General features: G+C 38.4%; 3 protein-coding genes across 5 annotated transcripts; 2 read left to right on the forward strand and 1 right to left on the reverse strand.

Annotated features, from left to right (window-relative positions):
* Positions 1-5,576: 5,576 nt before the first annotated feature.
* LOC129480515 (uncharacterized) lies at positions 5,577-9,614 on the reverse strand. Its single transcript, XM_055274363.1, has one exon. It carries the CDS (start codon positions 7,064-7,066, stop codon positions 6,647-6,649), a length of 420 nt encoding a protein of 139 aa, XP_055130338.1. The 5' UTR covers positions 7,067-9,614; the 3' UTR covers positions 5,577-6,646.
* Positions 9,615-16,340: 6,726 nt separating this feature from the next.
* Positions 16,341-49,729, forward strand: UBE2D1 (ubiquitin conjugating enzyme E2 D1). 2 transcript variants are annotated; one of them, XM_055274362.2, is made up of 8 exons: positions 16,341-16,582; positions 29,842-29,984; positions 41,543-41,606; positions 41,700-41,731; positions 43,761-43,838; positions 44,907-45,012; positions 48,054-48,147; positions 48,853-49,729. In XM_055274362.2, the coding sequence occupies exons 4-8, from the start codon at positions 41,723-41,725 to the stop codon at positions 48,896-48,898; spliced, it is 333 nt and encodes a 110-aa protein (XP_055130337.1). In that variant the 5' UTR covers positions 16,341-16,582; positions 29,842-29,984; positions 41,543-41,606; positions 41,700-41,722; the 3' UTR covers positions 48,899-49,729. The 2 variants fall into 2 exon arrangements, with proteins under 2 accessions (XP_055130337.1, XP_055130336.1); XM_055274361.2 differs by lacking the exon at positions 29,842-29,984.
* A 15,620-nt stretch (positions 49,730-65,349) lies between these two features.
* On the forward strand, positions 65,350-76,117 carry TFAM (transcription factor A, mitochondrial). Of its 2 annotated transcripts, XM_055274359.2 has the most exons (7): positions 65,350-65,632; positions 66,208-66,326; positions 68,159-68,229; positions 68,639-68,788; positions 70,739-70,834; positions 74,347-74,403; positions 74,911-76,117. In XM_055274359.2, the coding sequence occupies exons 1-7, from the start codon at positions 65,532-65,534 to the stop codon at positions 75,055-75,057; spliced, it is 741 nt and encodes a 246-aa protein (XP_055130334.1). In that variant the 5' UTR covers positions 65,350-65,531; the 3' UTR covers positions 75,058-76,117. The 2 variants fall into 2 exon arrangements, with proteins under 2 accessions (XP_055130334.1, XP_055130335.1); XM_055274360.2 differs by lacking the exon at positions 70,739-70,834 and having other exon boundaries at positions 65,364-65,632.
* Positions 76,118-144,179: the final 68,062 nt, after the last annotated feature.

Here is a 144,179-nt window from a genome sequence, read left to right on the forward strand (position 1 = left end):
GTGTGTGTGTGTAGCATACGTATTTTGAAAAAGCATATAATAGTGCAATGGAAGGCAGTACAGTGCCCTGGCTAATAGCATGGCCATTAGTGTGGTCACTGACAGGCTATGGGATTTCGTAAGATTATTTTTTCTCTTTAAACTTCAGTTTCTGTATATGTAAAATGAGGCTAATAAAATATCTCCTTCATTGAAAGGCAGACTTTTTTTTGGTATTTCAACGTTTATGAATTGTCTTACTTCACTTTCTGTTGCTTTTAACAGAAAACCTCAAATGAAGTAATTTATAAAGACAAGGAATTTATTTCTTACAAGTATGGAGCCTGGGAAGTCCCAGGTTGAGGGGCCACATCTTGTGAGAGCCTTCTTGCTGGTGGGGACACTCTGAAAACTCCCAAGAGAGTGTAGTATATCACATGGTGAGAAGGCTGAGACTGCTAAGATGCTCACGTCCTCTTCTTATAAAGCCACCAGTCTCACTCCCATGATAACCCATTAATCCCTGAATGAATCAATCCATTCATGAAGGAAAATCACTCATGATCCAATCATCTCTTAAAGCCCAACTTCTCAATACTGCTCCACTGGGGATCAAATTTCAACATGAGTTTTGGAGGGGATAAGTATTCAAATCATAGCAATGAAATTGGAATTATCTTACAATCTGAGCTGTTTTATATCATTTGTATACTAGTGTGATGGCTAATATTGTCAACTTGATTCGATTGAAGGATGCAAAGTATTGCTTCTAGGTGTGTCTGTGGGGGTGTTGCCAGAGGAGATTAACATTTGAGTCAATGGACTGGGAGAGGAAGATCCACCCTCAGTGTGGGTGGGCGCCGTCCAATCTGCTGCCAGTGTGACTAGAAAAAGCAGGTGGAAGAAGGTGGAATATGCTGTCTTGCTGAGTCTTCTGGCTTTCATCTTTCTCCCATGCTGGATGCCTTCTGCCTTTGGACATCAGACTCCAGGTTCTTCAGCTTTTGAACTCTTGTACTTACACCACTGGTTTGCCAGGGGCTCTCCAGTCTTCAGTCACAGACTGAAGGCTGCACTGTTGGCTTCCCTGCTTTTGAGGCTTTGGAACTCAAACTGAGCCACTCTTGGCTTCCTTGCGCCTCAGCTTGCAGATGGCTTATCATGGAACTTCACCTTCTGATCGTGTGAGTCAATTCTCCTTAATAAACTCCCTTTTATATATACACACATCCTGTTAGTTCTGTCCTTCTGGAGAACTCTAATACTACTAGTAACTACCTGCTAGGGTTTTTGTGAGGCTTCAAGGTGATAGTGCCTGTAAAATGCACTTCACTGTTAGGGATTCTCCAGTGACAGATGTTTTCTCTTCAAGAAAGTAGGGGAAACATGTTAGAATCTGTGAGAACATGAGATTTTGTTTATATTAGTAGGCCATTGGTTTGTGTATGTGTGTGTATGTCTTTTGCCCACAAATTTTCAACTTGGGCAGAGCTCAGCTGAGACAGCTGACCTCAGCTCCAAGAGGTAACAGCCTGGGCAGCTTGAATAGGACTGGAGGATCTGCTTCCAAGAAGGCTTACCCATGTGTTGGGTGTGGTGTTTTCTACATGTTTAAATTTTAATATTTATTTTATTGAGGTATAGTTTATATATAAGTCCTCCAACTTAAAATCTGCATTTCAATGATTTTTTAGTAAATTTATCCAGTACAACCATTACCACCATCCATCCAGTTTTGAAACATCTACACCACCCCAAAAAGTTATTTTGTGCTTTTTTGTAGTTAATCCCCACTTTTATTCCCAAGCCTAGGCACACACTGATCTGCTTTATTTGGGTCTTTATAAATTTGCCTTTGTTGGACATTTCATATAAATGAAATCATACAATATGTAGGTCTTTTGCATCTGGCTTTTTTTTTCACTTGCTGTAATGTTTTTGATGTTCATCCATGTTTTAGCATGTGTCAGTAATTTGTCCTTTTTATTGCTTAATAATATCCCATTGTGTAGATATACCACATTCGATTTATCTATTCACCAGTTAATTAACATTTGGGTTATGTTCAGTTTTTATCTATTGATAAAATAATCTGCTATGAATATTCATGTACTTAGTATTTGTGTAGAAATATGTTTTATTTCTCATTGATAGATTCATAAGTGTGAAATTGTTGAGTAATATGGTTACATTTTGGTTTAGCTTTTGTATATGTGTGTTTTGTTTGTTTTTGAGACAAGGTACTTGGTATGTTGCTCAGGCTGGTCTCAAATTCCTGGCCTCAAGCAATCCTTCTGCCTCAGCCTCCCAAGTAGCTGGGATTACGGGAGCACGATACCACACCCAGCTTATGTTTAACTTTTAAAGAAGTTGCCAAAGTGTTTTTCCAAAGTTGTTGTGCTTACATTTTGTATTCCCACCAGCAGTGGATAAGGGTTCCAGTTTTTCCACATCCTCTCCAACATTTGTTTGTCTTTTTAATAAGACTTTTTTTTAAAATTGTAGCAAAAAAGCACATAAAATGTATCACCTTAACCATTTCTAAGCGTACAGATCAGTCGTGGTAAGTATAGTCACATTGTTATGCAACCAGTCTCCAGAACTTTTTCATCTTGCAAAACTGAAACTCTATACCGATTAAACAACTCCCCATGCCCTGCTGTGACCCTTAGCATTGGAAACCACCATTGTACTTTCTGTTTCTGCGAATTTGACTACTCCAGAAACCTCATATAAGTGGAATAATACAGACTAAGTCATTTTGTGGCTAGTTTATTTCACTTAGCATAATGTCCTCAAAGTTCATCCGTGGTGCATCCTATGTCAGAATTTCCTTCCTGTTTAACTAAAGACACAGATTTTTAAAGGATAAGGAATGCTGTATTTATCATCCTTAGGGTTTAGCAAAGTCTCTCATTCCTGGCTGCAGGGGAATGGGAAAGTAATGGGAAGGGAAGGAGAAGGATTTGGGAGAAAGTTTCCAAAAAGTAGAAAGGCATACAGGAAGGAATTAGGAACACACATTGTATCCCTAGGGTGAGCCCAACCACCGAACTTCCTTTGTCAGTAAAGTGTAAATATCTTTCTGCCTTTTCACAAGATTATATTATACAGTATATATAAAGGTCTTCCTAGGCCAGCTGGCTTTTGGAGTCCCCGACACTCTTAATTGATTGTAAAGTTGGCTTTGCATTTAGTGCCTGTAATTAGATTCTGTTAGGCATTGCAGAAAAGTACAACCAACCATGATTCAGAGCACCTGGAAATAGGTTTGTTTGTTAAAGAGCTATGTCATGTAGACTTGTTTAACAACGTTTATAGCATTAACATGTTTATTACTGTTTAATCTCAGGAGTAAAATTACAAGCATCAGTCTCAGTAAATGACAATATATTGTTCTAGATTACTTAAAAAAATTAAGAGAGTGAGGTGCTCATTTATTGCTCTAAAGTATAGTCTTGCAGGGAGCGGTGGCTCATGCCTGTAATCCCAGCACTTTGGGAGCCCGAGGCAGGCAGATCACGAGGTCAGGAGATCAAGACCATGCTGGCTAACATAGTGAAACCTCGTCTCTACTAAAAATACAAAAAATTAGCCAGGTATTGTGGCATGCGCCTGTAGTTCCAGCTACTTGGGAGGCTGAGGCAAGAGAATCGCTTGAACCTGGTAGGCAAGGTGGCAGTCAGCCGAGACCGCACCACTCACTCCAGCCTGGGCTACAGAGCAATACTCCATCTCAAAAAAAAAAAAAATAATAATAATCTTTACTTTTAGATGGCAGTATCAGCTGCAAAATGTGCAATTGTTATAATATAGAACAAAAATAATTAGAGCAATACAGTCAAAAGACTCCATCCAGAATATTTATATCATAGCCTAAAATGACAATTCATATCAAAGCAGAAAGGAACTAAATTTCTAAAAATGCTTGCAAAGGGTCACAAGATAGGAGAAAGCTGTTTTTTTTTATTGTTGTTTGTTTGTTTTGTTTTGTTTGAGATGAAGTCTCGCTCTGTCACCCAGGCTGGAGTGCAATGGCATGCACTCACTCTCGGCTCACTGTAACCTCTGTCTCCCGGGTTCAAGCAATTCTCCCACCCCAGCCTCTGGAGTAGCTGGGTCTACAGGCACGCGCCACCATGCCCAGCTCATATTTTGTATTTTTAATAAAGACAGGATTTCACCATATTGGCCATATTGAACTCCTGACCTCAAGTGATCTGCCCACCTCAGCCTCCCAAAGTGCTGGGATTACAGGCGTGTGCCACCTCATCTGGCCGGAGAAAACTGTTAAACGGAATTGTAAAAAAGAAAAAAATGTATCTGAGAAGAAGGAACTCTGAAAAAGAGTAAAACACATCTATTATGGGAATAAAATTCTCTCTACATGTAACTTTCTGCTCTAGGATTACCACTGTCTCAATCCTTTTTACATCAAAACTTTGAAATGAGTTTATTAGGGATATCTTTCCATGAAACATTTTTCATTTTAGATAATAAATGATGGGATAAAACTGCTATATTTTCATCATTTTTAAAAATTTTATATAAATTAAATAATAGACCTTCCTTTCTTCCTCCCTCCCTCCCTCCCTCTCTCTCTCTTTCTTTCTTTTACTTTCTTTATTTTTTTTTGACAGAGTCTTGCTCTGTCACCCAGGTTGGAGTGCAGTGGCATGATTTAGGCTCACTGCAACCTCTACCTCCTGGGTTCAAGCATTTCTCGTGCCTCAGCCTCCCGAGTAGCTGGAATTACAGGCATGCGCCACCACACTTGGCTAATATATATTTATATGTGTGTGTGTGTGTGTGTGTGTGTGTGTGTGTGTGTAGAGATAGGGTTTCACCATGTTGCCCAGGCTGGTCTTGATCTCCTGGCCTCAAGGGATCTGCCCTCCTCAGCCTCCCAAAGTGCTGGAATTACAGGCCAGACTTTCCATATAATTTATCAAAACATGTTTTTTTCTTTGTGTTAACAAAGGCCATGAGCGAAAGCAGTGATTTTCAAACTTTTTTTTCAAATGTTGGAAGCCATTCTTTTAATAAATTCTAATGTGGAATTCAAGAACAATAATAGCTCCCATTTTTCTGAACAAGCTCCATGTTCCGCATATTGTGCTAAGTGCATTACACATTACCTTCTGTTTTTGTTGATCATACATGGTAGGTGCTATTAAACTAATTTTTATATGAGGAAGCTCACCCAAGTCCATTCAGATACTTTAGAAAAACAGACACATACTGAACTGCTCCAGTTACAGCTGGGGATGAGAGGGAATGGACCACATCCACATTTCTGCCCTCACTACCACCTTGCCCCAGCTCCCACAACCAGGTCCTAACTTTCAGGGTCTTTGTTGAAATCCCCCTCTGCCTCAGAGTGGCCCATCAAGAGCCTGTCGACTGGGTACTTTGCTGAAGAATGAGGGATGCAGCTGCCCTGTTTAAGAAGGGGTCTAGCTTCCCAGGGACCCTCAGAACGTTATGAAAATAAATTATGACTAAGTAGAACCACAGAGGGATTTTTTTTTCTCATACTTCAGCAATCAAAAAAAGAAACAAAAAATGTTTAAACACTCTTCTGCTTGCTCTTTGGTGCTCAAAATTGGTTTTATTGTTAATGAAGAAAAATGGGCTACAAAATGGACAGGATCAGTCTTGAAAGAAATGCAGGTCTTAGAAGGATACACTTAACAGAAACAGCCTTGAAGGAAGCACAGGTCACTCCTGAGAAGTTCATTGTTGGCTCCACCACTGTTGAGGCTGTCTGCTCTCTGCCCTTCCCAAGTGGTGGTTCTAACATAATTTCAAACAGAGACTCATTCAACACTGGGTTCGAACCCTGTGGAGATTTGTGGGGGACAAGGAAGTTCATGTATCAATCACAGGTCCCACCCTGGGAATGGTCCCCCTGAAATCTTATGGCCTGTAGCAGGACAGAATTGGGGATGTGGGGGTCAGATAATGCCAAAACCTGTGAGACAACAATCCGGACAGCTGTTTAGAAAATAAGTCACAATGAAGAATGCTTGTCCTACATGTGTGCCAAACACTGGTTCTGAGCCATTCATTCCTATCTCTCCTGATTGGGCTCTACCTCCTGATGATTCTGATTTTACAGTTGGTGGGACTGCCCAATCACAAAAGGAAAAGGCCCTGTTGTATATGAAGACCTCAGTGGCCTATAAGCTGAGAACTGCCCCCAGGACAAATGAGAGCTCTCACCATCCCAAATAAAGCACCCACAGGTCAAAAAAGGTGGGGACATTGGATGGGGTGGCCCTCCCCAGAAACCACTCCTGGACAGCAAAGCCTCAAAGGCACAAGGAGAAAACAAAAAAGAGCGCTTCCTGTATTTGCAAAGACAAACACTTCTTCACTGAGTGGAGGAGAGCCAAAATTGGCAATTGGCCGGCAGTCTCCAGCAATACCTGAGAAATGAGGTCACTTTTGTTCCAGAGAGGGCAGACTGGTCTTGGCACCCCCTGCAGCGGAGCCAGGCTGCACTGGCCTCACTCCGCCAGGGCCAAGCTCATGGACCATAGCCCCGGGACTCCTGGTAGATGTCCTGCTCCACTATGTCACCTCCACCAGGAATGCCTGAATCTTTTCACCAAACCCTTCTTTTCACTCTACTCTCTTTGAAATTTCTGATTGAATCCGCGTGTCAACTCCTTCCTTCAATGTCTTCATAAATTCCCCGATTGCCGACTGTTGCTTTGACTCTTCCTCCAGGTCTGCCTTGGTCAGCAGCACACCCAGGGAGCTCTTCATCCTCCTCTTCCACTTGGCCAGTGATCCTCTCCAAAGACTTCTCCAAATCTGCCCCTCTCTTTAATTCACCCTCTTTTTCTGGACCATCTTCCCCCATCCCCCACCTCCACACCCCATCATGACCCGGGAACCACTCTATATTTCGTGCGCTGACAACACCTGCTGCCTGCTCCGTATCCTGCAGAGACTTCTTAAATCTGAGCTTCTGAAGGCTGCAGGATCCCTGTGACCTCTTCCATAAGCTGGGCCGGGTGTGGGAGAACTGGGTTGCTGCAGCCGTGCTGCGGGGTGACAGGAAGACCAGGCTTCGCATTGCTGTGGGTGACGATCAGATGGAGCCCGGCTCCTGCGGCGTCCACGCTTCTTCCCTGGCCTCGCGGAGCGGGGCAGGTGACGGGTCAGCCCCGGCGAACCGAGGCTGGGAGGGGTCGAACAGGCCTGGGCGGGGGCTCCCGGGACGCGGTCCTGGCCTGGCCGTTGGATAAGCTGCTTGGGCCGGCGCTCCCTGTGCCTCCAGCCAATCGGAGTTTCTAAAAAGTGACTCACGCTATCCCGAGGCACAGCCAGGGTGGAGAATTTCTACTTTACAGATGCTGGGGCTGGGGGATTTTGAGATCTTCTTTCCTTTCTTATTTGGTGGTATGGAACAGCATCTCCGAGTTGGAAGCTACATACAGATAGGGCTGTCCTTACAAAGAATCCCCAAGAAAGAGAGTGACGGTGATGAGGCCTGAGGGTTCAAATCCCAATGAGGGCAGAACTGACTTTAACAAAAGTTTTATTGAGATATAATTACCTACCTTAAAGCTCAATAAGTGTGCAATTCAATGGTTTTAAGTGTGTTTAAGGAATTCTGCAATCGTCATCATAATCTAATTTTTGAACAATTTTATCATCCCTCAAAGAAACCCCGTACCCATGAGCAGTCATTCATTCTCCCCCAAACTTCCCTGCCCCCAGCCCTTAGCAAATACAAATTTACTTTTCAACTCTATAGGTTTGCCTGTTCTGGACGTTTTATATAAGTGAGGTTATACAATATGTAATCTTTTTCGACTGACTGCTTTCACTTAGCATAATGGTTTGGGCTTTGTTTTTTTTTGGTTTTTGGAGTTGGGGTGGCTATGTTGCCCAGCAATCCTCCCGCCTCAGCCTCTGGAGTAACTGGGACTATGAGCATGTGCCACTCCTCCCGGCTGCATTGTGGTTTTTAGGTTCATCCATGTTGTAGCACAGCAGTCTCCAAACTTTTCGGCACTAGGGACCAGTTTCATGGAAGACAAATTTTCCACGGATGATGGGGTGGTGGTTTTGGGATGATTCAAGTGCATTACATTTATTTTGCACTTTATTTGCATTATTATTACATTGTAATATATAATGAAATAATTATACAACTCACCACAATGTAGAATCAGTGGGAGCCTTGAGCTCAGTTGCCTGCTACTAGGTGGCCCCATCTGGGGGTGATGGGAGACAGTGACAGATAATCAGGCATTAGATTCTCATAAACAGCATGCAACCAAGATCCCTCAGATGTACAGTTCACAATAGGGTTCATACTTCTATGAGAATCTACTGCTGTGGCTGATCTGACAGGAGGTGGAGTTCAGGTGGTAATGAGAGCCATGGGGAGTGGCTGTGAATACAGATGAACATTCACTTACTTGCCCGCCACTCATCTTCTGCTATGTGTCCCATTTCCTAACAGGCCACAGACTGGTTGGGGATCCCTGTCGTAGCATATTTCAGTACTTTATGGCTTTTTGTTGCTGAATAATATTCAATAGTTTAGATATACCACATTTTATTTTTCCATTCACCAGTTGATGGACATTTGGGTGGTTTCCACTTTTTGGTTATTATGAATAACGTTGCTAGGAACATTCATGTGCAAGCTTTTGCATGGATATATATTCTCATTTCTCTTGGGTGGATACCTAGAAGTAGAACTGCTGGGCCATATGGAAACTTCATTTTTAACATTTTGAGGAACTGCCAAACTGTTTTCCAAAGTTACTACACCATTTTTCATTCTCACCAACAATGTATGAGGGATCCAATGCCTCTACATCCTTTCCAACACTTGATATTGTCTATCTTTTTGAGTATAGCCATCCAATGAGTATGAAGTTTTATCTCTTTGATTTGCATTTCTTCATTGACTAATGATGAGCATGTTTTCATGTGCTTATCATTCATCTGTATATCTTCTCTGAAGAAATATTTATTTGAATCTATTGCCTATTTTAAAATTGGGTTATTTATCTTTATTTTATTGAGTTATAAGAGTTGTTTACATATTCTAGATACAAGTCCCTTAACAGATGTGTGGTTTGCAAATATTTTCTACAAGTTTGTGGGTTGTCTTTTTTCTTCCTTCCCTTCTTTTTTCCCTTCCTTTTCTTTCCCTTTCCTTCCCTTCCCTTCCCTTCATTCCTTTCTTGGTCTCACTCTGTCACCCAGGCTAGAGTACAGTGGCACAATCATGGCTCCCTGCATCCTTGACCTCCCAAGCTCAAGCAATCCTCCCACCTCAGCCTCCTGAGTGGCTAGCTGAGACTACAGGCACACACTGCCGTACCTGGCTATTTTTTAATTTTTAGTAGAGACAAGGTCTTGCTATGTTGCCCAGGCTGGTCTTGAACTCCTCAGCTCAAGCAATCCTCCTGCCTAGGCCTCCCAAAGTGTTGAGATTATAGGTATAAGCCACCACACTTGGTCCTTTTCACTTTCTTGATGAGAACCAACCTTTAATAGTTTTGTAGTATGTTTGTTCTAAATAATTCCTATAAATTTGTCATGCCACTGTAGTTCATTATGTATGTTGATGTTCTCAGTTTCCTTGTTGTTACTTATATTAAATGCCTTCAAAGAATCTCAAAGTAAAGGTGTCTGTGAATTTAGAGAAAGGATTTGAGAAGAAGAAATAGGAAACCTGTTACAGGTTTCCAAGAGGGTCCAGGATAAAAATGGGGGAACCTGGGGGCTTGATGTTGGGGAAGAAGCAGACAATGGAGATGCAGAGCCAATACTAGGGTGGGGAAAGGGATATTCATAATCTTAGGTACGGTTAACACTAGTCACAATCCCCACCTCTCTTGTGCAATTGGCCTGTATTTTTTGGCCAGTACTGCATGCTCAATATAACACCTTTTATTCCATCAACTCTGATGAAATCAGAGAAGACTTAGGGGTTTCCCAAATATCTATGGTTTCTCAGATATGCGCTTGCAAATGTAATGTGCTGTCTCTAATAAAATCATGAAGATTGAGACAGAAAATCTAGAAAATTAAACAGAAATATTCCTACAGGTAGCAACCATGATTAAAAGGGTAAAAGATACGACCTAGGTGGAGAGTTTAAAGCACTGGAAGACAAGGAGGAAAGGAGAAAAATAACATCATTGGGTACTTATTCTGAACTCAGTGCTTTATATAGTCTGCTGTTTTCATCTTCTACCCCACTTTATAGAATTGGTATTATTACCATCATATTATTTAAGAAAAAACTAAGAACTGGAGTGGTTAAGAAACTTGCCCAAAGACATACAGCTAATTAGCAGTAGAAACAGGATACAAATCTATGTTTTTATTCCAAGGTTGTACTCTTTCCACTTCATTAAATTAGCTATTATAAAACAGGATTATTTTCATTAAGTTGTCTAATTTTGTTGTTTGTTGCCTTAACTGCTAACTCTGTGTGGTAAGCAGTCAATTTGTAGGCACTCTTATTTACTCTGCTTCACCTCTGTCACAAGATTCACTTCTACTCTTCCTTCCTCCTGCGTAGGCTATAATTTCCTTCTCTAAAGAGAATCCTTTCTGTACCCTGGATCAATGATTCTCAAAATGTAATATGCATATGAGTCACCTGGGGATCTTTTAAAAATGCAAATTCTCATTTGGTAGTTCTGAAGTGGAGCCTGAGATTCTACAATTCTAACAATTTCACAAACGATGCCACTCAGTGGACCATACTTTGAGTATCAAGGGCTTACGCCTTTCCCTTAACACTTGCATTAACTTTTCCTTTCCCTCTGTGGTGTCCAGCCTCCAAGATAGCCCCTCATCTTGGATTCCCACATCCTGGTGCTCACATCTTTGTGTAGTTTCCTTCCACATTGGGTAAAGTTGACAGTGTGTGACTTCCAAGACATTATGACTTCCAACTTGCTCTTTCCTTGGAAGAAGGAATAAGGGGGAAGCCAATTGTCATGTTGTTAGGACACACAAACAGCCCTATGAAAAAGTCCAGATGGCCAGAAACAAAGGCCATTCTGCAGTCCATGTAAGCGAAGTGTTTTAGAAGTGGATCCTCTATCTCTAGTCAAGACTTCATATGACTGCAACCCTGGCCGACATTTTGACTGCAACTTTATGAAAGACCTCAAGGAAGAACCACCCAGCTAAGATGCTCACAAATTCCGGACCCACAGAAACTATGTGAGATGATAAATGTTGATTGTTGATTTAAGCTGCTATGGGTTAGGGTAATTTGCTTTGAAGCAATAAATAATAGACCCACTAACTCTTTCACATCTACCTTCATGCATGCAGATGTCACATTTGGAAAAATCACAGGCCCTCTTTTAGTTTCTATCTCATGCCCCTTCCTCACCAGCATTTTCCAAAGTGTGATAAGCACTGCTTGACTCCATTTAATTTACCCATTTATCTTTCACAATGTCTTCTTTACCCATCACCCTTCTTAGGTGATAACTGATGCTATCCTTGAAGGTAGCACCTCACTAATTCTGATATCCTTTTCCTGTTCCTTATTCCCTTAGATCCCTGTTGCAAAACACTTCTTCTTGCAGCTATTTTCCTACCTAAAGCTCTCACTTTTCTTGGCTCCCACTACACAAAACACTCTTGGTATTCCACTTACTTTCCCACCCATGACTCATCTTTTTCCTCATAGGTCTTCACTGTCGCTACTCCCCAAAGCCCATTTTCTAGTGCCTTCTATTTTCTCTGTCTTCCCCTTACCTCTTTGGGAAGCAATTTGTATCCTATGGTTTCAAAATCATTATCTCACATGATTGCTCTCATATCCATATTCTCAGCCCCATATCTCTACCTACCATTAGGGAAGTTCCACTTGAATACCACATACATTTCATATATGTGTATGTCTTAAACTCAGTTTACCATTCTCCCCTCCAAAAGCTTATCAATATTAACACCTGTAACTCAATCAACCACTCACAAATTTAGAGTTCATATTTACTCTTCTATTTTTCTATTTCTGTATGTAAAAAAGCCAAGTTCCATGGCTTTTTTTTTTTTTTTCTCAAAAAGTTCTTCTTTGGGTTTCTAGTGCTATTGACCTTGTACAGGCAGGCCTTTATTATTTTGGTCCTAAATACTGCAATAGTAATTGAACTTGTTTCCCTTTCCTGATTTTCTCCTCATTCTATGTCCCTCCACTAGACTAATTGTCTATTTAATGCATCACTGTCACAATAATACTCTCCTGATACACAACTTCTTGTTGCATTTAAGCTCAATTTCATGTTTCTAAGACTAACAGTCAATGTTCTTCACTATCTGATCTCAACCATTGGACTTAGTTGTATCTCCTTGCTTGGCCTCCACGTTGAGCATTTCATACTTATGTCCATTCCACATGCAATTCCTTATGATAGGAAGTTCTTCACCTATTCTTTTGCTTATCCAAATGTGTCTTGCATTCAAGTTCTATTGTCTCTACAAAGTTTCCCTTACTCTCTGTCCATGGCAATGCCCTTTTGAACACCTTTAGCCCTTATCCTCTGCACCATTTGTTTTGCTTTAAGGAAATTTTCCTGAAATTTGTTGTTGCTGTTGTCTGCATGACTGACTGACTGACTGAATGAATGAATATCTTGCATTGCTACTTATTTGTTTTATGCATTTATCCTCCTACCATGAAGATTTTAAGTTTATGGGAGGTAGGAACAAATATAATCTTTCTTTTGCATGTATTTTACCACCTAGTGCAGTATAATATCCCAGGGATAATTCAGAGGGCAAGGATTATTTATTGACAGTGTGGCCTGACACCTAGAAATCTGCATTTTTAACAAGTCTTGTACCCTCCTCCCCACCCCATAGGATTTTGATGTACTGCTTGTGAGTAGGGATCTTGTCTATTTTCTTTATCATGTGTCTTCGGTGCCTGGCATATGGTAAGCATTAAGTAACACTTTTGAATTAGTTATGCAGTTGATCACAAACTATGTTTTGAAACTACACCCTGGGAGAAAGAGTAGGAGATTAAATAACACACTGAACTACTATATGTTGCATATGTATTTGCATGTTGCAAAAATGTGTGTGAAATGTTTTGAAAAGCTTAAAGCAATTTTTGTTTTTTGAGATGGAGTCTCACTCTGTCACCCAGGCTGGAGTGCAATGGCTCCATCTAGGCTCACTAAAACCTCTGCCTCCCAGGATCTAGCGATTCTCCTGCCTCAGCCTCCCAAGTAGCTGAGATTACAGGCATGTGCCAACACGCCTGGCTAATTTTTGAATTTTTACTAGAGAAGGAGTTTCACCATGTTGACCAGGCTGGTCTCGAACTTCTGACCTCAGGTGATTCACCTGCCTTGGCCTCCAAAAGTGCTGGAATTACAGGCGTGACCCACTGTGCCCAGCCCATTTAAAGCAATCTTAAAGTGTAAACTATTATTGCAAGATGCCAAAGTAGATTTTTTTTAATAAGTGTTAATTTCTCTTTTGTTGGGAGGTAAACTGCCCTAGGAAAGACAAAAATAATCTTGTAAGCTTACTTTTTAGGTTTCTTTCTATTTATAAAGAAGAGAAAAAAATCATCATGGACCTTTGAGTTAGAAGGGCACCAAAAGTTTCAGCTCTATTCACTTTAAACAAATACAACATTTATTGCATTAGTTATTGGTGAGGAAATTGAGGCTTAGAAGGATTTGAAGATTTGCTCAAGGTGGAGATTCTCAGAAATGTCCTCAGATACCTGCATCCTAACTTCTTGGGAAGTTTGTTCTAAAGTTTAGACTCCAGAGCTTCACCCAAAACTTACTGCTAAATTAAATCCCTTAAAGGAAATCTGCATTTTTAGGAGCTCCTCTTATGCCTTCGAGCATAGTGCTTCTCAAACGCTAATGTTCATCTGAATGACCTAGGAATCTTATTAAACTGCAAAGTGTGATGTAGCATGGCTGGAGTGGGGCCCAAGATTCTGTTTTTGTTTGTTTGTTTTTGTTTTTCAACTTTTATTTTAGATTTAGAGGGTACATATGCAAGTTTGTTACCTGGGTGTGCTGTGTGATGCTGACATTTGTGGTATGAATGATTTTATCACCCAGGTACTGACAATAGTACCCAACAGTTTTTCAACCCTTGCCCCCTCGGTCCCCACTCTAGTAGTCCACAGTGTCTATTTGTTGCCATCTTTATGTCCCTGAGTGATATGGTTTGGCTGTGTCCCCACCCAAATCTCATCTTGAGTTGTATCTCCCGTAGTTCCCATTGTTGTGGGAGGGACCAGGTGGGAGATAATTGAATCATGGCAGTGGTTTTCCCTATAGTGTTCTTCTGGTAGTGAATAAGTTTCATGAGATCTAATTTTTTTCTTTCTTTTTCTTTTTTTTCTTTTCAGATGGAGTCTCACTCTGTTGCCAGGCTGGAGTGCAGTGGCATGATCTCAGCTTACTGCAACTTCTGCCTCTGGGGTTCAAGCAATTCTCCTGCCTCAGCCTCCCAAGTAGCCAGGACTACAGGCGTGTGCACCACCACCCCAGGTTAATTTTTGTATTTTTAGTAGAGACGGGGTTTCACAATGTTGGCCAGGCTGGTGTCAAACTCCTGACCTCAGGTGATGCCCCTGCCTTGGTATCCCAAAGTTCTGGGATTACAGGCAGAAGCCACTATGTCCAGCCAATATCTGATGATTTCATAAGGAGAAACCCCTTTTGTTTGGTTCTCATTTCTCTCTTTGCCTGCTGCCATCCATGTAAGATGTGACTTGCTCCTCCTTGCCTTCTGCCATAATTGTGAGGCTTCCCCAGCCGCATAGAACTGTCCAATTAAACCTCTTTCTTTTGTAAATTGCCCAGTCTCGGGTATGTCTTTATCAGCAGCATGAAAATGGACTAATACAATGAGTATCTGATGTTTAGCTCCCACTTATAAGTAAGAATATGTGGTATTTCATTTTCTCTTCCCGCATTAATTTGCCTAGGATAATGGCCTCCAGCTGTATTCATGTTGCTGCAAAGGATATTATTTCATTCTTGTTTATGGCTGCATAGCATTCCATGGTGTATGCCCCACTTTCTTTATCCAGTCCACCATTGATGAGCACCTAGGTTAATTCCATGTTTTTGCTATTGTGAATAGTACCGATGAACATGTGAGAACATGTATCTTTTTGGCGGAATAATTTGTTTTCTGTTGGATATATACCCAGTAATGGGATTGCTGGGTCGAATGGTAGTTCTGTTGTAAGTTCTTTGAGAAATCTCTCAACTGCTTTTCATGGTGGCTGAACTAATTTACATTCCCATTAACAGTGTATAAATGTTACCTTTTCTCCTCAGCCTCACCAACATCTGTTGATTTTTTCACTTTTCTTTTCTTTTTTTTTTTTTTTTTTTGAGACCAAGTCTCACTGTTGCCCAGGCTGGAGAGCAATGGATCCATTTTAGCTCACTGCAACCTCCGCCTCCCGGGATTAAGCGATTCTCCTGCCTCAGCCTACCAAGTAGCTGAGATTACAGGCGCCCGCCACCATGCCTGGGTAATTTTTGTATTTTTAGTAGAGACAAGGTTTCACCATGTTGGCCAGGCTGGTCTCGAACTCCCAACCTCAGGTGATTCACCCGCCTCAGCCTCCCAAAGCCCTAGGATTACAGGCACGAGCCACCGCGCCCGGCCAAGAAGCCAAGTTTTAATGGGTACACAGGTTCATAGGAATTGGAGAGTGGGGAGAGTGAGTTGACTATTAGTCAGGGACTGTCAACGGAAGGGAAGGAACCAACGATGGGAGTGAGAGCCCAGAACTCGGTGTTCGAAGCGGGTAACTTATGGGAGGGGCATACCTGTGAGCAGACAATGCACTCAGACAAGGAAGATTTGTACATAGGACGGAAGAGACATCTTTTTCCTCTGCGATAAGAACCAAGGAGGTAAGTAAGGGGTCTGATATGAGTTTGTGCATGTGTGCAGGGTGAGTGAAGCAATCCATATATTTGAGAAAAGACAGTGAAATCTTTAAAGGTAAAAATAATAAAACCAGCTGTGGCACCTATTGCATAAGGAATTACTAACTGATGATTTAGAAATTCCTTTATGTGCGTTAGGAGCTCATTTGTTATCCCCATTTTACAGATGCGCAGCCCCAGGTTCAGCAACTTGCTCTAAATGAGACTGTAGGGGCTAATTCCAGCCCCCGGCAGCTCTCACCTTAAGCTGCCTGGCTGAGGTCAGCAGTAAGTAACCTGGCAGCGTCCGGGGGCCTGCAGCCGAGGACAGGACTGGAACTACACTTCCCAGTGTGCCAGGCGGGGCGGGGCGCGGCGGGGAGGGCGCAGGCTCCTTCCCAGAAGCAAAAGCGGAAACAAAAGAGTCTCGCCGGCGTCCCCGCCCGCACACTCGCGCACACTCGCGCTCGGGCGCACACGGAGCAGGGACCGGCGCCCGGAGCGAGCCAGGGAGCGGCGAACCGGGGACCCACCGCGCGGAGCCAGCCTAGCTTCCAGCGAGCCCAACCCGCGACGACCCACGCCCCCGAGCCCCGCAGCCGACCCCTGCCGGCCGGTGTCCCCACCGCCATCCCTGACCCATGGCGCTGAAGCGGATTCAGAAAGTGAGTGCCGGGGCCGGGCCTGGGGCTGCGGGGCAGCGGCCCCTGCCCACGCTTACTCGGCCAGTGGTCCCGAGACACATGCGGGGAGAGCAAGGGATGGAAGGGTGGGCCGGGGTGCGGGCAGGGAGCTGAAGGCTCGGGCCGGGCCAGCGGGCACCGGACAGGTGAGATGGGAGCAGGGTCAGGTCCCAGGAGGCCGGAGGAGCTTGAAGGCTGGGGGCCCGCGCGCGTTCGCGCCGGAGCCGCTCCCGGAGCCCCAGGGTAGAGAGCCTCCTGCGCGTCCAGACCGCCCCGAAATCTGTGCTTCACGGTCACGGCCGGGTTTTGCCCTCCATGGGGCCAGTTTTGACCCCTGTCATGCTGTGTTTTCTCCAGGCTGTTTCTTAAGCCTGTCCTCTTTTATGTTCTTGCTTACCCGGGCTCCCTGGGAGGGCACGGAAGGTGGGGTGGGCCTGCAGCCTTTCTCCGCGGAGCTGTCGGGTTGGTTCTTTCTCTCCTCTGCGGTTGGCTCTTGCTCAGTTGCCCGAATGGGCTAGAAAGCCCATTTGCGGCCAAGAAGCCAGGAGAAGGCTCCTGCCCCATCTATTTTGGTGCCTCTGCTGCTGCCACTTCAGGTCACATAGCTGTAGCGAAAACATAGTTGCTGATACACAACAAGATGACCTCCTGGCTGTGATTCACGGTGAGTCAAGCCAAACAGGTTTTTTTCCCCCTCATGATAAACTTAGATGTAAAGTTCGAGACACAACATAAACTGTCGCAAATAAATTGTTTTGATGCTTTGACACATGGGTATAGAATGAGGAAGAAATGTGTATCTTCATCCAACAACTGTTTACCCATCTCAACCCTGTGTATGGAATTGTCTTTTTTTTTCACGGTATTTATTGCCACCATTTCAGATGCGAACATCCTTCAGAATTCAGATTCGGGCATTTCTTTCTGTTCATTTTTATTTCTTATTGGTCTGTGTACTGACCCAAGTTTTAGGTTTTACAGTTACAGTTCACACCGGGAACACCGAGAATGTGTTTGTTAAATAGGGAGTGCTTTTCACTAAGTTAAGAAACAATGGACAGTGTATCTTGTAGTTGTTTCAGAAGAAATTGATGCCCACATTTTTATCCACTTTTTTGACCAGGAGTCCATTATAGCAATAGTATATGTTAGAGCAGTGATAGTGACGTACGCATTGCATTCTGACTCACCACTGGTGACATCTTTAGGTACAGAGGACAGCAACTTTTAGAGCCTGCCAGTTTTTTATTTTCAAATTCTAAATCTGTGGATCACCTGTTATTTTTTGTGCCATTTAAAGGTCATCTCATTGTAAAACATACAGTTAACAATCAGCATCAGCATTTATTAAGTAATAATGTTTTCTTGTTTGAAGGTAGCGCCATTACACATTGTTTTATATAAATATCCTAATTTTGAAGCCTCAGTCAGCATCTTTACCATACCTTGCATACTTATTAATGACGAAGTAATATTGGTTCACATTTGGATCAGAAAATGCACATCTTCCAAGGAAGTTTTCAAATTCTATTTCCTTCTTTCCTAGTTGTGAGAATTTTTCACATGATTTTGCACATACAAGAGCTTTTTAAATTTCATTGTGTTTTTTTAAGAGATGGGGATCTCACTATATTGCCCATGCTGGTCTTGAACTCCTGGCCTCCGGAGAGTCTGGGATTACAGGCACAAGTCACCATACCCAAGTAACAATAGCTTTTAAATGCTGTGTAATTTGTCCACAGTAAGTGGATATTCAAAGAAATATGAACATTATTTGTAAATACCACCCTTGGCAGTTCTCATCAATCACCATGCTGAAGTAGTGTATTTGATTTATATTTATAATATGGCATGTGTCCAAATCTTTTCTTTTTAGTATTTATTGGTTATTAGTTTATAGAGTTGTTGAGTAAAAAAAAAAATTACTTATATAGAATTGATATCAAACGTGACAAATTGATATTTTGGAGAAGAAATTGGGGATGATACACCATCACATCTCTGTGTGTTCATTTTTGGCTTCCCTTTCTGATGTCAGGCAGATTGACTTACACAAATCTTCTTTCCATTAATCACACATTCAGACTAATCCCTGAAACCTTAGGGGTGATTATTTTGATTGATTCCCTACTTTTCTTCCTCCTTTACCTACCGCCTTGATTAGAAGCCAATTCTAGGTTAGATGTGCCACCTGCCATATGAATAGTTACACCATCTTCTTTGATGTCATCAGTATAGAAATTCTTATTTGAATCTTTCATGTTCCAACAAATGAAGATGTATACTAATTTTTGGCCTTTCTTCTTAAGCTCACTGAAGTATTACTATAATTTTCCTGTACCTAAAGTGGCAGGCCGTAGAGCTGTGTGGAACCTCAGATAAGTCTGCCGTAGTGTAGTAGAGGGTACAAGCAGGGGAACAGCTTCTAGGGCAGTGTCTTAGAATCACCTGTGGGACGTTTTCAGACTGTCATCACTTCTATAAATGGAGAGATGTTGAATCCCTCAGATGGGTTGGGGTGGAAAGAAGACTGAGAACCACTGATGTTCTGGCCTGTCCTTATTCAAGGAAGGATCCAGAGGCCTGGAGTGGAGGAGTGCTTTGTCCAAAGAGAATCCTTTTTTTTTTTGAGACGGAGTCTCGCTCTGTTTCCCAGGCTGGAGTGCAGTGGCATGATCTCGGCTCTACTGCAACCTCTGCCTCCTGGGTTCAAGCAGTTCTCCCGCCTCAGCCTCCTGAGTAGCTGGGACTACAGGCGCACGCTGCCATGCCCCGCTAATTTTTTGTATTTTAGTAGAGATGGGGTTTCACCGTGTTGCCCAAGCTGGTCTTGAACTCCTGAGCTCAGGCAATCCACCTGCCTCAGCCTCCCAAGGTGCTAGGATTATAGGTGTGAGCACCACACCTGGCCAATAATCTCTTAATTGGCAGCCAAAGGTCTGGTTTTTATTCCTGGCTGTGTGGCTTACTAGCTTCATACAATGAGGCTAGTACATATTTTCCATACATTTCCATACAATGGATATGTATGGATATCCATACCTATGAGGCTGCTGATCTCAAAAACCAGGGTGTATATAATCGTTACTCTGCCTTCTAAGTACTTGACATATATTAATTGACTTAATTCTTAGTATACCCAAGAGGTAGAAACAGTGTTATTTCCATTTTACAGATGATGACACTAAGGCAGGGAAATATTGAGTAGTTTACTTATGATCGCATTGTCTAGTAAGTGCCAATGCTACGATTCCAAAACAAACAGTTGGCTTCAATTCCACATTCTTTTTTTTTTTTTTTTTAGTCTTAGAATCTTTTATTTATACCTTCTCATGCCCAGTTAACACAAAAATAGTTGCAGTTACATATCGCTACTGAAAGCCACGAAACTGCCTATCTGAAGAGAGAGTCAAGGATCCTTCTCTTCCACTTCTTCCTCAGGAGAGAATGATAGTTTTTGGATATTGAAGAGAGCATTCACTGAGATTACTGAACTCGTCAGATATTCTATAAAGCTTTCTGTCTAATGTAGCCAGTAGCCACATGGAAACAAATTGGGTATGAAAATTTAGTTTTCAACCTTGAGCTTTATGAAATCTAAATATAGATCAAATATTGCTGATGAAAATTTAGTATCCAAATTGAGATGTGCTGAAGTGTAAAATATATACTGGAATTTGAAGACCTAGTATACAAATCTAAATAATTGTTACTAATGAGATATTTATAAACATATTTTTATATTGATTAAATTTTGAAATGATGACATTTTGGATAAGCCACCTAGTCAGGCTAAGACTCATTTTCTTTCTCTGTAAAATGAAGGAGTAAATGATATCAGAGTAGATGGTGAACCCCCTTGTAGGACCTACTTGCCGTATTCTGTCTTTACATTCAGGTTCTAGAAAGCAGACCATGGGCAGAGCATTTTCCTCCTTGTTCAGGCAGAGCAAATTTGTGGGCTTTTAAAGATGGTAACATTGTTTCTTAAATCACTTTCCATAATTTAGTATCAGTAATCTGTTTATAGAAGAGAACAGCCACATTCCCTGACAAAGTTTTGTATGACTTTACTTTTTATTTTGCTTTTAAGCTTGGCTGCAATATTATTACTGAACCTGTGACACTTCACTTAAAATGTCAAATCCTTTAGTGGAGAGGTTGTTATTTCCTTGTCTTAATCTTTTTATATGCCAGTGATTGTGCCCCCTAGGCTAGCAAATAAAATCTGTCAATAAGCTGACTGAACAATGCTATCCAATAGAAATACAATGTGAGCCATATTTTAATTTTAAATTTTCTAGTAGCCACATTTTTAAAACGGGAAGTAGAAGCAAGCAAAATTAAATTTAATATATCTTATGTAATTCCATGTTCTTAACCACTTCAGTACATAGCTTCTCTTATCCACATGAACTCGTATCTGTTGTATTTAAACTGGAAGACATAGAGTCAAATGGGTTTATGGGATATAAGTGCTTTGCAAACTGAAATGTTCTATACAAATGTAAAGTGGTGTTATAATTAAGACCTTGGCATATATGATTATTTTCACTGACACGTTGCTCAAATGTGTTGATTGTGCTTCGTAAATCTCTGCTCCAAAGTAACGCCTGCTGAGATCGTTTAACATTGTAAATCAGTAATATAACTTTGATCATCTTTGTTTCATCACTTTGAATTTCTCTCCTCCAAAAGGATTTTGAAACATTGGTTGTAGTTCATAAATGCTCTGTCAAAGTATCATTGCATTGTGAAGTTTTTATTTGAGATAACTGTTTTTGAATTGACAGAGTCATTTAGTTCCTGTAGTGGTTTTGAGTAGTAAACTGTTCATATTACGAGATAATCCAAGACTCCAGTTCTTTCTAGAAAGAATGATATAACTTAAAGAAGCACAGTATTTATGCATTTTGGGATAAATGGTTTTCCTTGAGATGAGAGCGAGATAGTGTTCTTTCTCTAATAAGCCACAATGTCAATTTTTTTTAAATCTTTGTACTTAAGCTCAGTCTTTCTTTTGTCCCTGATACCGTATTTTTCTTTCTTCATCTCAATAGAGGTGTAAAAAAATGAGGTAACCTATGACAGTTAAAAAGTTCTGAGATTTCTTCTCTGTGGAAATAAATAGCCTAGAACTAAATAAAGCTGTTTATGCCTATTTTAAGAAGCCAGGCACATATGAAAACCAAACCTAGCAGGATGTGGGATTGCCTCCAGGAAAGCAAAATAGCGTCCTTACTCGCTTTAGTTCCCTGAAATACGCATAGAAAACATATGGGCCCTTTATTTTCATTTAATGAATGCTACTAATAGAAATGATAAACCTAATATTTAGCCATAAAACTGAGTTAATGGTCATCTACTAATGTAATAGTCCCTGCTTTTTTAATAGTGAATAAACTGATCACATTGAATTAACAACAGGAATTGAGATACTTATCCTCTCTCCTCTCCTGTGAAATGCTGGAATAAATGATACTAGAATATATAATATGACCATATTTGCAGAGTTTGGGAATTGGAGGGGTGGGTCCTCAGGCCACCTTAGCACATGTGTCTGAAGGCAGGACAGGTTTTATTTCTGGCCCGTCTTGGTCCTGATGGTCTCTGAGAAGCTAAGGTTTTTCTGTGCTTAATTTGGTTCTGAGATGAATCTGTGAAGGTTCAGTTTCACACATTAGACAATAACAGGCTGTTGTGTTCCAGGATTGTCCTTAGTATGGGGAGGAAGCTGCTATCTACAAGCATACAGTCTAGTGCGGTCCATTCCACCGTCATGCTCTGCATCCTCTTGTCTTGCCTCTTTCTGGATGTATTTCCCACTGTCCTCTATTTGTGTGGTCCCGTTTGTATGGCTCATCTCCTTTAGTGACACCACAGTTCTTATTTAGATTCCTGTTTTTTTTTTTTTTTTCAGACTTAAGAAACCTCTCCAGTGGTGGTGAGCTGAGGAGTTGGTTCCTTCACCTTAAGCTTCCTCAGATAATAATCTGATTGTTCTCATGCTAGGTGGCCACCCTCCTTATGTGAGCAGAGTTTGGGAGTAGTATGGTTGGATTGCTCTAGAGAAAACCAAGTGGACCTAACGAATGGTCTGGGCTCATTTTTCTTCTCTTCTCTTAAACCAGAACATCTCTGGCTTGTGTTTTCGCTTCTCCCAAATTTTGCTGTATTTTGTTTTCACTTAAATTTAAAGATATTTTCTAATTTTCCTTTTTATCTCTTCTTTGACCCTTGGATTATTTGGAAATACATTATTTATTTGCCATATGTTTGGAGATTTTTACAGATAGCTTTCTGTTACTGACTTCTAATTCCATTATGGTAAGAGAACAAATCCCATCGTTATTTGACTCCTTTTAAATTGTGGGGACTTGTTTTTTTTTTGTGTTTTTGAGACGAAGTTCGCTCTTGTCGCCCAGGCTGGAGTACAGTGGCGCGATCTCGGCTCACCGCAACTTCCGCTTCCTGGGTTCAAGCAATTCTCCTGCCTCAGCATCCCAAGTAGCTGGGATTACAGGTGCCCACCACCACGCCCAGCTAATTTTTTGTATTTTTAGTAGAGACAAGGTTTCACCATGTTGGTCAGGCTGGTCTTGGAACCTCTGACCTCTGGTGATCCACCTGCCTTAGCCTCCCAAGTGGGGACTTGTTTTATGACCCAGCCTTTCAGGTGCTCAACCGCACTTTCGAATGAATGATGGTTAATAGTTTGTAGACTTCATTTTGGTATTTTCTCGTTGGTATCTATCGACTGTAGGTTATTTCTAAGAAATGGATGCCAAACTAAGGTGTACACCTCCCCAGTATCTTTTTTTTCTCTTTTATGAGTTTCCAAACAGTTTAGTGAATAATAAACATCCAATTTTTAAAATGGAATAGAAAATATTAGTGCTTTGCATATAGTAAGGGTGTTGTTTCATGAAACTTTTGTTTTAGTTACGTATGTGTGTCTCTGTGTGTGTGTGGACTAGGTTGTAATGTAAAATCTTTTTCATATTATAAATTGCTGTAAGGAAAGCTGGAAAATCACTGTTCCATAACATAAGATCCTTAGGTAAAATTAATGTCAAAAATACATGCCATACAACCATACATTTACGTGTATACATATATAGGGAGAGCAAATGAATACATATACGCAGAGACACACAAATATATTGATACACATATACACATAGTGTAAACTGTTCTAGCCTTGGAAACATTTCCATTTGATACAGATTGTATGCATTGTTTTCTTCTACAAGTAGCAACATTTTAGTGACTGATGTACAACCATAATATTCAAGAATAATACTGGATGATACTAACAGAGAGTAGAGAATTTATTATGAAACACTTAAGTGCTCACTATATGCCAGTTATTAGGTATAGAGCTGTAAGGAGCAATATTTAATAACAAATATTTGGTAGGTATCGGTAGGCATGTTCATGTTTTACACACGTTTTAACAAATAGGCAGCTAGGTTTTCTCTCTTTTTTCTTCCATCTTTTTTTGGTTACTGTAAAGTAAATAGTAAGTTTTGATAATGGAGCACTCTCAAAATGCTCCATTTGCATATTTTATGTGAAAATTCTATTTTTTTAAGTTGTGTATAATTTCCTATCAAGTTTTTCTTGCCTCTCAGAGTGTCTTTAAACACAACGCTCCTGAAGGCTTATGAAGTAGTATTCATTTCTAGCCTTTTATATGATATAAGCTCCTGAGAAAAGATAAGAATTCCTTCTCATTCCTTCACTCATCACACTTTTGTTTCTCTGGAGCATAGCTAAAAATGTGCAAATGGCCTTAATACAGTACTGGAGCATTGTTTGCTTCAGTGTTGGTTGAAAATAACGTGCTCTAGCTGTTACAGTGTTGAGGTGAGTATTGAATTGGGGTGGGAAGAGTGCTGGAGTAGAAGTCAGATGATCTGACCCTTTGTCCTAGTTTGCTTTGTGACCTTGGCCAAAAGACTCATAGTCTTTATACTCCTCACTTGGAAATTTAATGGATTGAACTTGATACTTGCTATCATCCCTTCTGAATCATAATTTTAGGCAAACCTAAATAATGTATTTGCTGTTTTTTTTTTTGCAGCAAACAACAGTGATCACAAAAACAAACACTGAGCTTTGGCACTGTGCTCTGGAGCTATATTAGACTTGACTTAAAATTCCATTTACTTTGAAATATCAGATTTGAAATAAATGTTGACATCTCTTAATGTATAAGGTCAATAAATCTTATTCTCTAAAGAGCAATTATTTATGATGCAAATAAAATATATTTCTATTATTGCACTGGTAACATAACGTGCTTCTCTAATTCCATTTAGCTTTTCTCTATTTGACGGGTAGCTTTTGTACTTAAAAGATTGTTTTATCCACATATTTAGACAACTGCCATACACAGCTGCACAGCTGCCTTATAGGTAATAGTTTTTTTTTGTTTTGTTTTGTTTTTTAATGACAAAGTCTGGCTCTGTCACCCAGCTGGACTGCAGTGGCATGATCTCAGCTCACTGCAACTTCCACCTCCTGCGTTCAGGGGACTCTCATGCCTCAGCCTCCTGAGTAGCTGGGTCTACAGGTGTGCACTACCATGCCTGGCTAATTTTTGTATTTTTAGTAGAGACAGGGTTTTGCCATGTTGTCCAGGCTGGTCTCGAACTCCTGACCTCAAGTGATCCACCCGCCTTGGCCTCCCAAAGTGCTGGGATTACAGGTGAGAGCCATGGTGCCCAGCCTATGTAATAGATTTTTAAGATTCAGTGCTGGGCACGCTGGCTCACGCCTGTAATCCCAGCACTTTGGGAGACCTGGGCAGAAGAAACACTTGAGCCCAGGAGTTTGGGATGATCCTGGGCAACACAGTGAGATCCCATTTATAAAAAAAAAAAAAATTTAAAAAATAGCTCAGCATGGTGGCACGTGCCTGTAGTCTCAGCTACTTGGGAGGCTGAGGTGGAAGGATCACTGGAGCCCAGGAATTCAAGTTTACAGTGAGCTGTGATTGTGCTACTGCACTTCAGCTGGTATGACAGCAAGACCCTGTGTCAAAAGATTCAAGTTAATGCATTATCGAACACCTTCTGATACAAGGCATATACTAAATGCAGTAAGGAGATGCTAGTTATATAGAAAAACAGGTATCACCATTATCTAAGAAATTTAAAATTAATAAGTGTAAGAAAAGTCCTGTAACAACTAGATGGATTTAGGAAAGTACCAAACAGAAAATACAATATATTTAAACAGGAAGGGAGTCAAAGATGGGAGAGGCTAAATTTATTTGGGAAAATCAGGAAAAACTGTGGAGAAGATGGAATTTGATATAGGTTGGGAAGACTGGATAGCATTTTGAAAGACTTAGGGGAGCCAGGCTTGTAGAGGAAGCTACAGAAATGAAGACACTAGAATACGCTTGGCTTATTTGGGAAGGAACTGATAATCCTGCTTTTGGGAATCGTTCAGAAACAGTAGACCATAAAGCTTCATATTGTAGACAACCTTGAAGGCCTGTGCTGAGAAATATGTACTTAATGCAGAAGATTGGGGAAGCCATTGAAGGTTTTTGAGTAATAGGAACTAATGCTTTTTTTTTTTTTTTTTAGACGGAGTCTCACTCTGTCACCCAGGCTGGAGTGCAGTGGTACAATCTTTGCTCACTGCAACCTCCGCCTCCCAGGTTCAAGCAATTTTCCTGCCTCAGCCTCCCAAGTAGCTGGGACTACAGGCATGCACCACCATGCCCGGCTAATTTTTGTATTTTTTAGTAGAGACTGGGTTTCACCATGTTGGCCAGGCTGGTCTCAAACCCCTGACCTCAAATGATCTGCCTGCCTCAGACTCCCGAAGTTCTGGGATTACAGGTGTGAGCCACCACACCTGGCCGGAACGAACACTCTTAATCATAGGCATCCTTGCCCTCATCAAACTCAAGATTGTTTACTGTTTGTCATTATAATTTTGATTAATGTCATGAAAAGGGACGCACAGAGTATTCTAGGAATACAGCAGGGACCCATTGAAGGGTTCAGGGAAAACCTGAAGAAAATGATATTTAAGATGAGACAAGAAAATAAAAGTAAACTAGATAAAATGAATGACTGAGGGAGAGAGTGTGTTTTGGGGAGGGAAGGTGATTAAGTATCTTCTGCTGAAAAGGAAGCCATGTTTGCAACTAAAGGCAAGATTGAAAGTCATGGCTGGTGCAGAGAGCACTGGGGAAAAGTGTTGCAGATATGATGCTAGAAAGAAGTCACATCTTGGAAGGTCTGGTAAGTCATTTTAAGGACTTACAAGTTTTACTTGAAGGTGAATGGAAAACATCGAAGAGGTTTGACATGGCTCTTCAAGAAGATGATTTTGGCAGCAGTGTATAGGTAGAAAAATAGGAGGACAGTAGGTAAGTTAAGATATTGCACTTAAGTGAGATCCAAAGAGGGTCTAAGCTACAGTGTTAGCAGAGGACATTGAAAAGAGGGATATATGACAAAAATTACAGGGTGTTTGTACCACCTGGCCCTTTTGAGTTGGTGTGATCCATCTATGCCTACACCTTCTTGGCCTTTCAAGTCAAGTATCACAGGCTCCCTGGTCTAGGCAGTCTCTTCAGATTCCTCCTCCTGTTATCAGTCTGGTCCCAGATACTAATATTGTCTCCCTGGCTGGAACCTTTGGGTTCTTATCCTAAACTACCTCTCCTCTGGCTCATATCAGACTCTTCTACACGTTGGACCTCAGCTGTCCTATTTGATGGGCCTTCTGGGACCCTTTCAGAGGGAGGGATCTAGATAGAAGGAGAATCTGAACAATTTGGTACTTTTCAAATTGTGAAGGAGTGGGATGTGAAGAGAAGAATTAGATGGTAACTCCAAGGTTAGAGTTTGAATTACTAGAACGAATAAATGCATTTTTACTGTAAGACTTCATAAAACAGATTCAAATACAGCTTTTACTTGGCTACTTTGGATTTGTCTAAAATAGATTTTTATTTATGTAATTCCTCTGATGGAAATATTATATGTAGAGAGTGTGATCAAGAGTCCGCCATCTAAACAGGAAGCTGTGTTTGAAAGTAGAGGCAAGATAGCATTTTGGGAAATTGAATCATTATGCCTGATGCAGAGAAAACTTCAGGAAAGTGGTTGAGATGTGAGGCACTGAGTAAATAATGTCTGTAATTCTGACCTCAAGCTATTATTCTCAATTACACTCTTTTTTTTTTTTTTTTTTTTTTTGCCCTGAGACGGAGTTTTGCTCTTTTTGCCCAGGCTGGAGTGCAATGGCACAATCTCGGCTTGCTGCAACCTCCGCCTCCTGGGTTCAAGCGATTCCTCTCAAGTAGCTGGGATTACAGACATGCGCCACCAAGCCTGGCTAATTTTTTATATTTTTAGTAGAGATGAGGTTTCACCATGTTGGACAGGCTGGTCTCGAACTCCTGACCTCAGGTGATCTCCCTGCCTTGGCCTCCCAAAGTGCTGGGATTATAGGCATGAGCCACCGTGCCCGGCCCTGAATTACACTCTTCATAGTTCACATTCAATATATATGACTGATGCAGCAGAGTCACATATTATTGCTTTCTTCATCTTTTTTGTGGCAGTTGGCTGCATTATTATTTTTTAAATAAACAGCTTTTGCCAGAGAGACTTGATCCAAGGAAACAGCAAAGCAGATAGGACCAGTTTATTGAAGTGAGTTTGGTTCCTATAACTTAATTAATTGGATGTTGTCAGCATTTTGAAGTCTTCCGGGAAGAATCTACATGGTTTAAAATCCAGATGTACTTTAATTCACAGGCTTAAAGAGGTTCTGTATTTGGAGACATTTCTGATGATCGTTTGACATCTTTCTGTTGAAATAGCTCTAGTCAACTGGATAAGGAGATCAGGGCCTGAACTGTAAGCCCATGAAATGTTTATTTACAGACAAACCAAATATGGTTCATATATCCTTTTAGAGGCAACATGAAAAATGCAATCCAGTAAGAATCACCGTCTTGTTTTAGGAATCTTGAGGTAAAGATGGTTGTGTCATGTTAATTAATTGCCAGTTGAGCCAGGAGTTTTGAAATAATGCTTTTATAGGCTTTGGACTCAATAATTTAAATTTTGGGCTGTAAGTCAGCCCCTTGCATGGACTGTTTAATGTCCTTTACACACACCCAGTGGGGTATGTATTATATCTATTATGGAGATTTAGATCTTCTGACTGTTGAAGCTAGAAAACAACAAAGCATTTTCAGTCTGGTCAGCATAATTTTTTAGGGAATATTTACTGCATTGTGTCATATTAAGTTTATGGTAAATAAGGCAGTTCTCACTTGTTTGCATTTATTCTCTTCTCTTCAGATTGGCCTGTTACCCTTCTGGGAGCCAGGAGATTAATGCAGGCCCCTTCTCTTACATTCCCTTCTTTGTTTCCTTCTATTTGTTTACTTTGTTTGAATTAGGCTGCCTCATCTACTTTTAGATTTTAAGTCCCCTAGAGGCAGGGATTGTGTCTAGGTTGGTTTTATGGAGAACACTCAGCATATTGTGGGGGTGTTATAAACATGCCATCTGTGGCAATTTAAAATTCAGTTTCAGACCTTTCAGTACTTTTCTTTGTGTCTAGTTGTTTATAGAAATCTGAACTAGAATAGAGGTGCTTAGCAATGTAAGGCTATATAAATCCATTAAATACAAATTTTTGTGGCTTAATTTTAAGTGCTTTTATAGTTCTAGTCATTATATAAAGACACTATCTTTTAATTTACTGATCATTAATATCTTATATTTTTATTTTAAAATTTAGATACTCCTAGCTAGTTTTTTTATTTGAATATTAATCACATTAGAATAGAAAATTGCTTCATTGGCACAGACTACTTTTTTCTGGAACATACTTTCACCAGTTTGATGATATTTATTGCTTGATCTGTTTAGGTATAGAGTTGACTTGTTCTAAGCTTATTTTTGTCTCAAAGGGGAAGAAGGAAATAGAATCAACAATGCATTTCAATTTTAGATTAAAAGTCACTGGAAATGAAACCGAAATACTCACACAAAATATATGTGTACTCACACAGTGTGCTTCTATAATGAATTCTTTTCATATACAGAGTACTAGTCTTATTATTTGATAGCCATCTTTTCCATTATATGAATTCTATAGATCCTTGCCCGTCTTTTTTATGTTATCATTATGTTATTCGTTGTGGCAAAATACATTTTAAAAGTTATAATGTAAACTTTTTGTTTCAGTTATACAGACATAAAGTATACAGCTTGACCAATTTTTACAAAGTGAACAAACCTGTGAAACCAGCACCCAGCTCAAGAAATAGTATTACAAGGACCCTAGAAACCCTTTCTTCTCCCTTCTTAGCTTTACCTCTGTCGTCAAGGTAAATCACTATTCTAATCTCTATCACCGTACATTACTGTAGCCTGTTTTTGAACGTTATTTAAGGGGAATCATACAGTATGTATCTTTTGTCTCTGGCTGCTTTTGCTCACCATATTTGTAAGATTCATCTATATTGTTGCCTGGAGCTGTAGTTCATTCATTCTTACTGCATGAATATGCTTTGAGTTGTTCGTTCTACTGTTGGTGGACTTTGGGTTGCTTCTGGTTCGTTCTACTGTTGGTGGACATTGAGTTGCTTCTGGTTTGGGGCTATTACAAATAATGGCACTTTGGCATGCATATCCACTTTTCTATTGGGTATATACTTAGCAGTAGAAATGCTAGGTCATAGAGAATTTCTGTGTTTGCCATTAGTGGTTACTATCAGTTTTCCTCTTCCACCAGGAGTTCCAGAGTTCCAGTTGCTTCAAATCTTTGCCAACACTTATACTGTCTTCTATTTCATTTAAATCATTGTGTTGGATATGTAGTGGCATAGCATTTTGGTTTAAATTTGCATATCCTTGATGACTAATGAAACTGAGCCCCTTCTGATATATATATGTATTGGCCATTTGGGTAGCTTTTGCAAAGTGCCTGTTTAAGCTACTTTTTAAAAAGTTGATCTGTAGGAATATCTTTTACATATTCTGAATGAGCCTTTTGTCAGATATATGTAACATTGCAAATATTTTCTCCCACTTTGTGGCTTGTCTCTTCACACTTTTAATGTGCCTTTTGGTGAACAGATGTTCTTAATTTTAATCAAGTCCAAATTTTTCATTTTTTCTTTTATTGTTAGTGCTCTTTGTGTCCTGTTAAAAAAATCTCTGCCCTTATGGGTTTTTAAAAGCTTTATTATTTTAGCTTTCACACTTAAACCTATAGTCTATTTAGGATTGATTTTTGTATAGTCATGCATGGTGTAATGACAGGCATAATTTCCGAGAAATGCATCGTTAGGCAATTTTGTCATTGTGCAAACATCATCGAGTGTACTTACACAAACCTAGATGGTACAGCCTACTATGTCTAGGTTATATAGTGTAGTCTGTTGCTACTAGGCTAGAAACCTATACAGCATGTTACTGTGCTGATACTGTAGGCAATTGTAACACAGTGGGAAATACTTGTGTATTTAAATATAGCTACTCATTAAAAAGGTACAGTAAAAATATAGTATAAAAGAGAAAAAATGGAATGCCTGTATAGGGCACTTACCATGAATGGAGTTTGCAGGACTGGAAGTTGTTCTGGGTAAGTCAGCAAGTAAGTGGTGAGTGAATGTGAAGGCCTTGGGCATTACTGTACACTGCCGTAGACTTTATAAACACTGTACATACACTTAGTATATACACATTTATGTGAAAAATATTTTTCTTCAATAATAAATTAAACTTAGCTTACTGTAAGTCTTTCAGTTTACAAACTTTATTTTTTTTAACTTTTTGACTCTTGTAATAGCACTTAGCTTAAAACACAAAACACATTATATAGCTATATAAAAATATTTCCTTTTTAATATCCTTGTTCTATAAGCTTCTATTTTAATTTTTTTCACATTTTTTTCACTTTTTAAGCTTTTTTGTTAAAAACTAAGATACAAATGCACACATTAGCCTAGGCTTACACAGGGTCAGGATACTCAGTATCACTGTCTTCCACCTCTGCACCTCCACATTTTGTTCCACTGGAAGGTCTTCAGGGACAGCATGGAGTTGTCGTCTCCTCTGATAACAGTCCCTTCTTCTGGAATAGCTACTGAAGAACCTGCCTGAGTCTGTTTTACAGTTCTTTTTTTATTTTATAAGTAGAAAGAGTACATGCTGACATAATGATTAAAAGTACAATGTAGTAAATACATGAACCAGTAACATAGTTGTGGATTATCACTATCAATTATTATGCACCGTACACAGTTGTATGTGCTATACTTTTATAGGACTGGTAACACCATAGATTTGTTTACACCAGCATCACTAAAGCATATGAGTAAGACACTGCATTGCGATGTTAGGATGGCTACAAGGTCATTAGGTGATAGGAATTTTTCATCTCCATTATAATTTTATGTGACCACTATATATGCAATCCGTTGATTGAGACATTATGTGGCACATAACTGTATATTATTTGAGGTAGGGGGATCGAGGTTGTTTTTTCCTCATATGGATACCTAATTGACCCAGCACCATCTATTGAAAAAAAACTTTCCCTCTACTAGAAATGTCATTGTTTTCACTTTTTAATTTTTGAGTTCTGGGTTTCACATTTCTTTTTTTTTTTCTTTCCATTTTCAACACATTGTCACAGTAGCTAAAGGTGAAATAAGTGCTCTTGGTCCCATTCAGATGCCAAACACCATCACTTTTGCTTCCACATCAAAAGTACTATTTGTTTGCCTGAGATAGTGATGATATGCTAAGTTAAGTTTAAAGGATATGTTCATTTCCTATGTGCAACTTTCTGTATTAAGGCTTTGCAGAGCTCCCAGGGAACAACACTCACTTGGAGGCCTGTGTGAATGGTGTCCTTTATTGTCAGTGGCACACGGTCTGTGTGGCAAGATGGCAGCAGCCCTGAGTCCTACTTGTAATAACTGGCAAATTAAAAAAAAAAAATCATGGGTATGGCGATATGCACCTGGAATCCCAATCACTTGGGGAGGGTAGGGCGGGAAGATTGCTTGAGCCCAGGAGTTTGAGTCCAGCCTGGGCAGCATAAGGAGACCCCCATCTCTTAAACGGAAAAAAAAAAATACTATTTCTGTGCCCCCCAGCAATCTACCATTTCACAAGTAGGGGTACTAAAGTGTGCCCCAAGTTTAAAGAGATGGATAGGAAGTAAACTCTGAGGCAATCCTTGTGACTTTTCAGAATTTACCAGATCTTATATATTTCATATATAAGTTTCTATTTTTGATTTAGAAGGTAGTTTACATCAGTTATTTTTACTAGTTCCTTACTAGATCACTCTTCTGTCCTAGGATAAACTTTCTTTCCAGGGTTCCCTGCAGTATTCTAAACTTTAGTGACACATTCAGAAGGGGACCCTTGAGGCTTATAGCTACTCTTGTATTTCCTTGGAGGTACAACTTCTGTAGCTACTTTTAAGCTTCTAAGAACCTAGAGGACCTCTTTGCTATACCTTTTAAGCTACATCTTGTAAAAATGTTTTTTCCACAAATGAGTAAGTTCTCCTTTAATTTCATGCCCCAGTCTAATCATCAACAATGTGCCTGACCAGTGATTTATGAGGATTTTTATTAGTATCATAATCTGATACTATTGCATTAAATCTTTAATGCCTTGGAGGGGTATAGTTGGGATGAAAGTATAAAATCTGAATAATGCCTGTTAGAAAGGATGTAGAAGTACTTAATAAATTTCTATATTTAGCCCATCTGGTTAAGTTAACCATGGAATAAACAAACAAACAAAATCTCTGTCCATGCCACAGACTGCAGCCCTGTCTGTGGGCAGCTCTGTCACTAAGGATTGCCAGTGGTTAGAAGACGACTTACTTTGAGATGAGGTCAGCTCAGCACAAACCCCTAACTCCCCTTGGAAAGCAACCCAAAGCTGTGTCCTGAAAGAAGGTCAGTACCATCCTAAATAAACAATAAGTAATGTTTAGAGCTTTGAGATCTTCTAAACTAGAGAAATGGAAACAAAAATTTAACAGGAATTTTGTGTGGCTTTGGATACTTTGCTAGAATATATAATACATTCTATAAATTGAAAAGAGTTGTGACAATGGCATAATATCTTAGTAATTAATATTCTTTTGATATTCATTTTTGTGTTTCACATGTTACTTAAAAGCTCACCATAGTGTTTTCAAGTGACCTGCACTATTCTAACACCTGTTATACTTTTTACCATATGCAATCTGCATCTCTATATAAAAGAATAATTTATTTTGATTCGATTCTCAAATCTCATCACTTGCATTTGTAAAATATTGAAATTTGAGATATTTATCTTCTACTGATGACATTTTTCTTTAAATTTTATTGCTGATTCAAATAATACCAAACACCTTATGTGAAAGACATTGTGCTAAGTATTATGGTGGGATCCATAAATAAAGTGCATAAAATTCTTAGTTTTAAAAAACATTCCGGTAGATGGGGGAAAGTTAGCATTTATTAAGCATCTATTATACATGTCGGATATTAAGCTAGGTGCTTTACCTATGTATTTTTATACATGGGTATGAAATTTTAATTCTCAGTACAGTTCTTAAAGGTAACCAAAGATGTCCCCGTATTATATACGGCACACTTGAGACTCAAAGAGGTTAATTGCCCAAGGCCACACAGCTAGTAATTGGACTTTGAAAAGATAGCATTTGAGAAAGGAAGAGTATTAGTTCAGCACACTGCATTTAAACAGAATGTCAGTTTGGCTATTTCAACTTCGTAGAAGTCTGTAAATAAGATCTCTTCTCCTCTTTTCTTTTCTGTTCTCTTCTCCTCTTTTCTGTTCTCTTCTCCTTAAGGAAAGCAGGTAAAATTTGAGCATGGGAGATGGAAGGAAGGTTATTTTAGAAGAAAGAAAATTATAAGGGCCAGAAAACTTAACTGTGTCTAGGAAACATCCAAGTAGTCAGGTTATACCTGCAGTTCTTAAAGTTTTTGGTCTCAGTACCCCTTTAATTTTTTTTTTGGTTGCCACTGAACAAATTAACCTTTAATATTATTAAGTATTGTAGAATCCAAAGAATTTTTTGTTTCTGTGGGTTATATGTATTATTATTTACCATGTGAGAGATTAGAACAATTTAAATATTTGGCTGGGCGCAGTGGCTTACACCTGTAATCCCAGCACTTTGGGAGGCTGAGGCGGGAGTTCGAGACCAGCCTGGCCAATATACAGTGAAACCCCATTTCTACTAAAAAATACAAAAACTAGCTGGGCGTGGTGGTGCATGCCTGTAGTCCCAGCTACTTGGGAAGCTAGGGCAGGAGAATCACTTGAACCTGGGAGGCGGAGGTTGCAGTGAGCCAAGATTGTACCACTGTACTCCAGCCTGGGCGACAGAGCAAGACTCCGTCTCTCAAATAAATAAATAAATAAATAATAGAAAATAAAACATTTTAAATAGTAAATAATTTAAGAATAACAAATCCACTGCATTTACATAAATAACTTTTTTTATGAAAAATAACTATATTTTCCAAACAAAAAAGTAGAGTGGCATTGTTTTATGTTTTCAAATCTCGTTATAGTCAAGCTTACAGATAACAGCTGGATTCTCACATATGCTTGTGCATTAATCTGTTAAAATACTATATGTCATTAAGCCTCTGGAAAACTCTACTATATACTCATGAGATATTGAGAATGAAAATACAGATAACATCTGAGTTTTATTATGAAATTAATTTTGATCTCATAGACTTCCTGAAAGTGTTTTAGAAAACCCAAGGGGATTCTTTGGAGAATCACTGGGCACGTTTGTGAAGAGGAACCCAAATAAGGGTGTAGGTTTGGGACTAGATAATGAAAAGATGCTCACTGGGGGAATTTGGTCTTTACTAAGCAATGGGGAGCCACTGAAATAAAGTAGAAGAGTGAAATAAAAGGAGCTGTGCTTTTAGAAGATTTTTTTTTATTGCGAGTAATGCCTAGAGTATTGGAAGCAGTTACAATTGAACTGTAATTGATGTTTGAGGTAACTGTGGTAAGCAACGTAATGGGTTTTGAGGAAGAATATATATATAGAACATCTGATTAAATACAAAGGACAGACAAAGAGGAAAGTGAAAACAGTGCTAAGATTTTGAGCCTTATGACTGGTTGGCTTATGTCCCATTAACAGGCATGGGGAGTACAGGAAAATAATTAAGCTTGGGAAAGAAAGTAGGGAATTAAGTTTTAGATTGCATATAAAAAGTTTTACTTCTAACATTTTGAAGTAATTTTGTCTTACAAAAAAGTTGTTAAAATAATAAGGTTCATATATATCCTTAACCTAACTTCCCCTAAATACAACTTACATAACCACTGTGCAGTTAAACAAGGAAAGCAACCTTGGTATCATGCTATTAACTACACACATAATTCAAATCTCACCAGTTTTTTTTCATTAATGACTTCTTCCTGTTACAGGATCCAATCTGGGATCCCACACTGGATTTAATTGTTGGGTCTTCTTAGTAGCTATCCTCCAATCTGTGACAGTACCTCAATCTTTCTTTCATTGTCTTATAAAACATTTTTAATGAAAAGAGAAGATGCTTAATATATATGTAGAGGAAAAAAAACCAATGCCATTTTATCTCTTTTTTTTATATTTATGTATTTATTTATTACCTCCATTCTCTCAGAGTGGGATATTTTATCTTTTAAAATGCTTAAGAACCTGAATAAAAATCTTTATTTTTCTTTAAAAAGTTACAAAAGTATTATAAAAAATTAAATGGCGTAGAAAACATAAAGAAGTAGCAACCCAGTAGTATCTCCCAGAGATAACTACCATTAACAGTTTGTTGTGTATCCTTTTATTTATTTATTTTTGCGTCTAGAGTTTATATATATATTATGAGATCATAATGGGCATACTGTTCTGTAACTTGTGTTTTTCATTTAATCACTATATTATGTTCATTTAACATTTTTCAGTGTCAACATACATAGATCTGTTTCACTCTTTTAAATAGCTACTCAGTATTTCATAATATGGCTATCATTTCATGAAGCCATTCTCTTATTGATGGACCTTTAGGTTATTTCAGTTTTTCATACTTATACAAGATACTGCAGTAAATATCCTTATATATGTATCTTTAGCTACCAGGGCAGTAATTTCTATGAGGTGAAATTGCTGGGTCAGAGACCATATGCATTTTCTACTTTTGCAGTTAAAACCAAATTTCCCTCTAAAAGACTGTATCAACTTATCCTCCCTCCAACAGTGAGTGACATACTTATTTCCCAACAAAGTTGTGGATGGAAGTATTGTAATTGACAATGGTTTGGTCCAGGTATGGTCTTGTGGGTGCTTAACTATACATTGCTCGCTCTCTTTTTTCCTACAAATCATTGCTTTGCTTTTGTAACACACATATGTAGATAAAATACTTAATGAAAATATTGAATGCTTTTAAATCCTTTGTCTTTGAGATCTTTTAATCCAGCATGAGATAAAGACAAAAGCATGGCCATGAAGAGTTCTTGGCAGGAAGCCTGGGGGGCTTATGAAATCATTATTGGGAAGCTATTTATAGGGTGCATCTTAGATTTCTAGGTAGTGGTGGAATAGGAAGAAATGTTCCAGAAGTGGGAGTCTGGGGTATATAAATTGTTCTCAAGAGAGACTTCTATTAGAGTGAGGAATGTGGAGTTAAGTCCTGGCTCTTGTGAGGCTCCTATGGTCTTGAGCAAGTTGTCTAATTCAGTGTTAATTCTTATATGGTGAGTAGGGGAGAAGGGCAAGGGAAGAGAGTACTAATCCTAACATATCCTTTTGGAATAACATAAAAATCCTTAAGTTATCTTTCATACCCCATATGTAGCAGTGGTGCTAAAAGTAGATAACTAAGAATGGCAGTTATAGCAGAGAAAGCATAGATCAGGTAGTAAGGCAGTTCCAGAAAAACTTAGAGTAATCTAAATCAAAAGAAAGAATTCAACAAATAAAAGTGATCATTGATTTTGTCTGTCATCTAAAAGTACACTGGCTGCTGCATAGACTAAGCAAAAAAAGTGGGGTTTTCGTTTGTCTAGTTGTAGTTTCTGTTTGTTTTATATTTTCACCTCATTAACACATCTCAAAATTTTCCAACATATCTTCATTTTTCTTTTTTCAAATTTAAAGTCTGTATTTTTGTGGGCCAGAGTGGGAATGTGTTGTACCTTTTGTTTTCTGTAGGTCATTCTGTCTGCACATACGCATCCTAGTTTCAGTTACGTATTTCTGAAAAAATAACAGGACGTATTTCCAGACACATGGATTGACAAAGGGATAGAACATTAGGAATCTAGACCCTTCTAAAAAGTCTAGGTTATGTAAGTCTCCTCCCCAAAGCATTACTGTAATTATTTGTGACAAATAATGATCCATGTGAACGTTAAGGGTGTTTGATATTCTATCAGCTGCCTCTTTCCTATGTGGATGAGCTGTAATAAAGTGACAGCTTAAGAACTCAGCCTTTTCAGGTGTGTGTTAGATTTTCTGTCTCTTAGCCCTAACTTCTAACAGAGGAGGTAGAATTAGTACATCAAAAATAATAACAAGAACAAGATAACCTTTGTTTTTATATATAATATAATATTTTAAAGGGTTTTGAAGAAAAGCCTGACATGTGAAATTTGAATATGGTGCAAGGCTGTTCCAACTAGAATAAGGTTTTGATTTTTCTTGTTAATAAAGAAAATCAATATGTATTTGTGCATATGTATGATTTATTCACATACACATTATCTCTAAAATATATACATGCAAGTCATTAACAGTTTTTTAAAACTACAGAGACTGTCATTTTCTGATTAACTAGTTTTCTAGTTAAAATGAGGGCAAAGAAGTCCCATTTACACTAATGTTTAGAAAATTCAACATGATGAATAATTACAGAGGCAATCTCCTAAAAGCCCAAATTAGAAAACTGTTATAAGGCACAGCCCTTCTAAAATGGGGCTGTGATTTGGGAACTGTTCCTCCCTCAGTCATTTAAACTATTTTAATAATTGTATTCTGCTGCTAGAGAGTTGGAAGGCTGTCAGTTCCCTTTATTTGAATGCTTACTATGTGCCAGAGACTGTGCTGTACACTTGACATGTATCATTTCACTTGGTTGTCATAGAAACTGTGGATGGAGGTAGTGCCACTTGAAAACTGAGCTTTGGAGAGAGAAAAAAAGATTTTTCCCAAGATCATGTGGGAAGTGAGTGGTGGCACCCAGACTTGAACTTCAAAGCCTTGCTGCTTTTAACCAGCATAGTTAAGTCAAAGTCTGAAATCCATTTCCTTATTGCTTTTTCTTTTTTTTTTTTTTTAAATGCGGTCTTGCTCTGTCACCTAGGCTGGAGTGCAGAGGCCCGATCATAGTTTACTGCAGCCTCGAACTCCTGGGTTCAAGCGACCCTCCCGCCTCAGCCTCCCAAGTAGCTGGAATTAACAGGCATGAGTCAGCCTGCTCGATCCCTTATTGCTTAACTGTAACATGGACCAAAGAAGCAGCCAACCCTGTTAGTTAATTCTTATTAGGAAGAGAAACCGCACCAGCTATTTAAAAAAAAAAAAAAAAAAAAAAAAAGCAAAACAAAAATGAAAGTACCAAGGTGTACTGGAAAAGAACATTGAGCTTGGAAGGAGACCTGAGTTTGTACTTGGCTCAGTTACTCAGCTCATGTATCACTTTCTTAGGAAGGCCTTTCCCTGTCACGCCCTCCTTCTTGTTTGTCTCTATTAGAGCACTGAACTCATTGCCATAATTACCCTATTGCAGTGATTCTAAGGTGCACGTCTTTCACATTTTAACTTTTCTGAAGTGTGGATGCATTTTACAATTGATGGTGTTTTAAAATAAATTGGCAGCATTTTTTCTTAATTATTGGTACTTAAAATAAGGATGTGCTGTACAGTTGATGACATCTTAGATTTGATTAAGTGCATATTTATTTTGTATGTTCCCACAAAAATGTTTACATCATTCTCATGGTTTTAAATATCAGATATATGCAATGATTTTCCAATTTCTAGCCTTTTTTAAGGTCTACCCCTGTATGTTGAACCACATTGTTTCTTCATATCACAAGGATTACGGATTCAACATATCTACTCTCCAAATCAGTTTGTCTTCTACTGTTCTCCATCTCAGTGAATGGCATCCACATTCGTACATTTGTGGAACTAAAACGTGAGATGATCGCCCGCCTGGGTTTGAATCCCAGTTCCACCCTATAGTAGTTACTCAAGCATGCAGTGAAGTATGTCACCTTAACTATTCACTTGTAAAATGGGGAACATAATAACACCTATCTCTGAGGATTGTTAGAATGACTAAGACATTGAATAAATGTTAGCTGTCCCTAATCTTCGTCATACATATCTATGACTTCTCTCCTTCCTCTGCACATGTAATTCATCAACTCCTGTGATAGATAGGCCCTTCAGAGTATCTCATATCTACCACTTCTATCTTGTTGCCACTTCTCCAATCTAAGCCCCCATTTTTCTTGCCTATGCAGCAACTAATATTGTAGCTTCTCTTTCCCATGTCTAATCCAGTCAGAACTATCCATTAAATCAGAGCATGCCACTTCTTAAGACCTCCCTCACCCCCTACCCAATGCATTTGGTATAAAACACCGCATCATTAATGTGGTCTGTATGGTTCTCTGTCGCCTGCCTGGCTTCTGCCTACCTTTCCAGCCTCATCCTCTGCCACTCTGCCTCCCAGTATCACTCTTTTTCTCCAAAAGTAACTCCTACTCATCCTTTAGATTTCAGCTTAAATGTCACTTCCTCAGAGATGATTATTGATCTTCCAAACTAAAGTTCTTCAGTTATAGTCCTTTATATTGAATGTATACCTTTCTTCTTTAGGATGATCAGTTTCTTCCAAACTGTGGCTAAAGAAGTGAAGTAACTAACGCAAGGCTAAAGAGTGAGATCTGTTAGAACTGGAATTCTATCTGTTAGAGGAAAAAAAAAAAATCCAAAAAAGAGAAAAGAAGAAAAATCGAAAGAACTGGAATTACAACCCAGGGGCGGGGTGAACTCTAAAGCTGTGTCCTTTCTGTGATCTTTGCTGCCTTGAGGGCAGGAAAGAGGGTATGAATCAATGTTCTAAGTTTCAAAACATGGCCTGACTGCTGCTCGTTTATTTCCCATTTCAAGTTATCCTTAAATGAGCTAGGTGCAGTGGCTCATGCCTGTAATTCAATATGGGAGGCCAAGGCAGGTGGATCACTTGAGCCCAGGAGTTGGAGACCAGCCTGGTCAACATGGCAAGACCCCATCTCTACACATAAAATTAGCCGGGTGTGCTGGCACATGCCTGTAGTGCCAGCTACTTGGGGTAGGGGTGGGGGCCTGAGGTGGGAGGATCGCTTAGGCCCAGGAGGTTGAGGCTGCAGTAAGCTTTCGTGCCACTGCACTCCATCCTGGGCGACAAAGTGAGATCCTGTCTCAAAAAAAAAAAAAAAAGTTATCCTTAAGTAGTATACTTTCTGAGCCTTCATGCTCCCTCAATAGATTGTAACCTGTTAAAATAGTACCTGTTTTCTGATATATTATCAACTTAGCACTTACCTAAATTGTCTTACATACAATAGGTACTCATTAAATAGTTTTTCTCTTAGGGATGTTAAAGAAAAACAGTATTTTTTTCCATTTAATCTTTTCAAGGTTTGGAGCTGTCTCATGGAGGAATTGAATACCTTATTCTTTCTACCAGTCAATGGCAGAGTACAATTTATGTTTTTATATTTTGAATAGAACTGCTTTAAATTTTTTAAAGCTAATAGTTTGCATCTTAATGGATCATTACCCTTGTTTCATTGGGAAAAGAAGGAATTAACCTTACGTATTTTTGCTTTCCTTCAGGAATTAAGTGATCTACAGCGCGATCCACCTGCTCACTGTTCAGCTGGACCTGTGGGAGATGACTGTAAGCTTTGCTCTATTTCTGGGATTATGCTACTATTAAAAATTTAGGTTTGAACATTTGTTAATGACTCCAAAACTCCTTTGTTTGTTTCAGTGTTCCACTGGCAAGCCACTATTATGGGGCCTGTAAGTATGATTCATATATATATGAAATTAACCCCCTCAGCCATACTTCATTCTTGCCATTTCACCTTTGATCAGATGTGTGTGATGAGGGTTGAATATTCTTGTACTTTGAATCACCTAGGAAGCAAAATATTATTAAGAATTTACAATGATTTTCTAAAGCATTGGTGGCAAATACTTCCTGGGATCACTATTATGTTTTCCTTTGCTGAATCCTAGATCATTGCACATAATGGAGTGCCACAGCTTGAAACCAGGCTGTGTGTTTATCTTTTTTTTTTTTTCAAGTCACAGAGACTCAGTTGTAATTAACCATAATCATTCTCACATCCACAGTTTTGGTAGGTTAGAAATTAGTCTAATGAAGCCAAAAATTGAATTCCTACAAGTAACAAGTGTCAGTTTGCCATAAGTTTCATCACTGTTCTTTTTTGTGAAAGAGAATCAATAAAATATTACAATGGGTCTATCTTTACCTCCTTATAAATTTGCTGCTTTTAATTTTGTTGCATTGTCCTAAACACAGAATTATCTACTTTTTGATAATTGGCTACTCTCAATACTTATTACTTTTGTTAAACTTCTTTCTTTCAATACTTTAGAGGCAGTTATAAGACTTGAAACAGGCTTTTTCTCTCTATGAGCAAAAATCTGACTGCATAAGAATGAGCACTGACAGCTCAAGTCTACTTTCTGGGTGAGAGTATATAAGTAACACGTTTCCATGAACACCATTCTCTTCTCCCTCCCCTGAAAGAGCTTTATCTAGTGAGTTATAGAGTTTTTAATCAGATAGCCTTGTGTTTAACTTTAAAAAACACCAAAACTACTGAATTTCAAAGTGGTACTCTGGGCATTTGTCTCAAATTATTGTTTTGTTAAGTTTTTTTTTTAAAAAAGGCAAAATACAATGCATTTATATAACAACTATCAATAAGAATCCATTTATTTCTGTTTGTTTTTAATTAGTTACTAAGAACCTTCAAAATACTCTCATTTAAAGGCCCACCCTTACATTTTGAATTATGGCCTTTCACAAATATTTTTTAGGTGAATCACACGTAACAAATGGTTATAATTATGTTATTCATAACTCACTTTAGTAATGTAAATATTTACAGTACTCTGGACCATATCTGTCATTGTAATTTGTCTTCATTTTCTGTATTTCTTACAATTTTTGATAAACTGGAATTAAACAATATATATATAGTAAGAATTATTATACAGTAAAATCCTCTAGCATATATGTGGAAACTTAAGGAGATATATTTAATTAAATATGAAAGAATTAAAATAGAATTATAGGTATATTTTGCTAGCATTTTTCTTTTTTTTAATTTTTTTGCTTGTAATGTTATATTTTCTAATGGTCATAAAGAAACATGGTCAAATTTAAATTTCTCCAGTAAAGTTGATTCCCAATTTGATAGTAGCATGAATATATAATTTTGTTTTGGACTTTTTTGGATTCTCTACATTATTTTATAAATAATTACTAAACGAAGATTTGGCAGATAAATTGTGTAGCAGGGTCCTTAGCATTTTCTTTTCATGACAGCCTCTTCAGTTCATCTCCATTCTTGGTCATTAAGTGAACATCAGAACTTAAGTTTTACTAGCCTCAACACTTTTTCAAAAAAAATACTGATTACGGCTGCAGAAAATGATCTTTTCCCACAGCAGTCTTGTGTGTATACTGATCTTTAACAATTTGTACTCATAACCAGATTTGTTTGGACAAGTCACAGCACTGTGTGTGTCCTGTTTTTGTTTTGTTTTAAATTTTATGATGTCGGCATAATTGTTGGAAAATCCTCGTTCATACCTGCAGAGAAACCTGTTCTCAAGGTAAATGATTTGAACTTATGACAAAATGGTTGCATTTTTTTCATACTGGTAATATTTAATGAAATTATTTTAAACACGATGGCATTTTTTTCAAACTGATAATATTTGGGGGAAATAATTTTGTTGTTATAAATAAATATAGTAATCAAATGCTGATGCAAATCTTTTGTAATTTCAGCCTGATAGCGCGTATCAAGGTGGAGTCTTCTTTCTCACTGTACATTTTCCGACAGATTATCCTTTTAAACCACCAAAGGTATTTTTATTTTTATGATTGATGTGACTCCCATGTAAGGGATTTTACTCTTTATCTAGAGCTCATTTCGTATGTCAAAGACTGTGGGGAGGTTAGCATTTTCAAACTGTTTTGTAAAAACTACTGAATCTAAAATCTGATTTCTCATTGAAATACTGTATTAAGTCTATAAAACAAAAGTCAGTACCTGTCATGCTATGAATTAAATTCCTTGCTTTTCTTTCCCTTCTTATTGGATATGTGTAGTTTGGGACATTTTTATGATTAAGAGTCAGACTTTTCTATTCATGGAATTATCTTTCCAAAGTTGATCCTTCTTTCTCTGTTTTTTTTTTTTTTTAAGTATTCAATAAACATTTCACTGAGTACCTACTGTGTTCTTCCACACTGGGGGATCCAAAAGTAAATATGAAACAGTTCCTTAATTTAGTATGGTGAGAGAGAGAAACACATGTTAAATTTAGATTTGCTCTAAAGAGGAAACAAATGATGGGAATATCAGGGAGGGAAAAAATGAGCAGATTCTGTCACTCAGGAAATGATTATTTTAAATAGTTAAAAACAGATTAACATTGTATTTATGAAATGATATGACAACTCTTGTGGAAAATTAGGATTCTTGATGGATTTCTTAGCTGACACCCCTCAACTTTGCCCTGAAACAGCATCAGCACCCTGTTTTTAGATCCAAGTGTTACTTCCAGGTATCACCAATAATGAAATTAAGAAAAGGATTACTTCTATGTATGATGAAAGCCATGGTTAATTACTTTAGATGCTACTCAAGCAGTCATACCAGCTACTAGAGACTTATTTATTACACTGTCCAAAATACTCTTCAGTTCCTTGGAGGGGGAAAGAAGGAAGCTGACTTGTTTTGTGTTCACATTCTCACTAGCTAGAACTGTGTAGCACAAAGTAGATAATTATTTGATTTGTGCTGATGACTTTTCTCCTCTAAAGTTATGTAAAGTTGAGGATATTTTACCCTAGAGCAAATTGGTTCTGTTTTATTCATAGTTGATTCAAAGGTGATTATCATGTTTTGTTGTTTTGTTTTATGTTTAGATCGCTTTCACAACAAAAATTTACCATCCAAACATAAACAGTAATGGAAGTATTTGTCTCGATATTCTGAGGTCACAATGGTCACCAGCTCTGACTGTATCAAAAGGTAATTTCATTGATCAGATTTGAAACAGTTGATAACAGTGAGACAGGAAAAAAACAGCAGAATTACCTATGGACTAAAGTTTTAAAAAAATGATCAACTGTGCTTTCTCCTGTTTTGATTTTGTTTTGCTCTCTTTGCTTTTATGTTACTCTGGCTTTTGGCAATTAGCTTTGGTTGAGGGGAGTGTGGATGGACAAACCTAAATGATGAAATGAGAAAAAAACTTAAAATATCAGAGCTAGAAATTTGAGGATAAACCTACTGACATTTTATCCTTTTAGCTTGGGTGTTGTCTTTTAAAAAAGAGAGAGTGCCCGGGCACTGTGGCTCATGCCTGTTATTCTAACACTTTGGAAGGCTGAAGTGGGAGGATTGCTTGAGCCCAAGAGTTCGAGACCGGCCTGGGCAACATAGGAGACCCCATCTCTGCAAAAGAAGAGAGCAAATAAGAGATAGTAAAGGGAAGATTTTGGGACTAGTTGTCCCATTCATTAAATGGAAATGTTGACAATAATAAAGCTTTACAGCTGTTTTACGTCAGCCAAGAAAAAAATACCAGATTTGATTGATAAATGATTTAAAATGAAAGACATTTCACACTGTAGGATAATGCAGTACATATAGCATGTTAGTCTAAACTTCTAATAATCAGTAGCATCATTATAGTGACTGACACAAGATCTGTGCTGATTCTCAACTTTTACAGGTGTATAACTGTTCTTTGCTGGATTATCAGGTGTATACATAGGGCATCTGAAGCCATTTTATTTCATTAGCCACTACTACTTACTGTGCTAGCACTCTTAATTTATGTCTTGTTTCTCCAAAAGAAGAGAACTTGACAGCTGGAAAATACTGTTTAGGTTAGAAGCAGCTGCACTGAAGTAACCATCAAGTTTTCCGTTTTTATAAAATTGAAGAAAATGTCTCTCTTGAAAGGTTTTATGGAAGCAATCTGTACTTATTTTTAATAATTGCTACTTGAATATACAGCATGTTTTTAAAAGTAATAAGGTTTATAGGAAGCAGGGTCCACAGCCGTAGCTCTTTCAAATATTAGATAAATAATAGCTCTTTCAGTTCAATTATTTATGAACGGTAGTTTCTCTGACCTAAGATGCTCATCTACAGTATTCATATAGATTCTCATATTCTTTTAAGAATCTTTCACACAGTGTAACTGTCATGCATTAGATATATGAAAGATTCTGTGTTGAAGGGTAATTCAAGTTGATATGCTGTTTCCTGGAATGGTGTCACAAAATGGATCTCACTTGGCATAAACTGCCAAGTCCTTATACATATAAAAGAAATGGCAAACTGCCAGATATTGTACTTATATTCTGACATTGGTAGCTTTTTATAAAGAATCAGTAGTGTTAGATTCTGGAAACCATCCTGTGAGAAATGAAACAGCCTCAGTTTCCTTATAAGTAAAGTGGAGGTTCTTATAGTGTTACCATACAGGGTTGCTATGTGCCTAGCACATAGTGGGCACTTACATGAATGTTAACTGTTACCCTTTTCCTTACCTTAAAGGATAGAGATGGTTTGTGTGCATGATAGTGAAATTGGGGCAAATGGCTCCTGGCAGTAGGGGTGAGCAGAGGAGGAACTTCCTTCTTGCTTACTTTTTTATAAGATAGATCGTACCTTGCTCATTTGTTGGTATATTTTTTACTTTTCTATATATATATTTTTAATTTTTAATTTGTTTATCTTAAAAGATTTTTTTTCTAAATTAAATATAGACAGAGTCTTGCTGTGTTACCCAGGCTAGTCTCAAACTCCTGGCCTCAAGTGATCCTCCTGCCTTGGTCTCCCAAAGTGCTGGGATTATAGGTGTGAGCCACCTTGCCCAGCTTATTATTTTGATTTGTTTATTTTTTGAGATGGGGTTGCTGTGTTGCCCAGGCTGGTCTCGAACTCCTAAGCTCAAGTATCCTTCTGCCTCAGCCTCCCAAGTAGCTGGCATTATAGGCACATGCCACGATTGCCTGGAGCTTTTCCATATTTTAAATGTCTTCTTTTGCTTTTTATCATGAGGTTAGTCTGGAAGCATTCTGGGGCTGTAAGTTAGCCCTGAAAATCTGCCCTGTTGGTTTAATATACAAGGCTTTAAGTTTCATTGGGCAGATAGAAGATAAGAAAGATGAATAAAATACTAATTTTTTCTTTAGTTCATAACACCCCCCCTTTGCCTGTCATTGTAAGAGTCAACTCTGCTCTATAAATCCACCTTTGGACTTGAAAGAGTAGGAAAATAGAAAGGAAATGCGGTGGGGTGGGGGCAAGTGGAAATGGGAGGTTGGTCCAGAGGTTCCATGAACGTCCTCAGAAGTGGTGGCATGCAATTGAAGCAGACAAATGAGGAACCAGAGTCCTTGTTCCCTCTTATTTCAGATACTTAGATCGTTTGTGTGTGTGTGTGTGTGTGTGTGTGTGTGTGTGTGTGTAAGTTAGGATTTTGACATACTGGAGTAACAACTACTTTTTCAATTTTCATTTCTTTCTAAAATATGCAAGCTATATAAAGATAGCTGTTCACATTATTTTTACATGCATGCAATACGAATAAAGTACATGAAGTAAAGATTAATTGAAAAAAATTTTACGAATTTTTCTTCTTTGTAGACAGACCATAGCTCTAAGCCAAAGTAAAAGAGTGTATGAGCACAGTATCCAAAATGGTTTGGAATGTTAACTGTAATTTGATTGTTCTGTAGAGAACTCTCAAGTTTAAAGGTTGTTAATAGCTACTTTGGAGGCTCACATTTTTTTAAATAAATGGAAACTCGGAATTTAAAACTTCAAAAGCTAAAATAATTTTATATTTTATGCATCCTATGGTAATTTTATAACTTTAAAAATTAAAGATCAATTTGCCATCAACCAAAGTAGAATAAAATGTAATTTGATGTGTTCATTTTATTTTGTTTTTTTTTATAAGTACAGTGTCTATATTCACTAAAATTATTTTCACATATGTAATTTGAAGTAGAAGGGTTATTGTCTAATATGATGTTCTCTTTTAAATCTAGTTTTATTGTCCATATGTTCTCTACTTTGTGATCCTAATCCAGATGACCCCTTAGTACCAGATATTGCACAAATCTATAAATCAGATAAAGAAAAGTAAGTGTTTACTTATCTTAGTTTCTGTATGGATACATTCCTGTATAGTATGCCAAAGCATGAATATTATCAATATGTTTTAAGTAAATTTAATTATGGTTGTTATATGTATATTTTTTATCTTTTTCCAATGGAGTAAACCTTTCTTTTAGAACTCTGTTAGATGTTTTACGATAAATCTTGTTCCTTCCCACTTACTATTCAATAGCATATACTCTGTATTTGAAAAATAGGTGTATATATTCTAGGTGATAAATTAAAAATGAAACAATTTAATCATTGGAAAGTATTAAATATGTATTGCTTATCTTCTCCAAAGAAGAGAAGTTCTCTCTGTGCCCATCCAAACTGACCTAATTCTCAAGCTGCTTCATCTTGCTAGTACTGTAGGTTCATTTGCAATTTGTAGATTATACTCCTTCAGGATTGGCTTTTGTAAATTTCTGTTAGAAGCTGGTTTCTGCATTTTGATTTTTGTATATTTGGATACATTTTCATATAGGTTGCAGAGAAATCCATGAGTTAAAAAATTATTTTTCGTGTTTTATTTCTGCATGAACCTAAGTCACATTGACCCAATAATGGATATATGTGTGATTATTGCAATTAAGTATAAGAAGGTAGAATATATAGTTTTATATAGACAGATGCTTCTGAAATACTAATTTTGTATGTTTTTACTATATCCTTTTTGTACATCTACAGATACAACAGACATGCAAGAGAATGGACTCAGAAATATGCAATGTAAAAATCAAAAACATTTTCATATATACCAGAGTACTGTAAAATCTAGGTTTTTTTCAACATTAGCAGTAAATTGAGCACTGTTTACTGTTTCATTGTACCATGAAACCATTTGATTTTTACCCATTTTAAATGTGTTTCTGAAGCAAGACAAAACAAACTTCCAAAAATACCCTTAAGACTGTGATGAGAGCATTTATCATTTTGTATGCATTGAGAAAGACATTTATTATGGTTTTTAAGACACTTGGACATCTGCATCTTCAGCTTACAAGATCTACAATGCAGCTGAAAAGCAACCAAATTATTTTTTGCTGAAACTAGATGTTTTTACATGAGAAATACTGTATGTGTTGTCTAAGATGTCAGTTTTATAAATCTGTATTCAGATTTCATTCTTTGTTAGCTCACTTTATAATTTGTATTTTTTTACTGTATAGACTAAATATATTCTATTTACATGTACGTCAACTCATTACTTTTTTCCTGTGAACAGTATTGAAAAACCCCAATGGCTGATAATTAAGTGAATTAACTGTGTCTCCCTTGTCTTAGGATATTCTGTAGATTGATTGCAGATTTCTTAAATCTGAAATGATCTTTACACTGTAATTCTCAGCATACTGATTATGGAGAAACACTTGTTTTGATTTTGTTATACTTGACTTAACTTTATTGCAATGTGAATTAATTGCACTGCTAAGTAGGAAGATGTGTAACTTTTATTTGTTGCTATTCACATTTGAATTTTTTCCTGTATAGGCAATATTATATTGACACCTTTTACAGATCTTACTGTAGCTTTTTCCATATAAATAAAATGCTTTTTCTACTATTTGTCTTGATTACTTAAAAAAATAAAAATATAAGTAAGGATCAAAACTCTAAAATTTTGCATGAAAATTACATCCAAATTGTGAAAATCAGATCTATTTTGTTTGCCATTAGTCACCATTAGTTATATAAATTTTATTGTTTTAGGTTAGTATCTCTTTACTAAATTGTCAGTCTTTAAGATGATATTTGTTGATCCCTTGCTGTAGAGGAGAATTTAGAGTAATTTGGGGTTTGTCTTGGATTATATCTAAATGGATTATTTGTTAAAAGTACTGAAATGAGTATAAGGCAGTATCACCCATCCAAAAGAAAGGTCTTTATAGACCTGCACAGTCACTAGATTAATTCATTAAAATGCCCCCACCCCGATGTAATTGACATTACATTTCTTAACATTTTAAAATCTAGAATTTCTAAAATGGAATTTAATGCCATCACAATTTGAAAAACATTTTTTTTTTTTTTTTTTTTACTATAGCAGTTACAAAGGAAGTTCTAAAATTATGCCTCCCTCTGTTTTTATAAGTTGCCATCAAAAAGTGATTTAAATAAGCAGGTTATCTTTATAGATTTTAAAGAAAACTAACAAGTTTTAATGTTTTAACTTGGGGAAAAAATACATCTCTTTAATGTTTAGCATGCTTGTCAACCTTGAGTGAGTGTCATTTTTAAGAACAGTTGTAGCCCTTCTGATTATTGCAGTAGCTGTAGAAGTATGTAAGAATATGTGATGGGTGTAGTCATTAGCAAAGCATTTAAATCACTTGAGTATTTTGTCATGGTTCATTATTATTAAAGCACAAAATAACCTATTGTTAGAAAATATGTGTTTTTATAAATGAATGTAAAATAATTAAATGAATTGTGAAATGGATGTTTAAGAAAATATAGGCTTAAAAAGTAAATCTATAAAATGGTGTCTTAAAACAGCCATATCATGAAAAATTCTACTTAGCTATATTATTATAAGCTACATTTGCCCTGAATTTGAACACTCAACATCATTAGATTTAAGTATTTAGTATATTTTGATAGTAAAGGGTTTTGTTTCTTGAATATCTTCACTTTAAACAAACAAAAAAACAACTTTCATTTGTGTGGCATTTATTTTTGGAAGTGTCTTCTTTTTTTTCTTTATTAAAGTTTTTGAAACTTGCCTAACTCGTTTGCCTTTGCTTACATCTGGATTGTACTAGACTTGAGGAGTAAGCAGAAGTTCTCATAATTAGCTAAAAACCTTGAGTTCCATAGTGGCGTCATGATCAGTCAGATCACCATTTTGGGTATATTATTTTTGCTTAACTCTTAACAGGGAGAACATCGGTTACCTTTTAAAACTATAGATCAAAAGCCAGGGCCTTTTGTGGATTAAGCATTAATTTAAGGACTTCCTTGGAGTGACAGAAATGGGTAGTCTTTTGGGGATTTAGGATCCCACCTCTTGAAGTTGCATAGTTGAAAACCATGTTCAAATTGGATTCTGAACACTTACAACTGCCATATACAGCAGTTACCCACATCAGTGATATGGGTTGTCAGGGCAGCCTCACCACCATCCTCCAACTGTCTCAAAAGCATGTGATTCCTGAAGTACGAGCTTTACATATATGCCTCTGTCAACTGTAGTTAATTATTAATTTTTGCATTATTTCCCTGTTTCACACCTCTTAAACTCTGATAGGGAAAATTAAAAATTATAAATGAACTACATATCAAGGACAACTCCAAGAGTTAATGTTCAAAAGTTACTTTTCATAAGAAAAAATAAAAATAATACATTGCAGTTTTAAATTTTTCTTATTTATCACAGTGATCTATGTAATGATTCAGTCATTGACGTTTATCAAGATCCTGCTCTCCCACAGTTCTGTATTTTTTAAATGGAGAGATTAAGGAAATTAATTTTCCTCCCAAATTAAAAGAAATTATTGGTCATGAAACTATATCATGTCTGTTTATTGGTAGTCATTTTGAACTGTACAAAAGCCCAGCCCAGTTGATAATGCTTTAAAATTTGAGTTCTGCAGTAGAATCATCAGTCCTGTTATTCTGTCTTCTTAGGACCAGCCATGAAAAATGTGATCAGTGCTTTAGCCATGGCCATAAAAACAGAGCTTCATTGTATTCGAATTGTTAAAAGTACTGTTTATCTTTGTTTGTTTCAGTCTTTTAAGTGATTAATACAATAAAAAATCTGATTTTTAAAAAATTAGTTTTATCACTTTTCAGCTGTAAAGTAGGACTTTCACAATTTTTTTTTCTTTAAAGCAGAGGCTTAATCACAGTTTAATAGCTGTAAAATGTAATGCAGATTATTTATGAAAGGTCTTATAATGCTTCTCTTTTATTATTCTGATGGTTGTGTTGCACAAATGGGGCAGCAGGTAGAGTCTCATCTAATTTCACTTGTAAAAGTTCCTACGTGTAGATAACTAGTCATTTCTACTCTCTCTGTTTTTGAACTGAGTAGTGTGTGAGCTCTTCTTAAACTGTGTAATTAATATGTTTTCCCTAGTTTTTTTCAGTAGTGGCGATAACTGAAAATTTGTAGACGGCTGATAGTGTCCTGGTGACAGCCTAATAGATGTTATATCCTTACTTGTATTTTGTTACATTTACATTTCTGCTCCCATTATCCTGTTATGTAAGACTGTGGCTTTAGATTGTAAATGAACTGAACTAATAGGAAGAGAGAAAATTCACCTGAGAGTATTAGTATTGGGGGGCATTTTGTGTAATAAGAAACATTTCTCTAAAAACTTGGTTAGCACTCTCTTAGGTCCTATTGTTGTCGAGGGAGAGATGTGCCTTTCTTCTCTCATGAGGAGGTTGCTTTTATTATACTGGCATATACTGAAGGTCTGAACTCTGCTTTCCTCATATAATTTACTTGGCAGGAAAAACCGTTAAGATCTCTTGAGTGCAAAAGATCACTATGAATTGCATATGAAATATTTCAGTATAAACTCTTAATATATATATTGGAACAGTTGTGACACCACTTGTGTTAGCACTTTTGGTACACTTGTTTTGGCAGTCCCACACATTCAACGTGTCGATAGAAGAATGCACAGGACTCAACATATCATCATACTCAACAGTTAAGATTTATTACAGCCACCTGGCAAGGATACACAGTGGGGGCAGTAAGGGGGAAAGACAGACCAGGCAGTCGGGAGGAATCCATGTGCAGGCTCCCTGTGCTCTCCCTGAAGGGGCCACAAGAGTAAAGCCTTCCTCTAGTAGTAGCATGGGCATAATGTTTCTGCCCTAGGAAGCCAGTGTGAAACTCAAAGTCCAGGGTTTTTGTTGGGGGCTAATCACATAAGCATCCTTTGTTTTCCAGAATTCTAGTCTGCTAGAAGGAAAGCAGGTGTTCACCATAAATCACATTGTTTACTTAAGAAGTCTAGTCAGGCTAGCACAGCAAGCACATCTTATCACTCGGATGGTTTCAGAAGCCAGGTTTCTAGATGTCAGCCAAGGGCAAACCTTGTAAACAGGCCATTCTAAAGATCAGGCCTATATAATTTGTTGAAAAAAACTATTCTTTCCCTTTGAATGGCCTTAGTACCCTTGTTGAAAACCAACTGACCATAGAGGTTTATTTCTGCTCTCTCAGTTCCATTCCATCAATCAATATGCCTTATCCCAGTACGACACTGTTTTGATTACTGTAACTCTGTAGTAGCTTTTGAAATGGGGAAGTGTATGCCCTCCAACTCTGTTCTTTTACAGTACTGTTTTGACTATTCAGGCCCTTTGTAATTCCGTATATATTTTAGGGTAAGATTTGCCATTTGTCCTGAGATTTAATTGGGATTTATTGAATCTGTAGAGCAATTTTGGTAAAGTTGACATTTTTTGTTCTGGTTATCTACTGCTGAACAACAAACCACCCCAAGCTAAGTAGTGTAAAAGAACAACCATTTCTTTATGCACATGGATTCTGTTGGGTCAGGAATTGGGATGAGGCATGGGAGGGATGGCTTGTCTACTCCACGGTACTTAGGGTCTTAGCTCAGCATGACTCAGGTGGCTTGAGGCTGGAAGCATTTGGAGGTTTCTCCACTCATACATTGGCACCAGGACAGGTATTATACTCTAGGTCGCTTATTAATGGCCTTTCTGTATGGTTTGATCTTTGCACAAGATGGCTGCCCACTTCCAAGAAGGAACAGTTGGAGATAAGTGTTCCAAGAGAATGAGGAGTAAGCTGCCTTTTTAAGTGATCTAGCTTTTGAAGTCAGAGATTGTGTAGTTCATTGGATGAAACAGTCACAAGCTCACTCAAATTCAAGGAAAGTGGACATAGACCCTTAACTTTTCCTTGGGAAACAATTTGGGGTCACTAATATGTCTTATTGACTAGTCATTCCGGTGTACGTGAATCACTCAATGTACTTAGGTGGTCTTTAATTTCTAATTGTCATTATTTTATAGGGTAATTGTTTTAATTTTTTTGTAATTCTCTATGTAGAGGTCTTGCACATATTTCATTGGATTCATTCCTATGTATCAAGTTTTTAAAACCTATTATAAAATTATTTTTCATTTCATTTCATATTTACATATTATTTATAGAAAAGCAATTTATAATATTCATCTTATATCCTGCAACTTTGCTAAATTTACTTTTTAAAAGTTTTTACAATTCTGAAGTTTTCTATACTTACTTATAATCATGTCATCTGCAGATAGAGATGATTTTATTCAAATCCATGTGCCACATTTCTTTTTTTTCCTTTTGTTGCATTAGCCTGAGCTCCAATATCATGCTGAATACAAATAGTAATAGCAAACATCCTTTCTTGATTTCCAAGGGAAAGCTCTTACATGTCAGTATTAACAGTGGTGTTTCTTTCATATCAAGGAAGTTTTCTATTCCTACAACAATCCTTACAAACCACTAGATTCTATTTGCAAATTTTTTTGAGGATTTTTGCAACTGTGTTCATGGGACAAGTTGGTCCATAATTTCCTTTATTGAATATCTTTGTCAAGTTTCATACCTCAGGTTATGCTGGGCTCATAAAAAGAGTGAAGAAACATTTCCTTTGTTCTCTGGAAGAGTTTGTATAAGATTTGTGCTATTTTTTCCTTAAATATTTTGAAGAATATTCCGAAGGCATCATGTCTAGAGTTTTTTTGTTGTGGTGGTGGTTATGGGAAGATTTTAATAATAAATTATATTTTCTTTATATATGGACTAGATATATTTTTATCACTCAGGTTTGTGTTTTTCAAGGAATTTGCACATTTTATCTAAATCGTTGATCTATTTGACATAGAGTTGTTCATGATATCCTCGTCTTTTTGAAGGTAATATGTATCTGTAGTCATACATATCTCCTCACAATTTTTTTTCCTTGGTGAGTCTTGCTAGAAGACTATCAACTTTATTAATCTTTCGGAGAATCAGTATTTTATTTTTTAAAATTTCTTTTGTACATTTGTTTTCTGTTTCATTGATTTATATTATTTATGTTTTCTTTAGTTTTTGATTTTGATTCATTTTTTGTAGCTTCTTGAGGTTGAAACATAATTTTTAAAAACCTTCCTTCTTTTCTAATATATGTATAAAAACTATATGTTTACCCCTAAGTACCACTTTAACTGCATCCTACAAGTTTTGAAATATTGTATCTACATTGTCATTCCGCTAAAAATATTTTCTAATTCTTGTTTTGATTTTTTTATTCACTTATGAGTTATATATAAGGATATATTGTTTTATTTCCAGGCAATTGGGCTTTTTTTTTTTAAGTTAAATTTTTGCTATTGATTTCTAGCTTAATTTTCCATGGCCAGAAAACATAATATGAATAGTTTCAATTCTTTGAAATTTGCTGAAGCTTGCTTCATGGCCCAGCATATGGAAATTATGATAAATGTATCATATACATTTGAAAATAATATGAATTGTTATTATTAGATTCAGTGTTTATATGTGCTAATTAGATCAAGTTTGTTAATTGTGTTTATAATTTTTATTTGCTGCTTCTCACAGCCATTAAGGGAGATATGTTAAAAAGTTTCCCATTATGATTGTGAAATTGTCTGTTTTATTTTTGCCTTATATATTTTGAAATCATATTCTTGGATACTCTCTCTTACACACACACATACAATTGTGATATCACATTAAGAAATGTCTCTGTATTAATGCTTTTGCCTTAAACTCCACTTTATCTAATATTAGTATGGTTTCTTTTGGCTAGTATTTGCAGTGTATATCTTTTTCTATAATTTTTTATCTTTCTGTGTCCCTTTTTAAATGTGTGTCTCCAGTACTCATTTCAAAGTTGGGTTCTATTTAATTTGGTTTTTATCCAATCTGACCATTTTAGTATTTCAATTAGAGAAATTTCATTCTTTTGCATTTAAAGGAATTACGGATATAGTTGGGTTTATACCAACTATGTTCCCATTTTTGTTTTTTTTTCTTCTTAACCATGTTTTATTTTTTTCCCCTTTCTTTTTTCCTTCTTTTGAGTTTTTCAGTTTTTATAACAGTATCATTTTCTTTCCCTCTGATAACTTGTTAGACATTCTTTGTGCATGTGATTACTCTAAATTAAAAGATCTATCTCTGATTACAGTTTAATATAAATTACTTGTATCATTTTCCCTATAATGTGAAAACTTTAGACCACCTGGATTCCATTGTCTGTTTCCCACCTTTTGCTATATTATTATTGTCATGTATTTTAATTTGGCATATATGTTAAATTCCACAAGACACTGATGTTTTGTATGTCAGTATCATTATACCTACCTCCGATTTTACTTTTTCCAGTATTCATAGCTTTCCTGTTTCCATCTGGGATCATTTACCTTTTAACTAAAGAACTCCATTTAGAATTTCGTTTAGTGTACATCTTCTGGTGACAAATACTCTGCTTGGTTTTGCTTTTCTGAAAATGTTTTTATTTTGCCTTCATTTTTACAGGATATTTTTACTGGGAATAGAATTCTGGATCGGTATTTTCTTTCAGCAATTTAAAGATGTCATTCCATTGTGTTCTGGATTCCATAATTTATTGAGAGGTCAGCTATTATTAGCTTTTTTTTTTTTTTCTTTTTGAGATGGAGTCTTGCTCTGTTACCCAGGCTGGAGTGTAGTAGTGTGATATCGGCTCACTGCGACCTCCGCCTCCCGGGTTCAAGCGATTCTCCTGCCTCAGCCTCCTGAGTAGCTGGGATTACAGGTGCCTGCCACCACACCCAGCTAATTTTTGTATTTTTAATAGAGAAGGGGTTTCACCATATTGACCAGGCTGATCTCAAACTCCTGACCTCGTGATCCACCCGCCTTGGCCTCCCAAAGTGCTGGGATTACAGATGTGAGCCACCAAACCTGGCCTTAGTCTTACTGTTTTTTTTAAAGTAATATGCCTGTTTTCTCTGACTACTTTTAAGATTATCTTTTTTATTTTTAGTAGTTTTACGACGGTGTTACAAGGTGTAGTTTTCTTTGTCTTTATCCTGCTTGAGGTTCACAGAGCTTCTCGAATCTGTGGGTTGATAATATTTTCATCAGTTCTAGAAAATCTCAGCCATTATTTTATGGAATATTGCTTCTGCCCCATTCTATTTCTCCCCTTTAGGGCCCCAGTATAAAAAATATATATTTGATCTTTTGACTGTATCCAACGTGTTTTCAAACCTATTTTCTGTGTTTTCCCTTTTTCCCCTCTTTGTCCTTCTGTGCATCAGTTTTGTATTGACCTTTTTTCCAGTTCATTAATCCTATCTCTCCTGCTTTTTTCAATATGCTTTTAAACCCATCAACTCCATTTCAGACATTATGGTTAATTCCAGGTTTATTTTTCAGTTCTAAGTTACCATTTGATTTTTTAAACATATTTTAGTTTTTTGATGAGTTCCTAAATTGTTTTATTTTTTTCCATATTTTTCTCTAGTTTTTGAAGTTCTTAATCACAATTATTTAAGTCTTTGCTAACTCTAGTATCTGAGTTACCTGTGGGTCTGTTTTTATTGAGTGCCAGACATTATGCAAAAAAAAAACTGTGACGACTCATGATGTTTTCTTCCACCAGAGAGGTTACATCGTGTGCTCTGCTAGTCAAATAGAGTGTGAAGATGACCACCTTAATGCAATCAGGGCCTGTGTTTAGTTGAGGCTGGCTTGCAGTTTTATTAGACCCAAACTGTGTCTAGTTTATCTTTGTTCATAGTGCATAACCCTTTTCAACTGTCTTTGTTTCTCAGCACAGACAGGCTATAGGAAATTCCACCTTGCTTTTCAGTATTTTTGATTCACAGTTTTAGCCTATTGCTCCTGGGAGATTCAGACTTTGGCAAACATCTTGAACAAGAAACCCGCTGTCTCTAAAGCCCTTCAAATCTGTAATTATGTTACATTTGCTGTATGCAACCACCAAACTACTACTGGTTCTTCTGTCATGAGCAGTCATAAGGGATCAAGCTCAAATCCTGAGCCTTTAGCCACATCCAAATCAACAAGTGCTGCAGGGAGTAGAGAGGATGTAAATCATTGGTGTTAGTTTAGTTCACAACTTCGGTCTTTTTGCTTCTAGGCTGTTCTTTGGGGTCTCCTTCCTCTGTCAGGCTGTTGTCTTCTCAATACTAAGAGAAGAAAATTACACTATATTTTTTCAGAAATTTAGCTCTTTAGCCTCCTGCCCAACAAAATTAAAACTTTGGCTCTTACTTGAGGGGGAAACTAGTTGTAGGTTGAGGTTCCTTAAGTCTCTAGTTTTGTCATTCCAGCTATGTGCAACCACAAAAAACTCTGTTTGTCCTTCAGCAGTGCTCCTCTGCCTGCATAAAGCCTAAATTCTCAGCCTCTAACCTGTACCCCAGGAGAAAAATGACCACAGATACTCAGCTCACCTCTGAAAGTCTCATGACTTCTGCAGCTCTCTCATACTTTCTCAATTATAAGTTTTTATTTTATCCAGCTCTTCTGATTCTCAGTGGAATTTCTTGAAGCAGAAATCTCTACCTCTTCATTTTTTGATGGTACTACCACAACATCCTATCTTTTCCCTACCCTCAAGTCCATCATCCACAGAAGTGTGAAAGTATTCTAACCCCAAATCTGATCTTGTGGGTTATCAGCTTTAAAATTTTTAAATAGTTCCCCACAGCCTCAACAGTGGTTTTGCAGAGGGACCTACAGAAAAAAGAAGGGAGATGCTAATGGTTTAGCATTTGGACCCTTACTTTAACTTGGACCCACTTATAACTTCAAACAGTGAAGCTCATTTTTATCTGATATGTATATCAGGACCCTTTGGGTTCTCAGGTTATTTCCCCTTGTTTAAATCATGAACCAACAGAATAAAGTATCAAGTCCTCAAGACTCTTATGGTAAATTTTAGCTTGCGTCTCCATTCTCATCTGCCATTCCCGACTCCCACTAAACTGCCTGCAGTTCTCATTGGATCCCAACCTCTCCCCACTTCCAGTATAGAATGGTGCTTCTCATTCTCAGATTTTGGTCAAATTGTTCATTCTGCTTAAAATGCCCTCTTTCCCTATCCTTTAAATCTCTAATTTTTATGTCACTCCTTTTCTTAGCTGTTGAGAAAATAATAGTTCTCATCAATGTTACCGTGATTCCCAGTGTGCATCTTTATGCTTGCTGGGATCTACAGTGTCTGGCACACAAGTACTTAAACAGTTGTTCACTAAACGAATAAATGAACTAGGCTTTGGAAGATACTTAGGGTTCTAATTGGCATATTTAAGTAGGGAAGGCATTAATGAAAACAAGAGAATCCAAACAAAGGTAATAAAGTAGAAATAGGTGAGAATGGCATTGGCAGTCCGTGTGCAATGAATGAGAGAAAAGATTAGGTAGAGAACATAGATCTGCTGGATATGAAATCTTGGTTCGATAGCAAGTAAGAAGTGTGTAAGTTTTTAACCAGCCAAATGACATAATGAAAGCATTTGCTTGGGGATATTCACTTAGCAGAGTATGCAATTGGAATTGGAATAGTCTATCAAGGTAGAATCCTTAAAGTCATTCTTGTGTTCTATGTACTTAACCAGTCAATGGAATCTTGCCCATTATACTTAGGCCTTTGGAGTATGAGCTGTGGCACCATGTTACTTCAGAATCTCAGACCCTCTTTCCTGTATTACAGCAACAGTCTCCTCACACCCATCATTCTCTGTGCTCCTACTAAAGGGATTTTTATAAAAACAAGTTAATTGTGCCTGTAACCTGCCTAAAAAGTTGTTTGGCTGTATTTTCCTAGCAAACTTAACAAATTAGTCCTTTACAACCCAACCCCACTCAACTTTAAAGAGGTTTGTTTCATACCACTCCTTTTCACATGTAATTTTGTTTTCATATGTTTCATATGTATCCCATGCCCTCATAAATATCTGTGACTTGCACATACTGTTTTCCTTTTCTGGAAGGCATCTCAACCTTTCCCCACTTGGAAAAACAGTTCAAATGTCACCTACTCTATGAAGCCATCCCCTACTTTCCCAGGTAAATTTAAATGGATGATCGGGCCTCAATCATGTTTGTATGTATTATTTATTTATTTTATGGAGACGGGGGTCTCACTGTGTTGCTTAGGCTGGTCTCGAACTCCTGGGCTCAAGTGATCCTCCCCCGTGAGCCACTGCGCCCAACCATATGTATTTTTAGAACTTAGCACAGTGTCTGGCACAGTATTGGCCTCTCCTAGGAATTGAGTTTTTAAAAAATTATCACTAAAAGATGAATATTACTATTGTGTTTTACGAGACTAAGATAATATATAAGTTAAAAAATGAGTACCACCCACGCACTCCTGCAATACTCAGATACAATCACTATTAAACCAAATTTTGTGTGCTATTCTGCACTCTTATTTATGCATGCACACTCATGCATATGTGTATGTGTAGTTCTTTAAATTCAAACCTATGTTTTTGGGTGACTGAATACTTATTAAGAGAAAGGGTCTTGCTATGTTGCCCAAGCTAGATTCAAACTTCTGGGCTCAAGCAATCTTCCTGCTTCAGCTTCCCAAGTAACTGGGACTACAGGCATGTGCCACTGCCCTGGCTTAAGATATTATTTTAATAAGCCACTCAGTTAAATAAGAAAGTATTTATGGGGACTGGAAATAATAGAATGTGAGCAGGTGTTTAAGAAAACTACAGCTTCATGACTGATTTACCTATCCTGTATCTACACAGAGTCGTAAATAACTTCAAAGCTGCAAACTGTGGATTCAGAGGTGGCAATTTTTGTTATCAACATGCTAACAAGGAAGATATCCTTCCTATTATTTATACAGTTTTCATAGCTGTACAGTAGAAATCATAGCACCTTAGAGGATTTATGAAAGGATTAGTGATAATGTATGTAAAATACTTGGCATGTAGTTTAGCAATAAATTATAATTATTACCATTTGTATTGATCAGGTACTCTACCATGATATGAGGGCAGACACATTATATTGTCTTATTAACAGCATTATTCCTTCAATACAATCATTCTGGATTTCCTCCGATCTTTAAGTTAGCTTTCAGTAATATGAAGTCAGCTTTCAGTAACATCCAGTAATATGAATTGGGGTTTTATACATTTGCATAAAATTATAGCTGTTCTTTTTGCTTGTCCTACCTCCTGCTGACTCAGAATCAGCTTTAAAATAGACAAGCTACATTTATTTTTTGTAATGCTGCTACAGCAATGGCTTAAAATAATTCTGATATGCCCTTAATAATTAAGGCTGCATGCAGACTTTGTTCTAATTGAGAAATATTTCACAGATAATAATAATTTTGGGTAGCTGGGAACTATTAACATGCAACAGGTCTTTCTTCTAATTTCTCTATTTCTCTTTCCCTTCCTTCTTTTTGTATATTGATTTTAAAGGCAAACTCCAGTGGCATGAAAACTGACTCTATGTCAATAAAAATGGTTTGAAAGAAAAAATTATACAAGTAGTTTTCCATACATAATTTATTAAAATCTTGATTCACAGAAAACATAAGCTACGAGATATTCAAGGTATAAAATTTTTTCTCATTGCTGCAATGCACTGTTATACTTTTATGCCTTTTGTGTCTTTATGCTTTGTTCCCCCAATCACAGTGTAAGCTCTTTGGGGCAGGATCAATGTCTTATGCTTTTTGTGCCCCTTTCAAGTGCTTATCACAGTGCTATGTAATTGCTTATGAGGAAACTGTCTTTAAATGTGGTGTTCATAGCATGATCTTATTTCCAGAGATATTTTACTTACAAGTTCAGAATCACATCTATTTATCCTGCTGAAACCTATTAGGTAATTGCTCCTGTTGTAGCTAAATTATTTATCTATTATAATTACAAAAGCAAGACTGCTTTCTCTTAGCAACATTTTTACTTCAATTGAGTGATATCTGTGTATCTAACTCCATTATTCAGCAGCGAATTATCCAGGTTTCTGGCTGCTCCTGCTGTTTATTGGCACTACCTTCTGCTTTACCAACGTGCAAGTATCCATGAACCATAATCATTACTTTCATGTATATGTAGATTTCAGAATTTTACATGGTTTCCATCTCCACACACTGGCAAATGTGTCCTTCTATTGGCAAATGACACTTCTAACAGGTAGTTGTTCTCTATGGGGCTAAATTTATATATAAATAATTTGTGCAGATGGTAATCTTTTCACACTATTCATCTCTCTATGTATCTATATGTCTGTCTGTCTGTCATCTATCGTCTATCTATATCTATCTCTATCTATCTATCTATCTATCTATCTATCTATCATCTATCTATCTATCTATCTATCTGTCAGTTCACCCATCTATCCGTTTGTCTCTTCATCTATCTGTCATGCTCAGTGTACTGTGCTAGGTACAATAGGGGATAAAAGAAGGCATAAGATTTAGTCTTTTCCTAATATAACTTACCATCTATTGAGGAAAAAAATATGTATACATAGAGAAAAAGATCAGAAACCAGAGTGGTACATGATGTCACAAGTAAGTGATGGAGCTCACACACTATAGATGATCCAATAAAGATATTTTGGGCTGGAATGATGTGTCATGTTCACTGAGTCTGAGTGATCCGATACAAACGAAAAGCACAGGAAAATGAATTGCAATTTTTACCTACACAACTTGCTGTTGGGACCTTACAAGTTGGGCTTTCTGAACTTCATTTTTCTCATCTGGAAATTGGGAATAATGATCATGACAATACCTTCTCTACCTTTTTCTTTGATTTGTGAATCATACAGTCAAATAAAGTTATTTAAAAATTTCTGAAAATATTAAAGTGCAATCCAACTTCAGGGTGTGTTGTTTTAATTTTTCATCAACTACCACAATGTTTCTGCTCAAATATTACTAATTTAAGAAATATTAAAAGTTCAACAGGAAGAGAGGAGCAATGCTGGTTATGTAATATGTGTGTTTGCATGTTAATAGGAAAAGAAAAATTTGTCAGTAGCATGAAATCTGCCAATGGTGGGAGTATTTACACCACAGATTGGGGCTTTCTTTTTTGTAGAGCTATCTACCAGCATATTACTGGCCTGAACAAAAGCAACAGCAATGGGACTAGAGAGGAAGGAATACATACTAGAGGGATGAATGAGGTAGAATCAGCAATACTCCTCATCAGTTGGTTAATGGCAGGTGGAGTGTCAATGGGGAGATTCTAAAATGATTTATCAAGTTATTGGCTCAGATGATTAAAGAGGAAAACTTGTGCCTCTTACCAAGAGAAGGACTTCAAGATGGGTGAAAGATAGTGAATTTTGTTCAGGGAATGTTGAAATTGAACTACTTGTGGGACATGATGGTGAAAATGTACAGAAGACAGTGGTTATGTGGATATGGAACTCAAAGGAGAGGACTGGATTCAACATGGCAGTCATGAGGCTATAACTAATAGCTGAAGTCATGGGACTAGATGAACTTTACAACAAAGGGACCCTGGGAAAGGCTGCAGTAAGTCTTCATGTTTTATAAAGTATAAGCCATGTCTTTTGTTAAAAGACAGTTTTAGTGGATAAAGTTATGTTTCTTTGTAAATTCTGCTTTTAGAAGTAAAATTATCACTGCAATGTAAATGAGTTTTAAGGGAGATTGGTATCTGATGAAAAATGTTATGGATTTGATTTTTAGGGTCTTTACAGCAAGATTTATACAAATGAAAGTTGAAAACAACAAAAAGTTTAATATCCGAAAGAAGTTTATGTCAAACATTTGAAAGAACAAAAACATTCTAGAATAAGGAAACAAATTATTTTAGAAATCAACTTAAATGTAACTTCTGTCTGAGCCCCATGTTGTAATTACTTCTACTTTGCCTCACCTTTGGGGCTGGGGGCGGGGGTGGGCTGGGGCACAACACTGTGTCTTTTATCTATGTTTAGGGCGTTGTACATAGTATATACTCAGGAAGAAAACCTGTTTATTCCATGCCAGAATGTGAGGTTTGAACAGATGACCTGGAAGGTCCCTTTCAACCCTGAGAGTCTATAAAAGGGAAGTGGTTATTACCGCTTAAAAGAAGGAGGATTAGTCCTACTTCCAGAGAGCCAATGTTTTCATAGTTACAGAAAGGTTAATAGACTGTCAGCTCAGTATGACACTGGTAAGAAGACTGTCAGCTCAATATGACACCGGTAAGAATTTTCTGACAATTACGGCTATCCAACAGAAGAAAGGCTGTCTCAGATGGTGGTTAGCTCTGAAACAACTGGTATTTAAGGGCTGGAAGGACCCTTAGATATCTTTAGGTCTTCCTAATCTTTTTCATGCCATTGCCTATACAGAAAATGGTATTTCTATAACACAAATAAAAAAATTATACAGCAATTTTTGACACATCAGTGTCTCAAGGCATACTTGTCACACGTTTTCAGGGCTTTGGTTGGGAAAACTGATTTAGTCTAACATCCTCGTTTTGCAGAGGGGGAAACTGAATCTTAACGAGGGAATGCAATGTTGCCAAGTCAAGACGTTAATGTTAATACTGGAACTAGAACTGAGACTAGCGACTGTGGACAACGAGCCAGTTTCCTCTGCTCAAATTAAGCAAGCTGGAGGCCAGACTGGAAGACTGCAGTAGATGGTAGAATAAACAGTAAAGCTATATTGCTTTAAATGTGGTCTCAAGACCACCGACATTGGAACTTGTTAAATTCTGGGGAACTCGCTAAAATGAAGATTAATGGGCCCCACATAGACACACGGAATTAAGCTCTGCGATAAGGCCTTGGAATCTGCATTTTTAAGTTTGCGATTCCCCGTGGCTTGAACTGAGACGCTCCGCTGGGCGCGCAGCACCCGCCGATCGGAACTCGGGGTCCTGGATGCAGGACTGTCTGTTACGTACAGCCCTTGTGACCGTTACGGGCGGACACCGGCCAACGCCGGGTCGGGGTGAGGCCGCCGCGGTCCCTCCATCACCCTCCTGGCCCGGTAGAGGAACCCACTGCTCGGGGCGGCCGGGGCCAGAGGCGGCTCAGCAGCGCCGCCTCGAGGCCAGAGCCCTCCGCAGGCTAACGGATTGTGATTTCCCTTCATCTCCGCGGCTCCTATTCCTCCCACGCAGAGCCGCCCACCGGGGGACGCTCTCCCGCGCCTGCGCCAATTCCGTCCTGCCCCGCCCCCATCTACCGACCGGATGTTAGCAGATTTCCCATAGTGCCTGGTTAGTGGCGGGCATGATAACACACGCCGGAGGGTCGCACGCGGGTTCCAGTTGTGATTGCTGGAGTTGTTGTGTATTGCCAGGAGGCTCTCCGAGATTGGGGCCGCGTCACTGCCTCATCCGCTGGAGCGATGGCGTTTCTCCGAAGCATGTGGGGCGTGCTGAGTGCCCTGGGAAGGTCTGGAGCAGAGCTGTGCGCCGGCTGTGGAAGTCGACTGCGCTCCCCCTTCAGGTAGGCCCGCTCGCCTGTGCCGTAGGGGCAGCAGGGCCCAGGACGTCCCGGGGCTGGAATGTAGACCCTATCCTTCACTTTCTGCCCCTCGTAGGAGTTCACAGTCACCCTGGTTCTTTGATTCAGACCTCGACCTTGCCAAGGGGACGGTGGCTTTGAGACCAGGCCTTTATTTACTCTCTTAATACCCCGTACCTTGCTTCTTGCTACCCTCCACTCGCTTCTCCCACCCCTCCTCACTGTCCAGCTTTGGATCCTTTCCGCCTCCTCTGCGAATTCGCGCCGAGTCTCCGGCCATCACCTAGGCATTGAGGAGGCGGGGCCCAGGAGCTGGAGTATAGACGCTTTCCTTCACTCCCTGCCCTTCCTAGGAGGTAAGGGCTTTGAGACTTCAGTCCTGCAGACGCTCCCCTCCGTTTAGGACAGGGCTTTAATAAGTCTCTAGCATTCTTGTTGAAGGAGTTGGATACATAGTATCTTGATGACATCTCTTATTTGGGATCTGTGTTCATGTACATGTGAATATTGACAGTTAAACATCTGACACTGGTTATTTTCTTTTTATTTATATGTAGTTTTGTGTATTTACCGAGGTGGTTTTCATCTGTCTTGGCAAGTTGTCCAAAGAAACCTATAAGTTCTTACCTTCGATTTTCTAAAGAACAACTACCCATATTTAAAGCTCAGAACCCAGGTAAGGAGTTTTGGGGCATGTAATAAAAATACCATTAAGCAGTTAAATAACAATGCTGAATTGCAGTACTAATTCAGTGACTGCAGGAACAATCATTTGATGTCTGTAAAATAGGAAGTTCTATTTTATACCAAATGGAAATGCTTTAAATATAAATGAGAACTAATAAACGGTATTTTAAAAATAACGTATAGTGTAGAAAGCACCCTAGGAAGAGGATAAAAAAGCTGAATTTGGGGCCTCGTTGCCTTTGGTCTAGAGGACCACTGATGAATTATTTTCTCTTGCCTAGCTCCTCCCTTTTCTGGCTCAGGGAATTGTTAATAAAGTTGCAACTTCTGTGGAAGCATCCATAAACTGTAAGTTCTGTAGAACTGTAAAGTTCTATGCAATTTACTGCTAATTTCAAGAGCTTTCAAGATAAGAAAGGATAAACCTTTTCATTATAGGAGTTCAGAGCCACTCTGGTTCTTTGATTCAGACCTCGACCTTGCCAAGGGGATGGTGGGTTGTAAAGGATAAATCCTTTCTTGTCTTGGGTTCCTGAAAAAAACATTTCCAGGCAGGATGTTTGTTGACTCTCTAGAAAGCCTCTCGGCGAGAATAAAAAATGTTCACATTAGGCTGCGTGAGGTGGTTCACACCTGTAATCCCAGCACTTTGGGAGGTCGAGATGGGTGGATTGCTTGAGCCCAGGAGTTCGAGAACAGCCTGGGAAACATGGAAATCCTGTCTCTACCAAAAATACAAAAATGAGGTGGGCATGGGGGCGCAGTGCTTGTAGTCCCAGCTACTTGGGAGGCTGTGGTGAGAGGATCACTGGATCCCAGGAAGTTGCGGCTGCAGTGAGCCATGATTGCTCCACTGCACTCCAGCCTGGGTGACAGAGCGAGACCCTGTCTCAAAAAACAATAATAATTAAAAAAAAAAAAAGCTCACATTATAGGTGAGTTAGTTTCAGAGACATGCTTAAGTACCCGCATCTTTTAAATGTAAGAGTTAGTACTAACAGGTATTTTTAAAAATCAATTAATTGCACGCCATCATTCCGGTTAAGATTAAGAAGGAAGTGGAGAATAACAGATTGAATTTCGAATAGCTTGTTTCCAAATGATATTTCTGTTATTGAAATATGAGGCTGTGTTACATGAATCGAGAATGTATTTTGTTGTTAGCTTTTATAAATTTAGTAATTCCTCAAAGACTTGAAAAAGTGTTTTGCTTGAAATATGGAAGGGAAGTAAAAACTTGAAGCAATTGATCATCCAGCTTCTTAAACTAGTAATCAGCCTGGTGCGGTGGCTCACGCCTGTAATCCCAGCACTTTGGGAGACTGAGGCAGGTGGATTGCTTGAACTCAGGAGTTTGAGGCCAGCCTGGGCAACATAGCAAAACCCTGTCTCTACAAAAAATACTAAAATTAGCTAGACATCATGGCACCTATGTGTAGTCCCAGCTACTCGGGAGGCTGAGGCAGGAGAATCACTTGAGCACAGGAGGTGGAGGTTGCATTAGGCCGAGATTGTGCCACTGCACCCCAGCCTGGGTGATGGCCTGGGTGATGGACCCTGTCTCAAAAAACAAACAAAAAAATCCTAGTAATCAAACTGTTGACTGTTTCTGGTGGTATATGTTGTACTTCTTAGTTGTTAGATAACAGACTTTTAATAATGTTGGATAAATTACTTATATTTAAATTAGTTGGATAAAGGAAAGTTAAATCATTATATTAAGTTATGTGTGGTATGGACTGTGCTTTCCTGGATATCTTTAGAAATTAATCCTGAGATGTAAAATTGTGGCATCTTTTTTCTTTTTGTTTCATTCCATAGATACAAAAACTACAGAACTAATTAGAAGAATTGCCCAGCGTTGGAGGGAACTTCCTGATTCAAAGAAAAAAGTAAGCACATAAGTTTTCAACATTGCTGACCAGTTATTCTGCAGTTAGGAGCAATTGTTATGTCCTTTAAAGGACTAGATGGATCAGACTTCTTAAAAAATAATCTGTTATCTACAAAGAAACTTTATATCTTCTCATCTGCATAAATAATGAGAATATGGATGTATGGGGTGGAGGTGAAGAAGTGGCAGCAGTTTCAAAATGGAAGCTGATTACTAAACTCTCACCTTGATTAGTATATATAAGGAAAATGTGTGTTTTAATCCATATACATCTCATCCCAGAGCACATTTTCCACCTGGTGATAAAATCTGTCTATCTGAAGTCATGCAGTTGCCTTTCCCTGGCATGTGCTATGTTGAATTTGCCAGCAATGGTTTGTTGACTTACCTGGGTTTTTTATTTATAGATATATCAAGATGCTTATAAGGCGGAGTGGCAGGTATACAAAGAAGAGATAAGCAGATTTAAAGAACAGCTAACTCCAAGTCAGATTACGTCTTTGGAAAAAGAAATCATGGACAAACATTTAAAAAAGAAAGCTATGACAAAAAAAAAAGTGAGTATCATTGAAATACTTTTTTCTTATGGTAAAGAATTGAGATTTATATAACTATGGATATAGGTAGTTTTCTCTTAATAGGCAAATACAATATGGTAGAATGTCATCAGGTATTCTTCAGTTAGGCAGAAATGGGATAGTTCTCTTCTGAAAAGTGAGATAGCCACTAGGACCACTTGCCATTGAGTCTGTTTGGAAATACTTGTTGCTACTTGCAGATGTATCCACATTTAAGGTGTACAGTTAGTAGAACAGTAATGGAAACTACAAGAACAGAGTTAATGAAACAGTCAAACCAGGAGTAGCAAGAATCTTTGCTTCTGAGTCTTCTTTAGAATAACATATTAATTTGAATTATTCTATAGATTATGGTGAGTTTGATATGGAATATTGCTGAGTAGACTGCATTAATTCATTAACACATCAGAAAAATGCCAATTTATCTAATCAATTAATTGCCTTTAGGATGGAATTCTTTTTTTTTCTTCTTCAAAGAAATAACTATTAAAAACCTCACATGGTTCAAAATTTGTAGTTCCTAGCTTAATGTATTAATTCACATAAATGTCATCATTTGAAATTTAGACATTTTTTTCACAGAGCTAGTATTAGTTGTGAGGTGGTCAGTTTGCTAGTCGTGTACCTACACTATTACAAAATGATCATCAGAGTTAAAACTATTTCTTTGAAAGACTAGATTACAGCCTTGAATGTGAGATGCCAATACATCTTTCCCCGACCCTAATATTTTAAGCTGTCCTAGCACTAGGGTTGAGGACCCGCCCCGTTTCGAGACCATGATGCCGCTGCTTTAGGGTGGCTGATCTGATCAGTAAAAGGGAGCCAGAAAGATACTAAGAGTGAAAAATAGAGTGTCTACATAAGGATGGTGTTTGGAAGAGTGATTACTAAAGTATATCCTCCCTCTTTCATTCTCCCTTCCTCCTTAATGCACTCAGCCCACTGTGCTAAGAGTAGAGAGGATGAGAAACAAGAATTGGACATTTATAAAGTTTCCCTTGTCATTCTCTCTTTCTTTTGTAATTGTTCTTGACTCCCAGTACCAACTAGTTCAGAGATCAAGTGAGAAGTGTGAGGACTAGGAAGTTACAAGTAAAACCCTCAGGAGAGAAATCCCTAGTGATAGCTCTAGAAACAAAGAGAGAAATAGTTAAGTTGTAAAGTGCTTGGAGTCTATAGTAGTTTCAATACTCAGTGACTGAGAGATTCAGGAAGAAGAAACTAAATCAGAGGAGCCCTACTTACAGTTATGAATAAAAGTTGAATTTGTTACTGATTATAGCCAAATTGCTATTAAGAGCCACAGAATTTTATAAATTACAGGTACTACTTACTATCCAAATTCAGAAACTTAAGTTTGATAATGCAATATCACTCCCTAAACTCAGAAATTAAATTGATAGTAAGGGATACTTATATTCTTTTACATAGTTTCTTCCCTTTTGGTAACTAGTAAAACGAATTTAACACAACTATGGAGCTTTAAAGGTGGAGACATTCAGGGAATGGAATGAGATGAAAGATTATTAAACAAATAGCCCATTGTTCTTGGGTTGTGGTGGAAGCATGCAGTGATTTGGTCAAGGGGACAGTAGTATCTTACAGGGATGAACCTAAGATTGTTTTATCTTTTAAAAAGGTTTTGTACATATATATTCAGTTATTTAGTTCATGGAGACTATGAGAATAATAGGTAAAGGAAATGGTTTTGTATGGAAAATAGCTGGTGAAATCTAATATAATTTTCAAAACAGTGCTGTCAAAAAAATTCTGACCGCAAGATATAATAATCACACTATATAAGAATCATAACATTCACTTTAAGGAATAATCTGTAATGCATAGTAGTGAATAAAGTTTCTGTAGGTAAAATTAAGTCTCATGGAGGTTAACACTATTTCTGACTCTCCAATTTTTTAAATTCAGGAGTTAACACTGCTTGGAAAACCAAAAAGACCTCGTTCAGCTTATAACGTTTATGTAGCTGAAAGATTCCAAGAAGCTAAGGGTGATTCACCGCAGGTAAAGCTGAAATATATTTTTGTTTAATTTTTAAAATATTTAGACAGGAAAAGTCTAGAGTGCCATGTGTCAGGTAGTGAAGAAAAGTAGTGAATATCCAGACAGTAAACTCTTTTGATAAGGCCCTCTTTAAATAAAAATCTTTTTTCTTACCATATACAATCAATTTGGGTATGTAGCTGCCAACACATACATACATACATTGCCAACTTTTAAATTTAAATACTTAACATTTGTTTTAATATGTAGGGATGTTAAAGTTCTTCTGGAGGCTTTTCTGCTCCAGCAGTTCTTAACTGTTTTACAATCACTAGAAAGAATGAGAGTAGAGCTGCAATATTTTCTATAGGGAATTGATTGCAACTTATTGCTTCATTTATATCTTTTAATAAAATTTTGGTTATGCCCCTAGGGATATGTTATACATGTGAATGTCATCATATCAGTGTGTCAAAGAAAAAAGAAAGCTTGTCAATCCCTGCTGTGGCTTAGTCTTTCCTATTTGTTTGCTTCTTAGAAGCTCCAAATGGGCAATTGCTTTTTTTCTTGTATCATATGACATGGTAAGAGAAATGGATGTTTAGATCCTTAACCCATGTTAATCTAAGATGAAGTTTTTGGCACTCTGCCTTCGGGATTATTATATCTGTAGTTCACTTTACAAATTCTCTTTCCATATCCCTAAATAACATTTGTATATTGTTGCTTCTTGATTTTTTTTTTTAACTTTAATCATTGTTTATCCTACACTTTAAGCATTACCTACCACCGTTTAAGCTAGACATTTAACTGTCATCCCACTGTTGTCATGTTTCAATTCCCCTACCTCCCAATATAGTTAAAATTTTGGTTAGTTCGGTATTGTGTGTTTATATTAGGTTGGTGCAAAAGTAATTGTGGTCTTTGCCATTAAAAGTAATGGCAAACGTAATGGCAAACACAGCAGTTACTTTTGCACCAACCTAATAGTATTAGGATTAGGATTATGTAAGCTGTATTCACAGCTGAGCTATGTCATATGCTATGATTATTTTTTCTTTCTTACAAAACTTATTTTCCCTGAAGTTGCTTATGTCTTTGTTTGTTCCCTTAGTTTTTTTTTTTTTTTTTTGTACTTACCAATAATTCACCCTCAAACTCCTCAGTATTCACCAGCTTTTAGTAAATTTAGGATATATTTTTCTTTCAGTTTAACTCAGAAAACTGGGGTTTGTTCCAGTGTGACTGTTGCCTTCTAATCCTAGTATACAGCTAGCATCTTGAGATCTCCTTCATTATCCTTGTGGTGCTGCTTTTGCTTCTGTTGTTTACTTTTTTGGTTTACTCTGATTCTTGTTAGCATCTTTCCCAGTAAGGGTGCATGGGAGATTAAATTTTTGAGTTTTGCATGTCTGAAAATGTCTGTATCCTCACATTCACTTGTTAGACTGGGCATAGAATTCTAGTTTGGAAAACATATTTCTTCAAAATGTAAAAATTCCTTTTCTTCTACCTTATTGTACTGCTTTTGAGAAATTTAAAACTGTTCTGATTATTGGTCCTTTGAATGTGATCTGGTGCTTTTTTTTCCTCCCCTTTAGAACTCCTGCTACTTGTATATGCATCTTCTGAGCTGGTCCTCTAATTTTCTTATTTTTTCCATACTGTTTTCCTTTAGCCTTCTTGCCTTTTTTTGTTTGTTTGTTTTTTCTGAACTGCTGGATACATTTTAACTTAATCTCTCTGCTTTTAGCATGGTACCATTTCCTTCAACTGTAGCTGTACCTGGTTTTCACAGAGTGACACTATTTTACTCTCCAGAGAGGATAAATGTCCTAAAATTTGCCATGGTAGAAATTTAACCTCTTTTTTTTTTTTTGAGACAGGCAGCCTGTTATACTGGCTGGAGTGCAGTAGCACTATCTCAGCTCACTGTAGCCTCTGCCTTCTGGGCCCAAGCAATTTTCCCACCTCAACCTCTTGAGTAGCTAGGTCTACAGACATGTGCCACCAAGCCTGGCTAATTTTTTGGGTATTTTGTAGAGATGGGGTCTCACCATATTACCCCAGGCTGGTCTTGAATTCCTGAGCTCAGGTGATCCACCCACCTCAGCCTCTCAAAGTGCTGAGATTACAGGTGTGAGCCACTGTGCCTGACCCAACCTCTGTGTATTCTTTTTGAGTCGGAGTCTCACTCTGTGGCCCAGGCTGGAGTGCAGCGGCGCAATCTCGGCTCACTGCAACCTGCGTCTCCTGGGTTCAAGCGATTCTCCTGCCTCAGCCTCCCTAGTAGCTGGGACCACAGGCACGTGCCACCACACCTGGCTAATTTTTTTATGTTTTTAGTAGAGATGGGGTTTCACCATATTGGCCAAGCTGGTCTGGAACTCCTGACCTCATAATCTGCCTGCCTCGGCCTCCCGAAGTTCTGGGATTACAGGCGTGAGCCACCGCACCCGGCCCTAATCTCTTTTTAAACAGTCTTTCAGCCAATCTTGTGTTTAACCTTAGCTTCACCTGTTTTACACCTATCTGGTGCTGCCAATTCCTAAGATATTTGGGAATTCTGTATCGTAAATCAAGTTGCTTTTAGGTTTTCTTCACTGTCAGTTTAACAATTAGCTTTCTTTTGTCAGCTAAGTCAGTTACCACTAATGCATCTGCTTTTCAGCTCCCAGAATTTTGTGTTGATAGTGCCCTTTTCTGTTCTTTGTTCATGTGAGTTTATCCTTTAAAAAGATTTCTTTGTTTAATGAGATTTTAGGGAGAGCAAAAGTAAACATCTTTGGCTGGGCACAGTGGCTCATGCCTGTAATCCTAACAATTTGGGAAGCTGGGGTGGGAGAGTTGCTTGATTCCAGGAGTTCAAGACCAGCCCTGGGCAACGTGGTAAGACCCCATCTTTACAAAAAAGTTTTTTAAAAAATTAACCAGGCATGGTGGTGCATACCTGTGGTCCCAGCTACTCCAGAAGTTGAGACAGGAGGATCACTTGAGCCCAGGAGATCAGGGCTGCAGTGAGCTGTGATCATACCACTGCATTCCCACCTGAGTGACAGAGTGAGACCTTGTCTCAAAAAAAAAAATTCTATCCCTTTAATTTTATAAATAAAGAGCCAAGCCCAAGGGAGGTAAAGTGACCTTTTCCAGGTCATATAATTAAGTTCAACTAAGTAGACTTACTGGACTTGTGTTGTATTGTTCTTATTACTGTATCTAAACACTGAAGCACAGATTTTCAAATAAAACCTAAAGCTACAGGGAAGGAATAAAAACAGACTTTGAAGTTAGTTTATGACAACACATAGATTATACCTGAATATTAATATTTCTGAATCAAAAATATGTACCTTCATTCAATTCATTTTTGTAAATTGTAACAGTTTGATAGTTTTTGTTTAGAGAGAAAAGATGTTAAGAATTGGTGAGGCTTTGCCTGTAATTCTTGGTATCTTGAGTTTTTGTTGGAATGAATAATAAAGGTCACTGAAGTCCCCATATCTACCTTAACTTAAACATATATTGTTTTACAGGAAAAGCTGAAGACTGTAAAGGAAAACTGGAAAAATCTGTCTGACTCTGAAAAGGAAGTGAGTATTATGGTTGTTAGTCTCAAGTGTCTACTTAGGATATCTGTGAGAGAATGTATTAGGGCAAGGCTTGATTCATGTGAATACAACCTTGTATTACTAATAAGTATTCTAAAATTATTTTCGTATTCTCAGAACCAGTTTGGCATTTTTCTCTTGGTAGTTTGTGTCTGCAAATAAAATTGGTATTTGAAACTACAGCACTCATAAGCCTGAGTGTCCACTGTATTTAGTGGCAATCATACCCTGCTGCTGCCCCCTTCCTGCATCTCAAGATCTGAACTTGTAACAATTTCATTCAAAGAGATAAGTCTGTCTGTTAACATTTTCCTCATGTAACTTTTATCTCTGGAAAATATTTCTTCTCCAATCTGCCTTTATACATGTAGAAGGGTAATTAATTTCTAAAGTATATATAGAAGCATTCCAGAAATTAATTGCTATTTTAAATAATCATTTTATCTCAAAAAATAAGTAAATCGTTTTAACAGTTATGCTTTTTCTCAGTTATATATTCGGCATGCTAAAGAGGACGAAACTCGTTATCATAATGAAATGAAGTGTTGGGAAGAACAAATGATTGAAGTTGGACGAAAGGATCTTCTACGTCGCACAATAAAGCAGCGACGAAAATATGGTGCTGAGGAGTGTTAAAAGTAGAAGATTGAGATGTGTTCACAATGGATAGGCACAGGAAACCAGTTAGGTCTCAATACCTGAAGCTATTGTAAAATTAAGAAAGGATAAAGTTGGTAAACCTTTTATATTCAGTATCTTTTTATTCAGCTCATGGACTTCTGCCAGTGTAATACTTGCTTTGGAAAACCCAGATAAAGGTTCATGCAAAATTTATTTTGTGTTTAGGAACTACTGAGGATCAGAGTAATCCATGCAAATGTGAATCATTTTACCTTTGACAAAGGTAAATCAGACTATGAAGTTTTTTTTTATACAGGATGATGACTATGGAAAGAGTATTCTTGTTTCCTTATATTATGGAGGCAGGAATTTTGTTTTCAAAATTGTTACAAATTGTAGAAGCCACAGTATTCTGTGATGTAAATGTGCATTTTTCAAAAAGCAGGCAGAACTCATCTAGGTAAATTACAGTTACCTAGGTATAATTCACATTATATTCAGAGTTGATGGTTGTACACGTAAGTGATTGCTGGTTTCAGTTGCAACTTTGTATAAAAGGGACTGAGAAATTTATAAACTTTTTTCTTACTGTCTTTTTTCTAAAGTAAAAACTAAGAAATTATGTGCCAGATTTATGCATATTATTTTATGTTGCATAGAATAAAATTTTTAATCTTTAATTTTACATTTCCTAAATATATTTTAAGATGAAACATTTGTTTTATAGCTTTTCCCTTTTAAGTAAGGAATTTTATTTTTTTCTGAATTATTTTCTCTCATGTGAGTATATTGATCCAGAAAGAAAACTTCTATTATATATGTTTTAAAATGAGAAATCTAAAAATCGAGAAGTCTCCAAAGTCTCTGGAATTTGAAACACTTTGCATAACGTATAAAAGCCTGTTTAAGAGACAGCCAACTATGGCCTGTGGTTCAAATCCAGCCTGCTGCCTGCTTTTTATGGCCTGTGAGCTAGGAATTGTGTTTATAATTTTAAATGTTTTTTTAAAAGACTTGTATGATACGTGAAAATTAACATGAATATTTAGTGTTCATAAAGTTTGTTGGAACACAACCAAGATCATTCTTTTACTTGTCTATGGCTGCTTTTCTGTGGCAGAGTAGCTGCCACAGAAACTATAGCCCACAAAGCCTGATATTTACTGTCTGTCCGTTTACAGAAAAAATTGATCAACCCATGGTCTATAGTACAGTGTGATATGACTACTGTTCCAATGTATTGAAGTGTTGGGATAGTTTTTTCGACTGTTTTCAGATATTCTTTTTTTTTTTTTTTTTTTTTTTTTTCTTGAGACGGAGTCTTGCTCTGTCGCCCAGGCTGGAGTGCAGTGGCGCAATCTCGGCTCACTGCAAGCTCCGCCTCCCGGGTTCACGCCATTCTCCTGCCTCAGCCTCTCTGAGTAGCTGGGACTACAGGCGCCCGCCACCACGCCCGGCTAATCAGATATTCTTGTTTTAGAATCATTGTCACCTTTAAGAGGAAAAAGATCATCACTAGATAAGCTAAACAAATTGTTGCTTCTCAGTGTTAGCAAGGAAAATAATCTAGTTTCAAATTACATTGCAGTATAATGAAAAAGATCCATATACTGTGGAATGATATTCTTTTAAAATTATTTGCTATGGCTTAGTAAAAATGTACTTTTTCCAGTTAGCACATATCACAAAAACCTTTCACTGTAGTTGAAAGCCATCTTTCTTTAGCATTTGTTTATCCTTTTAGGAGAGTCAAGCAAAGGTTTTCACCACTTGTTTGAGCAGAATAATTCTCATCAGTTCACAGGTATAGGATAACTCAATTTATATGCACTTTATACGTTATGCAAAATATTTAGAAATTGTAGATTCTAGATCTCCAGGAAGACTTTGATGTCACAAAAAGATGACTTGTTATATGCTGAGCTTGACAAAGGTAGGAATGGAAGAGAAAAATAATAGCTTATAAGGAAAGATGAGGCTTTAAATATATAAAGTTGGATATTTAAAAATAACTTTTCCCTGTGGGTGCTTCTTGCTCTGGGTGCAGACAGGACAGTGTCGGCCATTGGTGAAATAGATAGGATGGGTTTGAGGCCAGAGCAGTCTGGGAGTAGGGGGAAAGAGAAGGAGGTGTGCTAGTGTCTATCACAGGCTTTCTCAATTAGGTTTGCAGGAGAAAATTCAGCCCTAAGTCCCTGTGTCATCTAGAATGGTACTAATTATGTACAGTCCTTAGGAGAATGGAGAAAATCGTAACTCAAGTCATCGACTCAATTCTATTCTCTTCAGATGAGCTCAGAGAGCACATAGAGTGTTTGTAATGAGTGGTATGTAATGATTGAGATAGAGGAATGAGTTACATAAACATCTTGGGACAAATGCAGCATAAAAAACATCTTTGTAGTTACCCTGCGGGGAAATTTCCTCTGAGTTCTTTTAACATTAACTACCCATATTATTTTATACTTAACATTCATATCATACCTTCCCAAATATATTGGGAAGTTCAGTGTTAAGTATGTTTCTCAAGTACTTAACAACTTAATATAGGGAGGAAAGGTGTAAACAGTGAAAAAAGTTAGAGCAAAACTATTTTATGGTAATTTTATGGTAATATCAAATTGTATTTGGTTCTCTGTTTCTAAAATAATGTAATTTTTAATATTTTAAATAATGGGGTAACCTGGTTTCCAAGCCTTTTTTTTCCCCTGACACCCAGAATACACACTGGATCCAAGCCTTTCTTAAACTTCAGTACATGTGGAAGACTGGCATGCCATATACCAAATGCCATTCAGCTGTAACAGTATATACAGATTTTCTCTTATAAAGAATAAGAACATCATAACCAACGACCACTCATATGAAGTCTTATTGTGTGTGTGTGTGTGTGTGTGTGTGTGTGTTTGTGTGTTTGTGTGGTAAGAGTCTCATTATGTTGCTCAGCCTGGAGGGCATGGGGTGATCTTGGCTCATTGCAGCCTTGACCTCCTGGGCTCAAGTGATCCTTCCGAGTAGTTGGGACTACAGTAGGCGCACACCACCATGCCTGGCTAATTTTTCTATTTTTTTTATTGAGATGGGATCTTGCTATGTTGCCCAGGCTGGTCAAACCCCTGGCATCAAGCATTCCTCCTTCCTTGGCCTCCTTAAGTGCTGGGATTATAGGTGTGAACCACCATGCTTGACCATAAAGCCTTACTATTTTTTTGGAGACACAGTCTTGCCCTGTCCAAGCTGGAATGCAGTGACGTGATCATGGCTCACTGCAGCCTTGAACTCCCAGGCTCAAGAGATCCCATCTTAGCCTCCTGAATAGCTGGGATTATAGGTGTAAACCATCATGCCTTGCTATTACTTTTTAGACTTTTGTTAATTTGATCCAACAAAGTAGTTGCTGTAGGAGCTGAGTGTTAGAAGGAAAGATGCTGAAGAAATGAAATCAAGCAGGGTGTATACTGTCATGTATAGTCACACAGTAGTTTTTATACTTCTGTTCTTTGGAGTACCAATGTTAGGTTTTATAAAAGTAATTTGATGAGGGGAAAGGGTTGTGTATTTATTTTACTTTCTGATGTTTTCTTAAATACTGTATACATATTCAGCTTACTCTAATTCTGTAATTACGCTATTGCGTTTGGCTAACTCCTTTTTTGGAAACGTCTTTTTTTTTGTACAAGGCATATGTTTTTACTAATTGCTCTGAATGTGTATATTTAGATTTCTGAATTGAAAAAAAATAGTAGCATACAGTAAGTAGATATAAAGTAATTAGAACACGTTATTGATTTTTCTGGTGTTTTTTGTACTAAAATTTATCACCACCAGGTTGTGCTAAAACAGCAGGAAGCTTTTATATTGCGAGTGACAGTAGCCATTATTTCTCTTAATTTTACCAACATTTACTATAAGAATATTCTCTCCCTCTTTTCTCCGCTCACAGCCACTCTCCCTCCTTCTCTTCATAACATCAAGCTATCACAGACAAATCTGAAAATGTTACAAGCACAGACTACATTGTATGTTTTGAAATTTTAGAACAGTAATGTTCTTTTTAAAATTGAACTTCTGCAAAGAGTAAGAAAATGAATACATTGATTACTTTAAATTTGTAAAGCTTTCCAAAGTAAAACCATACAAAGTTTTTGTCAGTCTCTCTCATCGTTCACAGATAAAGGACTTTTGTTAATTGATGAAATCACTTATTATATTCGATATGAAATATATAAAACATAAAACCATTCTCTAATACATTTCAGAATGTTTCACTGGTTACAGGAGCCAGTAAATAAAGTTGACTCTAAACAAGAATTTTAAATAAACTAAACATTTTTTAATCACTGAGCATCATTTATATATTGGTTTCTGATTTACATATGTGATGTCTAAGAAAATCTCTGACTTTATTCTTTTTTGCCTGTATTAATTTAAAATTTATCCCATTTTGTCTCCCCCTTCCCACAAATCAGGTATACAATGGGGGAAGAGGGAAAGGAGTACATAGTTTTGACATAGTAACCTTTTATTATATAGGTTACCAACTGCTAGCCTTCATATTTTTAGAAAGGGCAGTTTTGATTAGACCCATCTATGAGGTTCTGTTTTTTTTTTACTGGAAATTTCATGTGTTAAATGTTGGGTAGGATTAAGTGATGAGACGACGGGTCCAAATTTATCATTGAGAAGTGTTGAAGTATTACCGACCATCTTACTCATTTCTGTATTTTTTCCCCTCAGTCACCAGTCAGAACAGGTCATCAGTAGTTGTGTAACTAAGATGAACAGGAACTTTGGTGTCAGTGGATACTTAGTGATGCCAGTAATTTTTCCAAGCTTCAATTTATACTGTGACTATCAGGTAATATTTAGATGGGGGTAATGGACACTTTTTTAAAGTATAGGAATTTTCTCTTCATGCTGACATAAGTAACATCTGATGTTATAGAAGCTTAGTATCAAATATTAATTGGACTGAAATAGTTCAGAATATTTTCCCAAAATGATTTCCTCCCACTCAGTTTTTACTTTTGCAGAGCTTCTAATTACCATTTGTAGTAACCTGAATGACAATAAAGTGGTGAAAAAAAGATTTGAAATGGTGAAACTGCCTTCTTCCAGATATCATTCAGGTGACTAAAATGCAAAACCAAGTACAGTAGACAAATAATAGCAACACTAGAAAACAAGAAATACTACCGTCAATAGAGCAGCAATTTCTAGGTATTTTTGGAAGACTGGAGGGACATAGGGATTGACAGGTGTTTGTTGGTGTCAGTTGTGAGCAAACCACGTAAGATGAGTGAAGCAGAAATGGAGAGTTCTCACCAATTCTGAGTAGTGAGGGCTAGTAACAAAGATTAACCCTAAGGTGGGTGGAGATGGGTGTGTGGTGGCTGGTTCCTGTAGTCCCAGCTACTCAGGAGGCTGAGATGGGAGGATCATTTGACCTAGCAGTTCAAGTCAAGCCTGGGCAACATGGCGGGACCCTATCTTTAAAAAAAAAAAAAAAAAAAAAAAGGCCCTTAAAGTGGTTGGAGAGAAATTACAGGGTGCATGGGGCAGGAGAGGGGTAGGTATGAGTAGACATAAGGTTTGCTTATTTCTCCCTGGTGAATATTTTACTCAAAACAGGAAAGTAGAGTGATAACGCTACTGCAGAATAGGTTTTTTTTTGTTTGTTTGTTTTTTTCAAGCCAGGTGCTGTGATTCTCAACTATGGCTGAGTAGAATCAACTGTCAGTGCATGCAGATAGCTGGGCCAGAATCTGGAGGGTGGAACTGGCCATTTAAAAAAGTTCTTTAGGTTAAATAATGTGGAGCTAGCATTGGTGGGAGTAGTGTTATAACTCAGAGCTTCCTAACTTCCTAAGGAATCATGTATATGGCAATCTTACACTTGTTATCGTATGTCTTTGTTATAGCCATGCTAGTGGATGTGAAATATCTCATGATTTTGATGTGTTTACATTCTGACTAATGATGTTGAGCATTTTTTTATGAGCTTCTTGGCCACTTGTATGTCTTTGGAAAAATATCTATTCCAGTTCTTTGCCCATTTTGAAATAGGTTATCTCATTTATTACAGTTTCAGGAGTTCTGTATATATAATAGACATAAAGCCACTATAAAATAAATTAATTACAAATATTTTCTCCCATTCCAGGAATTGTTTTTTCACTTTATTGATGGTATCAGTTGCAGCACAACGATTTTAATTTTGGTGGGGTCCATTTTATCTATTTCATTTTGTTGCTTGTGCTTTTGCTGTCATCCAAGAGACCATTGCAAAATCGAAGATTATGAAGATTTACCCCCAGTATTTTCTTCTGTTTTATAGTTTTAGCTCTTACGTGTAGGTCTATCCATTTTGAGTTAATTTTTGTGTATGATGTGAGATAGGTGTCTAGCTTCATTCTTTCACCTGTGGATATCTGTTTTCCTAGCACCATTTGTTGAAAAGATTATTTTTTCTCTGTTGAATTGTCTTGACACCTGTGTGAAAAATCAATTGACCACAGATCTATGGGTTTATATCTGAAGTCTCAATTCTATTACATTGATTTATATGTCATCTTTATGTTGGTACCACACTGTCTTGACTACTGTAATTATAAGTTTTATAATAGGAAATCTGAGATCTCCGACTTTGATTTTTTTGAAGATTGTTTTAACTATTCTGGATCTCTTTCATATTCATCTGAATTTTAGGATCAGCTTGTCAATTTCTGTAAAGAAACCAGCTGGGTTTTGATTGGGATATGTTGGATCTGTAATTAAAGTTGGTGCTTTTCTATATTAGTTTCTAGTATTCTGTGTCATCAATGGCATCTTCATATTAACTTGCATATGGAAGATTATAAATTTGTTCTCTACATAATTTTGGAGCATGATTGTGGGCTAACCTGCCAGCGAGAGTGGCTACTATGCAGCTGATAGTCTTCTGTATTTGTGGAAAGGCAGGAGAAGCAGCACGTTCAATTGCCTCATGTTGGGATGGAGAGAATTCGGTTGATTCAAGAGATATTTAAGAGGTTGAATCCACAGGACTTGATAATTGATGGGGTGTGAGAGATAAGGTAGAGAAAGATAGAAAAGGTTATGCTTAAGTTTCTTTGGGCAGCCACGATGGGGAATGTTGAAGAAGGAGCTGAATTCCTTCAACTTGATCATTTCTCTACCTAGACCTATAGATTTCCGGTCTCTCTAGGTTATTGTATTCAGGGCTCCAGAGGCAGAACAAGGCCAGGATTTAGGATGCAGGCATGCATACAAAAATATGTTAAAGCTGGAAGGGTTGATAGAGTTACTACATTAGGCATACCCAAGGCTTTATTTATATAGAGACAAACATAAGAGCTCTGAATGTATCCAAAGAAATCAGAGCTTGTATCCAAGCACATCAATGCTATTGGGGACAGAAAGGTGAGACATCAGTACTATAAGTGACAGCAGACAACCTGAGATGTCAGTGTAGGCAGAAGTTAGGCTGGAGTCTCCAGAATCAGATGTTCAACTGACAGCAAGTGTGAAGGAGGACTTTGTCAGGGAGAACTGGGATCAGTTTCCAGAACCAGGAGAGTAGAATAAATAACATCATCTACCTGGAGTCTGAAGTTCATCCAAACTAGTGTTTATCAAAGAAATTTTAAGAATCATCCGTAAAACATGTAAGATGGGCCGGGCGGGGTGGCTCACGCTTGTAATCCCAGCACTTTGGGAGGCCGAGGCGGGCAGATCACGAGGTCAGGAGATCGAGACCATGGTGAAACCCCGTGTCTACTAAAAAATACAAAAAATTAGCCGGGCGTGGTGGCGGGTGCCTGTAGTCCCAGCTACTCGGGGAGGCTGAGGCAGGAGAATGGCGTGAACCCGGGAGGCGGAGCTTGCAGTGAGCCGAGATTGCGCCACTGCACTCCAGCCTGGGCGACAGAGCAAGACTCCGTCTCAAAAAAAAAAAACAACAAAAAAAAACATGTAAGATGGAAATTCCTGGGTCTCTCAGCAGGTCAACAAGAAGCTCAAGTGATCCTGCCACAAATGGAATATTGATCGTAATTTAAGAAACACTGATGAAACTATGAAAAAGACCAATTTCATGATGAATCAGCAAGCTGCTAGGACATATGTCCTCTGTTGATATCTGGGACAAATCTTAATGTATGAATGGAGATTGGGGTTATCTACCAGGAATGGAGCTGTTACCGGAAAGGGGATCTTGATTCAGACCCCAATTGAGGCTTGGATCTTGCACAGGAAAGAATTCAAGATGAGTTGCAAAGTGCAGTGAGAAGAGATAGTTTATTGAAAGCTACTCCATTCCAGAGTAGGGCGTCCTCAGAAAACAAGCAGAGGAATGCACCTTTTTAAAGTTTTTCTTATATAGGAGTCTTCTCCATGTAAAGACTAAGGTGTGTGTACAGGTGGATAGACAGCATGACAAAATTTAGTACTATTGATTTAAGGAAATCCATCCTTGGCCAGGTGCGGTGGCTCACGCCTGTAATCCCAGCACTTTGGGAGACCTAGATCGGCAGATCATTTGAGGCCAGGAGTTCAAGACCAGCCTGGCCAACATGGCAAAACCCCATCTCTACTACGAAATACAAAAATTAGCCAGGCATGGTGGCACACACCTGTAATCCCAGCTATTCAAGAGGTTGAGGCAGGAGGATCGTTTGAACCCAGGAGGCGGAGGTTGCAGTGAACCAAGATCATGCCACTGCACTCCAGCTTGGGTGACAGAGCCAAACTCCATCTCAAATAAATAAATCTATGCTTGACTTCTTAGTGTGTAAGTGCATCAAAGCATAACTATAATTCTTGGAAGTATATACTGTTATGAGTATTGGGACATCTGGACTTTCTGCTGTAAGAGTTTGTTCTCACAGGTGTCTTTAAGCTGTTTTCTTAGCTGTGAACATCTTAGGACCATGGGTCATGACTGGGAGGTTTAAGATGGAGTTGATTTTAAAATGGTGTCACTCTGGCTCTTCTAGGCTTCTGCTTCCCTAATACAGTCACACTAGATAGATCTTTGGCCAGTCATGTCCTGTCATCCTCTAAATCAGGGTTTCTTGACCTGATTGGCGGGGAGGGAGGGCAGAGCAGTTTGCCTCAGAACATTTGGCATTATTCTGAGAAATACATGATTGTCATGACTGGGGAGGGTACTACTGGCATCTAGTGGGTAGAGGACAAGGATGCTGCAGAGTCATCCCCATAGCAAAGAATTGTCCAATCCCAAACATCAGTCTTGCTGCTGTTGAGAAAGCCTGCTCTATATCCTGAAGGTTCTTGTGATAAACAGAAGAGTAATTGCTTGCCAGATTCAAGAGACATGGCTAAGGTAGTTCTAACTTTTTTTGGGGGGTTGCTACAATTAGCAATATCCACACCACTACCAAAAGAAATACTAAACTTTTTGGAAAGAGAAGGATTGGAGAGTAGTGTGTGCAATGAGACAGGAAAGCCCCGGGAACTCCCCTGAAGTCTTTTCCATGAAGACTGATCCATGACAACAGCTGTGTGCATGGTATTAGAAACCCCTGTGGAAAGTGACCAGTAAAGAAAGCTTGTACTTGTATAACAGTTTAGTTTACAAAGCACTTGTGTATTGTTTAGCTGCTGCTTTGCCTTGGGAAGTAACAAGGATTATTGGTTTCCTGTGGCTGCTGTAACAAATAACCAGAAATTTGGTAACTTCAAACAAGAGAAATTTATTCTCTCATAGTTCTAAAGGGCGGAAGTAATCCTGGCTCATGCCTGTAATTCTAGCACTCTGGGGGGCTGAGGCAAGAGGATCACTTGAGCCAGGGGTTCGAGACCAGCATGGGCAACATAGTGAGACCTCATCTCTAGTAAAACATTAGCTAGTCATGGTGGTGGTGCACACCTGTATTCTCAGCTACTTGGGAGGCTGAGGCGGGAGGCTTGCTTGTGCCAGGGAGTTTGAGGCTGCAGTAAGCCGAGACTGCACCACTGCACTCCAGCCTGGACAACAGAGCTAGACCTTGTCTTAAAAAAATAAAAAACAGTAATTTTAAAAGGCTAGGCATCAAAAATCAAGATGTCAACAGAAGCACAATCCTCACGGAAGCTCTAGGGGAGAACCTGTTCTTTGTTTCTTCCTGTTTCTGGTGCTGTCAGCACTCTTTGGCTTGTGGTGGCTGCAGCTCCCTCTGCTCCGTTTTCATAGCTCCTCTTCTCTATTTGTCCCCAAACTCCCTCTGCCTTTCTTTCCCAAGGATACATGTGGTTTCATTTAGGGTCCTCCCAGATAATCAGGAAAAACCCTTCATCTCAAGAAACTTAATCACATCCTTTGCCATACAATAATACTGACGGGCTGCAGGGATTAGGGCACAAGCATTTCCTTCTTGGGCCTACCATTCACCCCGCTATACAAAACAACGACACCCATCTTATAGATTGTTTATTAGGTCACATGGCTAATTAACTGTGGAATTTAGCATTAAGCTCAAATCCTGGTTTCATCTTTCATCACTATAGGGTGTATCATAATAAGAAACAAAGATGATTTCGAAAAAGGTAAGGCACAAAAAGAGAATAGAGGAGAAATAGGATGTGGAAAACAAAACTAAGTTGCAGACTTGAGATTTTGGACAGTAAACAGAAAAAAATATTGCTGTGGAAAAGGTCAACAGGTGAGCCCAGGGACAAATGCCAATTAATTTTTTTTTGTCTCCACACCTCCAAGTGGCTTAGTGCTCTAGGCCTGGAACTGTCTACAGTTGAAATAATTCCACTTACAATAATTGGTACAGTGCCTTGCAAATAATGTTGCATCATTGGAAAGCACCATAGTTATTGGGTCCTCTAACATTTTTTGAAGCTTAAGTTCTATAAGGCCTTGTTGATTTGGTATTTTTATAAACCTTGCAAATAGTTAAACCTTGCCAGATGACTAACACTCCCAGGTAAATGGTAAACAATGTGGCTCTCATTTTTTCTACTCCTTGTCTGACATTGTCCTATTGAGAGAGACCACTGTCTTTAGGCCAGCTCCTCACAACCTCGCAGCATGTTAGAGTCGCCTGGAGGAGTTTGTTTATTTCTTAATTTATTTTGAGACAGGGTCTTGCTCTGTTGCTCAGGCTGGAGTGCAGTGGCACGAAGAAGGCTCACTGAAGCCTCAACTTACTGGGCTCAAGGGATCCTCCCACCTCAGCCTCCCATGTAGCTGGGACCACAGGTGCATGCCATCACACCTAGCTAATTTTTAAAATTTTTTGTAGAGAGAGGGTCTTGCTGTGTTGCCCAGGCTGGTCTCAAACTTCTGGGCTCAAGCAATCCTCCCACCTTGGCCTCCCAAGGTGCTGGGATTACAGGCATGAACCACTGCACCCGGCCTTACCAAAGGAACTTTAAAAAAACACAATATTCTTGCCCACCTCAGACAATTAAAGAGCCAGAGAGTGGGGCCTGAGAAAAGGGGTCTTCAAACATTTTTCCTTCTACTTCTTTGTTTTCAAATTCACATTTTAAAATGGGCATATAAAATTTTGTGTTTAAAGAGATAAAGGATTAAATTTCTAGCATATTGTAAATACTGACTTGATAAAAGTCACATCACTTTTGAAATGTGTATAATAGATTCTAAATACCATAGTTAACACACTTCTTATCATTGGGAAATTTCCTACCTTTCTATTCCACACTTTCCATAGAATTTTATCCTACTAATATATTTTCATGCTTGGATGTCTTTTATTGATTACCCTATCATATAAGTCTTCTGGAGCAAGAATACCTACATAAATTTGGATTTAACTTTTAAGATTTCCTGTTTCCTTAGGCTCTAAGTACTTAAAATTTCTGGATAGTGTGATCATTGTAATTGCTATTGAATGCACTTGATAAAAGCAACATTAATATAATTTGGTGGGGGGTATAAAAACCAAATTTCTACCAGTGAAAGAATAAACTAAATAAGATGTATTTATATGAATGCTCAGCAATAAAAAGTCAGGAACTACTTATGTATACATTAGCATGAATAAATTTCAAAGCTGTTGTGCTAAAAGAAGCCAGACACAAAGAAGTATGTACTATAGGATTCCATTTATATTAAAATATTAGAAAATGCAAACCAATCATTAGTGGCAAAAAGCAGACTGTTAGTTCCCTGGGACTGGTATAGATGGAGTGACAGACTACAAAGCATTGTGAGGAAACTCTTAGAGATGACGGAGATGTTCTGTAACTTGAGTGTAGTGGTGAGTTCACAGTATAATCATTTATCAAAATTCATTGCTTATACAGTTTGAATGAATATGGCCTATTGTACATAAATTACATTTCAATAAGGTTATATGTTTTTATAAGTATTAAATAGAAAGTGAAATTGTACTGAAAATATACAGAAGAATAAATATTTACTCAAAGCGGCAAAAGTCTGTCACTCATTCTTGAACCAAGGCTATTAGCACTGCTAATAGATTCACTCCCTATCCTCGAGTCTGATCTTAGTTTCTAGTTTTCTACCCCTAACTTCCTTCCTCACCTCTGCTATTTCTCACACACACCAGACCATGTACCCACTTCTGAGTCTTTACTCTGGCTTTTCTCTCTTCCTGTAATTGTCTTTCCCCAGAGACCCATAAGTGTTTCTCCCTTATTTTTCTTTTAAGTCTTTTCTCAAATGTCATCTTTTCAAAGAGGATCACTCTAAACATCTTTTGACATGGCAACATGTATCTCCATGTCCACACTCCCATCTCTTCTGCCTGGCTTTTTCTTTATTCTGTAGACCTTAACACTTTTAAATATTGTATAATTTGCTCATTATGTTTATTATGTATTGCTATTAGGAATTGTATATTCCAGGAGGGCAGAAATCTTTGCTTTGTTCTCTGTTGTACTCCGGTACCTAGAATTCTGCCTGGCATATACTCAGCACTCAATAAACATTGAATTAAAAAATGAATGAAAGTAGACTTAAAACTGAAGGCTTTTCATGTTAGCATATATGTAGATCAATAAGATCCCTTGTTATACACTTTCAGCCCTTCTAGGGACTTCTGTGAGGGCTGTTTAAAACAAAAACAAAAAACCTTGACTTCAAAGAGCCTGATTCAATGTTTTTGAGACAAAACCAGCAAGTTATAAACACTATAGGATTCCGGAGCACTCATAATTGTCATTTGATGAACTAACTCCAGTGTTAACACAGAGCCTTGGATGTGAAGCAGGGTTGTGTAAGGCTGAGCACTTGCTCTTCCTTCCAATGAGAACACCATCCTCAGGAGGAGAAGTAAGTTTGATGAAAATTAAATTTAGGATGATTGTACAGATGTGTTGAGTTGCCCAGCTGGAAATATAGTACCATTGCCTGGGGGAAAACACTGCTTATAGCTTCTGAATAGATGGTTCTTCAAATGAAGTGAAAGAGTAGACCAAATGTGGAGCAACATAGGAAACTGTAGCAGGAGGGGTCAAGGGGAGTCTGTTAACCTTCCTTTTGCCACAGGGCTTCTATCACATTTCGCCTCCTTCCTTGGACAGCACGAGATCTTTATGCTTTCAGTCACATGTGCAACGTGGGTCACACCTGTAATCCCAGCACTTTGGGAAGCCGAGGCAGGAGGATTGCTTGAGGCCAGGAGTTTGAGACCAGCTTGGGCAATATAGTGAGACACAGGCTTTACAAAAAAATTAGGAAAAAAAATAGCCGGGTGTGGCATCACATGCCTCTAGTCCCAGCTGCTCAGGAGGGTGAAGTGGGAGGATCTCTTGAGCCTGGGAGGTTGAGGCTGCAATGAGCTATGGTCACACCAATGCACTCCAACCTGCGTGACAGGACCTAGCCACCTATTAATAATAATAAATAATAATTTAAAAATAAAAAGTAAACACAGAGAATATAGAAATAGCAAGACAACTAATGCTGAAAAAGACTATATGAAAAAATAATTGACAAAACAATGAAGTTATAATACTCACACACTGTGCACATGCACATGAACTATGGTATATACAATACATAGAATTGTATGAAATTATATGAATGATCATTTAAGGGTATAGCTATGTCAAGTTGCTCTCTGAGAAGAAAGGTGTCATTATTCAAGTAGAAGTAGATAAAACACCCTTAAGCCATAAACTGGGCAACAAATTGTTTTGTGCTCATAAATTCATCTTTCTATCTGAATAAATCTGGGTGACCAGAAATTACGTCTGTTGTGATTTTATTACAAGGATTAGAAAATGATATTGATATCCTCATGCTCAAGGGAACCAAAATATAAGTTATCTGTGGAAGGGGCTCTTGCTTCCATAAGCAAATTTGGCAGTAGCCACGTTTCAGGGCCCTTTGAGCTTGATGTTGAAGCCAAATCACCCAGCTGGATTTTTTTTTTTTTTTTTTTTTTTTTTGAGACGGAGTCTCGCTCTGTCGCCCAGGCTGGAGTGCAGTGGCGCGATCTCGGCTCACTGCAAGCTCCGCCTCCCGAGTTCACGCCATTCTCCTGCCTCAGCCTCTCCGAGTAGCTGGGACTACAGGCTCCCGCTACCACGCCCGGCTAATTTTTTTTGTATTTTTAGTAGAGACGGGGTTTCACCGTGGTCTCGATCTCCTGACCTCCTGATCCGCCCGCCTCGGTCTCCCAAAGTGCTGGGATTACAAGCGTGAGCCACCGCGCCCGGCCGGCCCAGCTGGATTTTCCTCTCACAGATCCTGGAGCAGACTCAGTGAGGAGGAGGCTTTAGTTCACCTCAGGTGCTTGTTCTGTGGTCATTATATCATGGTTTCTCAGAGATTGGATCTGCTGCATCAGAATCACCTGGTGTGCTTGTTAAAGAAAAAAACAACAAAAAAAAACACCAGTTCCAGAGCCCAACCCCAGACCTACTGAGTCACAATCTTTAAAGACAGATGCCTTAAATCTTCATTTTCAGCAACCATTCCAGATGATTCTCATGTTCACTAAAATTTAAAATCTACTGCACGAGAGTACATATATATGCTTCTTCCTCAGCCAAGGCTGCCCAGTTCAGGTACAGCTTGATATCCAATAGACTCAGGCTGAAGGCATGAGAGGCTGATGGCAAGCTGGATTAAACTGCCCACCTTTCATCTAGCGAATATTCTTTCTAGGTCCTCTTCTTACATTATTAACCTCCAACGGTAATATTGGGTTTGTTTTGTTGTTGTTTTTTTTTTTGGTGGGTGTTATTGTTGTTTTACATATCGGGACATAGGGAGCTTGTATTTTTTTAAAGGCTGCATTGTATTCCATTGTATGGCTGTACCATAACTTTTTAAAAACAAGTTTCCAAACTTTTGGTGTTACAGAAAATGGTGCAATGAATAATCTTTTTTAATTTCTTTTTTAAATTTTTTATTTTTATTATACTTTAAGTTCTAGGATATATAGGCACAACGTGCAGGTTTGTTATATAGGTATACATGTGCCATGGTGGTTTGCTGCACCCATCAACCCATCATCTAGGTTTTAAGCCCTGCATGCTTAGGTATTTGCCCTAATGCTCTCCCTTCCGTTGCCCCCTACGCCACCAACAGGCCCCAGTTTGTGATGTTCCCCTCCTTGTGCCCATGTGTTCTCATTGTTCAACTCCCATTTATGAGTGAGAACATGTGGTGTTTGGTTTTCTGTTCCTGTGTTAGTTTGCTGAGAATGATGGTTTCCAGCTTCACCTATGTCCCTGCAAAGGACACGAATTCATTCTTTTTTATGGCTGCACAGTATTCCATGGAGTATATGTGCCACATTTTCTTTATCCAGTCTATCATTGATAGGCATTTGGGTTGGTTCCAAGTCTTTGCTATTGTGAAGAGTGCCACAACAAACATACGCTGCATGTGTCCTATAGTAGAATGATTTATAATCCTTTGGGTATGTACCCAGTAATGGGATTGCTGGGTCAAAGGGTATTTCTGGTTCTAGATCCTTGAAGAATTGCCACACTGTCTTCCACAATTGTTGAACTAATTTACACTCCCACCAACAGTGTAAAAGCATTCCTATTTCTCCACATCCTCTCCAGCACCTGTTGTTTCCTGACTTTTTAATGATTGCCATTCTAACTGGTGTGAGATGGTATCTCACTGTGGTTTTGATTTGCATTTCTCTAATGACCAGTGATGATGAGCATTTTTTCTTGTGTCTGTTGGTCGCATAAATGTCTTGTTTTGAGAAGTGTCTGTTCATATTCTTTGCCCACTTTTTGATGGAGTTGTTTGTTTTTTTCCTGTAAATTTGTTTAAGTTCTTTGTAGATTCTGGATATTAGCCCTTTGTCAGGTGGGTAGATTGCAACAATTTTCTCCTATTCTGTAGGTTGCCTGTTCACTCTGATGATAGTTTATTTTGCCGTGCAGAAACTCTTTAGTTTAATTAGATCCCCTTTGTCAATTTTGGCTTTTGTTGCCATTGCTTTTGGTGTTTTAGTCATGAAGTTTTTGCCCATGCCTATGTCCTGAATGGTATTGCCTAGGTTTTATTCTAAGGCAAAATAATTGTATACATGTCATTTTGCACCTGTATGAACACACCTGTAAGATAAATTTCTTAAAGTGGAATGCTAGATTAGAGGTATATGAATCTGTATTTTTTAATCCATTGTGCCACTTTGCCCTCCACAATATGTGTGTAGTACATAATTTTTAAATGACTACATATTATTCTATGGTAGGGATTGCTGTAATTTGTTTAATTTATCTCTCATTTGTGAACATTGTAATCACTTCTCTATCCCACATTTATTTAGCTCTCAAAGCTATGCTATTTTATTGTACAATGACTAAATTACTCAACATGAGAGATTTGGGAGGATCTTTGTGGTCAGCTTATTATTCTTTCATTACCACAACAACAGCACTACAAACTCTTTTTCTAAGTGTTTCTCCATCTATGATCTCACTTTTGTGGGTAGACCTCACCTCTAGCCCCTGGGAATTTCTTCGTCTGTGAACGCAGCAGGATGACATCCCTTAAGTCAAATTCCAAAGCCTTAAAGCAGATCAGCAGATCAGGGCCCCCTAATGACTGATTACACACAGCTCTGACCCCACACTTAGCCCCAAGCTTGTTGTTTTCTGCAGCCTTTCATCCCTGCATTTTGAAGATTAGTCTATCTCTTCCCCAGTGAGAAAGCAAACAGTGGAGAGGGAGAGTGTGATGCACGTCCCCCAGGCCACGCAGAGGGCAGCATGCTCTGATCTCTGCCTTGCCTTGTTTGCAAATACCTTTCCCTAGTACTAGAAGATTGAAGAGAAAAGCGGGAATGGGAACAGCTCTGGCACCTGGAAACTGCAGGTTGATCTTTACAAGCACAATATAAGTAGTTTTTGCTGAGCATCTCCAGCTTGTCGTATTTTAGTTACTACTCTAGCCTCAAACTTGAATAGTTTGATACTGTTTGCCAAAGAGTTTGCAAATATTTAGAGGTTCTCAGAGATGGTGGTCTTGGGGTGGAGACAATTCTCAGAAAAGAGTGCTGCAATTCCGGACATGATGGCCTTTGCTCATTAATCTACTTGGCTTCTCTAGCATGAATCCCATTAGGAATCAGAGTGAGATTGAGGGGCTATCGGAAATTAAGCCGGGCGCAGTGGCTCATGCCTGTAATCCCAGCACTTTGGGAGGCCGAGGCGGGCGGATCACCTGAGGTTGGGAGTTTGAGACCACCCTGGCCAACATGGAGAAACCCCATCTCTACTAAAAATACAAAATTAGCTGGGTGTGGTGGCACATGCCTGTAATCCCAGCTGCTCAGGAGGCTGAGGCAGGAGAATTGCTTGAACCCAGGAGGCAGAGGTTGTGGTGAGCCAGAGATCGCGCCATTGCACTCCAGCCTGGGCAGCAAGAGTGAAACTCTGTCTGAAAACAAACAAACAAAAAAAAGAAATTACTAGGCCCAGAGACCCATGAATATTTAAATCCTGACAAAGAATAAATAGCAAAGGAAGGCATATACTGAAGGAAGGTTAGCAAAGGGAAACAAACTAACACAATAAATGTGCTTTTGACTTGCAACCCCAATAGAGACAACTCACATAAATTTGTGTACAGTGAAACCTCTTCTAACCCACCTTCCTCCATCCAAAGATCCCAAGCCACAGTTCCAATTGGCCACAAAATGACCATGGGGCATAATGGGGGAATAGAAAGATGTGACTGTGCCTTAAACTTCTGTGAACATAGACCCTGGACCTTACCACTTTAGCAGCTTGGAAGGAAGATGAGAGAATACTCCTGTGGATGTGATATTGAGGGAAAGTGTGTTGCAAGCAGAGGGAAACGTAAGCACACTGAGGCAGAAGCATGCTTGGCATGCCCAAGGGTCATCTCCTGATTCTTGGCTTTTATTTACTGTTTAATCTGTAACTCTGACAAGTGTTTTGTATCTCAACTGACAGCTAGAGATGTGATACTTTTAAACATTGTGACTTTCATTCCTTGGCTGTACTGGGCAATATTATATTCAGAAACAGAAACTTTGTTTGTTGACATAAACTTATTCCCTACTGGCACATAACATTCTGAAAATCAGTGATGTCACTCTTTTCCTAATCAACATTTATGACGGTGGTATGGTAGGGGGGGACCTTGTAAAGACAGATTACAAAGAGAAGTGATATGAACAATACTGGCAATAAATTAAACACTTTTATTGGAAGACTTCACTTGGATTCATAGTTTGTACAAATGATTCATAATTTAGCATGTGCTTTCTGATCATTCCATGAACCACGAGGAATGCTGAAGACTGCCCCCACTCTGACTGTGGAAGAAAAGATAAGCTATACCTAGAGGTCTAAGTTAATAGCACCTCGGTAAAACTTGATCTGTATGGCAGTTGACCCAATCATTTGGAAGTAGTTTTGGTGCCCAGTTTGGTGGATTTTTCCTGGTTTCCATGAGGTTGGGACATCTAGAGCTATTTATCCCAGGAAACTACAGCTAGATTCATTCTCTTATGAGGCTGTTTCGCATTTCTCAAAAGTAGTTTATTCCACAAACATCAGAGGGCAGCATTTGATAGGGATTCCAAAAAGACAGAAACGCTTGTCCACATTGGACCTGCTTGCATGCTCCACTGGGCTACGCTTTTCTCTCTCCTCTTTCCTGGTTCCATTTCTGTTTTCAAACCAGGAAATGCCTTCACCTGTGGCTTTCCAGAAACCACTGCTCCCTTCTTTCTCCTGGGACACGGTGAACTGGCTGAGGTACATGGTAGATTAGTGCTCAGCCTCCCTTCTCCCTCCTTCTTGGATGCTTTCCTGTACTACACAGGCTGGAAAGCCAAAAATTCCATGTCCTGATTTTCTTATAGTGAAGGTTCCAGATGTGGGAGCCTTAGACCACGATTCAGATCTGACAAAATCTCAGCCAACCCAACGGGGAGCTCCAGAGCAAAGATTGCTCATTAAAGAAACCCACAGAAATGGCCAGGCCCTAGTGTCCTTACTGTGCTCAGTCACTGGCCGGGGGTTACCTTGGAAGAATGCAGATTCGGCTTGAAAGTGAAGGCAGATCATGAATTCATTAACAGCTGAGGCTGCCAGCAAGTTCTTCCTTCAAGGGAGTTATGAGCAGTAAACCTCCATGGTTGCCACAATCCACCCTTGTGCTGTGTGGCTTCGTGTCACCGTATACATTTACAGAGCAGCTTCTTTGGGGTCCCAGTGAGCCTCTCTTCCTAAGGGGAAACTGAGAAGAGGGAGCTTAGGGGCTCCAACTGGCATTCACTATCCCCACCTTCCCTACCCAATGTCCATTCTAAATTCCCTGCTTCCTCAGCTACCACCTCAATGGCTTACCTACTGAGTTGACTCCAATTCCCATTCCTGAGGGGTCTGGACCCCTGATAATCACACTTTTCTCAGATCAGGATGGCTGCACTTGTCCATTCACAGTCACATCTGGATAAAGGAGTAACAGGAAGTGCCCCCGCAGATCACCTGAGTTCTGTAAATATTCCTCTCAATTGTATAAGAAAGAGGTGTAAGCCTCACCTTTTTCTGCTGGTCAGGGCCAATGACACCTTTCAGGACAATAACTCCTGTTCTTGCTTGCTGGTCCTGAATATAAAGAGCCATAGTGCCCAGAGGGCAGCTGAGGCTGGTAGTTTAATGGAAATCTTGCTGTGTCCCTTGGCAAGGGTGTGTCCCCTTTTGGAACCAGGACCTCTAATCCTGCAAAGCCCAGAGTTAAAGGGACAAAAAGAAATGTCCCCTAGTGGGTCATTGCAAATGATGTTAAGCAGGGCCACTTCTGCTTCTATACCTTGGTTCCTACTGGAGACCCAGCACCATATGGAGGTGTCTGATTCAGTATGTGTACTTCGTCCTATTGGATGCCTATGAGTTAGTGTTTCAGCTGTGCCTTTTGCAGAGTGTTGCCTGTGAGTTAGTGTTTCAGTTGTTTCTTTTCAGCAAATCATTTCATTACTCTAATAGGCTGGCAGTTTCTGGATGGGGCAGTATGTGATATGACCATTGGGTCTCCTGGTTATGGCTCTCACTCTCATAACTCCTTCTCCCCCATACCTTCAGTGGGTTCTCTGATCAGATGCTGAATTGTCTAGCATTCTATGACTATGGATCAGGCGTTCCACAGCCAGACCCTCCAAATCTGATCAAAATCCCATGCAGCTATCTTCTACTGTGATGCAGTAACAGAGAGACCCAATTAATTAATTTTATTGATGTAGATCCTGTAAAAGTACAACTTAAGAGTGCAATTGGTACAAAGATAGAAACAAATCTACACATACTAGTCACCTAACTTATGACGAAAATGATACTGCTGTGCCGTGAGTGGTAATAGATGATCATGTCAATAAATGGTGCTGGTTGGGCAGGTGGTGTGGCCCACACCTGTAACCCCAGCACTGTGGGAGGCCAAGGTGGGAGTATCACTTGAGGCCAGGAGTTTGAGATCAGCCCAGGGAACAAAGTGAGAGCCTACATCTACCAAAAAATGTTTAAAAATTAGATGGACATGGTGGCACACACTTGTAGTACCAGCTACTTGAGGCTGCAGTGAGCTATGGTCATGCCACTGCACTCCAGCCTGGGAAACACAGTGAAATCTTGTCTCTAAAAAATAAATGAATCCATACATACATACATAAAAATAAATGATGCTGGGCTTGGAGCAGTGGCTCACACCTGTAATCCCAGCACTTTGGGAGGCCGAGACAGGTGGATCACCTGAGGTCAGGAGTTCAAGACCAGCCTGACCAACATGGCGAAACCCCGTCTCTACTAAAAATACAAAAATTAGCCGGGCGTGGTGGTGGGCACCTGTAATCCCAGATACTTGGGAGGCTGAGGTAGGAGAATTGCTTGAACCTAGCAGAGGTTGCAGTGAGCCAAGATCACACCATTGCACTCCAGAGCCTGGGCAATAGAGTGAAACTCTGTCTCAAAAAAAAAAAAAAAAAAAAATGCTGGTCAACTGGATATCCATATGGAAAAAATGTATCTTGATCTTGAGCCTTCCTTACACTACACTAAAAAAACATCCAGCTGGATAGTTGATCTAAATGTGAATGGTAAGACGATAAAGCTTTAGGAGAAAACAGAAAATTTCTGATACCTTGGAGTAGGCAAAGATTTCTTAAAAAGACAACAAAGTACTTACCAAAAAGGAATGTACTTATGAATTGGAGTTTAATAAAATTGAGAACTTATGTTTATCAAACAAACAAATCACATGGAATGTGAAAAGGCAAGCTAGGTCTAGGAGAAAATATTTGAAATGGCACCTGCTTAACAAAGGACTCCTACCCATTTATATAAAATTCTCTTATTTTCTTACAAATAAGAAAAAGAGACAGCCCAATAAAAAGAGCAACGGGCAAGACTTTAACAGGTGCTTTACCAAAGAGGATATCATTCATTTAATTCATTTGTTTCTGTTTATTTTCTTTTTTCTTTTATTTATTTATTTATTTATTTATTTTATATTTTTTATTATACTTTAAGTTCTAGAGTACATGTGCACAATGTGCAGGTTTGTCACATATGTATACATGTACCATGTTGGTGTGCTGCACCCATTAACTCGTCATTTACATTAGGTATTTCTCCTAATGCTATCCCTCCCCTCTCCCCCCACCCCACAACAGGCCCTGGTGTATGACGTTCCCCACCCTGTGTCCAAGTGTTCTCATTGTTCAATTCCCACCTATGAGTGAGAACATGCGGTGTTTGGTTTTCTGTCCTTGCGATAGTTTGCTCAGAATGATGGTTTCCAGCTTCATCCATGTCCCTATAAAGGACATGAACTCATCCTTTTTTATGGCTGCATAGTATTCCGTGGTGTATATGTGCCACATTTTCTTAATCCAGTCTATCATTGATGGACATTTGGGTTGGTTGCAAGTCTTTGCTATTGTGAATAGTGCCACAATAAACGTACGTGTGCATGTGTCTTTATAGCAGCATGATTTATAATCCTTTGGGTATATACCCAGTAATGGGATTGCTGGGTCAAATGGTATTTCTAGTTCTAGATCCTTGAGGAGTTGCCACCCTGTCTTCCACAATGGTTGAACTAGTTTACAGTCCCACCAACAGTGTAACAGTGTTCCTATTTCTCTATATCCTCTCCAGAACCTGTTATTTCCTGACTTTTTAATGATTGTCATTCTAACTGGTGTGAGATGGTATCTCACTGTGGTTTAGATTTGCATTTCTCTGATGGCCAGTGATGATGAGCATTTTTTCATGTGTCTGTTGGTCGCATAAATGTCTTCTTTTGAGAAGTGTCTGTTCATATCCTTCACCCACTTTTTGATGGGGTGGTTTGATTTTTTCTTGTAAATTTAAGTTCTTTGTAGATTCTGCAGATAAGCCCTTTGTCAGATGGGTAGATTGTAAAAATTTTCTCCCATTCTGTAGATTGCCTGTTCACTCTGATGGTGGTTCTGTTCTGTTCAGAAAATTCTGTTGTATTGGTCTGTCTGTCCAGTCGTGAACTATTATTATGCTAATTTAATTACAGAAGCTTTACAATATGTTTTCATATCTGATATGGCTATGCTCCCCTCCCCACCATTACTCTTGTCTTTCTTGCCTCTTGGCTGTTCTTGCCTGTCCTTTTTCCTATGTGACTTTATTTTTTTAACTGTATAAATTTATGGCATATAAGTACAATTTTATTACAATGCATAGTGGTGATATCAGTGCTTTTAGGATATCCATCACCCAAATAACATACTTTGTACCCATTAAGTGATTTCCAATTATCTATCCCCTTCCACCCCTTCACTCTTCTGAGTCTCCATTGTCTATCATTACCCTCTCTACTTCATATACACCTTTTCTGGCACTCATTTATAAGTGAGAACAGGCAATATTTGTATTTCTGTGTCTGGCTTGTTTCATTTATGATAATGCCCTCCTGTTCCATCCAAGTTGCTGCAAAAGACATGATTTCATGTTTTTATGGCTGACTAGTACTTCATTATGTATATATACCACATTTTCTTTATCAATCACCTGCTGATGGAAACTAGGTTGCTTCCATATCTTTGCTATTGTGAGTAGTTGATAAACATACAAGTGCAGGTATCTTTTTGATATACTGATTTCTCTTTCTTTGGCCAGATACTCAGTAATGAGATTCCTGGATCAAATGGTAGTTCTATTTTCAGTTCTTTGAGAAATCTCCCTACTGTTTTCTATAGAGATTGTACTAATTTACATTCCCGTCAACAGTGTATAAGCATTCCCTTTTCTCCACACCCTCCCCCAAATCTTTTATCTTTTTAATAATAGCTTCTGATTGGGGTAAGATGATATCTCATTGTGGTTTTAATTTGCATTTCTCTGATGATTAGTGACGTCAAGCGTTTTTTCATATACCTGTTGGCCATTTGTATGTCTTCTTTTGAAAAAATGTCTATTTATGTCCTTTGCCCACTTTTTAATGACAGTATTTGTTTTTTTTTTCCCGTGGAGTTTTTTGAGTTCCTTGTATATTCTGGATAATAGTTGCATGTAGGATAGTTTCCAAATATTTCTCTCATTCTGCAGATTATTTGTTCACTCTGTTGATTATTTCTTTTGCTGTTCAAAAGTGTTTTCATTTAGTTAAGTCCCATTTGCCTGTTTTTATTGCCTGTGCTTTTGAGGTCTTAGTCATAAATTCTTGCCTAGACCTATATCTAGAAGAATTTTCCCTAGGTTTTCTCCTAGTATTTTTATAGATTTGGGTCTTTTGTTTAAGTCTTTAATCCATCTTGAGTTGATTTTGGTATATCCATGTGACTTTAGAATAATTTTGTCTTCTTTATGAAAAATCTTATTAGCATTTTTGTTGGAATCACAATAAATAAACAAATAGGTTAACTTCAGGAGAACTAACACCTTTATGATAATGAATTTCCTTATCCAAGAATATAGTATGTGTCCCAATTATTCAAGTTTAACTTTGTGTCTTTCTGAAATGTTTTGAATTTTTCCTCATATAGGTTTTGTATGTTTCATGTTCCATTTTCTTCCTAGGTATTTTATGGTTTTTTGGTTGTTGGTTTTTTGTTTTGAAACAGGGTCTTGCTCAGTTGCCCAGGCTGGAGTACAGTGGCATGAACATGGCTCACTGCAGCCTTGATCTCTTGGGCTCAAACAATCCTTCTGCCTCAGACTTGTGGGTAACTGGGACTACAGGTGTGTGCCACACTTGGCTAATTTTTTTTTTCATAGAGATAGGGTCTTTCTCTGTTGCGCAGGCTGGTCTTGAACTCCCGGCTTTAAGTGATCCTTCTGCCTCGCCTTCCCAAAGTGCTGAGATTACAGGTGTGAGCTACTGCATCTGGCCTGTTGTTTTTTAAATGGGATCTTCTCTTTCATGATACATTCTAACTGGTTTACATTTGTGGATAGGAAAGCTATTGATTATTTCATTCAATATTAAATTTACTTTTTTGTTTTACTGAATTCTTTTTTATTGGTTATATATAATTTTTCATGAATGTACAGTATTGCATTATATAAAAATACTGTAAGTTAATTAACCAAACTCTTGATATTGAACATTTAGTTTTATGTGTGTGGGAGGTGGGTATGTTTTGCATTTTTCCACTATTAATACAAAGATGTTTACATCCTAGTGGCTAAATATTTTTTGTTTCTTTAATCATTTCCTTATAATAAATTCCTGGAAGTGAATTTGCGGCTTCATTGGATGTCAAAACTGGAAAGCTTTAAGAAATACGTTTTGACAAATTGCCCTGGAGAGGGCTTGTACCCATTTATTCTCTAATAAGTTATGTCTGAGAAGGAATAGAGTTTAATTTTACTGGGCCAAGCAAAACATCAAGCTCATTAAAGGCCTAGGGCAATAACTTTCAAATTATTTAGTCACAGACTTTCTGTTTACAAGGAAGTTTATGTATTATACTGAATTATATGAAATTGACATTTTTGCAGGTAATATGGTTGAATATCAGCAGTTTCCTATGGTTCAACCTAACAGAAGCCTAACAGGTATAGCAAAAAAAAAAAAAAAAAAAAAAGGCACAGCTGTTTTGACTGATGATGGAGTAGGGGTATTCAGAAGACCTCAGAGAAGGGCTTAAGAGCAGCTCTCTAGGCACAAAGCCCTGGGTGGGAAGGCAGGTGCGGGATCTGGGAACCCTCAGGGTCTCAGTCAGGGAGGGCGAGTGTGTGGACAAGCGTGGTGGACAGTGTGAGGGCCCTGATTGCCTGTGGGATAGGAGCTGGCAGAGAGGACGAGAACGTCAACATCTGGCAAGGGAACAGGTGCTTTGGACATTTGCCTTTAACAGCAAGTCTGACCTTGCCCTTTTGTGGGATTGCAATGTCTGAGAAGCAGTACCAAGTTCCTACAGTGTCTCTGTGATGTGTGGAAAGATGTGGGTTCAATCCCAGATCAAGTATTTATTAACAATGTGACTTAGGGCAAGTTTGTAAGTTTTTCTATGAGTTAGTGTTATTTTCTGTAAACTGTGAATAAGAATTCCTACCATATCAGTTTGTTATTAAAATACGATGCTATGGCCGGGCGTGGTGGCTCACGCCTGTAATCCCAGCACTTTGGGAGGCTGAGGCAGGGTGATCACAAGGTCAGGAATTCCGGACCAGCCTGGCCAATATGGTGAAACCCCGTCTCTACTAAAAATGCAAAAATTATCCTGGCATGGTGGTGGGTGCCTGTAATTCCATCTACTCAGGAGGCTGAGGCAGGAGAATCTCTTGAACCTGGGAAGTAGAAGTTGCAGTGAGCCGAGATCGTGCCACTGCACTCCAGCCTGGGCAACACAGTGAGACTCCATCTCAAAAAAAGAAAAATGCTACTACAAGGTACCTTAGATACTTAAAGTATTTACATAGCACACAATAGATTCTCAAAAATGTCAGTTGTAATAATAATTTTATTATCTTATATTCATTCCTTTTGCTCTCATCAAGGTTCAAAAGGACATCCAAATGTGTGTTCGTTTACAGAGTTTATCTTAGGGATTCCACCTCCCTAATATGTCTGTGAACCAAGGAATACAATAACAGTAATAATTCCTCTCACTTTATTGAAAAGAAACTAAAGCAGCTTATTATTTAACTCCATGAGGACCATTAAGAACTGGGACTCATTTTTATTCTCAAAGACTCCCAGGTGAAAAAGACCTAGAAATCATCTGTGAGTTCAAGTTGAGTCTGATTTCTGATTCACATCTGCAACACTCTTGGTGAGACACAAGCAAGCCTAAGGATGGATAGCAAAATCCACAATACCCGTGCCATCACGCCTCTTTCAAGGTCTCATGTAAACATTATTAATTTTTTTAACTTGTCCAAGTTCACAAAGCTAACTCTTTTTTAATGATATTTATTTTACTGCTGAGCCCTGATGGACCTCAGAATCTTTTTCAACAAACTCTGGAAGCAGCTAATACTAAACAATTTGATCTGTCACATTGAGTTGAAATCTATGTGCTGTTCTGACCTAGCCTCTAGCCAAGAGCTAGCCAAAGGCTGGGAATGCAATTCTATTTGCAAGAGCTAGTTTCATCTCTGGAAAAAACATGCTGTCTCATTTCACTTTTGAGTTCCCCCAAAATATATGCATAAATGCTTAATAAAGATTTTTACAATGAATGAATAAATAAATAACTAAATGGAAGATTCACAGAAGTGTTTCATAACTTGCCTCAGATCTCCTAGAAAATATGTTGGTTCATCAAACATTTATTGAGAACCTATTATGTTAAGTACTATTTATGTGAGGTGATCAGGAAAGTCTGCAATGATATGACTTTTTAAGTTACGGTGAAATATACATAACATAAAATTGACCAGTTTAACCATTTGAAAGGTACAGTTCAGTGGCATTAAGTACAATCTCACTGTTGTGCAACCATCGTCCCCATCCATCTCCAGAACTTATTCATGGTCATAAACTGAAACTCTCAACTCATTAAACCTAAATCATCCACTATTCCGTCCCCCCATCCCCTGGCAACCACTGTTCTACTTTCTGTCTCTAAGAATTTGATTACTCTAAGAACCTCATAAGTGAATTCATGCAATATTTATCCTTTTGTTTCTGGCTTATTTTACTTAGGATAATGTCTTCAAAAGTTCATCCATCTTGTAGCACATACCAGAAGACGACTTTTTAAAAAGCTTTTAATTAAAACATAACATAAAAAGTGAAAATGCATAACTTGCTCACAACCTGAACACATCAGGTTAAGTAGTGTCTACATAAGAAATGGAAAGTTACCAGAAGGGCAGAAGACCTCCCCATGCTCCACTCCTAACCCCCGAGAATAATCTCTATCCTGACTTCTAACAGCATAATTTTGCCTAGTTTTTAACTTTATGTAAATTAAAGCATACAGTATTTTTTTTTCTATTTGCTTTCTTTTGCTCAATATAATGTTTGTGGTATTCATCCATATTGTTGTGTGTAGTTATATTTCTTTCATTCTCATTGCTATACAGTATGTTATCATGTGAATATACCACAATTTATATATCATTATATTGTTGATGGAGACTCAGGTAGTTTCTGGTTTTTTGTTAATATAAATAGTCTTGCTATGGCTAGGCATGGTGGCTCACACTTGTAATCTCAGCACTTTGGGAGGCAGAGGTGGGTGGTTCACTTGAGGCCAGGAGTTTGAGACCAGCCTGGGCAACATAGGGAGACCCCGTGTCTACAGAAAATTAAAAAATTGGCCAGGTGGGCCGGGCATGGTGGCTCACACCTGTAATCCCAGCACTTTAGGAGGCTGAGGTGGGTGGATCATGAGGTCAAGAGATCAAGACCATCCTGGCCAACATGGTGAAACCCTGTCTCTACTAAAAATACAAAAATTAGCTGGGTGTGGTGGTGGGCGCCTGTAGTCCCAGCTTCTCGGGAGGCTGAGGCAGGAGAATCTCTTGAACCCTGGAGGCGGAGGTTGCACTGAGCCAAGATTGCGCCACTGCACTCCAGCCTGGCAACAGGGTGAGACTCCATCTCAAAAAAATAAATAAATAAAATTAGCCAGTTGTGGTGGTGCACAGCTGTAGTCCTAGCTACTTGGGAGACTGAAGCAGGAGGATTGCTTGAGCCCAAGGGTTTGAGACTGCAGTAAGCTATGATTGTGCCACTGCACTCCAGCCTGGGCAACAGAGCAAGACTCTGTCTCTACAAATAAATAAATAAATAGTACTGCTACAAACATTCCTGTAAATGCCTTTTGGTAAACATATGAATGGATTTCTATTATATATATTATGTATATGCTATATGAATATATCATATAAATATATTGTATATATGCATATATATATATTCAGAATTAAAAATGCTGGGTCACAGAGTATGCCTATATTAAGCTTTAGTAGCTTTTCAATGTGGTTTACCATTTAGGAAGGGTCATTTAAGCTGTGGCCTGAAAAACAAAATGGAATGGAAGCTGCATTGAGATTTCCACGCTAACATCTCCCTACTGCTATGACAAAAATGTGACCTTTTATAAAGTGGTTAGAGTCAAATGGGAGAAGTCCTTTGCCTCTTTTTTGCTGTGGTCTCCCAGTGCACTTTAGTGCGAAGAGCCTCTGTCATTTTGGTCAGACCCAGGGAGTCAAGAGATGATGACTGATGACTCAGCCTCCTCAGCTCAGCTTCCCAGAGCTCCACTCACCACATCAGTGGGCCTGGCATGCAGGGGGAGACATAAACACAACCATGGTGTTGATATCAATCCTAGCAGAGATGTCACAAGCCAAGGCCTGGGAAGAGGAGGAAAGAATCACGATAAAACTTCAGTGGAAAAAAGACCAAGTGAGAGACTTGAAAGTCACGACTAAAGAATTGTGTAAATAACAGTGGCAAATGACAACAAAAGGCCTCTACTGCTAAAATAATCAGTGGTACCTGTTTCAGATCCCCAGGCTTCTCTGTTTTTGGGAGGTCTTTGGTGCAGGGCTTTGCCAATTGTGTGGCCTGGGATGACAGCCAATTGATGGAAGCTGGAATTCAGGGCTTTCTTCTCAACAGAAGTTAAAGAAGGCAAAAAAAAAAAAAAAAAAAGCCAACAACAACAACAACAAAAAATCTGGCCACGAGTGATGTCTATCAGTGCTGTGTGGGTGTGAGAGCCTCCCCTTTGTCTTAATAGAGAATATAAACATACCTGAAGAGGAGCCCCAAAGGCCTGGTAGGAATGGGTCATTTTGAGAAAAAGTTTCCAATGGGAAAGATAAAAATCTAGTTGTTTTGCCCTTCAATGTTTTAGAGTTTCCTCAGAGCACAGAGAAATCTTAGTTTGCTTCTCCTTAAGGTACTGCTCATAAAGTCCTGTCTTTTAAAGAAAAGGAACAGAGTGAAAAATGATTGATAAGTCAAAGTGAAGTTCCCTTTTCCAAACATGTGTCCATAAGTGACTGATCTGGGGTCCCTTCAGAATTGCATGCTGTGTCTTTAACCCATTTCCTGTTTAGAAAAAAAATGTGGCTCACTGCCAGCACAGTGTTCTTGGGGCGAACGGGAAGTGGCTTTAGGTAGCCAGACAGGTATGCGGCAAACTACCTTTCATAACAATGCCTCAGGCCAGAAGGGATTGGGTCTTACGCCAAAAACATCTTTTGATTATCTTTCTTTAGTATGTACAAAAATTGAGACTTAAAAAGTATTTCAGGGCCATCATTTTAAATTTCAGTGGAATGTTCATGTTACTGATTAGAGTTGTGTCTGTAAAAAGTATTAAAGATTGAAGTGTGTTTCTATTCTGTAACAGTTGCATATGTGTATATTCTAACAGAATTTCTTGTATGAAATAATTGCCTTTCATTTATGTTTCTCTTAAGAGTTCTCAAGGAAAATACAAGTTAAATTAGTTAAGAAAATTCCGATTAGTTGGTTCCACCTACCTGCATATTGATTTCTCTATATATATGGATAAAAGAAGTCAATTTAAATATGTTGACCCATGTGGTCCAGTTTATATGACATTCGAATAAACACAACTTTGAACACCAAGACTAATTGGAAAATAATTCAAATATTTACCAGGGACTCTTGAAGAATGTCAAAAGAATATCTAGCAGAAGTCCTAACAGTTATTTCTGCATCTTTCTTTCTATTTCCCATTACTCTGAAGTTTTTTTTCCAAAGACTTGCTCAACTCACAAAATCTCTTTCTCATCCCTGCATTGCACTCAGGGTTCTGGTCTTTTTCCTCCCTCTCTCCCAACAAAACACAAAAGTAAATAAATTTGTCTCTTTATAAGATTGAAAAAAAAAGTCCCAGTCTGTATCTTATCTTCCAGTTCTCAGATCTTTCTACCCATTGGCCTGATTAGCTTCACAGAGTCCTGGAGACAAGCTAGCAGTCACAGAGAGGGAAGATTGTGAACCCTTATACAATCATGCTTATGGTCCCAGTTGCACAATAATTTTAAATACAATTCATACAACAGGCTGTTTCCCAGTCACTAAATGACAAAACTTTCTTTGCAATAAGAGGCAAGGCCAACAGTGACCAAAATTCACATTTTTGAAGCCTGGAGAAAGGGATGAGGGAAGAGGTGAAATGTGGTATAAAATGAGTAACATCTTTGAGCAGAGGTGGCATTCTGCCTTAGACCCTCCTCTTCCCCTCGTCTTATGACATCACACATGCCTATGCTTTTCCCTAGAAGCCCTATTTCTTGAAATCTGAGACCATAACCCAACAAATCATTCCCTTGAAAGTTTACTTACTTTTTGATGGTTATTTGATATGAAGAAGAGATCGAAAAGAGAGCAGAACTTCAAGGTTGAATTTGGCCATTTCCATGCTAGCTCATATTGGTGCCTGAGAGTGTCCTCACTAGGATCTAATTTCTGCTAAAGTCAAACAGTATCTGATCTCTGCCTATCCAAGGGCTGGTATGGGCTTAATGCCAACGTTTAATGCTGGAATCTAAAGCTGGGACAGGTAAGGTGCTTCACCTGCAGCATCCCAAAATCAGAGCAGGCAGAGAGGAAGTCTAGGAGCATACAGAGTAAAAATGTATAAATAATATGATTTGATAAGATACACGCACAATAAAAAGTTAGAAAAGAAAAATACTAAATACACGTTAAATGTATACACGCTGAAGAGATTGCCAGATAAGAGGGTTTACATAGTGTAGTGGAACAAGTGAAGAAATGTTTCCTTAGAGAATAATATATTAAGAAAATATCCATGTCACCTGTATTGGTTCAGAAAGAGTTATTTTGAAAGCACCTGGTTGTCTTAGGATTAAACTGCCTAGCCCTTAGGGAAGGAGACAGGGGCTTGTTCATTCATTCATTAACCCACAATATATTAAAATTGTACTTACTATATACCAAGCACAGTATTAGGCACTAGAAATAGGGTATGGAATATGACCAACATGTTGCTTATCCTCTTGGAGCTTACAATATAACAGGGAAGACAGACCTTGGAAAGGTTATTACTCATTCAGACAATGAATGTGTGCAAAGAGAGTGATGATAGAGAAGTGCATGGTGCTATTGAAGGCATTATGGAAGAATATGACCAAAAAAGAGGACAGGGTCGCTTTCTTATCAGTGAATATCAGTTGAGCAATTCAGGTGCCACTGCTTCCACCTCTGGGCATGGGCTTTCTCCCTTGCCTGGAAAGAATACATTAACATCAGATTAAGCAAAGAGCTCATAAAATGCATGATGGCACACTGACCAATCAAAACATACCAAGCATTCTTTTCCAGAGGACTGGGAAAGAGATTCATTTTGAAATAATTAGCTGGCAATAGGTTCAACATGAAAAAAATAAACATTAAGCCATAATTATTTTTCAACAGAACTGGAGACTTATTCATCCTACTTTCTGAAATTGTATATCTATTTCATAGCACTGGAAGCTCAATACTATGTTTAATGTTCTGAGGGTAAAAACACGATGTCTGTTTTATTTCACAACATGAATTGAAAGCATTTGTGGGACAGGATGTTGTTTTGGTTCAATAGGTTGTTCAAGGATCCTTAGGAGTTTTATCCAGTAACTGCTTTCAGCTTTAAGAAATTAATGTTTCCATTTGGTTTTCAGATCCAAAAACTGCGTAAGCAGATTTTTCTGTGTTTGATGCCTTATCCAATTGCTAGTGTGGTTTAAGGTAATCAATCATATAACTGAGAGTTAAAGAACTCTGGCTAAGAGTTTTTACACAAATAAAACTTGCATTGGTTTGAGTGTGGATGGTGCTTGTTCAAGGACTGTAGGAATAGGTTGTAGTCAAACCTCAGAAATGTTTCAGATTTGCAGCTCATGCACTGGTTGGGAAGGCTATACCTTATGATTCAGGTAAGATACAGGCAGGGGTCGTGTTAGGAAATGAGAATACCTGATGGGAACAACAAAGTTACTGATTCTCTTGGCTCCCCAGCAAATCTCTACCTGTCCCTTATGAATCTTTATGCCAAATTCCAGAAGGAAAAGCTCTCTTTCTCTGGGATATCCGGGGAAGATGGAGGTTCCTTTCCAGCATTCCTTTCATCACAAATTTACTAGTCATATACTGTGGCAGGCATCTAACAGCACAAAGACATAAGATTATAATCCCAAGGAGCTCACTGTCTAATAAAGGAAAATTAGCATAAATAAAATACTTGCAATGTAGTATAAGTACAATGCTAGGAACATTCATGTTATATTTTCAACCAGGAGGCAATGCAATTAGCAGTATCAAGATTCAGGAGAGAGAAGTGTGGCAAAGAATACTGCATAGAAGTGAACAACAAAGTGGGGAAGGGAAGGAAACCCTTCCCCAGGGTTTGTATTTAGGAATACAATGAAATTAGTCAAGGTGGTCACAGCCTATCTTCTTTCAGGACCATTTTCCCCTTCATAGGTCTATCATGCCTATCTTCCAGTGCTCAATACTTTCCTGTTGCCCTCTAGAGGCCCAGAGTTCACCACTCTGGAGTCCTATCTACCTTGGTCTGCACTTACTTGGCCCAGTATTGTCACCTGTTCTGATCTTTCTCCCAAATTTTACGCTGACTCACTGTCTTAGTTTCCTTTTGCTGCAGTAACAATTACCATTAATGTAGGGCTTAAAACAGCACAAATTTTTTATCTCATTGTTTTGAAGGTCAGAAGTCTGAAATTATATCATTGGGATAAAAACCACGGTGTCGGCACAGCTGCATTCCTTTCTGGAAACTCAAGGAGAATCTATTTTCTTGTCTTTTCTAGCTCCTAGAGGCTGCCCACATTCTTTGGCTTGTGGCCCCCTCCCATCTTGAAAGCCAGCGATAGCCAGTCAATCCCTTCTCACATTGTTTCCCCCTAGCTTTGCTTTTGCCATCACATTTTACCCTGACTCTTACACTCCCACTTCCTCTTTCACCAAGCACCCTGTGATGACATTGGGCCCAGCTGGATAATCCCGGATACTCTCTCTCTCTCTCTTTTACAGTCAGCTCATTAATAACCTCAATTCCATCTGCAACCTTAATTCTCTCTTGCCATGTAATGTAATGTAGTCACAGTTTCTGGGGATTAGAATGTGGTCATCTTTGGGGGTGACTGTTATTCTGCCTACTGCACCCACCTTCAATTCTACTATCAATCAAAATTTACTTGTATGTTCTCCAATGACTCCTCATTAGCTAAAAAGTGGACCTAATAATTGAACCTAAACAGAAGGTGTTAAAAGGAAATATGTAGGACCTGTCCCTACTTATTCTCCTGTCCCTGTTTACATATCATGAGTCAAGCATAGTTCTCTTCTATCTGAACCCAAATGAGCCTTCAGAATCCTTTTTCACATCCTGGCAACCACTTCCTTATGACCCTCTGTGATCTCTACACCTTACCCACCCCACTCTCTTCCTTGAGAACTACTGATCTTTTTGTCTCTATAGATTAGTTTGGATTTCCCAGAGTTTAATGTTAGTGGAATCACACAGTGTGTACTCTCACCCAAACTTCATTCAGTGTAAGTAGTTCATGACTCACCCATGCGTCATGCAATAGTTCATTCATTTTGGATCAGTATTGTGAACCAATATTCCATTGTATGGGTATACCACAATTTGTTTATATATTCACCTTTTAATGAACATTTAAGTTGTTTTACATTTTGGCTATTAAATATAAAGCTGCTATAAAAACTCAGGAATAAGTCTTTGAAAGGACATACATTTCCATTTCTCTTGAGTAAATACCTGGGAATTAAATAGCTGCATATATGACATGTATATGTTTAACTTCTTAAGAAACCGTCAAAATATTTTGCAAAGAGGTTGTACCATTTTACATTCTCCCTATCAGTGAATACAAATTCCAGTTTTTCTACATCCTCACCAGTACTTGGTAAGGTCAGTCTTTTTAATTTTAACTATTCTGATGGGTATGTATACAGTGATATCTCATTGTGGTTTTAATATGCATTTCTCTAATGGTTAATGCTGTTGAGCTTTTCATGTGCCATTTGTATATCTTCTCTGATGATGTGTCTGATTAAATCTTTTGCCTAATATTTAATTGGAATGTTTGTTCTCTTATTATTGAGTTTTGACAGTTCTTTATATATTCCAGATACAAGTTCGTTATTAGATATAGGCTTTGCAAAGGTTTTCTCCTAGTCTGTGGCTTGCCTTTTAATTTTTGTTGTTTCATTCCATTTTCATTCTTTCATTTATAAAACAGTGTTATTCAAAGAGCAAAATGTTTTCATTTTGATGAAGTCCAATTTACCAGTGTGTTCTTTTATGAATTGTCTTTTTGGTGTCATACCTAAGAAATCTTTGCCTTACCAAGATCATCATAAGTATTTCATATCTTCATTAATCTTATAAATGTTGACACTTCTAAATTTCAACTTCTGACACTTTGTTGCTAGTATATAGATGCCATGCTATTAAATTCCTCTCCATCATGTCCAGAGGCACACAATGCCTGGCTATCCCACTCTTAGTGATGTTAAGATTAACCAATGAGTTTAGATAGTGTCAACATGATCTATTCATTAAAAAGGTTCTCCATCAACCTTTCACTTAATGTTTTTGGACCACTCAAATTGCCTACATAAATTATTTCATTAGAGGTTCCAAGCTGTTGATTTTTTGATTCCGTTATTCTTCCTGCATTTACTAGCTGTGATTCATTTATGAAGAAATTTTCCTGGTCCCCTATTTTATTAGCCTAAAATATAGCATGTGGAAAAAGAAGTGTAAATACTTGATTCTCTTTTTTACTTTATTATTTTTATAATACATATTTAATACTCTAGAAACTACTAAAAATCGTCAATAATGTTTTATTTTTGGAATATCTTAATGAACACATGCATTTATATTTAGTTGAAGTATTTCAATTCATTGGAGCCCTTATTTTTTGGATGCTTGAATTGTCCATCTTTGGCCAGTATGAGCCCTTTCTTATTGGTCTTTTTTCAGTATGACTCTAGTAGCCATTCATAACTTTCTTGCTTTCAGGAAAGACAAGATGTCCCAGATTCATCCTGTACCTTTCCTATTCTAGATGTCAAATGGCTATTTCTTTAAGGTGCTCTGGCTTCCTTCCTGGAGAAATGATATGAAGTGATCACAATCTAGATGCTGGGGACACTAATTACTCCTGCACTCTGATTGTTTCTTTTAGTGGGGTGTATGTTCCTAATCAGAACTCAGTTTTAATTCTGTCAAGTTTAACAATGTTTTATTAATGATTAATCCTTTTTTGTGTCTTGTTTAAGGATATTTCCTTACTTGGAAGTTACAAAAGTATTCTCCCATATGATGCTCTGAAAGGGTTGAATATTTTGCCTTTCCTATTTAGGGCTGTGAACTAACTGGAATTGATTTTGTTATATGGTTAGGGTTCCAGTATCATTTTCCTCCAAAATAATGCTCAACTTTTCTATAATTGTTTATTGAAAGTTTCACCTATTTCTGACTTCTCTGCTATACTATCCCTGTAATAAATTAAATATCTTTATGTGTGTAGGTTGGTTTCTGGAGTATACATATTTTATTCTATTGGTCTATTTGCCTATCCTTGTATGAGTACCTCATTCTTTTAAGTTCTATAGCCTTTAAAAACCCTTAGTATGCAGTAGAGCAAATCTTCCAATTATAATTGTGTCTTGGCTATGCTTGGTTCTTTGTATTCTTACATATGTTAGAATTGGCTTGTCAATATTCCTCCCCAAAATCCTAAGATTTTAATTGAACTACATTGACACTAGATTAATTTGTGAAGAATTGCAATATTTATAATATTGAGTCTTCCAATCAATGTACAGTAAATCTCTGTATTTGTTTAGGTCTCCTTTAATTTTTCTTGTTATAATTTTACAGTTCTTGCCACACAAATCTTGTAAACCTTAAATTACAGTTAATTCTAGTTATGTAATATGTTTGATATTACAATAAATGGCATAATCTTTTAAATTTTATTTTCTAAATGTTGCTTATATATAGAAATAACAAATTAGAAGTTGATTTTTTTATTTAGTAGCCTTCTAAACTGAATTATTTACTCAAATAATTTATCTCTGAATTATTTTATACTTTTTATAAACATAATCATATCACCTGCAAGTAATGCTATTTATATTTTGCATTTAATTTTTATATATCTTTTTTTTTTTACCTTGTTTTACTGTTTTGTCTAGGTTCCCTAAGGCAATGTTGACTAGAAGTGGGATAGTAATACCTTTTTTTTGTTCCTTATATCATAGAGAAAACTTTATGTCTCCTCATTAAGAACTGTTTGCTTGTGAAGTTTAAATTTTTATTTTTATTAATTTTTAGACAAAAAACATCCTCTCAATTCCTACTTTACTAAGCTTTTCTTTTTTAATCACAAAAGAATTCAAATTTTATCTAATGGCTTTTTTTCTGCATCTATTTAATTGATTATATGATTTTTCTTTAACCTCTTAATATGGTAAATTACATTGATTAATTTTAAGTATTAAATCAACCTTGACTTGCTGGCATAGACCCTAATGATTAAATTACATACCTGGCAGGAAACGGTGGCTCATGCCTCTAATTCCAGCACTTTGAGAGGCCGAGGCGGGTGGATCACTTGAGGTCAGGGGTTCGAGACCAGCCTGGCCAACATGGTGAAACCATGTCTCTAATAAAAATACAAAAATTAGCCAGGTGTGGTGGTGGGTGCCTGTAATCCCAGCTACTCAGGGAGGCTGAGGCAGGAGAATCGCTTGAACTGCAAGGCGGAGGTTGCAGCGAGCTGAGATCACGCCATTGCACTCCAGCCTGGGTGACACAGTGAAACCGTCTCAAAAAAAAAAAAATTACATTACCATTTTGCTATATTGGTTGATTCAGGTTGGCGCTTTAGTGGGATTTTAAGAGTGAGTGAAAGTAGGTTCATGTTTTCAATCTGCCATCTTTACTTTCAAGTTAGTACTAATTTTTTCGCCAGCTGATGTACTATATTGGCACCTTCACTCCATTCTAGTATTCCTTGCCACCCTTCTCTCTCCTAAATCCTGGTACTGCTAATTGCATTGTCTTCTGGTTGAAAACGTAACATGAATATTCCAAGCATTGTACTTATACTACATTGCAAGTATTTTATTTATGCTAATTTTCCTTTATTAGACAGTGAGCTCCTTGGGATTATAATCTTATATCTTTGTGCTGTTAGATGCCTGCCACAGTACATGACCAGTAAATTTCTAATGAAAGGAAGGCTGGAAAGGAACTTCCATTTTCCCGGGATATATATTAAAAATCCCTTATTGCAACATCACTATTTGGCAGCTGCTAAGAATGACAGCTGCCAAATGGTGTACAAGAATGTGTCGAAAGGCCCCATGGGGTATGATAAATTACACTAGCATAAATCATTCTTTTTAAACTTTCAAAGCATTTTTATAATTATCCTCTGATTTGACCCTCACAACTGAGAAATAGGTAAATTAGTAGCTTTATCCCTGCTTTACACATAAGTAAACAAGGCCCAGAGAAACTAAATATTTACCTAAGACTATACGCTAGTTTGGGGCCAAATTTGGTCTAGAATTCAGGTTTCCAGATGTTTAAACCCAGGATCTTTTTAATAGACCAGTGGTTCTCAAACTATGGATTACTTAGGGACTGCTATTGAACAGGGATGGGAGAGAAGATAGAGGGTGAAAAATCAGGAATCTGGGCCCCCTACTCATGTTACAGTTCTGCTTTTGTGTCTTCTACGTGTAAGTGTTCCATATAATTTATCACTTGGAAAACAGCTCTCTTGCTGATAACAACACGCAGCCACTAGTCTTTAAGCACATACTTGCTTTCTGGCACCATGTGATGTTTCAGGCTTACTTTGTACATTCCGTGTCCTGGAATTGGTTTCAGCCATTTCTCCAAGGAGTTCTGGCTTCTTTTGGTGGAAATGAGATTTGGAATCCAGTATCTGGGCTCTAAGTGGGCTCGTCGCTGCTGGTGCCTCATTGCTTCTAGCTCTTTACAGGAGACAGTGATAGGAAACTGCTTTTCTAAAATAAAAAAAAGAAAAAAAAGAAAAACAAAAAGATATAAGAAAAGCTTGAGTTTCTAGTAATACTTGTAATTCAAATGCATTACCACATGATTATTTCTTACCTTCTCCCATTCCATTTTTGTATCTCCTTCTTCCATAGTGAAAACCCTGCTTCTCAAACACCACCACCACCAATATTTGTTCACTTCTATTCTGCAATGCACACAAAACAGTTTTTGAGCTACAACACCACACACCTGTTCAAAACTAGTAAATAGTCAAATTTCTTTGCATTTGTTATTCTTCAAAAATATTTCTAATTTTATATGCTTTATTGGTGAATGTATGTGTATATATGCATATATGTTTGTGTTTGTGTGTGTATATATATGCGTGTGTGTGTGTACTGAGAAAAGCCTTAATTCCTGTTTATTCAGTCTCGACTTTGATCTCAACTACTCTATATAATCATTTTAATCTGTTGTTGGTTATGTTTTTTCACTTCTTTTCTGAGAATAAATGCATATACACTTTTATTTTCTCTTCATTATTAAAAAGATAGCATATTGTATGCACACTCTATTATATTTTTGCTTTAACACTTAAAGATATATTTAAATTTATCAATTTACAATTTTATGTTTAGTATTCTCTTTTTTGTTTAAGAATTCTTTATCTGCCCAAAGATCACAAAAATTTTCCAGTATATTATCCTCTAAAATTTTTAAAAGTTTTGCCTCTTACAGTCCAGCTTTTAATGTCTCTAGAGTCGATTTTGTGTATGATACGAGGGAGGTACCCATTCCATTCTTAAAAAGAGTTTCCATTTATCTCATACACTTTTTCAAACAGTCTATTCTTTACTCAGTGATATTCGGTGTCAGTTCAGCTCTACATCAAGTTTCCACACATTCATGGATCTGCTTCTGGACTTTTATTCTGTTTTATTTGTTACTCCGTCTATTCCTGAGAAAATCTTCTGTCTAAAACTTTCAGACATATTTTTATTTTATTAACTTTCATTTTAGGTTTTGGGTACACGTGCAGGTTTGTTAAATAAATTGTGTGCCATGGAGGTTGGTGTACAGATTATTTCATCACCCAGGTAATAAGCATAGTATCTGATGCGTAGTTTTTTGATCCTCCCCCTCCTCCTACCCTCCACCCCCCAATAGGCTCCAGTGTTTGTTGTTCCCTTGTGTCCATATCTATTTAATGTTTAGCTCCCACTTATAAGTGAGAACATGTGATATTTGATTTTCTGTTCCGTTTGTTCACTTAGGATGATGGCCTCCAGCTCCATCTATGTTGCTGCAAAGGACACGATCTCATTATTTTTTATGGCTGTGTAGTAGTCCACAATATATATGTCCCACAGTTTCTTTATCCAGTCCATCATTGATGGGCATTTAGGTTGATTCCATATCTTTGCTATTGTGTATAGTGCTGTTATAAACATACACATGCATATGTCTTTATGGTAGAATGATTTATATTCCTTGGGGTATATACCCAATAATAGGATTGCTGGGTGGAATGGTAATTGTTTTAACTTTTTTCAGAAATCGCCAAACTGCTTTCCACAATGGCTGAAGTAATTTACATTCCCACCAGCAGTGTATAAATCCTCCCTTTTCTCCATAACCTTGTCAGCTATCAGCATTTGTTTTTCTATTTTTTTTTTTTTTTTTTTTACTTTTTAGTAATAGCCATTCTGACTGGTTTGAGATGGTATCTCATTGTGGTTTGATTGCATTTCTCTAATAATTAATGATGTTGATATGGTTTGGCTCTGTCCCTACCTAATCTTGTCTTGAATTCCCAGGTGTTGTGGGAGTGACAGGCGGGAGGTAATTGAATCATAGGGGCAGGTCTTTCCCTTGCTGTTCTTGTGTTAGTGAATAAGTTTCACGAGATCTGCTGGTTTTATAAAGATGAGTCTCCCTGCACAAGCTGTCTTCTCTTGTCTGACCCCATGTGAGATGTACCTTTCACCTTCTGCCATGATTGTGTGTCCGGAATTGATGGGTTCTTGGTCTCACTGACTTCAAGAATCAAGTTGTGGATCCTCGCGGTGAGTGTTACAGTTCTTAAAGATGGTGTGTCCGGAGTTTGTTCCTTCTGATGTTCAGACGTGTTCAGAGTTTCTTCCTTCTGGCAGGCTCCTGGTCTCGCTGGCTTCAGGAGTGAAGCTGCAACCCTTTGCGGTGAGTGTTACAGCTCTTAAGGCAGTGCATCTGGAGTTGTTTGTTCCTCCAATCTGGAGTTGTTCATTCCTCCCAGTGGGCTCGTGGTCTCGCTGGTCTCAGGAGTGAAGCTGCAGACCTTCGCGGTGAGTGTTACAGCTCATATAGGTAGCGTGGACCCAAAGATTTACTGCAAAGAGCAAAAAAACAAAGCTTCCACAGTGCGGAAAGGGACCCCAGCGGCTTGCCACTGCTGGCTCGGGCAGCCTGCTTTTATTTCCTTACTTGGCCCCACCCGCATCCTGCTGATTGGTCCATTTTACAGAGAGCTGATTGGTCTGTTTTACAGAGAGCTGACTGGTGTGTTTACAAACTTTGAGCAAGACACAGAGTGCTGATTGGTGTATTTATAATCCCTTAGCTAGACACAACCATTCTCCAAGTCCCCACTAGATTAGCTAGATACAGAGTGCTGATTGGTGCATTTACAAACCTTGAGCTAGACACAGAGTGCTGATTGGTGTATTTACAAACCTTGAGCTAGACACATAGTACTGATTGGTGTATTTACAATCCCTTAGCTAGACATAAAGGTTCTCCAAGTCCCCACCAGATTAGCTAGATACAGTGCTGATTGGTGCATTTACAAACCTTGAGCTAGACACAGAGTGCTGATTGGTGTATTTACAATCCTCTAGCTAGACATAAAAGTTCTCCAAGTCCCCACTAGACTCAGGAGCCCAGCTGGCTTCACCTAGTGGATCCTGCGCAGGGGCTGAGCTGCTGGCTGGGGGAGCTGCCCGCCCATGGAGCTGCCCGCCAGTCCTGCGCTGTGCGCCCGCACTCCTCAGTCTTTGGGCCATGGATGGGACTGGGCACTGTGCAGCAGGGGGCGGCACTCCTCAGGAAGGCTCAGGCTGTGCAGGAGCCCACAGTGGTGGGCGGGGGATGGGGCTCATGGCGGACTGCAGGTCCCAAGCCCTGCCCCTGGGGAGGCAGCTGAGGCCCGGTGAGAATTCAAGAGCAGTGCCGGCACTGCTGGGGGACCCGGCGCACCCTCTGCAGCTGCTGGCCTGGGTGCTAAGCCCCTCACTGCCCAGGGCCTGCAGCGCTGGCCAGCCCCTCTGAGTGCGGGGTTCGCTGAGCCCACGCCCACCTGGAACTGCGCTGGCCCGCAAGCACCCCTCGCAGCCCCGGTTCCCGCCTGTGCCTCTCCCTCCACACCTCCCCGCAAGCAGAGGGAGCTGGCTTCGGCCTAGGCCAGCCCAGAGAGGGGCTCCCACAGTGCAGCGGCAGGCTGAAGGGCCAGAGTGGGTGCCGAGGCTGAGGAAGTGCCAAGAGCGAGCCAGGGCTGGGAGGGCTGTCAGCACGCTGACACCTCTCGATTGTGAGGCCTCCTCAGCCACACGGAACTGTAAGTCCGTTAAACCTCTTTCTTTTGTAAATTGCCCAGTCTCTGGTACGTCTTTGTCAGCAGCATGAAAATACAGATGTTGAACATTTTTTCATATGCTTGTTGGCTGCATATATGTCTTCTTTTGAAAAATGTCAGACATATTTTTTAGTTCTAGAATTTCCATTTTAAACAACAGTAACTTTTTCTCTGCTGGAGGATTTTCTACTTTAAAAAGTAGAATTAAAATTCATTATGAACATATTTTCTTCTATGCTTCTGAGGATAGTTTTAATAAAATCCTTTTCTGCTAATTCCAACATCTGGCCGGTTTCCACTGATTGATTTTCTCTGGAATATGCATCACATTATCCTATTTCTTCACAGTATTCTAATTATTTATTCTATTTTTTCTTTATAATTTTGGATTATCCTAGACATTCTAAATGATATGTTGGATTCTGAATTCTGTTATAATCTTCTGAACAGTGCTGAATTTGTTTACAATTAACTTTGCTAGATTCTAAGTTCTAACTCAGTCTACCTTGAAGGTGAAATCTTGTTTAATTCCTTTATTCTTAGCAGGCTGTTTAGGGTTTGCACTACACACGCATAGCTTAGGGGTCAGCCAGAGATTTGGGCAGAGTTTATACACAGAATTTGTGACTCTCCTTTCTGGTTATCTCCTTTCCTGGACTTCTCCCTTCACTTTTAGCTGCTGTAGTGGTTCCCAAACTCTGTTTTTTGATATTTCAAGCCACTAAGATTATAGACTTCTATTTGAGTTTTAGCCAACTAATGCCTACCCTCAAATAAAGATCCATTAAGGAATAGATAACTCACCCAGTTCCATTTCCTTCATCTAAGTATAGGTCCCCCACTCCAGCTTCTGCCTGCTTTTAGTTGCTTTCCAGTTGTTCCAGGGAATTGGTTTTTTGTATTTTGCCTAGAATTTTTGTGTTTATATGTGGAGAGTTAGTTTGATGGGAGCTACTGAATCATTACGAGGAGCAAATAACCTGATTATTGTATTTATATAGCTTCTGATCAGTCTTGTATCTTGCATGACAAACCTTCACCTTATTTTAATTCTTCAGTGTCTTAGCTATTCTTGTGTAGAAGCTGAAGTCTTATCCAGTATACTTTTCTACCTCTCAGGTCTTTCTGAATGGAAGGACCTGAAAATTAGCCATACCAAAGAGAGGATAATTGGAAGAGAGGAAAGGAAGCTAAACAGCTTCCTTTCTGTGCTGTCCATGCATCCCTACCACCAGGGATCATGACAGTTTGAGGTACCACCATAATATACATATGCATGTCTGGTGTGTTTGGGGAAGGCTGTTTAAACCAGGACTGAACATTTGAGGAAAAGAAGCTTGTGGTTGGGAGAAGCAACTAGGAAGTGTGAAAATGAAGACAGAGGTGAGTTAGTAGGCTACTGCAGGAATCAGGTGAGATGAGAAGCTGAGCTAAAGCAACATTAATGAGAATGTAGAAAGGGACCAGATTGGAAAGAGAATTAAAAATTGATAAACTGGCCAGGTGTGGGTGGCTCATGCCTATAATCCCAGCACTTTGGGAGGCTGAGGTGAGAAGATCACTTGAGCCCAGGAGTTAGAGACCAGCCTGGGCTACATAATGAAACCCTATTTCTACAAAAAATAAAAAAATTAGCTGGGTGTAGTGGCACATGCCTGTAGTCCCAGCTACTTGGAAGGCCAAGGCAGGTGAATCACTTGAGCCCAGGAGGTCGAGTCTTCAGTGAGCTGTGACTGTGCCACTGCACTTCAGCCAGGGTGACAGAGTGAGACCTTGTCTCAAAATACAAAACAAAACAAAAAAACAAGAAAAACTTGATAACCCCTGTGTACAGATTGAAAGAGATACTTATAAGGATAAGAAACATTTTCTCCCATCACTCAAATCACAGCAGGTGTCAACATCTTACTTTGCTGACACATGTAATAATAAAGTCTAGAAAATAGAAAAAAATGATCAAAAATTCCACTATCTTTACATAACTAAAAATGTTTTATATTATCTTCCAGGCCTTATTTAGAAACAAATGTATATGTTTTGTAGCTACAACCACACACAAGTTTGAAGGTCTTTGATACATCATAATTTTGCATTATTTCTATCATCTCGCATGAATGAGCAATTTTCATCATGCTGTTATCTGTAATTATGTCCTTTTAAATGTCTTACGTAGTATTCCATCATTTCATACACCCCAACCTTTTAAATTATTATTCAACTTGTTGGACATTTATATTATTACAACTATAAATAATGCACCACAAACATGTTTATATATATAGTCTTTCTCTTCTATGGGGGATATGTCTTTAGCTGTAAGATATCCATGGTGAAAAGTAGAAACATGTAATATTGTTTTAAATTTAATATATTGATATTTAGTCACAAGAGCTCTGACATTGTAAAGCCCCAGAGTGATATGTGTGAGAATCTTCGAATTTCAGATCATTACTGAGAGAAAGGACTTTGCTTTGTAGCTGCAGGATCTAGTACTGTGGCTGGGCATATTAGACCAGTAATAGCTGTGTTTTGAATATGTAAATCAATGATTAAATGAATGATTAATTCACTTGTCTTGTGATGAGAGTTTCAACATGTTTCTTGCCATCTGGATGCAGTTTGATTTCAAATGTCCCCTGTGATACTGGCAAGGTCTGGAGAGCCATTAAGACAAAGAGTTTACTCCTGTGAGCTGGGTTCTACTGAAGTCTGGAATGTTGTTGCCCTGAGAACACAATCTGCAACAGTATCTGTCTGAGATTTTTGGTTTTGTTTCCTCCACCACTATAAACCCAAGCATTTCCATGGTCTCCCTTCTGAAAAAGGGAAGGTGATATTTCCTGGCTGAAGGAGACTTTCCCATTATGTTTTACCTCAGTGTAGCAAACACACTAAGCTTGGGTCAGAATGTTTGAATGTTTTGGCTCTGTTCTCTTGTGGACTTCAGAAAACAACTAAGTTCATTCTCAACTTAAACTGGATCACTGTTTTTGTTTTGTGATGATTTTTCTTGTAAAGGGAGAAAAATAATTTTGGTTCAGATCAAACTGTAAAAAAAAGTTTAAGATTTAGCCGATCAGAATAAGGCTTTTGAGATGGAGATTTTATGTCAATATCATTTGTCTTTTTACCAGCACTAATAATTACTATTTATAGCACTCTGTGCCAGTCCCTGCTCTAGTACATTTTTTTTACATTATTTAACTTACTTTAGTCATCTCAGCAATCCTATGAAGTAGGTATTACTTTCATTTTGTAATTATCAGGAAAATGATGCTTACAGAACTTAAGTCACCTGCCCATAAGCACATAGAAGTGGTAACAGTCAGAATTGAAAACTAGATCTGTCTGATATCAATGTCTATGCTCACACATCCATTTGATTTTTGTTTATTTATTTATTTATTTTTGAGACAGGGTCTTACTCTGTCACACAGGCTGGAGTGCAGTGGTACAATCTTGGCTCACTGAAGGCTCATAGCAACTTCCGCCTCCCAGGTTCAAGCAATTCTCCCACCTCTGCCTTCCAAGTAGCTGGGATTACAGGTGCATGCCACTCACTATGCTAGGCTAACTTTTTTTTTTTGGTACAGATGGGGTTTAACCATGTTGGCCAGGCTGGTCTTGAACTCCAGACCTCAGGTGATCCGTTCACCTCCGCCTTGCAAAGTGCTGGGATTACAGGCATGAGCCACTCACACATCCATTTGAAAAGCACTTTCACATAAATTTTATTTTCTCATTCACAGTTGCAATACGGGGAAGAGGGCTGTGTTTAGTCCTACCTGGCATAGGTAAAGACAGAGATTTACAGATTATGTGTTTTGCCATCCAAGGTCACACCGGAGAGAGTTATCAGAGTCAGGGCATAAATGAAAACCTTCTGGTCTTCATCCCGTACCCTTTCCACTCTTCTCACGGACTCCCTAGAGATTTTCTCTCTCAATCTCTCACTTTATGTTTGAGCAAATGGAAGCCCAGAATATTGCAATGATTCATCAAGGTCATACAGCTAGTTAGCAAACTGATGCTAGAGCCCGGATTTTTTGCCTCCCGAGCTAGTGTCTTTTCTATTATGTCTATGTAGCAAACAAAACCTGATTGTTAGGGAATGTTCAATGTGAGTTACAATCCACGCCAGGAAAGACATTAATATAGGCCATCCAGTACAGAGTCCTTCACTCATCGTTTTCATTTTTAACAAATGTCCTCCTCATTTGAGATACCCAGTTGATGTGCTCATCATCAAGTATGCACTGAAATGATGAGTATGTATGTGTCCTGCGCTAGGGACCAGCCCCGAGTGGGTCCCCCATTGTCAGTATATGGAGAGTCTCAGGAATAGCAACTCTCTCTTCCTCAGTGTAGACCTCGAAACAGCCAAAGTAAATAGAATTTTCCGCCTCAACAGCTGTATTTATTTTGGGCTGTTTCTCCACCTACAACGCCCATTTGCTGTTCTCAGAGCTTCTGAACCTGTTTATTTTCAACCTCCCAGAGGCAGCCAGCTGTTGTATTCCCATTTCAAGGCAAAAAGAAGTCAACATGTTCTTCTGGAGGGAAGCAACCCATTTTAAGATCTTAAAGGCTATCACCCAAAGGAGAGTTTACGAACTGTGGATATTTCCTGAGCAAGACACTATTCCTGCTTTCAAATATCTTATTCAAGTGGCTTAACAGATGTAATTGGAGACAGAGCTTGAGCGCTGAAAATTACATAATAATATAAAAGAGCTAGGGAGCAATATGAGCTGGAGATTTAAGTGATGTCAAGTGAATGTGATTGAACAGAACCTCCCCATCAGTAGGCTGGATTAAGCCTATAGGAATATTTTGTTTGGGATCCAAGTTTGTTTGTGTATGTGTTTGTTTTTCAGTGAGCCAATATTTAAAAATTGAGAGACTTTACCTAAAAGTCTAGATTTCTGGCTTCATTTGAAATACCAGAAGATCTGTCAATACATGTTTGTCCTTATTGGGGCATCAGTGGGCTGGTGTGGTGGGTGTGTTAGATAAAACACACCCTCCTCAGTTTGCCATAAGTACTCCCTATTTTCTTCCCAATGTTGAGGCCAACTCTTAGTTGCCTTGTACCTTCACAGTTGCAGTGTTGTTTTACTTATTCTCATTCACTTCAGTTTTGTGCTGGACCCCATGGGCATGTGAGTATTTCAACTCTTTTGGGGTCATTAGTGCCTTAAGGGCTGGTATGGATGTCACCTTTGTTGAATGCCCATTATAATATAATAAGCACTGTACTAGACATGTACCTCATTTACTACTCACAGAAAACCCTACCAGGCAGATATTATCATTCTCAGTTTACAAATGGGAAAAATGAGATTCAGCAAGTGTTTGTGATCAGCTAGAAGTCATCCAGTTCACGAATAGCTAGGATTCAAATGCTAGCTGCCTAATTTCCTCCTTCATAGATACTGCCTCCCAGAGAACTAGGAAGTGACAAAGTTGAGTCTTGAACTCAGCCTAGTGAACATTCTAAAAAGTCATACTCTATCACAATCACCAATTTTGCTGTGTGCAGAGAGATAGCTAGCAAATACCTCATGATGAATCAAGAGGACCTGGAAGAAAAGAACCCCTTCCCCTGAGAAATTACTTAATAACCAATAATAACTTCTGAAAAGAATACACTGTAATTGTCCTTAAATTGTAAGTAAATGAACCCATCACCAAGGAGTTGGCCTGTGCTTCTGGGATAGATTGAAAATTTTGGCCATAACAGGGTATTGAACTATTAGAAAATACCATTTGGGTATTTCGATGAGAATAATAGAATCTGTGAAGATGCTCAACAAAGACCATAAATTCCATATGGTTTGGGCAGATAAAGTAGTAGTAAAACCTATATTCTAAATTCTAAGCCAACCATTCCTGGGCAGTGGCCACTGGAAGCTGGACCTCAGAGCCTGAAGCCTGGATGTCAAAACCTACCACTTCGCATACAGCTCATTCTAGGTAGCGGAAATACAAAATATTTAAATGTCAGTTATTCTGTTTTATATTTTTAAAAAGACTTTTGGAAAGTTACACGGCTTGAATTTAAATCCAGGACTTCCATTATGTGCTACCTTCCAGAAAACAGATGGTAGAGAGGGGAGGGAAAGGCATTCCAGGCAGGGGATGTCATGTTAGAAAACTTCAGATTCAGCTTGGGTAGAGAAGGGAACTAAATAGCAGAGATTACAGTCTCTAAAATTTCTGTCACCATGGTACGTGATGACAGCAGCCACCTGTTTTATTACTTACCCTGTTACCTCAGATTGCAGAGAACTGACCATGCTGGCCCTCACTGAAATTCCCAAGGGACATGTCTCTAATGACCACATGCCCATTTTACTCTCCTTTCACCTAGCCATGGCCATTTACCCCACTTGCAAGACTCACCCTACTCCAAGGTTTTGGATCAATTCTCTTCCTGGTCAAGGTAAGTTGCAGGCTAATAGGTAAATCACAAGCCAGCTGTAGGTTGAGTAATGTTTAACAGCAACAACAAAACCATAAATAACAATTACTATAACAGTAAAAATGGTAGTTACTTTTCCTGAGCTATGTCTATGTACTAAACACTTTGCTATTAAATAAAATAATTAATTAAATAATAAATAATTTATATTCTTTACTCCATATAATTATATCACTCTGTGAGTCATACATTATGGGGAGACAATTCTCTGTGGGTCTCTTGCATTTCCGCACATCTTGTGAGTGAGGCATGCGCTCTTCTTTGTTCCAGACTTTTTTTTTTTTTGATGGTAAGCAATTTATTTTTTATTTATTTATTTTTTATTATACTTTAAGTTCTAGGATACATGTGCACAACGTGCAGGTTTGTTACATATGTATACATGTGCCATGTTGGTGTGCTGCACCCATTAACTCATCATTTACATTAGGTATATCTCCTAATGCTATCCCTCCCTCCTCCCCCCACTCCACAACAGGCCCCAGTGTGTGATGTTCCCCTTCCTGTGTCCAAGTGTTCTCATTGTTCAGTTTTCACTTATGAGGGAGAACATGTGGTGTTTGTTTTTTTTATCCCTGTGATGGTTTGCTGAGAATGATGGTTTCCAGCTTCATCCATGTCCCTACAAAGAACATGAACTCATCCTTTTTTGTGCTGCATAGTATTCCATGGTGTATATGTGCCACATTTTCTTAATCCAGTCTATCGTTGTTGGACATTTGTGTTGGTTGCAAGTCTTTGCTATTGTGAATAGTGCTGCAATAAACATACGTGTGCATGTGTCTTTATAGCAGCATGATTTATAATCCTTTGGGTATATATCCAGTAATGGGATGGCTGGGTCAAATGGTATTTCTAGTTCTAGATCCTTGAGGAATCGCCACATTGTCTTCCACAATGGTTGAACCAGTTTACAGTCCCACCAACAGTGTAAAAGTGTTCCTTTTTCTCAAACTTTAGGTTGCATCTGAAATACTAGGATGCTTGTTTAAAAACACAAAACTTCAGCCCTTATCCCTAAAAATGCCGAATCAGCAGGTCTAGGTTAGAACCAAAAATTGTTATTTAAAAAATAAGATTCCCAAGTGATTCAGGTGCATGAGGGTCATAGACTTCTTTGAGAAGCATTGATCTATGGGGGTAAAATGAAGTTCCTTTACAAGGAACACAGGAATCCCCACTATCTAGTCCTTACTTGTATCTTATGCTGCCATTCCTTGTTTTGTGCTTTACATTCTAGCAACTCCTAACAGCTTTTAACACTTTCTACTTCCATTCTTTCATATTTTGACCATCTTTCTTCTCTACATAAACTAGCTAACCTCTACTCATCCTGTAGCTCAGGTGTCTCCTCCTCCATGAAGCCTTCCGCCATCCCAAATAGGGGATATACAGTACTTCCTCTTCCCTCCTAAAGCCTTCTGTGCTTACCTTTATTATTTAGATCTACCTTTGATTAAAATTATCTGTTTATATGTCTGTCTCTACCATATGACTATAAAATCCTTTAAGGTAGGCCATGTGTCCACTTTATCCTTATATGGGAAGACCTTTGTGGGATACTACAGTATCTAGTTTACAATAGGCGTTGGGTTTCAAAATCAGTTTTTGTTGAATTAATAAAAGAATGAATAAATGGCTGAATGAATAAAGCCATTTCTTTGCAAGTAGCTTTCAGTATAAAATCTTGTTATGATATACTATTGATTTTCTTAAAAACATTGGTTTGTTCTGATATAGGACCAGAAATATGAGAAAAACGGGAAAGAGCAGAAAGTTAAATTTTAGCATCATAGGGAGATTAAATAATTTACCCTGGCCAACTCTTTTTACAGATAAGGAAACTGAAGTTTAGATAGGATGAATGACTTACCCAGTGTCACACAGCTTGTTAGGGACAAAATAAGACTGGGAGTTTTTTTCTCTTGGTTCACAGTCCCAAGCTCTTCAGGCTAACCATGGTCCCTCCCTTCCACTAAGTTATGTACCTACTCAAAGCCCTACTGAAGTTTCTACCATCCTGGCTTTTCCTGAGCTCATCTGATATTGATCATCTTGGTACTTCGTATTATCTGAATAACTCATATACCATTTTTCCTTACTTACATTTGCCTTTGATATATACCCAGTATCGGGAGTATTTTTAAAAAACCTTTTGCTGTATTTATCTTTACTGTTTAGATTTTTGTTTTTGTATGCTGTAAATCAAATTTGCCTCCTCATCTTGGCTGACTAATCTCTGATCAATAGATTTTTCTAGAGAATGTCTCCTTCACTAGTATTTAAGGGAGGGAAATGTGATATACTAAATAATAAACTCTCCTAGTTTTCCTAAATACATTCAAAGCACAATCATCTCCATCTGTGTTTCCTCTGTCACTTTTATAATCAAATGTGGAAAATATTTAACATCACATTGAGTCCTCCAGTTTAAATCAGTACACATGATAAATTGCATGGGGGTGTTTCATTTGCCTTGCAACAGAAACCTTTATCTTTGCCTGGCGGCCTGACTGTAGTTTAATAAAAGAAAGGCCCTTTGAATAGATCTTGTGCAATATGAGTTCTCATCCAGGTCTATGAATAATTCATCAGGCAAGAATCTTGTTTCTGTTTATGAAATAATATTCTAAAGACCATTAAGGCTAGACCTGTGCTGTAGTCAAAAGTCCTTCTTGAGTTCCAGCTAGTGATATGCAGAAAATTATTGTTGCTCTTCAGACATACGGCTAAGTTCAAGGGAATTTGTTAACTTCTTGTGTTGCATCCAAAAGTTTCCAATTATCAACAAAAGATGGCATACCAACGCAATTACTCCTGATGTATTCCAGTTAGGGATTCTAAGTAACCATAGTTGTGTGGGTGTATGTGGTCTGAAATAACAGGAATCAGTGAAAATTTCAAGTGTAAATACACCACGGAGACCACTTACATATCACAACCAGACAAACGTATCCCACTGAGCTGAATATGCTTTTGACAGGAAGCAGGGATTTTTGGACCACCTCCCAAACCCTGATTCCCAGCCGTTGTAAACTATTTGAGATCCATTTTGTTTCCAGTTTTGCAACAGACTTCTCCAACAGCTTATTTGCTTCATGTGTCAACAAAGTTGAAAAACAGTGCCTCTTACACAAGTTAGTCAGAAATGTATAAAGCTATTGTTAATGACGTGGTTACCACCAAACTTGGAAAAACAAATTACAGGCTGTGCCAGAGAAGCAGGCTTATCTCGCTGAGCCTTAGTATGTCTTCTTGATTCCTAGATAACTCTTATACTCGTTGGTTTGGGATCTTCTTAAAGGTTATTTTTAGAGTAATTCTGCTGGCCAAGGAATAGCAAAGTAAGAAAGGGAAAAGACTTGTATAGCTTCAGGAAAACATACACTGCCTGTTTTGGAGGAAAATTATCCCTGGGGATAAGGCCAAAGGGAGATCTCTGAAGGCAAATTCTTGACCATCCAGGTCCTGTGGCCACACGCACTATTGCCTTTATTTATCCAAATATCAGCAGAAGCTACCAAGCCTGTATATGCAAGTGGCAATAATTCAGGTTTGATCTTCTTTAAATGCAGCTCAGATCATGTCACTAAATCTTTACTGATTTTTATCATTCATAAAATCAAGTGCAAACCCCACAGCCTGGCTCTCAATGCCCTCCAAAAATAAATAACTCTCTACTATTATCTTCCATTAATTTAATAAAACCTTATTGCCAGGTAGTCCCTGAAATAATCAGCCCATGATGGTTAATTTTATGTGTCAACTTGGCTGGGCCATGTTGATGCACATTTTAATAATTTTGAAATATGTGTTCAACATTATTCTGGACATTTTTTGTGACAGTATTTTTGAATGAGATTAACATTTAAATTTGTGGACTTTGAGTAAAGTAGACTGCTCACCACATAACGTGGGTGGGTCTCATCCAATCAGTTGAAGGCCTGAATAGGACAAAAGACTGACTTCCTTCTGGAGGGAAATTCTGCCAACAAATGGCCTTCAGACTTGAACTTTAACATCGTCTCTTCCTGGGTCTCCAGCCCAATGGTCTTCCCTGTAGATTTTGGACTTGCTAGCCTCCATAATCATGTGTACCAATTCCTTAAAATAAATTTCTTTCTATGTATGTACGTATCCTAATGGTTTTGTTTCTCTGGAGAACTGGCTAAAACATAGCCCCAGGCTTTTATGTTTTGTTGTCTTTGTTTTTATGATATTACAAACACTATTGCTAGTAATACTGTTATTAGTATTTATTGAATCTTACTATGTGCCAGGCACCATGCATTGAATTTCCACACATTGTCTCGTTTAATTCTCACAACAACCTATGAGGCAAGGGCATAGAGTAATTAATAATTGCTTAAGATCATAGTACTAGTAAGTGGCAGATTAAGAGTTTTGATTTCATATGTTTCTGAGACAAAAGCCCTTATTATAATGAGTTCGAAACCCCACAAGAAATTATATCTTTGAGAAAGTTAATTTTCTCTACCAGTTTTTAAAATGATATCTTAGCAACCTGTCTGATCCTCATACCACTACCTAGTGAGCTTGTGCAGAATGGGAATCATGCCTCTGTGTTTTTATGTCCCATGCAACACCGCAGTATTGTGCATAGTAAGTTTTCCATTAGTTCTAGGAAATTCTGATAACCTAAATATCAGAAGGATTCTGAAAAGAAAAACAGATTCAACCGAAAAGAGGAGTTGGTGAGGATGGTCTCTGGCATCCCAGCCTTCTCTCTCTGTGCTCTCCTTTTCCTCCAGAGAGAACTCCCATTTCCCAAGGCACTCACTGCTAGAACTCTTAAGAGGCAGAGGATGCAAGGGTTCAATGAGGGCCAAGCCATGATACGCTGGAACCAATTTGTACCAGCTCATGAGAGTCAATTACAAGCATGTTTTCTAAACCCTATATTGAATGATGTAACATTGGAAGCTTGAAATTACCCATGTGTGAATATTTACACCATGGAAATCAGTAAACACTACAAATCAGGGCTTCCCTCTCTCCCATCCAGAGAACTGGTTTATCATTAAACTAGTACCTGCCCAAAGAGGAGAGGGACCCATGATTCCAAAAGCCTCCTGCCTTTTCCCTGCTCCCTTTGACCTTCTCAACTTCTGGATTCACAAAACTTTGTTAAGTGTCTTCTATAAGCAGTTGCTCTGCCAGGTGATATGAAGAATACCATGGTTAATGCCATCTGGTTCTTACGAACTGGTTTCTCAGTGGGAAAATAACAGATACACAAATAACACGAATAATTATTGATTATCCCATTTGTTTTTTCCCTCTTATTTGTTTTGAAATTCAAAGTATGAATATTTACTTATATAAAAATGTAGAAAATGTAAATGCCATGAGGACAGGAACTTTGACTTTTTATTACCTTTGCCGAGTGGTATGACAGTGTGACGCATATGATGAGTGCTAAACAGTCAATGAATAAAATTATGCATTAAAAAATGAAAAGACTATATATAATAAAATGTTAGCAATGCTTATCTATATAGGACTGATAGGATTATGGCTCACTTTTCTTCCTTTCCTTTTTGGTGAGGGCTTATCTGTAGTTTTCAAATGTTTAATGATGGGCATGTATTAATATTATGTTGGAGGCTGAACAAAAAATAAAAAATAACTAGAATTACACAAAGTAACCAATATTAAGTTACCAGAAGGTACATAAATATAAGTCTCACCAAAGCTAGTTGCTGTATAGTCTTATGGGAGTGTTTCTTGAAGGAAATGAGGCTGGCAATATGTTTAAAATCCTCTTTGCTCAGAATCATTTTAAGCTACCTGTCATAGGAAAAGGACCAGGTAAAATAACTCACACTAAGGGATGACTGGCAGCTGATACTGTCATTTCTTTCAGGAGGCAGTCAGTTCACAAAAATCTAAACTAGTGAATTATGTAGTACAAATCTTCCATATCTTTACTAATTTTTCATATGCTTTATCAATTACCGAGAAAAGTATATTAAAATTTCCCACTGTTGTGGTGTATTAGTCAGTCTCTTCATGTAAAGTGCTTCATTTTATGTAATTTTTCAGGTGTATTTTCAAAATCACTGATTTTCCCTTCATCTGTGTCTAAACCAATATTTAAACCATCCTTTGAGGTTCAAATTTTAATGATTAAATTTTATTTTTAGACACTTTATTTGTATTTCTTTGTCTCATCAATGTTGATACTTCAACTACTTTTTATGGTTTTTAAAACTTATTTTATATTTGGTATGTGATCATTTCAGCATCTGTTGTCTCAGGCTGATTTTGTAGCTTGTGATGACTTGTTTTCTAGTGTGCTTAGTGACTTTTTTAGTTGTGTACTCATATCCCTCTGGAAGATCTTTGAGGCCTGTCTTTATGTTTATTACCTGATAGATAATTGGCTTTTGCTTCTATCGGGTGTTTATGGCACCATCAATCTGAAGTCTTTTTAGCCTAATTTTTTCAGCTAGGGTTTTTTTTTTTTTTTTTTTTTTGGGCTGCTTTGGCAGTACGAGTTCTAGCTCCAGACCTCTGTGAGTTGGAAATTATCAGGGTTTTTTTTTTCCTTTTATTCTGTACCATGCAGACCTAAGGCTGAGATAGCCAAGTGTTTCCATCATCTACTTCTTTTTTTTTTTTTAATTTGTAAGGTTTAAAAATTTTTTTGTGTGGGTACATAGCAGGTGTATATATCTATGGGGTACATGAGATGTTTTGATACAGGCATGCAATGTGAACTAAGCACATCATGGAGAATGGAGTATCCATTCCCTCAAGCATTTATCCTTTGACTTACAAACAATCCAATTATACTCTTTTATTTATTTATTTTTTTTGAGATGGAGTCTCACTCTGTCACCCAGGCTAGAGTGCAATGGCATGATCTCGGCTCACTGCAACCTCTGCCTCCCGGGTTCAAGCGATTTCCCTTCCTCAGCCTCCTGAATAGCTGGGATTACAGGTGTGCGTACCATGCCCGGCTAATTTTTGTATTTTTGGTAAGGACAGGGTTTCACCATGTTGGTCAGGCTGGTCTCAAACTCCTGACCTTGTGACCTGCCCGCCTCAGCCTCCCAAAATGCTGAGATTACAGGCGTGAGCCACCACGCCTGGACAATACTTTTTTATTTTAAAATGTATGATTAAGTTATTATTGACTATAGTCACCTTATTGTACTATCAAACAATAGGTCTTTTTTTTTTAAATGGAGTCTCACTCTGTTGCCCAGGCTGGAGTGCAGTGGTGCGATCTCAGCTCACCACAACCTCTGTCTCCCGGGTTCAAGCAATTCTCCTGTCTCAGCCTCCCGAGTAGCTGGGACTACAGGTGCGTGCCACCATTTCCAGCTAATTTTTTGTAGTTTTAGTAGAGATGGGGTTTCACTGTGTTAGCCAGGATGGTCTTGATTTCCTGACCTCGTGATCCGCCCGCCTCGGCCTCCCAAAATGTTGGGATTACAGGCGTTAGCCACCATGCCCAGCCAATAATAGGTCTTATTCATTGTTTCTAACTATTTTTGGTACCCATTAACCATCCCTACCTCCCCCTACAACCCCATGCTACCCTTCCCAGCCTCTGGTAACCATCTGTTTATTCTCTATGTCCATGAGTTCAATTGATTTGATTTTAGAAATCAAATCAGTAAGTAAGTAAGTACATGTGATATTTGTCTTTCTGTGCCTGGTTTATTTCACTTAACATAACGATGTCCAGTTCCAACTATCTTGTTGCAAATGACTGGATCTCATTTAAATGAGTAAGAACATGTGATATTTGTCTTTCTGTGCCTGGTTTATTTCACTTAACATAATGATGTCCAGTTCCATCTAGGTTGTTGCAAATGACTGATTCTCATTCTTCTTTATGGCTGAATAGTACTCTATTGTGTATATGTACCACATTTTCTGTATCCATTCATCTGTTGATGGGCATTTAGGTTGCTTCCAAATCTTAATTATTGTAAACAGTGCTGCAACAAACAGGAATGCAGAGATCCCTTTGATATACTGACTTCCTCTCTTTTGGGTATATACCCAGCAATGGAATTGCTAGATCATATGTAGCTCAATTTTTAGTTTTTTTTTTTTTTTTTTTTTGAGGAACCTCCAAACTATTCTCCATAGTGCCTGTATTAACTTACATTCTCACCAACAGCGTATAAGATTTCCTTTTCTTCACATGGTTGCCAGTATTCATTATTGCCTGTCTTTTGGATATAAGCTATTTTAACTAGGGTGAGATATCTCACTGTAGTAGTGGTAGTAGTTTTTTCACCACCTGCTTCTTTGTGGTTTATCTTCCCCACCTTCATCCATTGACCTAATTGTCTCTTGGAGCTCCTGAATTTATTCAGTGGTCTATGGATCAACTTTCCATAATGCACTGGTTTCAGGGTTTGTATTTTGTCACTTGAGCATGGGCCATTAATCTCAAGCTGTCTAGAGACTACTAGAGACTTGTAGATGACCCCTAATAAACAATGGCTTTTGGGTTGCTTTCTGCTTTGAATGTACTGTTTCTTGTTATTTCTTCTTCTTTTTTTCCCACTAGTATAGACACACACTTAAAAATATTGATTTTATATTTTATAAAATTTTTACTTTATTATAATAGATTTTGGGGAACAGGTGGTTTTTTGGTTACGTGGATGAGTTCTTTAGTGGTGATTTCTGAGATTTTGGTGCACTCATCACCCGAGCAGTGTACACTGTACCTGATGGGTAGTTATTTACCCCTTACCCTCCTCTCACCCTTCTCCCTGTGTCCCCCAAATCCATTATATCATTCTTATGCCTTTGTGTCCTCATATCTTAGCTCCCACTTATAAGTGAGAACATACAGTATTTGTTTTTCCATTCCTGAGTTACTTCACTTAAAATAATGGTCTCCAACTCCATTCAGGTTGCTGTCAATGCCATTATTTCATTCCCTTTTATGGCTGAGTAGTATTCCATGGTATATACATACCACATTTTCTTTATCCACTTATTGATTGATGGGCATTTAGGCCACTTCTGTGTTTCTGCAACTGTGAATTGTGCCGCTATAAACATGTGTGTGCAAGTGTCTTTTTCATATAATGAGTTCTTTTTGTCTGGGTAGATACCTAGCAGTGGGATTGCTGGATCTAATTGTAGTTCTACTTTTAGTTCTTTAGGGAATCTCCATACCCCTTCCCTAGGTATGGGGCTTCCTGAGAGACAGACTGCAGTGATTGTTATTGCTCTTCGGGGTCTAGCCATCCAGCAGGGCTACCAGGCTCTGGGCTTATGCTGGGGAATATCTTTAAAGAGTCCTGTGATGTGATCCATCTTCAGGTCTCCCAGCCATGGATACTAGCACCTGATCTGGTGGAGGTGGCAGGGGAGTGAAGGAGACTCTGTGAGAGTCCTTGATTGTAGATATGTTTAGTGTGCTGGCTTTCTCAAATGCTGATTTTGCTAGCAGTAAAGTTGTCATGTGGACACCCTCAGGATCTCTAGTTAGCCAGGATGTTTCAGGCAGTTGTTTGAGCTGTAGTTTTCTCCTTCCTGGGAGGAAGGTTATTCTGTCATGAGTTGACGTAATGGCCTGAGTTGGTTGGCCTTCAACCAGGAGGTGGTGCTTTCAAGAGAGCACCAGCTGTGGTATTAGCAGTGCGATTTGGGTTTGCCCTAAATTGGCCAGAGGAAGTATTCTGGTTTCTCAAGCAATGGGTGGGACCATAAAGCTCCTAAGAGTTTATGTGTTTGTCTTCAGCTACCAGGGCAGGTACAGAACTACCATTAGGTGGGGATAGGGTTAGGTGGGTCTGGGCTCAGACTCTCCTTGGGTGGGGGTTGCCATGGCCACTGTGAGGGGTTAGGGGATAGTTCTCAGGCCAATGGGGCATAACTGTTCCAGGCGGCATTATGCCTGCCTCTGTTGTGTCATATAGTTTGCCACAGAAGTAGGGGATAGCTGGTAGTGAAAGGCCTCATCCAGCTCCCGTGTAGTTAGTGAGGCCAGTCTTACTCCCACAGTGCCCTGCCAACAGCACTGAGTTTAGATCCAGGCAGCCTGCATGTGGAACTCAGACCTTCTCCAGGCCGTAGTTTCCCCACTAAGAAGGCAAGAATGGCTTTCAGGCCTTGCCCCTCCCTCTCTGCCCACAATGTCAGCAGCAGCTCCTGCACTCATATCTGCAGCAATTCCCATTTGCCCCCACCCTGAATTCTGCTTGAGAAAATTCATGCCCAGTCAAAATTGTTACAAATTTCAGGTGGAAGATTCTTTCACCCTGTGACTTTTCCCTAATTCTGCAGGCTGCCTTCCCAAGGGTCCCTGGGAGACATAGTCAGGGATGGCTTCTCTGTACTGGAGCTGGAGACTGGAAGTGCCTACAAGGCTCTTCCCACTGCTGCTTCCACTTTGGTATTTCACATGTGATATGGTTTTGCTGTGTCCTCACCCGAATCTCATCTTGAATTGTAGCTCCCATAGTTTCCACATGTTGTGGGAGGGACCCAGTGAGAGGTAATTGAATCACAGGGGCAGGTCTTTCCTGTGCTGTTTTGTGATAGTGAAGAAGTCTCATGAGACCTCCCAAGTAAGTGTCTTAAACTGAAATAAGTTTAGAAACCACAGTTAATTAAAGTTAAAGGGCTTTATTTGTGGAGAAATCTCAGAGCTTTTAATATATTCAGTGTTCTTTGTGAGTCTTTAAGGAACTAGATGGAGTGTGTAGTTTATTCTAAACTCCTTTGATCACAGAACTCTCTTTCTGGAGGGCATTTCCAGTATCTGCTGTGCTATAGAACCCATTTTGACAAATATTGCTCCAAAATAATGAAATTTATTCTTCTCCTTCTGTAAATTTAAGCATCAAAAATTTTGAAAACATCAGAGAAACATGAAAAGGTCTTTAAACTTTATAGGAATGACTTTAAAATAAAGAAAAACAAATGGAGGTACTCAGCTTGATCATTCTTCCAATCATGTAAATTTGTCTTCAAATGACTCTTCCAATAATCACTACCACCCTCAGATGACTTATTATTACCAAGGACATTCCAAAGACGGAGTCACGGTCTACAGGGAGTGAGTTACCGAAGAGCAGTTCCCCAGCTTCCTAATTTATGGGCAGCATTGTTGGTACATGTGAAAGGCTTGGAAAGGCTTTGAAGAGGCAACTCTCGCTGGGAGATATATATTCAGTGATGCTAAAATCCCAAGCAGTCTCACCAAAAGGAATACATAAAAATGCTAACAGTATCAATCATTAGGTGGTAAGATTGTGAATTATTATTTTTTCTTTTAATTTATCCATACTTTTAAAAATGTCAACAGTGATTGTGTATTATTTATGAAATGAGAAATTTTTTTTTTTTTTTGAGGCAGAGTCTTGCTCTGTCGCCTAGGCTGGAGTGCAGTGGTGCGATCTCGGCTCACTGCAAGCTCTGCCTCCCGGGTTTACGCCATTCTCCTGCCTCAGCTTCCTGAGTAGCTGGGACTACAGGCGCCCGCCACCACGCCCGGCTAATTTTTTGTTTTTTAGTACAGACGGGGTTTCACCATGTTAGCCAGGATGGTCTCGATCTCCTGACCTTGTGATCCACCCGCCTCTGCCTCCCAAAGTGCTGGGATTACAGGCGTGAGCCACCGCGCCCAGCCGAAAAATGTTTTTAAAAAGGAATCTTATAATCATTTAAAAGGGAAAATCCATTTTAAAAATGGAGGAATCTGAAACTTGGAGAAAAATTAGTTTTCCAAGGTCACATAGTCTGTCAGAGGTAAACTGGATTCTTAAACTCCTGACCAGAGCCCTCCTCAGAATACTCCACATTATTTCACAGTCACAGAGGAATAGCCACTGCCAGGGCTGTTCCTCCTTAGGAAGGGAGTTGTCAAAAGAGGAGAAACATGGATCTTCTGGATGGGTGAGCCCTTTCCCTCTTCGAACCGTAGGAAGGCTATGCTGACACTTGCACAGATTCTCCTGCTTGTGGTACAGGTTTTGCTACTATTTTTCTGGCTAGGAAATTGTCATGAAAGGAGGGAGAAAGATTTACACTAGGAGTATGGGAGAATTACGTTTCCCTCAGGACACCATCCTATAATAAATGGAGCATTGTGGCTGCTATTTTTTTCCCAGGCTGCTTATTGCTGTTGAGTTCCCCTCTGCTCCCACAGAAGACAAGGAGAAGGCATGTCACAGGGGCTTGCGTATCCCTCTAGGGAAGAGTGGCTGGAACACCTAATGTGAAAGTTTGGGGAATCTTTGGCTGCTGAGGTTCAGCGATTGGGAGGTCTGTGGTGATTCTGGAACTAATTTTACAAAATAGACAATGAAGTAATTGATTGATTCACTGTTTTCCATTAAGATTGTGTTTTTGTGGTTTTTCTTGTGGAAATAAGAGCTCAGAGGGATGATGATATAACATTGGAGAAAGGATGTTGGAACCTCACCCACCTGTATTTGCCTTCCCATGCAACTGGAACAGTAGAAGTTAGAAAGCAGGGTATGAAAAACGACTGGAAGCAGAGATCCTTTCCCACAGAGGGGTAGAATTGGAAGGTGCACTCAGAAAGCCTTGTGGCCAACCTCCTCAGTTTTCATACAGGCAAACTAAATATTACAGATGGGAAAATGGTATTTAAATATTTATTGAGCATCTAGTATATGCCAAACACTGTGTTAAGTATTGAAGGTACAAGAGAAAACAACATAGATGAGTCTCTGCCTTCTGCAATGTAGAGGTCCTGAGAGGTGAAATGACAAAACAAACCCAGAACAAGAATCTAGATCTCTTAGGTCTGAATTGGTGATCTTTCTTAAATTTTCCATCTAGAATACTTTAAGCACCTAGGAATTTCTGTATGACTTTGGGCAACTCACTAAACATCTGTAGGCTTCAGTTTTATGAACATAAAAAAAGAAATTTATACATTTACTCACTCATTCATTTACTAAAAATTTACTGATAACCATCTGTATTCCAGGCATAAAGCTCACCAATCTCATAGAACAGGAGCTTTTTTGCTGAGACTAAACATCCATCTGTCAATAATTCTCTCCAAACAGTAACCAGTAGGTAGCTGGAAATTCCAGAGTTAGCTGTAGTTTATTTTTTTGCCATTCAGAGTTGGCTTACTCCCTCAAGTGCCTTGAATCCCCACTTGGAGTTCTCCCTTCCTTCCTCACTTGCCTGCCTTCTTCCTTTCCCTCCCTCCCTCCCTCCCTCCCTCCCTCCCTCCCTCCCTCCCTCCCTCCCTCCCTCCCTTCCTTCCTTCCTTCTGTCCTTCCTAACTTCCTTCCTTCTTTCTTTCCTTTTTTCCCTCTCACTGTCTTCTTTCTTTCTATCCACCCATCTTCTTTTCATTTGAAGTGTAAGCCCTAACACTAGGGAATTTATTTACAAGAAGAGATTTAAAAGTCATAAAGCTATACACTTGGATTGGTACGGTTAGTATACTCTTGCTTTGTAGCTGCTCCACATTGAAACTTTTATTTATTATTCCTAAATGTGTACTTTTCCTAAGTCTCAAAATTTTATTTAACACAAGAAATGTCAATACTGGATTACATTCACTGCTGTATCAGGAAAACATGTTACTGGCATTAATCCCAAAGGGGGCAAGGGTGAGAGGAAGAAAAAGGAAAAATGCAAAATGACATGACTGATTCTTGACATGTCCAGATAAAAAGGAAGAAAAAAGTACTAGTCCTTATCAGAGCAAATAGTGTTATCTCCCAAAGTACACAAGAATTTCCAATATTAACCAACCTGTACCCTTTAGAAGACATTTTCTCATAGCTGAAGAATCGCATGCATGTTGGCAGTTGATTTATAAGGGCAGGAATGTGGTTTCTTGGACCATTGCCTCATCAGAATGGAGAAAGTGTAGAAATAAATGGTGCTGCTCATCTGTTTGTTTTTTCAGTTCACTTGTATATAATTTTTTTTTTTTTTTTTTTTTTTTTTAGTAGAGATGGAGTTTCACAATGTTGGTCAGGATGGTCTTGATCTCTTGACCTCGTGATGCACCCGCCTTGGCCTCCCAAAGTGCTGGGATTACAGGTGTGAGCTACCACGCCCAGCCCACTTGTATATAATTTTTTTTCTGTCAATTTTGAGGAGATTAATGGCAGTAGTTTCTTGAAATTAGGAAAAGTTTATGGGCATACTGTGAAACACTGCATAGCAGTGCTTTCAAGGTTCTGTTTCAATAAGTGAACAAGGTGAATATGCATGTTCTTTTTGAAGACTATTGTTGCATCAGCTCAAAGACTGACCATCTCATTGATACAGCCCTCCTGTTAAGCTGGGAGCTCTCTGCCGTAGACACTGTGCATCCATTCCTGGCTAGTTTGTGCGTGTGTGTGTGTGTGTGTGTGTGCGCGCGTGTGCGCAAATACAGATGGTGAATCTATGGGCTAATTTATGAAAAAGGCAGGTCCAGGCTGGAGAACAAAGCTCACTTTTGGTATTGGCAGGATCTTGATTCTGCCATAACTTGGTTTTTCTCATGCTGGAAGCACTCTCTGGGAGACTAAATATGTGTTATTTCAGCTATTTTCCTATGAGTGGGGAAAAATGACAATTCTTTTAAATCTATTCTTCTCCAGAGCAAGAGGAGCACAACCAGGCTATAGCTGGGAAGAAAACTATTCTCCAGAAAATTCTACTTGATACTTTATCTGTGTTTTTATTATTTGCCTTATTGTCTGTATTTCCATTTACTCATGTGTAAAACTGTACAATGGTATTTCATATATTCAGTTCTTTGTGGAGTGCTACAGATAAGTACTTAATATCTCTTAGCCACAAGTACTGTTACTCTACTACTACTAGGGCTACCACTGCTTCCAGGCTCCCTACAATCACTTCTCTGAGTCACTTCAGTATTATATTTGGACACTCAACAACTATAATAATATTTTGAGCTCCACAAACTTATGATGTTTTAGAATTCTGAAACATCAAAATGTCCTCTGAAGGGTACAGGTTGGTTAATATTAGAAATTCTTACGTGTTTTGGGAGATAACAGTATTTTCTGTTTCTTTACATAACAGAAAACTCAACTCAAATTGGCTTAAAAAACTAAACAAAACAACTTAAAGTTTCACTGCTGGTAATATATGAGCTAAGATAACCTGAAATCTTACCAATATAAACAAATAGAAATGCTGGATCAATTATTTCCAGAAGATTTTAAACTATGAATTCAATTTATTTAATTTTTTGTATTATTCTATCATTCAGATGATCTGTTTCATTATGGGTGAGTTTTGGCATTTTTGGTTTTCAAGGCATTTGTCCATTTTTTCTTTCTAGGTTGTCAAATTTTTGTGTATGAGTTGCTCGTGTAAGTTCTTTATTTTTTTAATGTATGCTGGGGTCTAGGTGGTATTTTCTTTTTAATTCCTGATATCAGTAGTGTATGTCTTCTTTCTTTGTCAATTTTGATACAATTTTAATTTTATTAATTTTTAACAGAACAAGATTTTGGTTGTATTGACTTTCTCTTTTTGTTTTCAATTTTATTGATTTCTGCGTTATTATGTTTTCCATTCTGCTTGCATTGGGTTTATTTTGCTCTTCTTTTTTGGGTTTCTCAAGGTCCTTTCTGTTAGCATTTGATGCTATAAATTCCCCGCTAAGCACTGCTTTGTCATCTGACAAATTTTGATATGTTTTACTTTCATTTAGTTCAAAATATTTTCTAATTTCCCTTGAGACTTCTTTAATGCATGGATTATTTAGAAGCGTGTTGGCCGGGCGCAGTGGCTCACGCTTGTAATCCCAGCACTTTGGGAGGCCGAGGCGGGTGGATCACGAGGTCAGGAGATCGAGACCATGGTGAAACCCTGTCTCTACTAAAAATACAAAAAAAAAAAAAAAAAATTAGCCAGGCATGGTGGCAGGCACCTGTAGTCCCAGCTACTTGGAGAGGCTGAGGCAGGAGAATGGCGTGAACCCAGGAGGTGGAGCTTGCAGTGAGCCGAGATTGCGCCACTGCACTCTAGCCTGGGTGACATAGCGAGACTCTGTCTCAAAAAAAAAAAAAAAAAAAAAAAAAAAAAGGAGTGTGTTGTCAAGTATGTCTATCTTGGTGAATGTTCCATGTGCACTTGAAAAAAATATATATTCTGCTATTGGTCCTGGAATGTTCTAAAAATTTCAATTAGATCCAGTCACTTGATAGTGTTTTACAGTTTATTAATATCCTTGCTGATTTTTTATTAGTTCTATCAATTACTGAGAAAGGAGAGTTGAAGCCTTTAATTATAATGAGAGATTTGTCTGCTTCTACTTTTAGTTTCATGCAACTTGAAGTTCTATTGTAAGGAACAAACATATTTTGGATTTGTTGTATCTTCTTGGTGAAATAACCCTTTTATCATTATATAATGTCCCTCTTTATCCTTGGTAAATTATTTTGCTCTTCATTCTTCTTTCTCTGATATTAATACAGCCGCTCTAGCTTTCTTTTGATAAAGATTTACATAGAGTATGTTTTTGTATCCTTTATTTTTAACCTACCTATATTATTATGCTTGAAGTAAGTTTCTTAGAGACAGCATATAGTTGGGTCATGTTTTTCAATCCACTCTGACAATATCCGTCTTTTAGTTAGTGTTTCAATGCAGAATAATTTTGACATCTCCTCCAACCCATAATTGTGACAACCAAAAATGTCTTCAGATATTGCCAAATATATGTCCCTCTTTCCTTCCTTCTTCCCTCCCTTCCTCTTTCTTTCTCTTTTCTTCCTTTCCTTTCCTTTCCTTTTCCCTTCCCTCCCCTCCCTCCCCTCCCCTCCCCTCCCCTCCCTCCCCTCCCCTCCCCTCCCCTTCCCTTCCCTTCCCTTCTCTCTTTTATCAAATGCCTCTTTAGTGAAATTTCTTTTGTCAAATGCCTCTTCAGTGAAATTGCTCCAGGTTGAGAACCATTGCCCTAGAGTCAACATGCATCCTTAACTAGTTACAGTCTACCTTAACTAGTAATCTAATTCTACATAAGAATGTAAGAATCTTATAACTTGACTCCATTTGCCCCTTTCTCCTACCTTTTGTGCTATTGTCACATATTTTACACTGTTACATGTTCTAACCTCCAAAAGATGCTATTGTTGTTGCTTTATTTGTTTATTTGTAGTTTTGAGACAGAGTCTTGCTGTGTTGCCCAGGCTGCAGTACAGTGGCTCAATCACAGCTCATTGCAGCCTTGACCTCCTGTGCTCAATCAATCCTCCCTCCTCAGCCTCTCAAGTACCTGGGACTACAGGTACACTCCACCATGCCTGGCTAATTTTTTTTTTTTTTTTTTGAGACGGAGTCTTGCTCTGTCACCCAGGCTGGAGTGCAGTGGCACAATCTCGGCTCACTGCAAGCTCCGCCTCCCGGGTTCACGCCATTCTCCTGCCTCAGCCTCTCCGAGTAGCTAGGACTACAGGCGCCCACCACCACGCTCAGCTAATTTTTTGTATTTTTAGTAGAGACGGGGTTTCACCGTGGTCTCGATCTCCTGACCTCGTGATCCGCCCGCCTCGGCCTCCCAAAGTGCTGGGATTACAAGCGTGAGCCACCGCGCCTGGCCTAATTTTTTAGTATCTTTCATAGAGACAGGGATTCATCATGTTGCTTAGGCTGCAATCAAGCTCTGGGCTCAAACGAACCTACCTTCTCAGCCTCCCAAAGTTCTGGGATTACAGTCATGAGCCACTGTGCCTTGTTGCTTTAAATAGTTAGTATTCTTTTATATTTATTCACCGATTTATATTCTTTTCAGTGTTTTTCATTTCCTTCTAATTTTCTGTGTTTCTAGCTCAGAAAATTTCTCTTCTGCTGGTAGAACTCCCTTTAGTACTTACTTCAATGCCGTGTAGCTCCAACAAATTCTATTTTAATTTGAAGGAAATAGTCTTACTGGTGTATAATTCTAGGTTGAGAGGTCTTGTTTGCCTTTTTGTTTTTTCATTTTAAAAATATCATGACATCATCTCCTGACTTCCACAGTGTGTCATTTTGGGTTCCATGAGAAGCAGACACCAAGATAGGATTAAAAATATAAGAAATTTGTTTGGGGGGAATGCCTGTAAAGGATAAAAGAAGGAGAGGAGTAGGCAGGGAGAAACTTCAGACACCAAGACAGGTCCAGCACCTGTGAAAGAAGACAGGTGAGGAAGGATTAGGCCAGCAGCGCCTCAGACTATTGACGGGCCTGTTAACTTCATGGCCAGGTCAGTAGAGATCTCCTGAGCCAAACTGCCTGTTAAAGAAATTCTGCATCTACCAATAGAGCCTGATTTTCATACCTCCATTGAGCTAATTCATTGACTGGAAGCAGCCCAGGGGAAGTATGATTTGATATGAAAGTTTAGTGGATCCAACAGTGCAGCAGCTGTCAATAAGATGAGCACCCCACAGCATGATCTCTTGAAGGGAGTTCTGAGGGGTGCAATTCTGTGGCTGCCACACACAGTTTTTTTTTTTTTTTTTTTTTTTAAGTTAGCTGTCAATCTTATTTTAGTTCCCCTGAAGACATGGGCTTTCCCCCCCCTCTGGTTGTTTCAGAACTTGTCATTCTTTTTCAACAATTTCTACAATGTGTCCAGGTATGGTGGGTTTGTTGGTGTTACTGTTGGTGTTGTACTTATTCTGCTTAGGGACTCTTGAACTTCTGGAATTGGTGGGTTTATATCTTCCATTACTATTAGAAATTTCTCAGTTGTATGTTTTCAAATATTGCTTCTGCTGCATTCTCTCTCCTTTCTCTCCTTTGAGACTCTATTACACTATATTAAACTGTTGGAGTATGTTCCACATTTGGACACACTCTTTCTTTCCAGTTTGGTTTTTCTCTGTGATCCAATTTGAATAGTTTCTATTGATCTGTCTTTAAATTAACTAATCCTATCATTTATGTCCAGTTTGCTTTTAAACCTACCTAATTAGTTCTTAAATCCAGACATTATACTTTTCAGTTCTAAAATATTCATTTAAAAATTTGGTAGAGCCCAATTATTTGTTAAAATATAATTTTCACTGTTTTTCTAACATGCTTTTTGAAACTTTTTTTTTAACATGCCATGGTTATTTTATTGTGCTTTTCCTCATTATCTCAATTCCCTGTGGGCTTCTATTTATTTTATTTTTTGATTATTGTTACCTATCCTGATTGTTTTAATGTGCAGTAAATTTTGATGGCATGCTGGGCATTGTGTATAAAATAACTGTAGACTTCTGACGATATCTTCCATCAGAGAGGTATCCTTTTTTTTTTTTCTTTTTTGTTAGGACCAGGAGCTAACTACCTCATTTGAATGGGAACTGAGTTGAAGTAGGGCTGCATTTACAATTTTAGCAGGATTCTGTCCACCCCTGGTTTATTCCTGCTCTTTAGATATAGTCTTTCCAAGCTTTTGGTTGAGAGCCTGGAGTGTCTATCTCTTCTCAGCTCTAAGAAAATTTTTTCCTTTTTTAGTCTTTTTGAGACAGAGCCTTGCTCTGTCACCAGGCTGGAGTGCAGTGGTGCGATCTTGGCTCACTGTAACCTCCACCTCCTGAGTTCGAGCGATTCTCATCCCTCAGCCACCTGAGTGACTGGGATTACAGGCGGCTAATCTTTGTATTTTTAGTAGAGATGGGGTTTTGGCATGACTGGTCTTTGACTCCTGGGCTCTAGTGATACACCCACCTTGGCCTACCCAAGTGCTGGGATTACAGGCATGAGCCACTGTGCCCAGCGTCCTTCTGTACTTAGATATCATGCGGTCCTCTATAGCTCTTTTATAACTTTAACAGATTTCTTTCAATGTATTCATTTGTTACTAGTTGCTGCAGCAAGACCTTTGACCTGCTTTGACCTACTACATTCTACCTAGGAACAGAAGTATATATAATCTGTTATTCTTACTAATAATATGGCAACAAATAGTCTTAAATGTGCTTTATTTCATACAAATGCAAGTACTGCTGTAGAAGAAATTCCTAGATCAAAAAGTATATGCATTTGTAATTTTGGTAGGTGCGATAGTTAATACTGAGGGTCAACTTGATTGGATTGAAGGATACAAAGTATTGATCCTGGGTGTGTCTGTGAGGGTGT

Source organism: Symphalangus syndactylus, chromosome 4, assembly GCF_028878055.3.
Source record: "Symphalangus syndactylus isolate Jambi chromosome 4, NHGRI_mSymSyn1-v2.1_pri, whole genome shotgun sequence".
NCBI classification, from domain to species: Eukaryota; Metazoa; Chordata; class Mammalia; order Primates; family Hylobatidae; genus Symphalangus; species Symphalangus syndactylus.

Excerpts from the sequence above, each read along its gene's own strand:
- LOC129480515 (XM_055274363.1), bottom strand. The coding sequence starts at position 7,066 with ATGCGAAGCCTGGTCTTCCTGTCACCCCGCAGCACGGCTGCAGCAACC.
- UBE2D1 (XM_055274361.2), top strand. The coding sequence starts at position 16,559 with ATGGCGCTGAAGCGGATTCAGAAA. Across the intron at positions 16,583-41,542 it reads CGCTGAAGCGGATTCAGAAA|GAATTAAGTGATCTACAGCG; the intron begins GTGAGTGCCGGG and ends GCTTTCCTTCAG. Across the intron at positions 45,013-48,053 it reads AGCTCTGACTGTATCAAAAG|TTTTATTGTCCATATGTTCT; the intron begins GTAATTTCATTG and ends TTTTAAATCTAG.
- TFAM (XM_055274359.2), top strand. The coding sequence starts at position 65,532 with ATGGCGTTTCTCCGAAGCATGTGGGGCGTGCTGAGTGCCCTGGGAAGG. Across the intron at positions 70,835-74,346 it reads CTAAGGGTGATTCACCGCAG|GAAAAGCTGAAGACTGTAAA; the intron begins GTAAAGCTGAAA and ends ATTGTTTTACAG. Across the intron at positions 74,404-74,910 it reads TGTCTGACTCTGAAAAGGAA|TTATATATTCGGCATGCTAA; the intron begins GTGAGTATTATG and ends GCTTTTTCTCAG.